This window comes from Lactuca saligna, chromosome 7, assembly GCF_052625555.1.
Source record: "Lactuca saligna cultivar CGN05327 chromosome 7, ASM5262555v1, whole genome shotgun sequence".
In the NCBI taxonomy this organism is placed as follows: domain Eukaryota; kingdom Viridiplantae; phylum Streptophyta; class Magnoliopsida; order Asterales; family Asteraceae; genus Lactuca; species Lactuca saligna.
This window is the reverse complement of record NC_136423.1, coordinates 139071051-139209022: the sequence shown is the minus strand read 5'-3', so window position 1 is coordinate 139209022 and position 137972 is coordinate 139071051. Positions and strand designations below refer to the sequence as shown.

Here is a 137972-nt window from a genome sequence, read left to right as displayed (position 1 = left end):
ACCCCAAAGGTCCAAGTCCTAAAAGAATGGCCTAATAGCTGAGTTTGAGTAGTACGCTCCGTGTACATCCTTGTACGCCCCACATACAAGCAACTGATGCAGAAAAGGAAGTTGGGGTCGAGGTGCAGTATGTGTAGTGTGTAACAACTCGAAATTTCCATTCGGTCAAACCCTAAAAGTCAATAGAAGTTAGAATAGTTGCAGTAAATTTTCAGACTTTTGGAATAAGTTTGGAGTATTTCAGGATTTACACTTAAGGAGATATCAGGAGAGTGGATGCACTAGGGTTTTGTGCAACTTCGTTATTCCAAAGATCGTTGATATTAGAATTCAATGCCTGAGTAAAAATATTTACTGCCAAAAATCCCAGGACTATATATAGGATTCTGAACCATATTTATTCAATAGTTACATTTCCAACTAGAGAAAAGCCGAATTCTCTCTCAAGGATCTTCGTACTTTCATTCCGAAAAGTGATTACTTCTATCTAGTGTTGTTTTAAAGCTTCTTATATGCTTAATACACTAGAAATCATAGGAAAACACTAAGATCTAAGAGTTTACCGCCCAAGAACACCTTGGGGAGTAAACTCTTTTATAAGGGTCAAACGATGCACTAGTCCCTTCCTTGAGCAATGAAACTAGTTTAGAAATGTACCCTAATGTGTTTAGGACTAGCAAAGACCATAAGAACACCAACAGTAAGGTGTTCACGGCCAAAGAAGTTCCAGGGCCGTGAACTCCAAACAATAGGGCCAAATGGTGCTATAAACTCTTCTAAAGCCTTGTACACTAGCCTAGTTTAGTTCCTAGTTAAATTAGGGACTTGTAAACACCAAAAACACCCTTCCAAGGGAGATTACGGCCGTAATCTCCATGAGATTTGGGCCCAGGGCCGTGAACTCCTAAAAGGAGTTATATAATGCTCTAAACTCTTCCATAGACCAAGCCATTAAGTAAGAATGCTTATTAGGGCCTTATAGAGCATCAAACATCAAATGCCCATATAAGTATGAGCTTATGGCCGTAAAATCATGAGTTTACGACCGTAAACTCATCTGGTAGTGTCATTAGGGCTGTGAACTTCATGATGGAGTTTTCCTTGAGCCCTACACACAATAGCTTTTCCCTACAACACTTAGATTCAATCCTAGAGGCTAATAACACTTGATAAAGGTGTTTAGCATGTCCTAGGGTGTCTTGAATATTTTATTAATTGTTTAAAGACTATTTTTTATATACATATGTCTTTATATGTTATTAGGATCTTTGTGCGTGTCTAAGTCGTCACTTGACACCAAGCACTTATCCGACACTTCCTTCCGTGCCACTCACAATAGGTGAGTTCATACCCCTTAATCAATATTTTAAATGTTTTTAAATATTTATGGGGGGGGGGGGGGTACAAGTAGAATCATGCTACTTATTATATCAATCACATGTGATTAATAAGCAACATTCAAATGATTTACTACTCATTAGCCGATTTACCAAACAGTTTCCTTCAAATGTTTTTCATAAACACTTTATATGTTTAAAACTCCTTATTAAACTGTACATTTTACTATGTATGTTTCATTTCAAACTCATTTACAATTGTGTTTCAAACAAATGTTTCTTTATACTTAAACTGTTTTATCAAACCCATGCTTTCAACCCGTTTTATAGATTGACATCAAGTCGATCTTTTCTTAGATAATAATTATGTTCAAAGGTTTACAAAACTTATTTTATGCTTTTATATTATCAATTGCATGCCTATATATGTATAGTTATATAAGAAATGTTTAAAAGACTTAGGAAGACTATCCACCCTATTTCCTTTTCGCGCTTGAGATGTGGTATGGTGGGACATCGGGTATCCATCCGAAGGTCGTTTAAATATTAGTTATATATCAAATGTACATATATAGTCATAAAGGTCCTTCCAATTCATCCAATGCCCTTGGGTAGCAAGGGTATACATCCATGTTCATACGAACCAGTTAAATTACTAGTAAGCTACCATATGGGTAGTTTAGGAAGATACTAGAACTATTACTAGAACGTGATATCATACAATAAGTCAGTTCATTCATAAGTCAATACTTGCTAGATAGAGAGAACATACATTATAGCTAGTACACACAGTATACTACTATACATGCTAGATAGAGAGAGAACACACATTACAGCTAGCACACGTAGAACATTACAGTACATTACTATACTATTACATAGATATGTTTACATGATTACATTTACATAGATACATCTAGAAAGAGAACATATACAACTATACTAGAAGAAGAACATATACAACTATACTAGAAAGAAAACATATGAAACTATACTAGAAAGAGAACATATACAACGATACTAGAATGAGTAACAATACATTACATATACACGAATACGTTAACATAATTATGATCCACTGTATCGGAGCATGCCTTCAATGTCATGGCCCGAGTTGTAGCCAGAGTCTCTTGGAGGGAGAGCGTGAGTTTGCATATAGATCTATACTGGATTGACTATCCTACACTTTGCTGCTAGCTACAACCGGACCTGCAGGTTTGCGGGTGCCAAACGTCATACCTTTTTACGACCTACATCGTCGTGCTACCTAGTCGATAGTATGGTACAATTAATCACATAATACCTTAATATAAATCCGGTTTAAGGTAGTTAGTACAGCAGTAGTTCCTTTAATACAACACTACAACACTACATTAATTTACCCTTTACATATAGTTAGTGATCATTTCACTTAAACATTAATGTACAAACTATATTTTGTTAATGATAGTTACACTTGGGGAAAATTACACACTTTTACAAGAAACGAACATACAAACAGTTAAGTCTTGGTAGAAGACTACATTTAGAACAGTTGGGTCTTGGTAGAAGACTCCCTTTTAATATAGTAGAAATTATAGGGATTTCTAGGGTTTTTCAAACGTTTACAGTTATTTTACAAACATTTTCATACTTACATGAACTCTCTTTCAAAACATTTTACAGTCTTTCATTACATGTCAAACAAATACTTACATAAAAATTAAGACACATTAATACTTATGATCTCACCAGCTTTAAAGTTGATACTCTCTTTCAAAATAACTTGTATCCTCAGGTCAACAGTAGACTTGTACAGATGCAAGGTTTAGAGAAGATGGAGCTCGATCAAGACTCATCTTTCATTCTAATTTATACTTTAGTGTCTATTATAATTTGACAGAACACACTTGTATTAAAATTATATTATTAATGCAATGGATGATGTTGTTGCTTGTTTACTACTTTTCATTGTTGTGATACTGTACATGACGTCCTCCGCCCCAGAATGTTTCCGCCGTTCTTGGTTTTGGGGTGCGACATAGTGTATGTCGATTTACGCCTGGCGTACACACCATAATTCAAAACCTCCTATTAAGGTCTTAATGCCTTAAGACCTTACGTCCAAACTTTAGATCTGAGTACAATAAATCATCTAAGGCCATAAAGTTTCAACCTTTATGCCTTTGTATGGCTACAAGGAGCCCAACAATTAAAACCAAACTTATTCAGCCATTTACAACTCCATAACTCTTGCATGGAGGCACCCAAGACCCAACCTAGTATTTTTATGACATAAATTACCCTAAAACGTATGAAAGGAAAACTTAAAGGCTTTGTAGTATTCTATACTCACAAAGGTTAAAGCTTTGGGACAAAAGAGTGTAAATCTAAGCTTGAACAAGATCTAAAGATAATGCATAAAGGTTGGAGCTTTATACCTCTAGAAGATTCATAATGATGAGTAGTTGCCAGATCAAAATACTTGAGAGCAAAACCTCTTCCTTGAAGATCTTCCTTCATACACATGAATACACAAATCAAATCTACCTCTCAAAGCTAGGGTTTTCGTTCTTAGAGTTTAAAGGAATAGAGGCTGGGAGGTGAGAAGGGTAGGGGGCCATAAAGTCTTTAAATAGGGTCCAAATCCTAAAAATTATGGTTTGTCCCCTGATTAGGTACCGCCAGTGTACATACATGTACGCCCAGTGTACATGGTTAACTTTGCGATTCTCATGCCAAGCTCCTACGCCCAACATACCTGTTTCGTACGCCCAACATAGGGACTAATTTGTCGACTTTTGAAAACATGATGATAGAAAGGAAATTACCTAGAACACATGGTGTTACATCCAGTTTTATACTATGGGCCCGTTGATCATGAATTTTTTTATCTTATGTTGTGTGGGGTATTTCAAAGTTGTTGGTTTCATGGTTTCAGGTACATCAGATGATCGAGGCAAGTCGAATACGTGATCGTACACATCCTCATGCTGATATATGTTTTGAAAGATTTTTGATACTTTGATTTTAAGACTATGTTTTGGGAAACGATGTTTTGTATGACTTATGGTTTATGAAAAATGGGTTTCGAAAAACAATTTTTTTATCATGATTTTTGGGATGTTATAGAAATTCAACTAAAGTGTTTGAATAGCTAATCTTAAACCAATTAGTATGTATGGATATAATAGTGTATCAACCTAAAAAACTATAGCTAATCACTTTATAATTAGAACAAAACAATCCTTATACTTGTTTCATCCATAATCTACATTTTGTTCTTTATGGACCTAGGAATATTGGTTGTTATTCTAATTATTTAACTCACTTAAGTCCAAATTCTTTTAATACTTATAAAATTGAATTATGCTATTCTCTTGTACCCGTATGATACCAATGAACTCATGTCGTTTTGACTTCTCTACGATTTTATATAATTTTTAGAAGAAAATAACAACAAGTTGTCCAGTTCAGCTTGACAGCACTAAACAAAAATGTTTACTCCGCGTAACATTGGAATCGGGTTAAGTGGTATAGAAGTGGAAGAAATTAGACACTCACATCTTTAAAATGGCACTAGTCTCACTCTTATATGATTTTTATATAGTTCGTTATGAGCTATACAACCAAGAGTTACAAGTTGTCCAGTTCAATCCAATAGCCCTTGGCAATTTGCAATGTTTACCCCTTTTAGGATTAGAATCATATTACATAGTCTCAAAAATGAACTAAAATAGAATTCAAACATTTCTAATGGCTGACCTCAACGTCATACGATGTTTACTATGATATTTACAAAATAGTAAGGGGTAAGTAAAAAATGAACCGCACTTAAAAATAGCTGAAAACCCACATTAACCTAAACCGATAAACCGAAACCGAGACATAAACCAACAATTTAGTCTTTAATTTTCCAAAAACTACAAAATAACTGAACGACACGGATTTCATATATTAATATATATATATATATATATATATATATATATATATATATATATATATATATATATATATATATATATATATATATATATATATATATATGAAATATGTGTCGTTAGTTATTTTGTAGTTTTATATATTCTTTATGTAATGCCTTAATTAATATAAAAGAATTTATTATAAAAAGAAAAAGGTCGAAGAGTAACGAATGAATTTATTGGCATATTGGGAGTCCTATATCACCCTAAAAAGAAAAAAGGGTGGGGACTCTTCCACTATAACTAAGGTATTCCCCCTTTCCTATGTTTTCATATTAAAACCCAAGTATCGTTTTTAATGGTTGTGAGTGAGTTTACTTAAATTCACTTTGTTTTTACTTAAAATAGTTCAATGAATGACAGGTTTGGGAAAGACCATCTCCCAATAGCTTTTTAATGGTTAAACCAATATTTCAACTGGTTGCATTAGTTTGGTTTAACCTAAATTTTCATCGAAACATTTCATTGTGTAGTTTAAAACCGAAACTGCACAACTTAAAACCGCATCATTGTAAAAAATTTTAAAACCTAACCATTTGAAAAACACACATTGTGGTTTTAAAATTACAAAAACTAATGCATGTAACGTCTGTGTTTCTGCGCTTGCCATTTTTAGCAATTTGATACTTTAGGTTAACCTTTGTAACCCGTTTTGAAATAATAGAAGTGTATTATTTGAGTATTATGTGTTTTGTGCTTAATTGCTTAATTATGTGGTTTGATTAATTAAGAATAAAAATAAGCGTCAAAATTTAAGTGTAAACTAAACTTGATATCTTTAGATAATGTTGTAGTAGTTGAAACAAGGTTTCCGAAGATATAAAAAATGCCGAAATCCGAGTTATAACGAGGAAGTTATGACCTGTCGAAGTTTCGCGACAGAACCGGCACCGCTGAATAACGTAAAAATTGAAATTTACGTTAGAGCGATATTTAGCCTTAGTGATCTAAACGAGAATCGAAGACCTCGTTGTTAGTATCAAAGCGATAAAAAGTTAGGCAAGAACGGACGTCAAACGAAGAAGTTATGAATTTATAACGAAATTTTCTGTCCCGGCCTATTAAAAATAAATAATAAAAATAAAGTCAAAATTAGTCGACGGAGTCTAAACGAAAGTTGTAGAGCGTAGTCTCACCTTCGTGTGGATATAAAAAAACGTCAAAAACGGAGTTCGTATGAAGGAGATATGAATTTTCGAAGTTTACTAAATAATTAATAATTAAATTTAATTATTAAATACCGGCCTTATCCGAAGACAAGTCACCGGACTCATCCGGAGTACGCCCAGCGTACTCGAGTACCCCCCGCGTACAGCCAGAGTGTCGACACTTCGGATGACACATGCATTGACGCATTTCGGAGCCCGTACGCCCCGCGTACTCCGAGGCATCAGCCTCCTATAAATAGGATGCGAGGGGTCCGAGTATTCTTGCTAATTTCTTCTCCTCTTTGTGCCGAAGCTCTGCGTTTTTACCCCCGAAGCCACCCCGAGGCCCCGGTAATATTCCCGAGTCCCGAAGCGAGTTCCGAGATCCCGAAGATCCCGAGAAGTGCGGTTTCCGAGCCGAAGCTCTGCCCGCGAGAAGTTCGATTTTTGTAGAGATCTTTCAGATCTGCTAAGAAATACTACTCCTGCAAGCCGTAGTGCTGTCCGATCATCTTCTGATCAAGTGAGTGTATACTACCTTTCATAAACGCAATAATAATACAAGTACGGTTTGAGTGTATTAAGTTTATTGTCGTTTATACGTGTGAATGCGTTGTTACTTTCTCCTAACGTATAACTATGAAGTATTTTATACGAGATACGTGTTATGTGTATATTTTGTTGTTATGTGTGTGAATGTATATTCACTTTCTTCTATCTTACAGATCTGATTATTTCTATATGAAATACGTGTTATGTGTGTGTGCCTCATCTGTTATATGGAATATGTATTGATCAAGCATGCTATACAAGTTTTGAAAATATGTATAAAAATGTATGTTTTTATCTACTAATATGTTGGGTAGAACATGGGTAGATAGTTGGTGTGTAATAAACAGATGAGAGGCCTCGTTGTTGGTTTGATCCAGTCATCTAGCGGAATTTAGATGACGACCACGGACTTTTCTAGACAGTCCTGTGGAACGCTATCAGGCTCATAACCTGTAGGTGTTAATGAACTTGGGTGTTCATTCGCTGTATTCCATCCCCCTCATGGTTGCCTTATTTGACTTATATTGCTGAGGAACCCACGCAGCATGTGTTGTCACCCCGATGAAAATATTCTTAGACTAGGTCCCTTTTGTTAGTTATTTTAGGGACGTAAAGTGGGAATATCGGGAATGGGTAACTGGGTTATTGTTGGTTGAGAATAATTAATTTAATTATTTATTGTGGGTTGAAAACCCTATATGCTCACCAGGCTCCCAAACCTGACCCACTCAGTTTTATTTGTATTACAGGAAGTGGCGCAAGGGCGTAAGATGGATGAACCATCAAGTTGTTTTGTTTACAAGTCTGTATATGTAAATATTTGTTGAATGACTTGTAATGTTATCGTTTATGTTTGTTGGTCTATATCGGAACATGACACCCCGAGTTTTGATTATATAATGAAAAATACATTTCTTTTATGAAATGCTTTGGTAAACATTGTTTTATCATGTTTTGTTTTTAGGAACAAATTCCGCAACTCTTTCAAATCAAAAGGATTTACTCTGAATTTATTTTAAAAGCATAAATGAAAATCGGTCTTTTCTGGTCGAGATTTTGGGGATGTCACAATGCATACAGTTTGGTTTTGGCGTAAACCCACACCATGCTCACCCATAAAAAATAGTAACATATTGTAGGAGTTTATAACTTTAATTTATAATTTGTTTCCTTTTAACCTATCGATTGTGGATTTTGTTAGAAATAGAAGATGAACAGATGACTTGGATTATCTAAAAGTCGTGATTCATTATCAAATTGAAGTATTTCGATGGTACAGATCGAACACTCAATTGGATGAAATTCAGAGATACAAAATCAGAGAATGTATGTCATCAAAGCTACCGCCCCTTGGACCCTACCCCTAGGGACGCTGCCCCCCGGATCCCCGTTCGTTTAGGGGCTTATCCCCTAAATAACAATGTACTTTGAATATTGAAAACTTGAACAAGTGTGCACTCCTACATCATCATAACTTGTTCAATATTCAACAAGATCACTTTTGGTAAATAAATTTAATCCTATTATACTTAAATAATATTGATGATATTAAATCACCAACAAATTTAAAAATTAAGTTCTCAATATATTAAGCTTCGAATAAGGCCATAAGGCATGTTTTAAGGAAAAGGAATAAAATTTTTAAATGGATGTCGAACTTTAGCAATAAAATGCACCATTATGATTATGATTAGAGTTCACATTTGCAATCCATCCAAATGTCATGAACATATACTTGTAACCTAGTGGTGACCTATATGGTCATGAGGATATGACTAGACATTCCTTGGTTAGTACCCTTTTATAAACAACAAAAGAGGAGGAAATAGGAAAAAGATCATAAGTATGATTGTAGTTTTGAGGTTATGAGTGAATGAATGTGTGAAAAAGAAAGAGATGGAAATAACTTACTTGGTTTGGTTGGATTCTTGATCACCAAAAGACTTACATCACTTCTCGTTACCACCACAAACTCCCCCCTTCGATTTTCAACTCGTTTCCCGATAGTTCTCTTTCTCGGCCTCTTTCCAAGACGCGGTGTAGTTTTAAGGTTAGGGTTACTTATACATTGTACAAAGATGAAATATTTGGTAAACAGGCCCTTGCTAAGAATCATGGGTTGCCAAACTCCTCCTAAGAGTCATGGGCAACAAGATCACGAGGGATACATAGGATTTTCCATGCAACTTTCACATCATGATAACTTTCGTTCTTATAGCAAATCTTTTAACATTCTAAGTATTAAAATCTTGTTTTAGTCCCTCTTATTTATCTTTGACCCTCTTAATGTGTTTTATATATATATATATATATATATATATATATATATATATATATATATATATATATATAATTACTACTATTATTATTATGTTGAAATTTATAGTTTATTGTTTCCTAAAGAAATAACATAAAATAACATAAACTTCAACATGACGCCTTTTGATTTCTGAATTTCACACAAAAAAACATTCCACATTTAAGACTGAAATATGTATCAATAGTGTAAAGCTTTCGATGCTATGGTGATGATTGTTTTTGGTGCATTTGGAATTTCATAAAGTTCACATTTTTGTGACAGTTATTCCTAGGAAATCATTTATTTTTGATGAGGTTATCGATCGTTCTTATTTTTGGATTAAAAAAGCTAAAATTTGTTTGGTTTCTTGGTTACAAAACCTCGCTTTAGCTTCTAATTTTTTGTAATTGTTATTTTTTTTAGCTATTTTCTAATTTTAAATAAAATTTTGCCGTTCGTATATATATATATATATATATATATATATATATATATATATATATATATATGTTATAATGTGGATAAACATGTTAGTGATTTTATATCATCAAATATTATTTAAGTGTAATAGGATTAAATTTGTTGACCAAAAGTGATCTTGTTGAATATTGAACAAGTTAGGATGGTGTAGGAGTGCACACTTGTTCAAGTTTTTCAAGATTTAAAGTACATTGTTATTTAGGGGCGAAGCCCCTAAACGAACGGGGGTCCGGGGTCAGCGCCCCTGGGAGCGGGGTCCAAGGGACAGAGCCCCTGGCTGGGATCGATTGGTTTGACCCTTATCCATATATCCGATTGGCATCAAAAATACAATTTTAGAAAGTTGACCCTTTATTCCATGACATCCGTTTAATGACAGTTTGGTAGTTTTATGACAGTTTGTAACTGTCTGTTGACAGTTTTCAGACAGGATTGATATATCCGTTTTTTGGTCAATATTCTGGTACATGTTGAAGAACATTTTCATATACATTCTCAAATTTCATTCTCTGAATTTCATCCTATTGAGTGTTCGATCTGTACCATCGAAATACTTCAATTTGATAGTGAATCACGACTTTCAGAGAATCCAAGCAATCTATTCATCCCCTTTTCTAACAAAAATTGAAGTATTCTGTAATCATGGAAAGTGGTGATTCTGTGAAAGATATGATAAGCAAGTTTAACAAATTGAACAAGTTTGAAGGGCAAGATTTTCGTAGATGGCAGAAGAAGATGCACTTTCTCCTTACCACTCTGAAAGTGGTGTATGTTCTTAGTACACCCATGCCAGTCTTACCAGAATCTGTTGAAGATGAACCTTTGGAGGCAACAAGAAGGAGATCAAAGTGGGAAAATGATGATTACATATGTCGTGGTCATATTCTCAATGGTATGTCTGACTCTCTTTTTGATATTTATCAAAATTTCGAATCTGCAAAAGAACTTTGGGATTCTCTTGAATCCAAATACATGGCTGAAGATGCTTCTAGCAAGAAGTTTCTTGTCAGTAATTTTATGGGTTACAAGATGATTGACTCCAGGCCTGTTATGGAACAATTCCATGAAATGTTAAGGATCCTAGGACAGTTTGTTCAACACAATCTGAAAATGGATGAAGCGATTGCTGTGGCTGTGATAATTGACAAACAGCCCCCTTCCTGGAAAGATTTTAAACATAATCTAAAACATAACAAAGAGGAATTAACTTTGACTCAACTTGGAAGTCATTTACGGATTGAAGAGTCCTTAAGGACTCAAGAACTTGATAACAATCCTAAAGGAAAGAACCAAGTTGGTTCCTCTTCTGTGAACATGGTGGAAGGAGAAAGTTCAAAGAATCCCAAGAAGTCTAATGGAAAAAGGAAGTTTAAAGGAAAGGATGACAAGTCTTCCAACAAGAAGGCTAAGTTGGTTTGTTGGAATTGTATCAAACCGGGTCACTTCAAGAAAGATTGTCGTCTTCGCAAAGTGAATAAGGATGGTGCTGGACCCAGTGGATCCAAGGATCCAGAAAAGCAACAAGGTCAGATATCTGTTTCATTGCAGAATTCTAAATATATTCAGAATTATATTTCTGTGATTTCTGAAGCATTTTATGTGCAGGATGATAAAGTTGCATGGTGGGTTGATTCAGGAGCAATAAGTCATGTTTGCAAAGATCTATATTGGTTCAAGGACTTTCAACCAATTGAAGATGGATCTGTTGTTAAGATGGGAAATGTTGCAACTGAACCAATCAAGGGCATAGGATCTGTTTTACTTACTTTTACTTCTGGGAAATGTTTGTGTTTGAACAATGTTTTATATGTTCCAGGGATTCGTAAGAATCTCGTGTCTGAAATTGTATTAAATAATTCTGGTTACAAACAAGTGTTAGAAAGTGACAAGTATATCTTGTCAAGACATGGTTCTTTTATGGGATTTGGATATATATGTAATGGAATGATTAGGCTTAATATTAATTATCCTTCTAGTGATAATTCTATTTTCATGGCTTCTAGTAGTACTTGCAATAATTTTCATAAATCTAATTTATGGCATGCTAGACTAGGACACATTAATTACAAGAGATTAAAAGACATGTCTAAAATGAGTTTGATTCCTGCTTTTGATATGCAAAATAATGAAAAATGTAAAACATGCATGCTAACTAAAATCACTAGACAACCTTTCAAAGATGTTGTTAGGGAAAGCAAGGTGTTGGATCTTATACATAGTGATTTATGTGATTTCCATGCAACACCTTCCCTTGGAAACAAGAAGTATGTTGTTACTTTCATTGATGATGCATCTAGATATTGTTATATCTATTTGCTACATTCTAAGGATGAAGCACTTGATAAATTTAAAATTTATAAACAACAAGTTGAGCTTCATAAAAATGAATTAATAAAAGTATTGCGTACTAATAGAGGTGGTGAGTATTATGATCCAGTTTATTTTGAATCAACTGGAATAATACATCAAACCACAGCTCCATATACACCACAACAAAATGTTGTAGCTGAAAGGAAGAATAGGACTTTGAAAGAAATGGTTAATTCCATGTTGTCATATTCTGGTTTAAGTGAAGGGTTTTGGGGTGAGGCAATGTTAATTGCATGTTACATCTTGATTAGAACTCCAAATAAAAGGAGTAAGAATACTCCTTATGAACTTTGGTGTAAAAAGGTACCAAATTTGAGTTATCTCAAAATTTGGGGTTGTAGAGCAGTTGTAAGGCTCACTGAACCCAAAAGGAAAACATTGGGTGAGAAAGGTATAGATTGTATCTTTATTGGATATGCTGAGCATTCCAAAGCATATAGATTCTATGTCTTAGAATCTAATGACTCTGTGTCTATAAACACAGTGATAGAGTCAAGAGATGCTATCTTTGATGAAGAAAGATTTACATCTATACCTAGACCAAGGGACATGATTCATCAATCTTCCAACAAGAGTATTACTCAAGCTGAAGATGTTTCTGGTGGTGCAACTTCTGTACCTGAACCTAGGAAAAGCACCAGAGCTAGAAAAGCTAAGTCTTTTGGATCTGATTTTCAACTATATTTGGTGAAGGAACAAGGAATGAAACTATTTCTCAACATCAATATTGTTTTAATATTGAAGAGGATCCAAAGACTTTCAATGAAGCTATGGCTTCTAGGGATGTTCATTCCTGGAAAGAGGCAACTCATGATGAGATTGATTCTATTATGCATAACAATACTTGGGTATTGGATGATTTACCTCCTGGTTGCAAGGCATTAGGATGTAAATGGATCCTCAAAAGAAAAATGAAGGTAGATGGCACAATTGATAAGTATAAAGCTAGATTGGTTATCCAAGGCTTTAGAAAAAAGTAAGGTATTGATTTCTTTGATACTTATGCTCCTGTTGCCAGAATTTCTACTATTAGATTATTATTAGCTCTTGCAGCTATACATAATCTTGTGATTCACCAAATGGATGTGAAAAGTGCATTCTTGAATGGTGACTTGGATGAGGAAATATACATGAAACAACCTGAAGGGTTTGTGATGCCTGGAAATGAACACAAAGTGTGCAGGTTAAAGAAATCATTATATGGTTTGAAACAAGCACCAAAACAATGGCATCAACAGTTTGATGATGTTGTCTTGTCTAATGGTTTTGCATTAAACCAAGCTGACAAGTGTGTATATAGCAAATTTGATACTTCTGGAAAAGGAGTCATGATTTGTTTATATGTGGATGATATGTTAATTTTTGGTACTGATTTAGAAGAAGTTAATAAAACCAAGAAATTCTTATCATCCACTTTTCAAATGAAAGACCTGGGGGAGGCTGAGGTAATTCTTGGTATAAGAATTAAACAAGGAAACAATGGGATTTCAATTTCTCAATCTCATTATATTGAGAAGATATTGAAAAAGTTTAACTTTGAGAATTGTTCTCCTGTTAGCACTCCTATAGATCCTAGTCTCAAGCTTTTTCCAAATAAAGGATCTCCAGTGTCTCAACTTGAATATTCTAGGGCTATTGGTTGTTTAATGTATGCTATGATTAGTACTAGGCCTGATATAGCATATGTTGTGGGAAGGCTTAGTAGATATACTAGTAATCCTAGTTCACATCATTGGCAAGCTGTGAGTAGAGTATTTAAGTACTTGAAAGGGACCATTAATTATGGTTTAACTTATAGTGGATATCCTTCTATTTTGGAAGGTTATTCAGATGCCAGCTGGATTAACAACTTAGAGGATCACTCCTCTACAAGTGGTTGGGTGTTTCTTCTTGGAGGAAGTGCCATTTCTTGGGGATCTAAGAAACAAACTTGTATTACTAACTCAACCATGGAGTATGAGTTTGTTGCATTGTCTGTTGCTGGTAAAGAAGTTGAGTGGTTAAGGAATTTGATTTATGAAATTCCATTATGGCCCAAACTGATATCTACCATTTCTATCAGATGTGATAGTGCCGCAACCTTGGCTAAGGCTTATAGTCAAGTGTATAATGTAAAGTCTAGACATTTATGTGTTAGACATAGTATGATTCGTGAGCTCATCATAACTGGTGTGATATCTGTGGAGTTTGTAAGAACTCAGTTGAATTTAGCCGATCATCTAACCAAAGGGTTAGCAAGAGATCTTGTGCACAAGGCGGCTATAGGGATGGGTTTAAAGTCCACTTAAAATCTTTTATATTAAGATACCCAATTCCCATATAATGCAATATTAGATGTTGAATTCAATGTGGAAAGCTTAATACTTGAAGATTGGAACACATTTTTATGATCATCCCAAGGTATGTGTTCAGTACTGCAAGTTAAGGAGGTTGAAAATTTATTTCTTATTAGTTCTTTGAAAAATTGCATTTGCAGGTGCAAGAATAAAAGAACTACCTATATAAGCATGAAGTTTAGCTGCTTCAAAAAGTTGGGACTTGGCTTTGATATGCTTATTGAAGGATGGGACACAAGCTAGTTAAATATAGTGTCAAGTTAGAAATTATGAGAATGTAAACTGGTGTGTGTATTATCTTCATGTATTCACTTTGAATAGAAAGGGTTCAATCCTTAGAGACACCTTGATATTCGAATATTTGGATTGAGTAATATACTAATATGAAATTCAATCGTCACAACATTTCATTTATGCATCAGTTTGTTATTGTTTATGTTTTGTTTTTAAGTTTAATCAGGATTACACTTAAATGGGGGAGGTTTGTTGGTGATTTTATATCATCAAATATTATTTAAGTGTAATAGGATTAAATTTGTTAACCAAAAGTGATCTTGTTGAATATTGAACAAGTTGGGATGGTGTAGGAGTGCACACTTGTTCAAGTTTTTCAATATTTAAAGTACATTGATATTTAGGGGCGAAGCCCCTAAACGAACGGGGTTCCGGGGGCAGTGCCCCTGGGAGCGGGGTCCAAGGGGCAGAGCCCCTGGCTGGGATCGATTGGTTTGACCCTTATCCATATATCCGATTGGCATCAAAAATCCAATTTTAGAAAGTTGACCCTTTATTCCATGACATCCGTTTAATGACAGTTTGGTAGTTTTATGACAGTTTGTAACTATCTGTTGACAGTTTTCAGACAGGATTGATAAATCCGTTTTTTGGTCAATATTCTGGTACATGTTGAAGAACATTTTCATATACATTCTCAAATTTAATTCTCTGAATTTCATCCAATTGAGTGTTCGATCTGTACCATCGAAATACTTCAATTTGATAGTGAATCACGACTTTCAGAGAATCCAAGCAATCTATTCATCCCCTTTTCTAACAAAACATTTATTGTGCGGACGTGTGAACGTTGTTATTCTATGAGAATGACTAAGAAAATATGTTGTTTACTATCGTGAATACGTGTCACACCCCCAAACCGAAAAGGCGGAAACGTTTGGGGGGTGGAGGATGTCATGTGTAGTATCACAATAAGTGCATCATAGTAATCAAAGTAAATTCTACCATTACATTAAGATATGAATATTTACATCTGTTCGATACAGAGTTTGTATACATCAAAAGTATAGCACAATATAAAAGACGTGTCTTTATATGCACTATCTTCTGAAAATGCTGCAGGAGTACCTGTCTACTGATTCCCTGAGAATACAAGCGATTTTGAAAGAGTATCAGCATAAAGCTGATGCGTTTATAAGAATGTTTTTGGTATTGAAAACATGTCAATGAATCTGTAAAATATATGTATGTTTTCCAAGAAAATCCAATATTTTCTAACATATATGCTCGTTACTGTATTTTGTTTCGAAAACCATGATTACTACCAGTATATATATAGTATGTTCTGTTTGAAAACCCTGGCTACCACCAGTATGTATAGTAGTTTTATTATTTAAAATAAAACCATGTATTGTATCCCTGGAATCCTCTAGTGTAATGTATAGTACTTCTATTAATTAAAATAAAACTAATGAAGAATGAAATCCCGTAAACAAAAGTTAGTTTATACTATTGTGAGTTCGTATAACCATGCTTGATATGATAGATGACCTCATCGACGTTCTTTAGACGTCGTATAGTATGATATTTGTCACCCCAGGCATGCCTGCCTAACTGTAGCTAGCAGTTCAGGTGTGGGATTGTCAGTCCCGAATAGATCTATTCATAATTGTCACGCTCTCCCTCCAGGAGACTCTGGTTACACTAGATGTTGAGGAATTTACCAGTACCCCGAATGGTACAAATGAAGAGTTGTCTCACAATCCTGTATTAACTAGTTTACGTGTAGTCTTGTATTGTTTTCTCGCAATTGGAAACCGTTTGTATACTTGATAGAGTATTAATAACTATACTTAAATAATTATTTGGTATTATACTCTTGTTATCTGAAGGTAATAATGAATATCATAAACTAAAATTATCATAGTTTATATGTTTGCCCATGTATATAATCTAAATTGGTGAAAACTGTATATTAAATTAGCCAAACTATACCTATTATAGTATAATTTAATTGGTCCAAAATTTTCGGCAGAAATTACAATTACACAATGCATGATTTCTTTATCTTTTATTAGCTTTTGACTCGTAGGTCGTAGGTCTAATCCAGTTGCTTATATCTTGTCGATTCTGGCCCACGTTTCCCGGCGCGAAACTTTTCAACTTTCTCATACTTCTTCAAATGTTGATCGAATGTATAATTACATCATGAAGTAAGATTACAATTCTTCCTCTCAAAACCCCAGATTTCATCTTCGCACTACCACTTCATCTACATCGTTGCACCTAAATAACATTATGCTTTGCCCCACCACCAGTGCACCACCACTCTGTCTCCGCCCTCACACCATTATCCTACAAACACCACCAACAATCATACGAAGTTGCCAAGCTGTCGACACTACTCTTCCTCTCTGCCACCAACGTTGTCTCCTATTTCCATCATCATCGTTGCAACGCTACATCTCTATCAATCTTTATCCCTCTCCAAATTTCTATTTCTCTATTTTAATTTAGTTTTTAATTTTTGCGATTAGGGCTTGATGAAGACCACTATTTTGCTGTAAATAAATATCTAATATGTTTCTCTTTTTTAGAAACATATATATTAGTATGTCAAACACTGTCAACACAGGACACTCTTGTGATGTCGATTTCATGGATATGGATAACAACATACCAACAAAAATTCGGGTACCATCTTTCTGTACCCTAAAACCAGTGTTTTATTTATTTATTTGAAGATGATAAGTATCTACAATTGGCATCCGCTTTTAAATCAAAAGATGTAAAACACCCTGATTACCTTTCTATCTCTCTTTATCTGTCTGTTTGCAAAAACAAAACCTTTTCTATCTCCCTTCTTTCACTTCTTCAACATACACAGACGCATCAAACACCCTGATTACCTTTCTATCTCTCTTTATCTGTCTGTTTGCAAAAAACAAAACCTTTTCTATCTCTCTTCTTTTACTTCTTCAACATACACAGACGCATCAAAGATCATTGATTTTGAACGAAGGAAAAATAGGTCTTTATGTTATTATTTTTGGTTTGAGAAAGGAATGACCCAATAAGTTGAAGTCTTTTATATATTTTTTCTCCCTAACTTGGATTTTTTGTTTTTATTCTTTGCATGTATATAGAACTTGGTGATGCTACGATTTGAAGAGGACAGGCACGAATCGATAAAAAAGCTTTCAAAATCCTATACACAACATGAATTCCAGCTTGCTATGGGTGATGGTACGTATTCTGATGTTTAGATAGTACATTGTGTGATGTCTAGATAGTACATTGTGTGCCTGCAATCCGTTTTTGGAGTTGATGAAATGGAAACATGCTTCAGTGTTAGTGATTACATGTATTAATAGTTGGTATCTACTTATTGAAAACAATGATTATGGTACTATTTTGAACATTCTATATGAGCCCAAGTGTTTGTTAAACTACCTGAGAGAAATCTTGAAACATGGGTTTACTTAATTTTCTTTATAATCCTTTTGTTAGCAAATGTTCTTTAATTATTGACAGTTTGATACATTGATATGTATTATAACCATGTAATATTTTTCTTTTTTCTCATGTAATGTAGATCTGTTTGTACATAAACCTCCGAGCTCTTATTCTTTGTACAATATCATATTTGAACAAGGTAAGTTGTCCTGCTCCTGAGAAGGGTGAGGAGAAGCTAAATCTAAAAGTTGAAATCACCCTTATCATTGAAGAGCCTAATCCAACCTCACCACCATCTTGTCTCCTGATGATATAGGGAAGTTGATTTAAGTGGTAATATCTTTGTTTTGTTGTTTTCTCATGGGATTGGAATCCTAGGAGACACATTTATAAATAAAACATTTTCAATTTTGTAACAATTTTATGCAAGTCAGAAAAGCTTATGAGTTTTAATTCCATCAGCAGTATAATGTTGTGATCTATGTGAATGAGATTTTATGTTAGTTAGAGTCATTTTTTGTTTAAAAAAAAAATATTGTATTGTTTCTTTCTTTTAAAAAAAATTGACTTTTTGAAACATTGTTTAATTGTTTTTTATATTCTACAAGTGGATTGAAATGCCTTTTAAGCAGTGATCAAAAATTTTTGGTAATATATTTTTTCTTAACTTTGATCAATAATTAGTATATTAGGGCCACTTCTTTGTTTTTATATCGAATTTTATCTTATGTGTCTATGTGAAAATGCAGAATCATATCAAAGCAACATCCTCACAACCTCCATTAACTGGTAAGAAACAAAGAGATCGTTTTGTCAAATTACAATATGTTAAAAGTTTGGATATTGTGTTGTATGATGCGATAGGACAATCATAATTGAAATTATATTGGTGAGAAGATGAGCAAAGTGTAAATCAAATTGAAAAGACTATGAGAGGAGCAATCTGAAAATAGAGGTCAAGGCAAATTGGTTAGTGATTGTGCAAATCTACCATTTATCTTCACATTATAGTATATACATAACCAACTGGGGAAGTAGAGTGGTTGCAAAGTGAAGAACTAACATTCCTTCATGATCTCGACTTATTTAAGTTTCTTAAAATCATGATCGGAAAGTTCTCAACATTTTAAACTTTTTTTGCTTTAATTTGTATATACTATGCAAGAGGAAAGTGTTTTTGCCTATCATATAAAAGAAAATACTTTTATATTTGTTTGGTAAATCAATGTTTATATTATTATGTCATTTTATGCAAGTTGTATGATATATTATTATTTATTACTACACTTTTTTTTGTCTTCAAAGTAAAATATGATCTCATTCTCCGTTTTTTTTTCTTGTGATCGTATGGTCAGAGTTAAAACTTTTTTTATATAAAGATTAAGCGTGTTTGATTGTGCATGTTTGATCGATCAGGGAAAAAAAGACTTTACAATTTTCCGATTTCGATTCTTTTAGAACAAAATTCTTCTAACTTTGATAATAACTCACTTTGTAAAAGCCAAAAACCAAGCTAAAACAAAGTAGTAAGCTCAACTATTTCGATTTGCAAAAATAATCATATGGGATGAACGATGGCAAAGCTATAAGCGGTGGAAGCAGTTGATCATCACTAAGGTGTCGCTCCCTGGTGGAAAGATAATGGTTTGTTTTTTAAGAAAAAAAATGTAGTAATAAATAATAATATATTGCCTAAAGAAACTATTTGTTGCCGTCGCTTTGCGCGGGTCCACCACCAGTATATATATATATATATATATATATATATATATATATATATATATATATATATATATATTATACACACGGGTTAGGTTATTTTTTTGTAGAATCATTGTGTGTCAAAATGCACAGATCTGGACCATTGGATGAAATATAATCAAATATCATGATCTGAGGGTCTATGATAGTAGAATATGATAACATGTACCATATAATCACACAAATTTGAGCATAAGGGCATTTTAGTTAATTAACCTATATTAAAAAAGGAAATTATTGGATTTTTAGGGATATTTAGTTCCTTTACTTTTAAAAATCTGAATATTTTAAATTAATTTAAAATTAAAAATTCAATTTTATTCTGTCAGGATGATAGCATTTTAAGCATAAACTGGTATATATATTTTTCGATTTTATTTTGTCAGAATGACAAAATACCAACCATAAACTAGTAAATACATTCTGAAAGAATACACAAAATCGATTCTTGAACTAATAATATACCAAATAATTACATTGTATGATTGCGATTCATTGAATAATAACAAAACATTCTGAAAGAATAACAAGTATAATTTTTAAAAAATAACAACATTCTTAAACAATGAGTGTGATCATTCTCTAATTCATTCTTCAAGCCTTTCCCATCAGGTCTTCAAGCCATTCTTCAAGCCATTTCTATCAGAAATTCATTGTCAGGTAATTTGTAGTGATACACTTGTAACAACTGCACATGAAACATACAAATAATTAACTACCATTCTATCATAATACAACAATAATATTCTTACAGAATAAACTATTCTTGCAGAATGGTTTTTTAATATTCTTAAAGAATTTGTATTATCAAGAATATACTACTGTAGTTAAAATACCTCCTACTTCATCTTCAGAATCTTTAGCTTCAACCTCCATCTCCAGCTCATAACCACTGTAGTTAAAATGAAAAAGCAACCAACATTCTATTTCTAATTCATCTATTTTATTAACTTCATAAAAAGGAAGACATGAATGACTTATCCATCAGTAAGATCCATTCACAGTGTGATCATGTGCAATTTCCTATAATATAATAAAATGTCAATTTATTTTATGTCATTTGAAATAAAAGAACAACTTAATCAAGTCGAATGACTATTCTCAACTTCATAATTTATTCTAATAGAATGTAATCCTAAAACTACAATGAAAAAAAGATGGGATCTTATAGGCATTTCATCGAACAGTTAGAAGGCAGAAAAATTACCCCGTTTATGTGGGAAACATCATCAACAATCGGCGGCAAAGGGTTATTGATCACAGTAGTCGGATCAAAATACTTCGTTAAAGATTCGATCCTTTCCAGGTTAAGATTACGTAACATCATATCGATACTTCCAAACATTGTTGTAACGAATTGACATGAATGTGATTAGTTAATTGGGTTGTAAACTAAGATCTTATATAAATTGTAAATAAAAGTTTGTACATTTGGATAGAGGCGGCGAATCTGAGTTTAATGGGAAATGGATGACTACTCGACGAATGTGGTTCTGGGCAAGCAAAAATGAGTTCTTGCATCTGCGATTATTGTATTATATAGACAAATCGATTGTTGTGGTGAAAACCCAATTTGAGTTTGGTTAATGTTTTTGGCAACGAAGGGGAAGAAGTGATTTGCAATTTTATAGGGATTTGATTTGACTTTTTTTTTAATTTATTTAATATACATGCAACATTACTAATTTACCCTTATTGATTTATTTAAAAATTTAATTTGTGCTAAATTCTGATTGGTACATATATGCACACAATAATTATTGGAAACATTTGAACTTAACTCATATATATATATATATATATATATATATATATATATATATATATATATATATATAATCATATATAACCATCAAATATTGTATGAATGTGTGACCAATTGTAGACCGATCATTATATAAAGATCTAATAATAACTTTAACAATAAATAATGATGGTAAATAAATGAATCAATTAATAAGCCATTAAAATAGGCATACTCGGATGAAACGTTACAAAAAATAATAATAAATAAATATATAGTGTATAAGGGAAATAGTCAAATATAAACAAATTCTTATGAAAGCGTATAACCATTTTGAGCCATAAGTTGGTCACTCAGGGACAAACGTACAAATTTATAACACAAAAAATTGTTAGTTTAACGATTTGTATATTCACTTTTAGAACATAAATCAAACATAAATCAAAGGTAAAATTAAATATCAAAAAATGATCAAATAAATGGGCATCACTATCACCACTTTGTTAGTTATCTTAAAATGATTATAAATTTTGCATTAAGCACCATTATAATTGCAAAATCATTATTCGACAAAAAAACCTTCAAAAAATAGGAGATATAAGAAAAATCATATATTTTTTAAAACTAATTTGTTGATTTTACCCTCCAATTCCATATATCATCGTATAATTTCACCATATATATAATCATTTTATATATTTAAGATCATATATAGATGTATTTGTGTTTACTGAGTAAAAAAAACAAAGCAATAATTTGTAGCTTTCTGATCGAGTTAAGTTTTATGTCCTCATTTATACAAATTTTTTAGAATGTTCATTCTTTAATATCTTCATACCCCCCCCCCAAAAAAAAAAAAAAAAAAAAAAAAAAAAAAGAGGTTGAGTTCAAATATGCTCAATCTTTTAGAATTTTCGTTCTTTCATAATGATCAATCCAGATTTGTGAAGTGTATAATTGGAAATGTAGTTTTTTTTTTTGTATTATAATTTTTTTTCATATTAAAATTATATAGTCTTGGTACCGAATGTTGTAACTTTTCTCATTCTTGTTTATAAAAGAAAACTAAAAATTTTAATTGAATGATTTATTGGTTAACGTGAAAAGGTAAAGATACAGATATGGAAAAAACATCAAAAACAAATATAATCTTTTCAAGAACAATTACAAATTCTTAAAGAATAGCAGTATATAATATAAATTTTGTACGTATTTTTTAAGAATTATTATAGATTCTTAAAGAATATTAGTTAATATTATAAGTTGTGCATATTCTTTAAGAATTATTATAGATTCTTAAAGAATATTAGTTAATATTATAAATTGTGCATATTCTTTAAAAACGATTACATATTCCTAAAGAATACAATATATAAGTTGGTATATATTTCATAAAAATATCATAATATTTTTGTTTTATGTTATAAAAAAATGTTCTTTTATGTTATAAGAATAATTCTTTTTTTAATTATATATATTTTCTTAAAGAATTTTAATTGTAAAAATATCTTAGAATGAAATCATATTCTTTAAGAATGAAAGATTGAAAACATATGTTCATATATGTTTCGTTACGTCGTATTCTAAAAACATCTTTTATTTGAATGTATTGAATAAAATATAATATTTGATTTGATTTTTATTAATTAATTTGACTTAATTAGTTGCCAAATATATAAGTAATTTTTATTTCTCTCTCTCTTCATAAAATTTAATATTTTCCTTTATAATTAATTAAGTATAATTATAGAGTAAATGTTAGTCCATGTTTCTAACATGTATCCTAATATTATATCCTTTCATTTTTTTTAATCTAAAGACTAGAACTTAGTCATACATTCATACAATACTTCTGATTCATATTTAATCATAACCATATATATATATATATATATATATATATATATATATATATATATATATATATATATATATATATATATATATATATATATAGGAGGCTTCAATTGAGAAAAAAAAGGTTGAGAATGGGGGAATCATTCTCAGCCAATCATTTATTTTTGCCGCAAAAGCTTCGAACGAACGTACCAACGGAAATGGGAAAGGAATGCACATTTGTTTTCCAACAAAACATGTTTCCTTAAACTATGTTAAGCATTACCTTAATATATACAAAAACATAGTTTTTTCGTTTTTTTTTTAATTTTTAATAAGGTATTTTTATCGAAAAATGATTTTAAATGTAACAAAATTCATGATTTTTTATTCTCTACAAATAGACATCTATATTGATATAGTTTTAAGATAAAATAAAAAAATTTATTTTTTTATATTTTCAGCTATCGTTATTCATAAGTGAATAAAAATGAATCTGGTTTTTACTACAGTATATTCGTTATTCACTAATGAATAAAAACTATGATTAATTTTTTTTACAATTTAAGTATCATTCATATATGAATATAGCATATAGTAAACAGAATATATTCTTATTTAAATATTAGACGATGCATTCACTTGTGAATATTACATAGTATATTCATTTGTGAATGTTAGATGATATATTCGCTTATGAGCATTATATGATATTTTCATATGTGAGTATTATATAATATTACATGGTATATCACATGGGAATATTACATAGTATATTCACTTGTGAATATTAGATCGTATATTCACTTATGAATAATAGTTGGTATATTCATATGTGAATATTGCACAGTATATTCATATATGAATATTACAATGTTTTTCAGAAATATATATATAATTTTTATATGTTATTCACAAATGAATAACATACAGACTTGCATATTTGTTTTGTGTTTTAATAATCACATATTGATTCAGGTGAGAAAACATATTCATATGTGAATATAACGTGATAATTTAATTTATGCATTTCAACAAACAGTTGGAGTGCATACAAGTTAACTTTTTTAAAATGTGATAAATATGATACTTTGACTACTTAAATCTTACAAAATAGTAGATTGGTAGAGAAATATATGAAAATTTCAAACAAAAAATGATTTGATATTTTTCTAACCTTAATTTCGATATTTTATTTGATGAACAATGTTGAATGAATGATACGAATTGAATTTTTTTGTTGATTATCAATGATGTTGTTTTAATGATGCTGGGAGTATAATTAATCATAGATGTTGAAGATATGCTTGTATTCAAACAGAATTGAAGATTGGATTGAAAGAGTAAAAAACGAATGAATTTCAACTGTTCATATTTGTGATTGAAGGCTATTAAATGATATTTACAAGTTTATCATCATGTCCTTTATGTTTAGAGGCTAATTAAATGAGTGGTTAAGAATGATTCCCTCATTCTCAACCTTTTTTATTTTCTCAATTGAACCCACCTCTCTCTCTCTCTCTCTCTCTCTATATATATATATATATATATATATATATATATATATATATATATATATATATATAGTAAATGAATATGGAAATAAAAGGCATTAAAAAATATATTATAAGCTCGTAGTTTCCACTTTAGATTGTTAATCACTTTACTTGTTAATGTAATCATCTACTCTGTTAAATAAAAATCATTTTTCTCAAATGTAATGTTCTCATTAAACTTGATACATATCATTTTCTAAGATTTTTATTTTTCATTTGTCATTTTCTTGTGTTTTTTATTTTTTTAAATTTAAAATCTACATTTTACTAAGAGTTTATATATATATATATATATATATATATATATATATATATATATATATATATATATATATATATATATATATATATATAATCATTCAATTAAATTTCAAAATAAATGTTTTACACACCACTGCTTCTTTCCTTCCTATTTCAAATATCTTAGAATTAAAACTTAAATCATTGATATCACGCATCCAATTAATTTGTTCATTCAAATTTTATATTAAACTTCTATTTTTAATAAATTTATATAAAATACAAGTCTTACACCTAATTTACTAATATATTAAGATCTTTTGCCACGTCAACATCAACATATAATGTCATATTAGACAAAAAAAAAATTATTCAACACAAAATAATGAGTGATTAGTAAAAAAAACAAAAACTATACAATAAAAATGTTTATTCGTTTAGTTTTTAAATTTTTTTTCCCTTAAAGATAACATATAATTGAAAGTCAAAAGGAACCGATAAAAAAATCAAATTAAAAAAAAACATTAATTAAATATCCCTATAATTAGAAAATGATTTCTACTAAAATGGGACTGGTCAACTTTATTGTGTAACGGTGTACATATGATCTGTGATCAAAAGTGAACATCTTACGTATGAAAGCCAAATGAAAGAGAAAAAGATGCCTTTTTGTCCTTTGTCCAGATCATTTCGTAAATAATAAAATGAGTTCTTATAAAAAATATCGAGGAAATGTTGTTTTTATGCCATATGTGTGAATTCTAAGATATGGTTGAAAAATATAACAACTCTTCAAAGTATTTATTAAAAATATCACTAAAAAATACATCATTCCATATATATTATTATAAGAAATTAAGTTTTGTATTACTTTCAATATATTTCATATTCTTTGTATAAAAATAACCGTATGCAAAGTTCTTTTTTTCTTCTAAAATTTGGACTTCCGTTAACATTTTGGTTTCTATATAAATACGAATGCTAAACAAATGCCTGTTTCATCATAATCACCACAATAAAACTATTATCTATGCAATTATGTTTCTCTAAACCCCAAATTACAAATAAAATTAATTACTTATAAATATTTTTTTTAATAAAATAAATCATAATCAAACAGCTATGAAGAAGCCAACAAAGCAAAACAATCTGTTCCCAGGTGTACTGAACAGCTCAGGTTTGTACTTTTAACAATTTTTTATTATTTTATTATACCTAATTATTAACTGCCATATTTGTTTTTGTCCTACCTCATTACAAGAAAAATCTTAAATACCGAATATTCTCCTATTCCAATACCCACACATAGCTTTTGTCACATATAATTATTTAGTAATTATATAGAATAAATTCTTTCTTTTTCTAATCTTCTTTTTCTTCTTCTTTATTTTAAATGAGAGAATATTAAATAAGAGTTTAGAGTTTATTAGTATTTATAGTATTACCATCGAAATATATGATTTTGTTTTGCATTAGTAATTTATTAAGTGGCTATTTTACTTTTGTATTTTATATATTTTAATTTCTTTAACTCATTAATACCATTTTATTTTAGTAATTATATTTAAGTTTTACATATTATTTATTTATTTATTTCATTAAATCTTCAATAATATTGTATTTATGAAATATTAAAGTTTGTAGCGATTATATGATAATATATACGTTTTTCTATATGACCATATCATATTGTTTTTTAATGCTACTTTGTAATATATATACTAATTATTTAAATATTAACATTTAGTCATATTTCTTTAGATACCAATATATGTTTAGAAACAACAAATTAAATGGTTAGACTTTATAAAACATTTTAGATCGATGAAACTGAATTATTTAACTTTTAAAAAGTTTTGAAACAAGTTGACCATTAAATAACTCTTTCAAAAAAAAGTTGACCATTAAATAATATTTTTAATAACTACTTAGAGTTAATGAAAAACTTATTTAACAAAAATAAAAAGTCATAATATTAGGTCGTCTATTGTCGATGCCTTAGCTCCTAAGTACAATATTACGATTCATTCCCTTATCCCATTTGTCATCAAATTTGAATATTATTATATAACAAATTTGAATATTGATATTGTTATTGATATTGTTATTAATATTAATAATCATTATTATACAAGATCTAATAATTTAGTTTTCATATATACATATCAAATTTAGACCAAATATTATCAAATAACAAGTCATAATTCAAGAGCAAAACAATAACAAACAATACACAAAATCTTGATAATGTAGTTTTCATATAAACCGATGAAAATTCTCACAATTTACAACCCTAAAAACCACCAAGAAAATAAGTCATAACAAGAAGCAAGAACATAAGAATGAAGTTACATTCTTGAATCTTCCATAAAATCCCAAGTCATTACAAAAATTAAAACAAATATCCAAATCCCAGAATAAACTTTTCATAACTTGAACTCTTATGTACCAATTCAAGCCTTCTTTTAAAAACACGCCTCCAACAAGAAGCAGCAACACACAGCAGCCAAACTGCGAAAGATCATACCAAATCATATAAAAATTTTCCCCAAAAAACACCAAAATCGTTAATAAGTAGCCATAAACCTAATTCAATAATGAAAACCGAAATACTTTGATGAAATATCGGCCTGAAGCACAAGATCGTAACAAGTCTATACTCGGCTAGAGACGAAAAAGTCAAAATTAACAACTGGGTTGACTCAAAAACTGAAATTTGAAATCTAGAAACCTAGATCTGATCTAAACTCTATCAAAATCGAATCAACAATTTAGAGGGTATCAGAGTAATTAGTACTTACCAGCCTTCGAGACAACCGCTGCTTTGTTTTTGCTGCTGCTGCGGAGGAGGTTGAGCGTACTGCGGGGCGTATTGGGGAGGATACTGTTGCTGCGGATACCCTTGCTGCGGATACCCCTGTTGTGGATACCCTTGTGGCGGATACCCCGGCGGAGGGTAGGCGTCTTTCGCGTATCCTTCTTGTGGTGGGTAACCTGTAATGATCAATTATCGAGGATAAGAAAATCGTTGACTCATGAACTCATCGGTGAATTACAGTGAAACCAGATCTTGAATGAATAAGCTAAATTCGATCGAATACAAGAACGGAAGTAATGAAATTGGAGAACTCCGATCATACCTTGAGGAGGAGGAGCACCGACGGGAGGCTGGCCTTGATTGTAGTAACTCATGGTGATGAAGATCGGATTTGAATTGCAAGTTGTTGGTGTCACCGAAGAGAAATTGGGGTTTTGGGGTTGTTTGTTGGGATTTTATAAGGGGAGTTGAGTGGTCTTTTCTTGTTTTTGAGTGGGAGTTTTTTCTTGTTGATATCGGAAAACAAGAGCGAATTAGAAACTTAACCGCGTACAAGACGTGTAATATTTATGTTTGTATTATTTTTTTTCAAAAAATATTTAATGAAATTGTGAAATTTAACATAAAATATAAAATTTACATTTGAATATATGTCCTGATATTTTTTTTAATTAAAATAAATGCAGGTAATTTCATAAATGGATTTTCACAAAATTAACTATTTCAAAAAAGTACTATAATAAGTCAGTCAACTAGAATCTCATCATTTGTAGGATTTTCATCACATGTTAACATGTGGCTACCAAGTTAGACGTAGTCTATTAAAGAAAAATGAAGGTGTCTTCGGAAGAAAATGAGTCTGCTATGCATCAAACTCATAACTTTGCGGGTCACCACCTCTTCCACTAGGCTAAGACTAGTTTTATGTTTGGGATATTGATTTGAAAGGGGAGATTGTGAACAGTTTAAAAGTTTGGGTTAACAAATTTTTGATTTTTTTCACATTTAGTTTTTTCGTTATCTACTTGCCACTGAACTATTGAATTTGTTACCGGTCATAAGGGTAAAATGTGAATAGTTTAATAGTTCGGTGACAAATAGATAATGGAAAAAAGTTTAGTAACTAAATGTGAACAAAATCGAAAGTTTGTTTCCTTCTAAAAAAGTTCAATGATTAAATGTGAACAAATTTCCCATTGTATTATGTTTTACCAATATTTATTTTTGTTAAATTCTAGCAACATTTGTTGGTGTAGAAATCTATGAAATAAAATAAAAAACCCCGAAAATATATTAAAAAAAACAAAAAACCGAAAACGAAATAAAAAACCAATGGTTTGGTATTTTTCAAAAATTAAAAAGTTGTAAATTGGCTCGAATTTTATGGATGTTACAAGTTGGTATCAGAGACTTGGTTTGAGTGAAATGGAAGAACATTTGTGTAAATCCAGTCTCAAACTAAGGAAAACGTTTTCAAAATGATTTTTTAAATAGTTTTCAAAATAAAGGAGGATGCGAAGTGTACGATCAGTCGGAGCCAGTAAGTAGACCCCAAAATACCCTATAGTTATTTGATTATGTGATGTTAGAACAACATGCTAGTACTAGGCTAGAGATTTTCAGGAATTGCATGATAAAATTGCATGATTACATGATGCCTGCTAGCCTAGGGTTTCCTTTATACGAGATTGACATCATTATTGTAGTTATTTAGTGTATGCATCAAGGTTATACATAATTAAGATCTTATAGCTTGAGAATGTTTGATTTGGCCTTATGTTTTGTTCTTGTCTGATTGGGGGCTTAGGGTAGGATTGGATATTCGAAAGTCTATAGGGTCTAGAGTTATGTATGGCTAGCATACTCTAGTGCTACGGGGTTGGTGGAAGTTTCATTAATGGGTGAGTTGTATGGGACCGGTAGTCCAGTTATGAGATATTTAGCATTCCTCTGGGATTGAGGATGGAGAGCTCGTTATGTTTATGTATTTTGTTAGGGTGTTGTGATGATACTTGAGACAAATATGGGTAGGTGTGGAAGGTAGTATGGGTCCGTACTACTGAAAGCACAGGACCCGTACACGTAGCAAGGAAGTCACAACCCCTAGGGTTTGGTTGGGGTTAGATTCCCTGTTGTTTGTTCGAGTTGTCTGATATCTTCTGTATATGGCTATACAGAGCTTTGTGATTGGATCCGGGTTAGGATCGGGATAGGTTGGTCAGGACGCCCCAGCAGTGCTGAGGTTGTCGATCAGGAGGGGCTTGTGTTGACAGAGGACCGAGTTAAGGAGATCATCCGCGATGAGGTGGTTGAGATTGTCCGGAGTCAGATTCCGAAGCTGTTTAGGTCTATCAAGACCGCTATGATGGAGTATTTTGATGACAGATACGTAGCCCTAGTTGAGACGGCTTCCGTGGCAGGGGGAGGAGCCGTTCGGGGCTTCCAGTATCGGGACTTCGACAATACGAAGTCCTCGACTTTTTATGGGATTAAAGACCCTATCATAGCCATGAGGTGGATATCGGACATCGAGTGGTGCTTTTTCACATGTTCCTGCCCGGCCGTCCAGAAGGTCAGGTGTACCCTGAACATGTTGAGGTCCGGGGCGAAAGACTGGTGGAGGTTGATGACGGGGTCTTATTCGAATGAGCAGAGAGTTGCAATCTCTTGGGATCGATTTAGGGAGATGTTTTGCTCCCGCTACATTCCACGAGTCGAGCGTGAGTGGTTAGCTCAGGAGTTCTTGGAATTGAGACAGGGTATAGAGTTGGTAACGGATATCACTTCTATGTTCACTGAGAGGGCGATGTTCTGCCTGGAGTTTGCTTCCAAGTTGGCTCAGATAACGTGTTATCTGAGCATGCTTAAGACTGACATTAGATAGTTTGTTGCTACCCAACGATGTGATACATTGCTGGACTTATAGGAGGCCACTAGGTGGCATGAGCTGGAGATTGAATTACAGTTGCGAGAGCAGAGGCAAGCCTCGGTGCAGTCCCAACCGGCGCCGAAGCGGTCCAATCTCGCTAATTCTAGGGTTAGGGGTCAGGGCGGTCGCATTTGTGAGAAGTGCGGGAAGGGTCATACCGGAGTTTGTAAGTCCGGTGGTGCGTACCGCAAGTGCGGAAAGGAAGGACATTATGTGAGGAATTACCGCCATTTGGCCCCGGTTCAGGATGTTAGGATTTGTTATCACTGCCATCAGGTTGGTCATGTGAAGGCCAACTATCCACAGCTTGTCGCAAGACCGATGCATGCTCCAGCGTCGTCTACATTGAGGATTACTGATTTACTTGCGGGGGTCAGGGTGGAGCAGAGCCTCCGAGGGCTTAGGGACGTGCTTTCCAACTTACAGCAGAGGAGGTCAGGATAACGCCATATGTGGCTTCTGGTATGTCTCTATCTTTTATCTTACTGTTTTATGATTATATTGTGAAATATCTCCTCCTCATTCTGCATGTATCATTAGAATATAGGAAGGTTAGGGGAGTTTAGTATCAAGGGGTTGTAGATGGTTAGTCTCCAGGGGCGTTGGGAATGGGGAGTTAGGGTAGAGGATCAGCTGGGAAACGTAGATGCAGAAGGGTTCAGGTGGGATATGGTTTCTTTGAAGGTCGGTTGATCCATGGCGGGAAGGTTGTTCTACGGAAGTTGCTCATTCCAGGGGTAAATCGTTCCATAGTTAAAGGTGATGATACCTAGTAGGAACGGTTGAGTTGTGTTATGGTTTCACCGCTAACAGGTAGTAGTTAGTGTCCAAGTTGAGGAGAGTTGGAAATTTTTAGATGGAGCATCAGCCATTGAGGGTTCTTTTAGCTGCCAGGGTTCGACAGTGCATTCAGTGGGTATGCGGGTTATTTAGCGTAAGTGGTAGGCACACGGATCAGGGAACAAACCACATATTTTTGAAAGGATGGATGATCGGCATGAGGCCCAAGATTAGGCTAGGGTTAGCTTCCATGGAATGGATCAGGAGTTGGGAACCCCAAATGGGTGAGAACAGTCTGCATGGGAAGGATCACCAAAAGGGATGATCCAGGGAGATAATTAATAGTTCAGAGCGGTCCGGATAGACTGAAGGCTGAAGGGGCATACCAGTCAGGCCGAAGGCTCAGAGAACGGTCCAGACATGCTGAAGGCCCGGAGAGGCAGTCCAGACATGCTGAAGGTTCTGAGAGTGGTCCAGATGGACTAAAGGACTAGTGAGGCGGTCCCGTCATGATGAAGACTCCGTATGCATTATAGATCTATGCGTGGGTATTGAGCATGATGTTATGCTATTGCAATCGATAGGTCTGTCCCCTAGTTTTGAACATGCTACTGGAATATGCTGAAGACATTATGTGGGATTAGATAGTTATATGATCATGTTCCGAGTATATATATGATATGGTGTAGCAACTTGTTCTAAAAGTGGATATTGTGGAGTGAGGTTTCAGTATTGTGACGCTTTTTTGTGTTGGGAAGGACTTTGATTAGGCCCTTTTGGGCAGTAGAGGAGGTATGAATCTCCATGGTGGAGTGTTGGGACAACTGAAGTGACGACAACAGTGTTGATAGGTTATCGGGAGCATTCTAGTCATGAGCTGAGGGCCGAAGTGAGCATACCAGACTCGTGTTATGGGCTCAGAGGCAATCCAAACCTATGCAGAGGACCTTGTAAGGGTATTATAGTTATAGGCCATGGGCATAAAGATTTTGTTTATTTTGTCATCTGTAGGGATGCGTTCAGGTTAGATCTTTCTCTTGATCATCTATGACGACACATTATATGTGGGTAGGGTTGAGGTGGTCCTGCTCTATGCAGTATGGCAAGATACCTGGTGCGGACCGACTAAAAGTCGTAGGCACGGAGGATCAAGAGGAGCGGTAGGGTTGAGGCGATAGGACAACAAACCCTGAGAGTTTCAACTCGATGATTGAATCGATTCGACATGTTGGTATTCCAATTTAGGGTATTCCATCCCGAGGATGACTGAACCCTATGATTGTTTGGACTCGTCATTGGTATTCCCACCCGCAGGATGGTATGGGATAGATATAAGTGACGTATTGGTGGGCTGGTAGTGGTAGGTATGTTGTTAGTGGTAACCACTTGTGGGACTATTTTCTATGGAGGTGGTGGATGGCATGGATCGGCATGGTAAGTTATCTTAAGTATTAAGTAGACATCTTTCTCTGATGGTCTATTAGATGGCATGTTGTGCTTCATCGAGCTGAGGTGGTCCTGCTCTATGCAGTAGGACAAGATACCCGGTGCGGGCCGACGGTGAGTCGTAGGGGTAGGGATTCAACAGAATATAACCCATGGTTCTATTTTGGGTAAGGACTTCAGGTTCTCAGGGCGGAATAGTCTGCTAGCAGTTATGGAAATAGAGGTAGCGATGGATAGTTCGAATGGTCGGCCAGGGGGTCAGTTGAATTGTAATTTTGGGACCAGGAGGAGTACACTACGTGTACATAAGGGTATGTTGAGCGTACTACGGCGCGCCCTAGTACGCTAGACGTACACTTGTGTATACTAGGTGTACTCATAAAGGATGATAACCCTAATATCTCGGGTTAGGGGCTATATAAACATCCTTATGGATCATTTTCTCTCCTCCTTCTCAGCCTCCATCTTCTAGAAACGTTCCCAAACCCTAGTTCTTGTGTGTGAGTGAGTTGGTGGGTATTTTGAGCTCTTGAAGGTGAAGCCATTACAACAAATAGTTGAAGAAGGAGATTGGCTTGTAGATTTGAGGTTATGTTGTGACCTAGAAGCTCCAAAAGGTAAAAAGCTTCAAACTTTATGCTTGTAGGTCATGGATCTAGCCTTTCTAGCATTATGGAACCATTTCTTGTCCCAAATACCCAAATATGGTGCATGATGCATTTTGGCCGAGGTAAGTTATCCTTTCTGGACCTTGAAAAGGTCTCAAGTGATAAAAATGAGGGCCCAGTGGCTTAAGATGACCCATGCATGATGTAGAAGGGTCTTAATGGATTAAGACCTTGGATTAAGAGCTTTCTGGACGTCAAAAGTGATAAAGTTTGAGACTTTATGAGTCCTAGGCACATTTGGTCACTGGATCTGGAGTTTAGGCTTAGTGCTTAAGCCATTAAGCACTTATTAAGGTTTTGGTGAAACCCTGCGTATGCCAGCGTAAGGTTCTATATGCCCAACGTACTAAGTCAATGGCCCATTTTCCAGTCAATGCGAGACTCGCGTATGCCCCACGTAGCGTTGGGGTATGCCCAACATACGTCTTCTGTGGACTTTTGGTGATTTGGGCTTCGGGTTTGGGCTACTTTTTGGGCTAGTAAGGTTTGGGCCTTGCTGGACTTTCTGAGTTGATTGTATTGGGGCAGTTTTAGTGATAATGGATCATGGGGTTAAGCCCAATAAGGAAGTTGGGCCTAATTTAGTAAATTGGGCCAATAATGGGCCTTGCATAAAGACTATCAAGGTTATGGACTTGGAATTAGGCCTTGGCCCAATAAAAGGGAATGGTCATGATGGATTGAGTGGACCTTTTTTCCAAGTTTGTTATGTTTTGTAATGACTTGGTTTTTTATCAAGTGATAGTTCGGGATTTTCAGTGAGATAGCAGTTCAGGAGTTCGTTTCTTCAGTTCAGATCGGCGTTGCGAGGTGAGTTATCCTCACTATATCAACAGGGTCTAAGGCACCAAGGCCGACCCTTTCTCGGATTGTATACTGTTTTCGTTTGATATGCTTATTGATCTATTAGATATGCTTCCTGGTAGTTAGGATGGTATATTGTTAGTGACCGGTTAGGTTGGTATCCTGGTTAGGATGTTACTATGCTATATGATCTGTTAGAGCGGTTATTTTGTCTATGGACTATTATGTGATTATTTTTTATATATGAACATGGTTATTTTTTTGGGGTTGGATTGAGGCGGGTCATGCTTTGTGCTGTAAGCCAACATACCCAGGGCGAACCGGATAAACTGTAGACCCGAGAGGGTACATAGTCATAGCCCGAAGGCCCAACGAGTGGTCCGGATAGGCTGAAGGCCCTGAGAGGGCGGTCCAGACGTGTCGAGGCTCGTAGAGTGGGCCTGACAGACTAAATGTTTGGTGCAGGTGGTCCAGTTATACTGAAGACTCACGGAGTAGACCATGTGGACTGAAGGCCGGTGCGGGCGGAACCAGTCACACTGTAGACTCAAGATGCAAGGTTGTTCTGTATTTGTTGATATGATATAATTATGGTATTTTTGAGGTTGGTATTTTGGGAGTAACTCACTAAGCTTTTGGGCTTACAGCTTCAATTTATTGTTTCAAGTTCAACGAATGACCATGGGAAGGCGAAGGCGTGGTCGTACATTTCCTCGATTGATGATTATGATTTTTGGGAAGTCTGATGTCTAAACTATTTTGAAAACAAATTGTAATGACTGGATAGTTTTGTATGAATTAAAAAGTTTTAAATTGGCTCAAATTTTATGGATGTTACACACAAGCATGCTTTATCTAAACTATTGGAAGAATCGACACACAACACATCATTTCCTAAATTATCTACAACCATCATAGTTTCATATATTCCATTACAAGGTAATGCTTCAATATAGAAAACACCATTAAGATAAGCATTAATAGAACCCTTTTTATTATCAAATGAATATCTAAATCCTTGTCTATATAAACCATTAAAAGAAATGATGTTTCTTGCCATATCTGGCGAATAACAACAATTATTAAATCTAGTCGTAATCCATTAGTAAGCACTAAAGCGTAAACTCCAATCTTGGTGACAGTCGATGATCTTCCGTTCTCCATGATCAAGTTTATCTTCCCATGCTCCATATCCCTATTTCTTATTAGGCCTTGCAAATCAGAACAAATGTGAAAACCACATCCTGTATCAAGAACCCAAGAAATAACATTTGATGAATCATTAGATTTAATAGTGTAAATACCTGGAAAGGACGGGTTGATCTTTCCATCCTGGATATCTTGTAGATACTTCGGGCAGCTTCATTTCCAATGCCCTATTTCGTGGTAGTGATGACACTCTGCATCCTTGGGGTTGAAGTTGGGTTTAGCATAACCAACCTTGGTTCCACTAGAATAAGTACCATCATGGGACTTTCCCTTATGGTGGCTCTTTGAGGAAGACTTCCTTTTCTTACCCTCTACTTGCCCAATTTCCAAGACTAGGGTAGTAGTAGGAGTAGGAGTAGGAGTTGGTGCAACAGACTTGTCTGTGAGGTTACTCTCGGCAGTCCTCAATAGACCTTGCAGCTTGCTTAAAGTGACCCCCTCTTTGTTCATGTGGTAGGTCATGCGAAACTGGTTGAAGCAGGGCGGCGGCGAATGAAGGATGGTGTCAATCGCCAACTCTTCATCGAAGTTAACATTTAACTTCAGTAGACGGTTAACATACCTCTGTATCTTCTGCCGATGAGCAGTGAAAGACTCTCCGTCTCTCATCTTGGTTGTGATCATCAAAGTGATGATCTCGTAACTCTCTTGCCTCTCACTTTAGTGATACCTTTCAACCAGGCCCTAATGCATTTCGTAGGGATATAAGTCCTCATGGGCCTCAAAGGCAACGATCTATTCGGGAGTGGTAGATTTCATGTCCACCTCTTTAGGTCCTTGTTAAGGACATATTATTTGTCCTTGTAGTGGGTGACCATTCTTATGTTATGGATCCAATCATTGAAATTGTTTCCGTTAAAGATCACCCTCCCACACAAGTTCACGAGTGATAATGAGCAAGAGGCATTTGAGCCGGAAGCGTTGTTGTTCATGTTTGACATCTGAAAAGGAAAAGAGACAAAAGTTTATTAGATAAGAATCCCCAATTAAACACCCAAATGAGAAACTGGGGCTAGGATCCAACAACATTATTTGCAATTTAGAAAAGGGATGCCGTAATCTAAACAACAAATAACTTGAAGGTAAGTGAATAACGATTCACTAATTTTCACCATGAAAAACAAAAAGGAAAAAATTAAGTTTTAAATGTATTGAAAACTACTAGATCTTTTGAGATTCATTGAACTTTTCAATGGCATGTTTAAATCTCGATATGCCCCTCGAGTTTGTGACTGGGATGCCGAGGATCACAAAACATGGTGTGAATAACCATGCGAATGTACATGGTGCCCCTAATGTTACAATCACCTAATCGATGTGCCGGTTAACCACACAGGCTCCATCGATTTATGACAAACATCAAGTCACCCTTTTCCACCTCTTCTTAGAAGCCAATTAGTGTGCCAATTATCCACACATGCTCCACTAACATCTTAGCAAGGGTACAAAGTGTAATTTCATGGAATTGCATCAAATTCACTTTTGCCTAAAGTAACTAAGATTGAGAATTTTGTAAAAACATTTAGTTACTTTATAATTGTAACACCCATAATAATCAAGTCAATTTAAAACTTTTTCAAACATCCAACAACCATTTGTTATTACAAAATGTTTTCAAAATAGTTTAATATCAGAGTATCCTAGAATCCATAAGTCCAAAACACGAGGATGTGTACGGTCACACCTTCGCCTTTCCAAGACATCTAGAGCACCAAAAACAATAAACTGAAACCGTAAGCACAAAGCTTAGTGAGTTCCCCCAAAATACTCATACCCACAACAATACACATATAATCATAAACAACATACTAAGGGTCCAGTCAACCATTGGGTTGGAATACCCCCGACCCACAACCAACAGGTTGGAATGCCAACATACTATAGGTCTAATCATCCTTGGGATGAAATACCCCAGGCCCACAACCAATAGGTTGGAATGCCAACACATTATGGGTCCAATCAACCATTAGGTTGGAATACCCCAGGCCTACAACCAACATGTTGGAATGCCCACGTATTATGAGTCCACTCATCATCGGGATGGAATACTCACGACCCACAACCAACAGGTTGGAATGCCTAGGTCTATTGGCTTTCGCACAAAGCAGATAAGCCTCAACCGCCAAACAAATATATGCACATATAACAGATAATCCATAACAATCTATAGATAATACTCGATTTAACGGATCATCCCACATAGCACATAACACCATCCTATCTACCAGGATGTCGATCTAACAGATCATACCACATATCATATAATATTATCCTACCCTTTAGGATACCGATCTAACATATCATACTAGAATAACATAACCAGATAACAATCCAAAGGGCCATTCTTGGTGCCTTAAACCATTAAGTATAGTGAGGAAAACTCACCTGACACTGTTGAAGTCCTGCAGATACAACTCCAACTACTGGTTGATAGATTCTCGAACTGTCAACATCAAATAATACCCAATTAATAATTGGGCTCCAAGCCTAAGGTCTAACTCACACTACAAAAGCCCAAAAGTCAAATAATAGGCCAAAGCCCAACATATGGCCTGATTTTCCAAATTAGGCCCATACCTCTACATGGTATTTCCTTAAGGTCCGTCCAGTTATTCCAATCCAATTCCCATGGCCGATTATCACATAATCATACAGGCCTAATTATGGCGCATCTATGGCCCAATTTTCCAAATTGGGCCCAAGTCCTTTACGTGGCCCTTACCTCAAAGCCCCTTAACTATTCTAGTCTATTTGCTTAATCTTGGATCGCCCATTAATAAACCAATCATCAAGGTCCAATAGAAAGGCCCAACAATAAACCCAAGTGAAATTAGGGTTTCACATAAAATGACGATTAGGGTTAAGTGTTTCTCACCCAACCCATTAAGGAATTAATCCATTAAGTCCATCACTCATCTAAATAACTCATATGGTGTGATTGGGCTTAATACACACTTCCATTCCAATGGCCCAAATGTGGGTCCCGATAAGTCCAAGCCCATAAATCCAATATTAGGGTTTTTTAAACCCTAATTAGGGTTTCCAATCCCATCTTAGCCTAATAGGCCCAAAATCAAGTCCTTAAGCCCATTAGGGGTTTCCTTAGGTCAATTAGGGTTTATTACACCCATTAGTCACATGTTTGGGCTTTTGGATCCATTAGGGTTTCATTAGGCCCATTAAGGTTTAATAGGCCCATTAGGGTTTTAGTCCTTTGTCCAAACATCCAACAAGCAATCCCAACACAACTAAGCACATAGCCACCGACACGGCAGTCGGTGGCGGTAGGAGGCGGCAACCACCACCCTACAGTGGTGGTTTGAGATTTCTATTATTATTTTGGCACCATTACAATGTACATCTTTATAAAAAAAACACACTAATAATAACACACACGCACAGACACAACCACCCTTGTGGTGGCTGGTGGTGGTAAGTGGTGGCAGTCACCACCTCATGGTGGTGGTGGTGGCTGTTCTCATGGATTCTAGCCAAACAAACACCCCATCCATGAAATAATACTCACACCACATGAGCTTGAAGCAAATGCAAATACACACTCGCTAGAAACGAGAACGACCACCTTCTTTGTAGTGGCAAATGATGACCGAGCAGCCAAAGATGGTGATGGCAGCGGACGTCGGTTAGCCCCCGATGGAGCCGACGCAATAAAACAGAAATGGGGAAGGAGAGGTGACACAATTCGTCACCGACAATAGAAACAACGACAACCCCACACTTGCTTCTTCCGATCGTCCGCTATCACAACTTCCATCGACGGCCTTCGTCTTCAACGGTTGTAGGAGCGGCGATGGCGGTTGGGGTTCGGTGGTTCACACCGTTGTTCTCAACTCCAAAACGATCTTCAATGGTTCCCTCTCGGCCATTCACGACGTCCGGCAGTGAAGTTGGACACGAGATGGTCGTCCGATGGCTTGGGACTTCGACGATAAGGTGGTAAAGGAGTGGGGCGGCGATTGGACTCAACGAAGCAGCCGATGGCCGAGCTTGTCTTCAGCAATGGTGGCGACTCCAAAAATGGTTTCTTCGGTTTAGGGTTCTCCAAATGCGATGAAGGGGGAAGACACGATGTGACCACCCGATATTTCGAGACAATGAAATGTTACACCATTCAAATATAGGTAAAAAATTTAACATTCCTAAAATCTTATTTGGGTTAAATAAAGTGGTAGGAATCGTATCAAGGTTTTCGTGCATATAAAGAACACTAAAATCCGAGTTATAATGAAGAAGTTATGACCAATCTAAGATTCGCAGCAAAAACCGGCAACACTGATAGACGTAAAACGCGAAGTTTTAATACAATAATTTTTAGCCTTAGGTATCTAAATGAAAGTTTTAGATATCCCAAAACCGTAAGCATACATAAAAAGAATGCCCAAATCTGACTTCATATAAGGAAGTTATGATTTTTTGAAGTTTCAGACATAACAGTAGACAACTAAAAACTCGAAATCGAGATCGAGCGGCTTTTTGCCAACATGACCTAAACGAGAATCTAAGATCTCATCAATGGTATTACAACGGTAAAAAAGTCTGGTAAAATCGGACATCGGATGAAGGAGTTACGGAATTTTAACGGACTTTTCCTGTCCCGGCCTATTAAAAATATAATATTAAAAATAAAGTCAAATTTAGCCGACGGAGTCTAAACGAAAGTTGTAGATCGTAGTCTCACCTACGTGTGGATATAAAGAACGTCGAAAACAAAGTTTGTATGAGGAAGATATACATTTTTGAAGTTTATTGAATAATTAAAATATTAAATTTAATTATAAATACCCAATATTTTTAAAGTTCATTCTGATGTTTGATATGAGATTTTGATACATTGACAGTTGTTATGATATTTTTGAGATACATGATTTTTGATTTTTATATGATGACGGTATTTGTGGTTTTATTAATGATTTAAAAAAGAAAATTTTGGATCATATTTTTTGGATTTTTCAAGAGTTCTCCCAGATACGCTTGATGTTTATACATCATATGGTGCTCCTTCTGATTCTCGTGGGAAATCAAAGTCTCGTTAGTAATTCAACCTTTTTTATTATATATAAGATGACCAATTTTGATATTCGTTTGCAACATTGAGCATGCTTAATGGAACTTGCATAAAATGATGTTTTGGTAGTTGTTCATAGTCTTTAATCAGTAACTTGATGTGGATGATAAGAAATACCACCTTTTCAAATGTGTGTTAAAATTTCTTAATATTAAATCTCAACTTGGCTTTGTAATTCAACATCAAGATCATAAAAGAAAGAAAATGATGTTTTGATAGTTATATAAATATTTTATATTAAATACACAAATTTAAAATAAGACTGAAGGTGTGTAGTTGATCAAGGCCCAAAGATCAGGTGAACTTTTTACATCTTATTCGAAGTTTATGGTTAGTTTGGTTCTCATATTATAACTAATACATAAAATTATGCTTTAAAAGTAAAAAAACATTATATTTAAAAACGAAAAAATATATATGGTTTAAAATGTAATATATATATATATATATATATATATATATATATATATATATATATATATATATATATATATATATATATATATTACATTTTAAACCATATATCTTTTTTCGTTTTTAAATACAATGTTTTTTTTACATTTAAAGCATAATTTTATGCATTATATATATATATATATATATATATATATATATATATATATATATATATATATATAATTTTATGCATAATTTTATGCATTATATATATATATATATATATATATATATATATATATATATATATATATATATATATATATATATATATACATACGGTTTCAAATTGAAAATGGTCGACATTGAACAAAATTGAAAAAAATGATGTTCGATTTGGAACAAAAAAATAGAGTGTCAAAATCGGGAAAAAAATTAAACTTAGTGTAAAAATCGAAAAAAGTGAAAACTTAGTGTCTTTAGTGGGGAAAAAAATTCAACTTTGACACATCAACATGTCATCTCAGCATGCCACATCATTAAAGCCAACATGTTATCATGTCACGTCAGCAGGTAACCGGGTTGACCGGTCAAATGGTTAAAATTGTAAAAAATTTGGATACAGTGTTAAATTTGTGACAAAAAAAAAGTATCAAATTAGACTTTTGATATAAACTTAGTGTCTTTTGTACTATTTTATCCTTATAATTAATCCCTTTAGTAATTAATGGTTAATTTGGAACTTACTAATTGCTAATTGAACCGTTACACTATATATTAAAATTGTGTGTTCTAAACTACAGTAAAGTTGCAAAAGTATTAGCAGTTTTGGTCCTTTGTTTATTTCCCTGTCACTTGTGTCAAATGGGTTTATTTTTATTTTAACCGCTACACTTCTAGTGTTTTTGGGTTTTGTCAAATTTCGTCCCTCATCAAATATTGTATGCATCCTCCTCACTATATGGTCAATGGCGGTGGCTGAACTGGCTTACTCACAGGTACGTGTCGAGTTCTCCTTCGCTACCGTTTTCTTCTCCAATGAAATGCTTACAGATTATCATCTCCCTCTTTCTCTTTATTTTTCTCGATTAAAGGCCATTATCCAGAACTTTCTCTATCCCTCTCACCAAACACCGAGTCCTGCTACATCGGCGAAGAAGAAAAACACAACGATCCTACAGACCCTCTTCCAAATTAGGGTTCAAATCATCATTGGGTTTAGGGGAAACGATGGTCGACCGATGAATAGTAGGGTTTTTAAGGTGGGTGTTTGGCTTGCAATTTTGGTTCGGCCGACTCGCTCTAATACAAGGTATGCAACTGCTTTGGTGTCGCAAGATAACCCACACACAAATGACTTTGGTTCGTTGAAAGAGATCCCAAAAGGCACAATTGGCACCTTCAACTTCAGCTTTAGCCTACGTGGGTTTCCAGCGTCGACCACTGCTCCTCAGAAACAGACTTCGGTCTCAACGAACTCAATCAGAAGAGGGATACTTTGTTTCTTACAAACAAACTTCAGATGATGTCTTTATGTTTCCGATTTCTTACATGTGGCTTCAAAGAAGAGATATCAGAGATGGAAGCCAGTGAAAAACCTCCATCGGTATCTCCATCGTATTCTTCCTTTCTTCAATTTCGCTCTTTTTATTTCTACTGCTTTTGTTGGTATTGTTATGTTGTTTTCTAGGGTTCGCGTAGGGAATCTGGAAATCCTAAAAAACACGAACACAAAGAACCATGTGCTAATAATATCCGTTCTGAATCGATCGCATTTCGAAGATTATGTTATTTCTGGTGAAGAAGTTTTATCTGTACATTTTGTTGATTTAAACTGATTGTGCGTAGTAAAATCAATTCATTATTTGTGTGTGTGTGTGTCAATGGATTCGAATAGAGGGGCTAGGAGTTCGAAGAAGGATTCGCGAAAAATGGCACCTCCAATCCTATGTTTAGCTTTACCATCGGAAACGGGCCGAGTTCTCAGTATTCAGTCTCACACTGTTCAGGTTCGTTCCACTTTTCGTCCTCTACCACCGTTTGACTGGAAATTTGTTTGATTTATTATGAATTAACATTCGATGATTGATCAAAATCAGGAAATTAGTTGAAATTACAATGGTTTTTTCTTCTTCTCACTGCACTATAAGTTCTAGCAATGGAAGTTCTCCACTAATTTACACAGCTTTGTGTTTATGACTCTGTATGTTCATCATCTTAAGCCAACATTCAGATTTGTTTACTACAAAGGATCATGCTTAGACTGACAGATACTGAATCATGTTATCAAGTTTCTCTCTAAAATTGTTCTCTCTCTCTAGGGTTATGTTGGCCATAGATCTGCTGTCTTTCCACTCCAATTACTAGGTTATGATGTTGATCCTATTATGTGAGTGCAATTCTCAAATCATACATGCAAGTTTAAGTGACCCCAACATTGAGGGACATATTTGTGAATTTAAATATATCCATGGCTTTAACAACAACAATAGAATTTTGCAGGAACTTTCAAGGGGCAAGTTCTAAATGGAAATCAACTTTAGGAGTTAATTGAAGGCCTAGAAGCCAATAATCTACTATACTACACACATCTATTGACTGCTATTTTCTATCTTTTTTTCTAATACAAAAAAACATTTTCTTCAACATTACAACTTAGAAAAAGTGTTATTGTTTTGTTGATGCATTTACAATTATAGGTTACATTGGTTGAGTTTCTTTTCTCGAAAATGTATTAGAAGTACTTAAAAAGCTTCGATCCATTAATCCTACACTTACATATGGTAAGTTGTCATTTTTAGCATCCAATCACAATTCGCATACGTGTTTTGTTTTTGTGAAATATATATAAATATAATGTGTGTAGTTTTGTTTTTCCGTTATTAGTTTGTGATCCAGTGATGGGTGATGAAGGAAGGCTGTATGTTCCTCAAGAATTGATGTCTATGTATCGTGAAAAAGTTGTCCCTGTTACTTCAATGTTGACTCCCAATCTGTTTGAAGCTGAACAGTTGACTGGATTCAAGTGCTTTTAATTTCATCACACAAAATTTCAAAACTTTATTAATTTGTTAGACATATGATTTGACATATTTAACCTTCTTCAGAATTGCTTCTGAATAAGATGGACGCCAACCATGCAGGCATCTTCATGCTGCTAGCCCATCAAAGGCTCTCTCTCTCTCTCTACTATTTATATTATTATTTTTTTAATTATTTATTGGAAGTCATCAGAAACAAAAGGTACACATTCAAATTCAATCAATCATTATAAATTATAGCAACTTAATTTTTTTTATTTTTAATTTTTTTTCTACTGCTTACAACTTTCTTTTTGTTTCTTAATATTTAAAAATTCTAAATATTATAGAATCAATTAGGTGTGAGCATGGATGTTGTGTATATTGGTACGTGTTCTTTTTTTTTTTCTTTTGATGTATACTTAAATTTTCATATTTTGGATTACACATGCAACTACTGTTGGTTTGCCTCAGTTTTGAACGGTGCTTTTATGGAGAAGAGAAAATATAATTTGCTTTATCCATATTATTTGTTTTCTTACTCCTATTGTATGGATTTTCTTAGTAATTATATGAAGATTTCTTTTATATTGGTTTCCTTCAACAGAGGCTAACCACAGTATAAAGAAAATAAGCAACGTTATTAGGATAATTTACTTTATCCATATTATTTGTTTTCTTACTCCTATTGTATGGATTTTCTTAGTAATTATATGAAGATTTTTTTTATATAGGTTTCCTTCAACAGAGGCTAACCATAATAGAAAATTTTAACAAATGTATAGGTAATAAAATCGTTAAAATCAAGGCAACTTTATTGTTGCTCACTGACATTTTCTTTATTAAATGATTTTACAGATTGAAGAGAGCAAAATGGAGAATGGTGGGTATCATGTTTACAATTGTGTACCTGTCCTACAAATGAGTATCATGACGTTCAAAAAATGAATTAGTGGAGGTATAATTTATTTTTATATTTTTTTATAATACTCTTTTCATACCAAAAAGCATACAAAAATAGTAGGTTGCTTTAATTTTTAATATATAAACAACATCCTTCTTTCATTAGCATATTACTTTCACTTAAAAAAAACATTCCATTTTCATTAGACAGAAACTTTCATTTTTAGGACAAATACATATAGGCTGCTTCTTTTGTTCTTTAAAGGCTGTAATGAAATCTGAAGTTGGATTGAATCTGTTATTTTCTTTGTACCATAGGGACCATTTTTCTAATTCACTCATTTCTTTACATGCAAATATAAACCAAAATTAAACTTTATAGCAAATTACATTTATAATTTTTCATGTAATAGTTTTGATTTTAGGGTTTCTTAGTTTTTGGTTATTTGATGCAGGTCATTTGAATAACCTTCCTACTGCATTGCTCCACGTTTCAACCAGAGGCCCTGTTAAGGTTGGTTTACATGATTCTTAGATATACTAACAGAGAGTGTGACAACTATTAGTGAATTAAAAAATGAAAAAAAAATTATAACAGTTAGGACATTTTTATTTTGATACTATTTGTGATCGTTCTGAGGATAATGTTGTTTATGTTAACGAACACTGGAGGTTCACTTTCTTATGTGCTTTCTTATGATCTTTAAAACATATAAATTTCTTTCCTATTACATATTATCAGGTACCTACTTCTTTCTATGGTTGGAATTTTACAAGGGGGATAAATTGGACCAACATTTTACAAGTAAATAAGGAAACAATCAGAAGGCTATGATGTTCTTTGTGGAGGTATATTTCATTTTTTTAAATTAATCTGATGTATGATATAGCAACATGTTTTCATGTTGAACAATAGAATGAAAGTACATTTCTGTTGAAGGTGTTAGTTGGGTTTTGCAGATCACAATTTCATACGAAGGCCACTCCCTTATTTCATTAAGATGGAAACCATAAGGAATTCAAATTTTAGAGTAATCATCATACATCATATTGATGTATGGTGATTTTTTGTTGTACTATTATGCAATTTTTTGAAATTGATGCCATTTATGTATTTTTTTAGGGACTGATCATTTCTGATGTTATTTTAAAGCATGTTGTCTCAACATTTTGTTAACATGAAATAATTGTTGAAATAACTAAAAGCTTTCCTTATTATAGCATTGTACTTCAAAAGTATAATGGTATAACAGAATACTGACACCTTCCGTCCCGCGCAACGCGCGGGTAACCATCTAGTTGGTAATTAAATCAATATATAACTAGTTTTTATATATTTTTATCAATCCAACGTAGTTTTTCATTGTTATTTTTCTAGTTGCATACTTGATAAAAAAATATGGTTATAATATAAATAATACATAATTATACATAATGTCACGGTTAAAGTATAAATAAATTTGTATTTATATAAAAATATGATTCTTAAAAGTATATTTTTTACGGTTCAAATGTGAAAGAAGAATTATTTATATGGTTTGAAATAAAATGGACAAATTGAACAGGATTGAAAAACAGAATGTTCGATTTGGAACAAAAAATAAAGTGTCAAACTTGAAATAAAGTGAAAACTTATAAAGAAAGTAAAACACACTAACAATTCCCAACTTGAACAAGTTATTCACTATAAACCACTTCGATCCTACATCAACTTACAACTGAAACCTCTCTACATTCACACACTCTCAATTGATTACATAAATCTTAAGATCAATCTTACAGAAGAACAATCTATGAGTCTATCTAACCTAACACTAAGAAAACCCTAATACGAGAGAGTTCTATATAGAAACAAAGTGAATGAATGAAACAAATGAGATACAATAACACATTAAATACATCGGGTTAGCTGCTCCATTGATCAACCCAAGACCCGCGTGTAAACCCGACACCCTGCATAGCAAATTACACAAAGTATCCAACAGAAAGCAGAAATATACAAAACTTACCCACATTAAGCATTAATGTTTAGTTTGATAATATGAGAATGATATATTTCAACACCCCCCCCCCCCCCCCCAAACTGAACATTAATTCATAGATAAGGTTATTATTTTTTAAAAACATTAATAAGACCAAGACGATTAGAAATATATTCATGTTGAGCAAACCCTAGTGCTTTAGTTAAAATATCTGCGTTTTGATTTAAAGAATCAATTTTATTTATTTTAAAAACACCATTTCCAGTCTTTTCTCGAATAAAATGAATGTTAATTTCAAAATGTTTGGTTTTTTCATGAAACACAAGGTTTAAAGTCAATTCAATGGTTGATTCATTATCACAAAAAAAAATATTCACAGGAGTTAAGCATGTTACCCCAAAATCAAATTCATTACCACAAAAAATATTCACAAGAGTTAAGCATGTTACCACAAAATCAAATAACAATTTCAAAATCTATATCACTTCACAAGCCACAGAACCTAATGCTCTATATTCAGAATCAATTGAAGAACGAGAAAACAATACTTTGTTTCTTGCTTTTTCCAGATACAAGTGAATCTCCAAAATATACAAGACAATCAGTAATTAATCAACGATTGGATAGACATTTAGCCCAATCAGCATCCACAAAAGCAACAGGTTTTAAAGAACTAAGTTTTGTTATATGCATACCCTTAGCTGGACTATCATTAAGATATCTTAAAAGTCTGAATGCAACATTTAAATGTGACTTATATGGTTTATGCATATACTGACTTAAAATTTGAACAACATATGATATATCTGGAAGTGTCATAGTAAAATAAATCATTTTTCCAATTAATTTCTAAAATTCAGTGACTCGGCGGGTTGTGTGTTCAAATCACTGAGTAGAGTTGGATTTAATCACGGGGGTTAAATAACCGACTCGACGAGTCAGAGATGCCGACTCGCCGAGTTGGCGACGTGTGAAGAAACTGATATGTGCATATTTAGCTAGATTTTTAGCATAAAGTTTTTATTATTTGTTAGCTAGTTATTTTCAAATTATGGACAAAAGGTACTTAATAGTGTTTAAATTGTATTTTCAGTCCAAAAGATATGCTCGGAAGCAAAAGGAAGTAGGAGAGGTGATCGAAAACTCGAGAACTGAAAAGAGAAGAAAAAGAGAAAAATCCTGAAGCTACTCGGTGAGTAGGAACGTCTACTCGACGAGTACCCACGAAGGTTCGCGAAGAAACACGTAAAGTCCTTGCCATACACGGACTCTAAAGAGGGGACTCGATGAGTCGATTATCTGCTTAACGAGTAGACCATGTTTTGTGAAAACTATAAATAGAAGCCACATTCCCGAATTTAGGGTTTCTATGGAATCCTTATGTAATTACTTTGCAATGAAGAAGGCATCTGGAGCTTTGAAAATCGTGTGACAACCCTATTCTTCAATTCTAAGAAGATTCAAGGCAATATAAGTTAACTTTTCTACTTTATCTTTGAATAGAACTATATTGGGATTGTTAGAATTCGTTTTTAGGTTTTTATCTGTTGTAATTATGAACTAATTCCTTTAGTTTCTATTTAGGGTAGATAAGTTTGCTCCTATGGATTGATTTATATGTAGATTGATTGTTTATTGGTGAATCTTGTTAAATTAAGCTTGTTAAAGAACCTTATACATCAACCATAACTATAATCTGTTAATTGGCAAGTAATTAAGAGATGTTCATGCAACCTAAATCCCTGGGTTTGGGGCTATTTAACGAAACTTATGTCCTCATTTCCGCCTCACCAGCTACCCTACTCCCCTGAGTGAAACCCGAATCGGCCATTGAGCTAAGAGAGAGTGATAGAGCTAATATTTGAGTGTTTTGGTGAAGCATTGGAAGAAGAAGAAGTGAGATTCAAGCAAGGAACGAGGAAAGGCTATGAGATCCAGTATTCATTCACTTGGAGCTTCTGTTGGAAGGTAAAAGTCATCACCTTTCTCATCATGTTGTTTAGATCTTGTTTATGAGAAACTTTTGGGGCTTTTTCCATATTTCCCTTGAGATTTGGTATGACTTGTGCTTGCCAAGCATTGAGACATCAGATCTGGAACTTGTGAGGTCCATAAAGTCCAAAGGTCCCAGCTTCATCCAACCATAAAGAGTTATTGTGCTTAAACACCTTGATTAGAGCTTTTATTCAGCATTATGGAGCAAACATGCCATGCATGAATGTAAAGATTTAAGCTTTACGTGACATTCGACCCATGGGAGGCTAGATTTAGAGTTTAGAGTGATAGATCTACATTAAAACGTCTGAATGAGAATTTGACTTAAGGGACTCAACGAGTCAAAGAGCTGACTCAACGAGTCAGTTAGGGTTTTCCCCGATAAGTCTGGAGATGGGTAACTCGACGAGTTGACGGGATAACTCGATGAGTTGAGCTGGGTTTTCATGAGGTTCTGAAGGAACAAAGGGGACTCAATTAGTCACATAGAAGCACTCGAAAATTCGGGTCAACATGAACAGTTGACTCGAGTGTTGACTTTTGTTGACTTTAGGGTTTGGCCAAGGCATGGGGTATGGGGACCATGGAGGGGTAAAATGGTCTTTTACCCATTCTATGAGTTTGAGAGAGAAGTTGAGATAGCTTATTTCGAGTGATAATTTAAGTGTTAATTAGAGATTATAGACTAGTTCGAGATTCATGTACGAGCTTATTACTTACTTGATTACGAGGTGAGTCTTCTCACTATACTTACCATGAGTGGTATCTATATGTGACCGGAGGGTTTTATGTGTTATATTGAGTAATTAATATCCTGCATTATGTCTTGTGATTTATGTTGGTTATTATTATTATTATTATTATTATTATTATTATTATTATTATTATTATTATTATTATTATTATTATTATTATTATTACTATTACTATTATTATTATTATTATTATTATTATTATTATTATTATTATTATTATTATTATTATTATGAGCTTATTGAGTTAAGACCGGAGGGTCCGCCCGAGCTGTGGGACCAAAGGGTCTCCACTGAGACACATTGACCGGAGGGTCGTATCGGGTAGCCTCGAGTGGCTAATGTGACGTGTATGGTATTTTGGGGATATCACTAATCTTCGTGCTTACTGTGTTATGTGTTATGTGTTTTAGGTACCTCTCAGGATCACAGGAAGGCACCGACTTGATTGTACACACACCTGAGTTGGAGATATGTTTTTGGAGGATACTGGATTTGTGATATATTCAGTTTTGGAACATATGTTTTGATAACTTGATAATTGTGGATCTTTATGATTTTGAAATGAGATTATTGTGTTTTTAAATAAAAAAATTTGTTTGAAAATTTACAACGTTACAAGTAGGTATCAGAGCGTTGGTTTGAGGGATTCGGATGCACCTCTGGGTGTGTTTGGACTCAAACTGAGGATCTATGAAAATTTTTCAAAATATATAATTTTTCTAAAATGAGAAAGAATTTAAGAGAAAACGAGTTGGAGCAGTGTGTATAATCTGTTGGATTAGGTGTCTAAGTTCATAACTATTTGTAGAATGTACATGACCCGATTAACATGGTCCATTTGGGTTGCATGGCATCATGCATTTGGATAGACCAAAATGAGAGAAATAACTCTTAAGGTTTATTAATATATTATAAGTTCTAATATATTAACAATATTATTTAATTAGTGTTGATCAAGAATTAATTTGATATTAATTAAGTGAACAAAAAAAGACTAATTAAATATATGGGTTGATTGTATAAATCACTCATACTTATATAGTGGGCTAATGCTCCATGGATTATCAAGTCATGCTAAAACCCATAGGATACTCCAAGGATGCTCCATGGTGTCTTTGAACCCATGGATCATGGAAATGAAGAGCCATGTCAAATTAGGTTTTACATGGTGTAACCCTAATTATGACACACTATATAAGCAACATGTTGTAGACCCAAATCAGGACTAATGTGAGAAACAATAGGGCATAGCCGATTCTTAGTGTGTGACATTTGTCTCAAGTTTATTCCAAGTGTATTTGGTGTTGTGTGAGACATTTGAGGCATTACACTTGGGGTGCTAGGCTCACAAGGTTCTCAAGGAATCCAAAGTACAACAAGGTATGTTTTCTTCCTATTTTTTATGATTAAAAGTTCCCATGTATGCTAGATAGGTTAAGAACCTAACAATTTTGCATGTATCATAGATAAAACATAGATCCAAGGTTTCTAGGGTTGCATGTACACCTTAGGAGTGTTAGAATGCTCAAAACCCATCAGTAGTATCAGAGCCTAGGCTTGTTTTCTTATTATACTTGCAAAATTGACTAAAAAATCAAAGTTTGTTGTTGTCTGCTCAACAAAGTCGCCGAGTCCATGAAGGAAATCGACGAGTCCAAGGCTAAACTCATCCAACTCACCGCGTTGGTTCATGCACTCGACGAGTTGGACCCCTATATAGCATATCTTTGACTGTTTTGGCTGGAATTGGACTAGAAACATTACCCTAAGCTGTTTTTCAGCTTATAAACCTGTTTTTGATGTGGTAATGTTCATGCTAATCGAATTTCAAAGATAATTGTTAATAGATTCATGTTTTGTATTAGTTTAATGGTTAGGCTAATTACATGAAATTTTTTTATTGAATTATCTTGTTCTTATGAGTTACTTAGATTAATAGAAAAGTTATGTGAAATTGTAGTTTTCAATCCAAATTAATCTAAGAGTTGGTTCTAAAATGTGTTTTTGTAACTTGTCCTTAAGTTATATGAAAAGTCACATTTAATATTCATAAGACTTATAAATATTTCCATAGGTTATGAATAAAGAAAAGTCATATTGTTGTAATAGTTTAAAGTCTTCCATAACTTGTCCTCAAGTTATGGAACTTGAAGAGTTTTTTGAGTTAAAACTACTTTAAACACATAAGTTGTGGAATTGAATAGTTTTGAATAGTTTCAAAACTTGCCCTCAAGTTTTGTAATTTGAAAAGTTTTCCCTTATGAATACTTTAATTCCGAGTTAAGCCCTTAGAATTTTAAAAGTTAAAATTCAACCCTTATACTTTATAATATTATAAGTTAATAATATTGATATATATATATATATATATATATATATATATGCGTGTGTGTGTGTGTATGTTTATAAGAGTAAATTCGTTTTACCATTAGTAGGCCTCATCCATGAAGTCGGTCTATAAGGGGGTATAAGGTTACTGTCTATAAAATGGCAGTTTAATGGGTGTCCACTCTCACCCACCGCTTCGTTGACTAGTGGAGGGTCGTTAGCCGAACGGGTAGGACAAGGACTATAGTTCTCCATTCATTAAAAGTATTAATGATAAATACTAAGTAACAAAACATTTATTAATACCCAATCTTAGTTACTTGGGAAAATGTGAATTTGGTGCTAACCCATGAAATTACACTTTGTACTTTGCTTAAGTTGGTTAGTGGAGGGTGTGTGGTTAACCGACACTCTAGCTTGATTTAACATGGTAGGAAAAGAGTAACTTAATGTTTATCATAGTATCAGTGGAGCGCGTGTGGTTAACCGGCACATCGATTAAGGGGTAAATATTAAGGGTACCAAGTATATTTGCATGGTTATTCACACCTTGTTTTGTGATCCTCGGCATCCCAGTCATAAAACTTGAGAGGGCACAATTGAGATTGAAACATGCCATTGAAAAGTTCAATGAATTTCAAAAGATATAGGAGTCTCAAATCCAATTAAAAACCTAATAAATTATTTCGTTTTTCAAGGTGGAAATTGGTGAATCGGCATTCACCTACCTTCAAATATTTTATAGCATGGATTACAACATCCCTCTTCCAAGTTATAAAATACTGTGTTAGGTCCTAGCCGTAATATTTCATATTGGGTGTTATATTTAGGATTTAAATCAACTAACTTGAATTTCTCCCTTTGTAGATGTCTGGTTCAGACAACAATGATCTTCCTAAATCTTATGGAACAAGCTTTCCTAATGAAGATGACTTCCTGAGTTTGGCTCATGGAAATCATACTTCTCTTCCTCCTCCTCCTCCACTTATTCTCCCTGACCCACAAGCTCAAAGACTTGAAAATTTCAAGATCACTCAAGCCCTGCTCACAATGAAACATAAAGATGGAAGACATGTGTGCACTCATGTCTTAGGAATGAAGTCACGCATTGATACGTTGAGAATGTTGGGTGTCATTGTCCCAAGGAAGTTGGCTATTGACTGGGTCCTTTAGTCACTTTCTGAGTCATATAGTAAGTTTATTAAAGACTATTATGTGACAGATCACGACATGACCTTATTATATCTTTCTTATTTGCTTATTGCTGCTGAATTAGAAATGATTTGGCGCAAGAGTTAAGAAAATATGGGTGGAAGGTCTACTTCTCAAGCATTCATGGACATGGAATATGGTAACATTGGAAGTCCAGAAATGCTTTCTCTTCCCAATGGAAAGGAATCAGCCTTGGTCAAACCGGTTGACCGGAACGTAAAGAGAAAGTCTAAGTCTGGAATAGCCTTTTGTACCATTGATGAAGAGTCTATATGTTTTCATTGTGAAGAAAAAGAGTATTGGAAGAAAAGTTGCCCTAGCTACATGAAGGATCTGAAAGGAAGAAGAATCAGAAAGTTTGACTCTGATTCAGGTAAGTCCACTATCTAACTCTGTTAAGTTCCTAATTGTTGATTATCAATACATGATGTGACTAAGTTACATTTTGATGTTTGGCAAGATCAAGCAAAGGGAAGGAAACTTAAAGAAAGAGTATGTTGAATCTGATCGCGAAGATGGATTTCTATCGCATGGTTGAAGATTAGATTTTTGAGCTACTACTTAGCGGTTATGACAGATTGCTAGAAAACACGTAATAGCATAGTTTTCATTTCAAGTTGCATTGTAAGGAAAAAGTTTTTCTGCATTTATAAATAAATAAAATTTGTATATTATTTTGTTATATCTCCTTGCAATGGCATTTTAAGAAAAATTGATGTTTGTATGGTTCTAGCAATGATGGAAATGTGAATTTGATTCTTTCATTTGTGGTAGTGTCTAAATTTACCAAATAAAGAAGATTCTCATCAACCGAGTTTCAAGTAGACCGAAACTTGGAATCATGCAAGTTGTATAGTATGATGAATGAGAATTTTCATCTTTGGAAAATTAAAACTAATTCCTTGTTCACATGTATATGTGAGTCAAGTGAAGGATTAAGGGATATAGTACACAGTCTTATGCACTGGTCAAGTTCCACCACAAAAGATCGATAAGACTATTCATCATGATTTACTAAAGTTTAGTAAATATGGTTATACTTACAAGTTTAAGTATAATTCTAAAGCATTGGAAAAGTTTCGATGTATGGAAGAACGAATGAGAAGAATCAAATTTGGCAGAAACATAAAAGTTTCTCAAATCTGAATAGATGGGAGCGTACTTTAGTATGATGTTTTATGATCATCTTAATCATTATGAGACCATATCACAATTCATCCTCTAAGTACATCTTAGTGCATTTTTATGGCTAACAAGAGGAGTCATGAATTATTGAAATGGTTAAATCAAGAAGATGAATCATATTTCGTTCCAAAACAAGTCTTAGAGTCATACTCCAAGATTGAAACTTGAGTGACACATCTTAAAGAAGGTTTATAACACTTGTCAAATATAAGAGTAAAATGTGTTCTACTCTTGTACATTTGAAATTGGTAAGTTGTGATGTTTTGGATAAAACAAAGACCAACTAAGGCCAATTGTGTGAAGTGTTTGTCTTGATAAGAATCTGCACTATCTCTTGAATATCTGGCAAGAGAGTCTTATATATCAAGAGGATAGTGGGAGTCTTAAAGATCCTGAACTAATTTCAAGATCTACTAAAGAATGAAAAACCTATAGTTTATGACTAGCACACGACTTGAGGTTTATAACCTATCGTGTTGACATATTCATATTTCTATGCCGATTCCAGTTAAATTTGGCTTTGCATATGAGATCTTAGAGTTCTCAATTGGTTGCATAACAACTTGGAAGCAATGGTAGGCCCTTGAGCTTCCAAGTGGCAGAAGTTAAGACTACATGAGTTCAATCCACATGTGTTTGGATTTGTCACTAACCTTGTCTTGTGATTATGGTGTTGACAAATTCAAATGGATAGGGACACATACACCATAAAATCTAAGTGTCATAAGGTTTGTCTCTGATTAATGAAAATGATGGTGAGGAAATGCTTTCACTAAGTAGATTTTAAGCAGATAGCAATTGTAATATTTGCATTCTCAAAGTCGTTAGTGGAGCGTGTATGGTTAACCGGCACACTAACATGGACATGTAAGAAATTACAAAGGTCTAAACAATTGAGAGTATGATTATGACATCCCTTTTCATAGTTCTGAAATTGTTTAGAAACACATGTGTGCTATCCAAGGAAAGCTGTATGATTTTGATAAAGTTTTATCAAAGCATCTCGTATCAGAAATATAAACTTTGGTAAGAAGGTCAATAAAGTATTGATTTCTAGAAGTCCAGCTGATTTATAAGTACATGTTAAAGCTAGTGGGAGCATAACTATATAATCATCATGCAAGTGGGAACATGGTAATTTTAACAGGTGTTGCTAGTTAACAATGTTAATTATAGAAAACAAAAGGCTTCAATTGTGAAAAAAAGTTGTTTTGCTATAATTAAGGGAGAGAAAATTATACCTCATTTCAATTCTAAAAGCGTATATTGAGGTTTTAATCATCTTTAGTCAAGGATATATATATATATATATATATATATATATATATATATATATATATATATATATATATATATATATATATATGAATTTTATGTTGGAATGGCTCAACATAAGGAGATTCTATATATGGGTCCATTATTTGCGTTCTAAAATTCGATTATGATTACGGCATCCCTTTTCATAATCTGAATCATGTGAACTTGACATATAGAAATAGAAATATTATAGCAAAATATTGGTCTAGTATCATGTCTTTATGAATCGTGTCCAATATGCTTCAGATATAGGATCGATTGCATGTGCTATAATATTCATCTGTTCTAAAATGTTTCCAAATGCCCAGAGCATTAAGAAGGAGAAAAATATTAGAACTAGATATGACTAATTTGATTAATCAATTGTCGAGGACAATCTAAGGTTTACCAAAGATTGGTTGCTCAGGGATAGTTGAAAGTATAGTGTTAATTTTGAAAGGACCATATTGATATATTATGAAAAGAGGCAACACTTGTTCAGGAGTAATAGTCAAAAGGGGAATATGGAAATGTTCCCATAGGTGGAAGTTATTCACTAAATCTGTGTAAGATTAGGAAACTTAATGCAAGAAGAATGTTCAAAGCAATGAACTTTGAATATGAGACTTCATTTCCATGGAGTTGATCTCCGTTGGAAACTCTGTAATGTGTGTTGAAAAGTCTTTGTGACTCTGTGCATAATCATTACAAGAGGACCAATGCATATAAGTTTAGAATCAAACAGATTTAGGTAAATGGTAGGAATTTGGAATTCTTACATTTGTGGTAAGGATTTGCGATTGTGAAATGAGTATCATTAGAATTATGTTTAATTGATCTATATCATAGAGTAAAGATCATAGAAAAACATAGTGTGCATGCTTTTTGTACGGCATGACTAGTGTTTAGAAAAACATAGTGTACATGCTTGAAGCATGGGATAACTATTATTTTAAATTCAAGTATTAAGTTGATAGTTTGAAACAGTATACAATGAATGACGGGTAATCAATATGGTGATAAATAAAGGGTGCTTTATTTATATTCATAAGTTCTAAGACCATATTGGATTCGATTATTCTTGTGTTTCACTTTGCATGTTTTGACTTCCAGAATAACTAAGTCGCTCTTCCTGAATGACTAAGTTATTCAAAGCATCCACAGTCGGTCATATGTTAAAAGTAGATATGAATCAAGACTGTCATGGGTTGGCTTGTAGAGGTCTAAGATGTTGGACAAAGTGGTGCTACAACACTCATGGGTGCTCATAAGTTCTGAGTATTGGATTCAACCCACGTTCACTGGTATCACTTCGTGCAATTTATCTCGGGTGATCGTGAGATGATAATATCATATAAGTCTTCAAACCTAGAGATATGACTTGCTGCCTATGAGTTGGTTATACATTGATCGTACAAAAATGCATTGGTAACTTGATGTTATAAAACGTGCCTTTGTGTATGATTCAACAAGTAGAAGAACAAACATATAAGTTGAAGTTTATTAGTTCCTTCTTGGACTAGAAGCGATATCTGGGCCCCTCGATGATATTGTGTTGACCCATGTACCGGGCCCCAGTCAGAACTAAGTTGATGTGTTCAAATAAGTTCTATGTCAAACAAACCGGAAATCGAGAAACAAACTATTGGACAATAAGTAATACATTGTTCCATGTATTTTTCTGGCTAATATCTAGAACAGAGGATTATATGATCACTTATCTTAAATGGCGTATCATCATCTCAGTTCCGCGAGGCCTTGAAAGAGCTACGATTGTTGATCGGTTCCTCAAGTTATTCTTGGAGATATAGTTATTAGACTTATCTAAGTGGGAGACTGTTGGATTAGGTGTCTAAGTTCATAACTATTTCTAGAATGTAGTTGACCCGATTAGCATTGTCCATTTGGGTTGCATGGCATCATGCATTTGGATAAACCAAAATGAGAGGAATAACTCTTAAGGTTTATTAATATATTTAAGTTCTAATATATTAAAAATATTATTTAATTAGTATTGATCAATAATTAATTTGATATTAATTAAGTGATCAAAAGAAGACTAATTAAATATATGGGTTGATTGTGTAAATCACTCATACTTGTATAGTGGGCTAATGCTCCATGGATTATCAAGTTGGGCTAAAACCCATAGGATACTCCATGGAAGCTCCATGGTGTGTTTGAACCCATGGATCATGCAAATGAAGAGGCAGGTCAAATTAGGGTTTACATGGTGTAACCCTAATTATGACACACTATATAAGCAACATGTTGTAGACCAAAATCGGGACTAGTGTGAGAAAAAAGAGGGAATAGCCGATTCTAAGTGTGTGAAATTTCTCTCAAGTTTATTCCAAGTGTATTTGGAGTTGTGTGAGACATTTGATGCATCACACTTGGGGTGCTATGCTCACAAGGTTCTCAAGGAAACCAACGTACTACAAGGTATGTTTTCTTACTATCTTTTATAATTAAAAGCTCCCATGTATGCTAGATAGGTTAAGAACCTTAGAAAAACAATTTTGCATGTGTCATAGATAAAACATAGATCCAAGGTTTCTAGGGTTTCATGTTCACCTTATGAGTGTTAGAATGCTCAAAACCCATCACAATCAGCCAGAGCCTGGACGGTGATATCCCAAAATACCCTCACTTTGTGTTATGAGATACTTATGAGATATTAGTTATGCATGCTAGAGTATAGGCTAGTTATTTCATATTTTAGAACCAAAGTTGCCTGATTTGTGATGCGTTAGCCTAGGAGCTGCTTATATCTATTATGTGCTTTGAGTATGTGTTGAATAAGAGTATTTAGCTAGAATCACCAAGAGAGAGTTCTGAGTCGAGAGATAATCTAGGAGAGATATCTAGATAAATTTATGAGCGGTCTACCGAGAAAGAAGTATGTTATTTGTGAGAAATAGAGTACTTGTGGATCGGGATCCTGGGAGGAGGACTTGCGGTGACTACAAGCTAGTGTGGAAGGTAGTATTGGACCCGTACTACTGAAAGCACCAGATCTGTAAGCAGCCCAAGTAAGAATATTTAGGATGATAAGGAACAAGTAGGGAGGAGTGATCGAGTGTGAGTATACTTAAGTGAGTATCTAATGATTTTTTTGTTGTGTTTCAGAGACATCATGGTAGGTACACGCGACAACCCCGAGAGCAGTGGGACTAGAAATGATGAGATTCGCAGGATGATTCATGATGAGGTGGCCACAGCCATTTGAGAGGAGATTCTTGAGATGTTTGGGTCTATTAAGACCACCTTGATCAAGACATTTGATGAGTGATATGTTGCTGTTACTGAGGCTGTTGCTGTTGTAGCCACTGCAGCTGTCATTGCTGCCAGGCTACAGGGAGTTCAGCAGCACGAAGCCACCAAAGTTTGATGGGACACAAGATCCGATTGTTGCTTTGAGGTGGATATCTGATATGGAGGGATGTTTTTACACTTTTTCATGCCCAGAGAATTTAAGGGTTCGGTTCGTGCTGAACTAGCTTCGCTTGGGAGCGAAGGATTGGTGGAAATTTGTGACAACCAGTTTTACTTCTGCAGAACATACTGTAGTGACAAGGGAGAGGTTTATGCTGATGTTCTGAGATGAGTATGTTCCTCCAATTGAGAGGGAAGGGTTGGCCCAGGAGTTTCTATCTCTCAAGCAGAAGACATAGTTAGTGATGGGGATTACGAGGATGTTTTATGAGAGGGCATTGTTCTGCCCTGAGCACATGCTTACTAAGCATGCACGCATGAGCCGGTATTTGAGCATTCTGAGGAGGGATATTCGAGATTTCGTGGCAAACTCATCTTATCAGACATTTTCCGAGATTCAGGAAAATACTAGGAGGAGGGAGATCGAGTTAGAGACTCAGGCTAGGGAGGAGGCATAATCTCAGGAGAGAGACGGGAAACCGATGCAGTCACAGCCGGTAACAAAGTGGGCTAAGCCCGCTAATTCGAGATCAAGAGGCCAGAGGAGCCGCACCTGCCATGAGGGATATTATTGGACTAGGATTTGCTACAAATGTGGAAAAGAGGGGAATATGGTGAAGGACTACCCCAAGGGATTTGCAGTTTGCTTTCACTACAATCAGACCAACCATCGGAAGGCTGAGTACCCTCAGCTTGTTCAAGGATCTGCCCAGGGTTCCACTGATGCTACTTTGCATGCTATTGATAGTCGGCCAGTGAAGGACGAGGCTCTGAGTGCTCGTGGGAGAGTTTTCCAGCTGACAACGGAGGAGGTCCACGTAGCACCTGATGTCGTGGTTGGTACGTAATTCCTTATTCATTTATTTTGAGATTTATTGTGCTCATTCTGTGCTGTGTTTAGGTACATTTCTTGTGAGTTATGTACCTGCTTTGGTGTTATTTGACTCGGGTGCAATTCGATCCTTCATGTATTTAGCTTTTAGTCCTCACATCAGTATCTGATGTGAGGCATTGAGTCGAGCTCTGAGGGTTTCCGTAGCTGACGAGCATGAAGTTTTTGCTATTAATGTATTATGAGGATGTGTGCTGGAGATTTTTGGTGTCGAGTTCCCGATAGCGATGTGTGATGTTTGTGTTATCATGGGCATGGATTGGTTGAGCTGCTTTGGAGTAGTGATCGACTGCGAGCGTCAGTTGGTGACTATACATGACCCTCGTGGGGGAGTGCTTATAGTGTATGGCGAAGGTACCAGATCTGGGTTGGCTTTCTGCTCTGCTGCCAGAGCGAGACAAAGTCTACATCAGGGTTGTATGGGCTTTTTGGCGTATGTGATGGATACATAGGTTGCCATAGAAAGGCCGAGTTCTACCGCCAAGGTTTCGATAGTGTGCGAGTTTCTGGATGTTTTCCCCTAGGAGTTGTCGGGTGTGCCTCCCGAGAGGTAGGTGGAGTTCCGGATTGATTTAGTTACGGGCGTGGCGCCTATTGCCAAGGAACCTTATTGCCTTACGCCACCAAAGATACAGGAGTTATCCTCATAGCTCTAGGAGCTACTGGGGAAGGGTTTTATCAGACCGAGTAGCTCACCCTAGGGAGCACCAATCCTTTTTTTTTTCAAGATAAGGATGGTTCACTCTGGATGTGCATTGATTACCGGGAGTTGAACAAGCTGTCGGTCAAGAACCGTTATCCACTTCCGAGTATCGACGATTTGTTCAATCAGTTGTAGGGAGCGTCTTGGTTTTCCAAGATTGATTTGAGATCTGGATATCACCAGATGAGAGTTTGTGAGGAGGATATTCAAAAGACGGCCTTTAGAACTCGTTATGGGAATTACGAGTTTGTGGTGATGCCTTTCGGGCTCACCAACGCACCGGCAGCATTCATGGATCTCATGAATCAGGTGTGCAGGCCTATGTTGGACCAGTCAGTAATCTTGTTCATCAATGACATCATGGTGTATTAGAGGTCCAGAGAGTAGCACAGGGAGCATCTGTGAGTGGTTCTTGGGGTATTGAGGTCAGAGAAGTTGTATGCCAAATTCTCCAAGTATGATTTTTGGTGACGAGGAGCATCTGCGAGTGGCTGGGACACCTCATTAATCAAAATGGGATATTGGTCGATCCGACTAAGATTGAGGCAGTTATGCGATTGGAGGTGTCAAGATCCCCATCCGAGTTCATGAGTTTTCTGGGATTGGGCGGTTACTATCAGAGATTTATCAAGGATTTCTCCAAGATTGCAGTTCCTCTCACTAGATTGACATGGAAGGGCATTACTTTTGTTTGGGGCCTGAGCAGCAGGCATCATTTGAGACTCTTTGACAGAGGTTGTGCGAAGCTCTGGTGTTAGCCCTCCCGGACGGAGTGGAGGAATTCGTAGTCTATTGTGATGCGTCTATTTCAGGGATGGGTGCAGCGTTGATGTATAGGGGTCACGTGATAGCATATGTGTCGAGGCAGCTAAAGCCCCATGATACATGGTATCCCACGCATGATTTGGAGTTGGGAGCGGTGGTGCTTGCCCTCAAAATTTTGCGCCAGTATCTTTATGGTGACCGATGTACCATATACACAAACCATAGTTGAACCTGAATATGAGATACAGGATATGGTTGGATGTAGTGAAGGATTACGACTATGAGATCTTATATCACCCAAGCAAGGCTAATGTGGTAGCCAATGCCTTGAGTCGTAGAGCCGAGAGCGCTCCGATCCGGGATGTGTGCATGAGGATGACAATGATGACGCCAGTCTTAGATATCGTCCAAAAGGCTCATTTAAAGGCTGTGAAACCGGAGAAATGCAAGAGAGAGCGTGTGATTGGGTAGGTCTCCGAGTTCGTGACAAACAGTCGTTGGCTTATGACTTTCCATGGGCGGATTTGGGTGCCCTATACAAGTGGAGCTCGTCGTGTATTGATGGAGGAGGCACATAGATTGAGATTCTCGAAGATGTAATTGGACCTGAATAGAGACTATTGGTGGCCCTATATGAAGCGGGATGTGGCATAGGTAGTTGAGAGGAGCTTGACTTGTAGTCGGGTTAAGGTGAAGCACCAGCATCCACATGATCCGTTACAGCCTTTAGAGATTCCCCAGTGGAAGTGAGAATAGATCACCATGGATTTCATCATCAAGCTACCGAGGACCGCGTGTAGGGTAGGCACGATATGGGTGATATTGGTTGACAAAGAGTGCTCATTTCCTCGCTATCAGTGAGAGCTCTTCTGCATAGAAATTGGCTGAGATTTAGGTTCGAGAGGTGGTGGCATGACATGGGGTGCCGACATCGATAATGTCAAATCAGGATGTGCGTTTTACTTCCAGGTTTTGGAAGAAGTTTCATGAGTATTTGGGTACCCGACTGCACTTCAGTACAACTTACCACCCACAGACAGACGGGCATAGCGAGCGGACGATTCAGACGCTAGAGGACATGTTACGTGCATGTGTTATGGACTTTGGAGGAAGTTGGGACACCTACTTGCCCTTGGATGAGTTTTCATACAACAACAATCACCATTCCAGCATTGGCATGCCTACCTTTGAACTTCTATATGGGAGGAGGTGTCAGAATCTAATCTCTTGGGGAGAGGTAAGGCAGCGAGTGATGGGTGTCACTGAGATAGTGCTGAAGATGACCGAGCAGATTCAACAAGTCAGATAGAGGTTGCTGACAGCCCAAAGTCACCAGAAGAGTTGTGCAGACTGGCGACAAACCGAACTAGAGTTCCAAGTTGGAGATTTTGTCCTCTTTAAGGTAACCCCATGGAAAAGGGTGATCCAATTCAGGAAACGGGGAAAGCTAGGCCCTAGATACATCGGTCCCTTCAGAGTGACCGCCGAAGTGGGTAAGGTAGCTTACCAGTTGGAGCTACATGTAGAATTGGGCCAGGTTCATAAAACCTTCCACGTATCTCAGTTGAGGAAGTGTGTAGCCGATGAGACGACGGTGGTACCATTAGACGACATTCAGGTTGATGTGAACCTGAATTACATTGAGAGACCGGTTACGATCTTGGATCGCAGAGTTAAAGTTCTAAGGAACAAAGAAGTGCCTTTGGTTCAGGTCCAGTGGCAACATCGGAAGGAGTCCGAGTGGACTTGGGAGCCAAAGTCCGAGATGCGAGAGCAGTATCAAGAGTTATTTCCGGGGAATGACTTTGAGGATGAAGTTTGATTCTAGTGGGGAGAATTGTAACATCCCGACTCCCATGTATTACATTTATTTATTTATTTTGGTAATTAATGAATGAATCGGCGAGTTGTGTGTTCGACTCGCCGATTAGAGTTAGATTTGAGCACGCGGGTTAAATAACCGACTCGACGTGTCAGAGATGCTGACTCGCCGAGTAGGCACTGTGTGAGGAAACCCTAAATCCTTGGGTTTGGCGTGTATTTAAGGAAACTTATGTCCTCATTTCTGCCTCACCAGCTACCCTACTCCCCAGAGTGATGACCTTGCTCATCATGTTGTTTAGATCTTGTTTATGAGAAAATTTTGGGGCTTTTTCCATATTTCCCTTGAGATTTGGTATGAATTGTGCTTGCCAAGCATTGAGACATCAGATCTGGACCTTGTGAGGTCCATAGAGTCCAAAGGTCCCAGTTTTATCCAACCATAAAGAGTTATTATGCTAAAACAACTTGGTTAGAGCTTTTATTTGGCATTATGGAGCAAACATGCCACACATGAATGTAAAGATCGAAGCTTTACGTGACATTCGACCCTTGGGAGGCTAGATCTAGATTTTGTAGTGATAGATCTGCCTTCAAACGTCTGAGTGAGAATTTGAATTAAGGGACTCGACGAGTCAAAGAGCTGACTCGACAAGTCGAGTGACAACCCAATTTTTTTTGCCTTAGAAGTCTAGCTAATCAATCCAAATATAGACTCGCTCCTGCTATGTTTTTAGCATTGTTTAGGGTCTGTTTGAGTGTTCTAAGCCTAGTACATTCAAGGTTTGGGTTTAGGGATGAGTAAAATTGAGTAAATCACATTTTATTCAAGCCAAACACACCATCAAGAGGTGTGTATGGCTGCACACATGGGTGTACATCCATACACTCAAGATGGCTTGAATCCCACCCCTATATATATTAGATCACTTCATTTTCTTCATTCCTTTCTTCTTTGGGCATCACACAACTCCATTCTCTCTCAACTAGCTTCAACCGTGAACCCTACAAAGCCTAAAAAACGTAAGTGTTTCATCCTTAAACTTGTTATACTTGAAAGACCTCTTGATCCAAGCCCTGATTCTAAATGTTCAACATGATCTTCATGAACTTGAAGGGTGTACGGCCATGAACCCTTCATAGGCTGTACACACCCTAAAAGACCTCCAAAGTGAGAGTTTTTCCCCTATGATCTAGTTAGACATGTTAAGCCATCGATTATAGCCTTGATTCATCTTAGTTCATCATCAAACTCATGATCATCCAGAGTTTACGGTCATACGCTCTTTCTATGACCGTACACCCTTGTTTGGATCATGATTTTAAACCTAGAACACTTCCTAGACACTTGTTACCCATTAGAACTCTAAAACCTTTGAATCCGTATGAATCAAGACCCAAATGTCACCATTCTTGGAGTGTGTATGTCCGTACACACTTGGTATGTCCGTAAACACATCCCTTGGTCGTACACTCCCCTTGATCAATCACATGTGATTGTGACACTTCATTTCAAGTGTTTCCTAGTCCCCAATGTTGTTTCCTTGAATTTTAGTTGTGTTAAACACTAATTACATGCCTATATATATATATATATATATATATATATATATATATATATATATATATATATATATATATATCATTATATGTCATTTAGGACTCGTTTGTGTCTCGGGAGTCCATTCGTGGAACTTCTCATCCTTACGCGAATCATTAGTTGAATCACCCACATAAGGTGAGTTCATACCCATATAATCAATGTTTTAAATGTTTTAAATGCTTTTAAGGTGGGGGAGGGGGGATACAAGTTGAACGTAATGATAATTGTGTAAATGTTATTTGTGATAACCATCATGATTAAAAGGTTTCTTATGCTTTTCTATGTGATCAAAACCATTTCCAAAACTATTTTTAATATATGTTACTTTGTTGTTTATAATACAACGTTTTTAAAGTACAATCATAACTCAGTAGATAAATGAGTCTTTTCTTCAAGTCAGTATCAGTTCAAGTAAACATACTAGTAAACTGTAATAGGTATAGTTTAGAGGTCTAGTACATACTATAACTAGGATAGGAAAGAACATAGTATAACAAGAAATAGAAATAACATACTATAAAGGGAAACAGGGAGGAACATACAATAACTATATATATGGGGTACATCTACAAAGTATCGGAGATATATATGGGGTACATCTACAAAGTACTGGTGTTATATATAGGGTACATCAACAAAGTACCAGATTTATTTATAAAGGGGTACATCTGCAAAGTATCGGACATTAATAAATAAAATACATAACTTCCTAGTAACATGAACATTAAGTAGAATGGGGCCTATAATGCTAACTTTATGATTCATGAGTTCATACATCAGGGATATATATTAATCGGGTCCGACAGACAATAGGATGTGTGTTTTCCGCTTCATTTCCTGTTCCTTGTTTGTTTGTGGGCTTAGAGCATATTCACCTAGTCTACTATCTATTTGATCTTATCTAGATATATATTCCTTATACAACAAGTAATCATAAGAGGTACCAAGTATAGGTCAGGTCATAGTATACTAATTCAATACATCATTTTCTAGAGCAAGAACATACTTTTTAGATTTGAACATTGAGTAATCTAAACTAGAAACTTATCAGTGAAGGGTTTAATCCATTTTTAACCCAGTATAACTTAAAGGACCTCTAGTGGTTAATTGTATAATACCTTAGTTTATACAGTAGAGTTATACATAATTAACATCTGATAGGCAGTTCGATGTGTGTTTTCCGCCTTACTTCCTGTTCCTTGTTTGGTTGTGGAATTAGGGCAGATTCACTCAATTAACGACCCGTTCAATATTAGTTTATCTATAGCTAGTGTAAACTAAGTGATTATAGAATGAACTATTGTGGTTACCATTTTACAAAAGAAAATAAGGGTTTTTCTTAAAAGAATGTTTTCAATCAAATAAAGGAACTATTACAATTAACTCCGTAAATACCGAATGAATACACTAGGGTTATATACAATGAAGATCTAACAAACAATGGGAAGTGTGACTTCCGCCCCATTCCCTTTACCTTGTTTGGTTGTGGGCTTAGGGAAAATTCACACAATCCATTGTCTGTTTACTCTAATATATATATATATATATATATATATATATATATATATATATATATATATATATATATATAACTTGTATCAATTTAGTACTCATAGAAAGGATTGTAGAGTCATTTTACTTATCATTCATCATATAAGAAAATATAGGATTTTCTGGAGGAACAGACGAACTTTTCTAAAAAGAACTTTCAACATACTTAACATCACTCAAAAACTTATGAACTCACCAACTTAAATGTTGATTCTCTATTTCAAAATAACTTGTATTCTCAGGAAACTAGTAGACAGGTACTCGCACTGGGATTCAGAAGATAGAGCATAGTTGCTTCATGTCTTGTTTTGTTATTTACTTTTGGATTAAATTTTTTGTGAATCACTACTTTGTAAACACTTTAATATTAATGAAATGGTTTTTGTTACTATGATTACTATGATACATGTGTTGTGATACTAAACATGACATCCTCCGTCCCCAAATGTTTCCGCCGTTCCGGTTTGGGGTGTGACAGATTGGTATCAGAGCCAGGTCTATAGTGAACTAAGTATATTAACCTATAAAAGATATACTACTATAAATACAATGGGGCCGAAATGCTCTGAATAATAATAGATTTTAAGAATATAACAATACTTTATAAAAGTATACATACATGCTTATAACATATCTACATACTAGAACAAGTATCACAAGAAGAACAGAACAGAAGTATGTAAAGGTTAAACATTACGGTCAAACCTGGACAGTTATGTAATCATATCTGGGATCAATATAGCCTGATCAACTATATTAATTTGAGATGTGAACGACATGTGTTTGGGAGTGATGTGGTGTTCTAACAGTCTTAAAACTTACCTAACTCTATTCAAGGGATTTCTAGATCGATACATAAAGTTAGAATACTATGGGAGTATTTTATGATACTATAAGACAACAACAAGATTTAAAGATTCCAAGTACATTACATTAAAATACTATAGGAGTATTTTTAGGCACTCCCTTTATAAAGGCCAAGAATGATGAACAGCTAAAGACAAAACAATTCTTACAAAGACCATTTTAGCTACAGGAGAGAATGTCTTCTCATAGTCAATACCTTCACGTTGACTATATCCTTTTGCTACAAGTCTATCTTTAACCCTTTCTATCTCACCGTTAGATTTATACATGATTTTATAAATCCAAAGACAACCTATGACTTTTCTTCCTTTAGGAAGATCAATAATTTCCCAAGTGTTAATTCTGTAAAGGGCTTCCATTTCATCTTTCATTGCCTTTATCCAATTTGGATCTAAAGCAGCCACACTATAAGTTTTTGATTCAGTTGTTTTATTAAGATGTGAAACAAAACAAAATTCTCATTATTAAGAGAACAATAGTTAACAGAGATTTATGTTTTCCCTCCACAACATATTCACTAAATGTAGCTAACATGTGTATAACACGACCAAGTCTAGTAGTCCTAGTAGACTACATTTCGAAAGGATTTCTATTATACTGAACACTTTCCTCAGTCAATTTTTTTATTAAGATTTGAAACAAAACAAAATTCTCATTATTAAGAGAACAATAGTTAACATATATTTATGCTTTCCCTCCACAACATAGTTACTAAATCTAGCTAACATGTGTATAACACGACCAAGTCTAGTTGTCCTAGTAGACTAAATTTCAAAAGGATTTCTATTATACTAAACACTTTCCTCAGTCAATGTAGAGAAACTAGGAAACATCTCACCAGAAGGAGGCACATGTTCCTCGCCAGTCTGGTTGCTGACATCAAAGGGAGTAGTCACATGTGCCTCGCCAGTCTGGTTGCTGACATCAAAGGGACTAGTCTCATCCAGGTTATGGTCTGCACTAGCACCATCCAATAGATGGACATCTCTCAAGTTACCTAAACTAGAATTATCAAGTAAAGAACTAGAATACAATGACTCATCATAGGAAAAAGGATCACCAAAGCATAAAGGAGCCCTGGATTTATTAGCCACAAATGAATACTTTATCTTGAAAGGACACACAGATTCATAAAAATTTACATCCTTGGAAACAAAAATAAGATTTGAATCAAGACTAAGAACTCTATATACTTTTTTATTAAATGAATAACCAAGAAATATCCACTTATCATCTCTCTTAGAAAATTTATGTAACACCCGAAATCTTGAAGGCCAATTAAGAAAAGAAAATTCCTAAGTCAAAATGTCTACTCGTTGAGTCCAAGGAGCATAACTCGACGAGTAGAAGCAAGATTAGGACGCAGGTGGAAGGACCTACTCGATGAGTCGAGGAGGACCTACTCGATGAGTTGGTATGGATTTGGGAAACCCTAAATTCAAGTTTTGTGCACTATTTAAGCATCCTTAACCCACACCCCCTGACCTCATTTACATCTTCCATTGTCCAAATGTGACGCCCGGGTTTCAGGGCTAAGCATTTTTGTCAATGTAATAGTCTAGGTCAACTCTTGTAACTCTTTTTGAAGTAATAAAGATGAAATATTTGAGTATTATGTGAATTATGTGTGTTTATTACTTAATTATAAATGTATAATTAATAAAGAATAAAAAATGAGCGTCAAAATTAAAGTGTGAGATAATCCTGATATCTCTACATAAAGTTGTAGAATATGTCTCAAGGTTTCCGTACATATAAAGAACGCCGAAATCCGAGTTATAACGAAGAAGTTATGACACGTCGAAGTTTCGCGACAGAACCGGCACGATACCGGAAAGCGTAAATAGTGAATTTACGATAGAGCGAGATTTAGCCTTAGCGATCTAAACGAAAGTCGTAGAATATGTTAAAATAAGAACATCGATAAAAAGAAGGCCCAAATCTGACTTCGTATGAAGAAAATTTTTCGAAGTTTCGAAATAGCAGTGTACAGCCTGAAATTCGAATATTAGATCGAGTGATTTTTACCCAACACGACCTAAACAAGAATCGAAGATCTCGTTGAAAGTAGCGTAACGAGAAAAAGATGGGCGAAAATGGATGTTGGATGAAGAAGTTATGAGGATTTAACGGACCAATCCTGTCCCGGCCCGTTAGCAATATAAAATTTAAAATTAAATCAAAATTAGCCGATGAAGTCTGAACGAAAGTTGTAGAGTACGTTCCCACCTTCGCGTGGATATAAAGAACGTAGAAAATGGAGCTCGTATGCGAAAGTTACGAATTTTTAAAGTTGAAGCATGAAATTGCGAAACCTGTTGCGAAGCTGATGACGTCGCACAATCCCAGCCGTCGCTTGCGGCCCACGGTCTTTGCTTCGGATTGTGACACGCCCTTCGCATTATGTCCAGCGTAGCCGAGAAGTGCCTTACGTACAAAGTACGCGATGCGTACGAGAAGGGAGCGATGCGCGTACGCCAAGCCTTCTGAGGTCCAAGAAGCAGCCACGATGCACCATGCGAAGCTTGACACCTGGAAGCCTTATCCGAGGAGTACGGCCTGCGTAAATGCGATCTTCGGCCCCTATAAATACCATGCGAATTCTTTCGGAATTTTCACACCTTTCCACCTTCTTTCTCTCACTACTTTCTCTGTCTAAGTGCTATAACCCCCCCCCCCTAAGCCCTAGTTAAACCCCTAGCACCCTAGGGAAGCCCCGAGGCTCCCGGAGTCCCGAGAAAAAGGAGTTTTTTGGTTTCGAAACGCTGCTCCAATTAAGTCCCGGTTTTCGATAAAATTCGCTGTAAGTGTGCTACGCTTACGCAATTTTTTTATATAGCTTTCAAATAATTATAGGAATGTTATTAGGTCCCTAAAATAATTATTTGGGCTATTATTATGAGTTATATCAGGTATTATTAACGCTTAATAATACTCGGACTAATTAATTTGTCGCGGTTATCGTTAAACTAAACCCTAGTGGTATCGATACTAGGTTTTATCGAAGGAATATCATTTTGAGAGTATCGAAGCATTGTCCGAGTGCTGAGTCACCACCTAATCAGGTGAGTGTATAGTTACTTTCAGCTTACACATAGATATGAAGTATTTTATATAAATTACATGCTATGTGTGCATATTATCTGAATACTTGCTATCTATGCTGGATGAACGTTGTTATAGATGTTTACAATGATTTAAACTGTATATGTATTTTATATCTACAAAAATGTTGGGGTAAAACATGGGTAGATGTAATAGGTGATGTGTGATAAAATGATGAGAGGCCTCAATGATGTTGTTGTTGTTGATCAAGTCATCTTGCGGAGTATAGATGACGACCACGAACTCTTCTAGACAGTCCAGTAGAACACTAGCAGGGTCGCAACCTGTAGGTGTTGTGAACGATGTGTTCACCGGTGTACTCCATCCCCCACATGGTTGCCTTTAGGACATTTATTTCTGAGGAACCCCCTTAGCAGTAGTGTCCGTCCCGATGATGATCCTTAGGCTAGGTCCCTTATGATAGGTGTTTAGGGACGTAAAGTGAGGATAACGGGAATGGGTAATCGGGTTATTGTTGATTGATGAAATTAATAAACTTATTTATTGTGGGTTGAAAACCCTATGTGCTCACCAGGCTCCCAAGCCTGACCCACTAAGTTTTATGTATTACAGGTAGTGGTGCATGAGCCTAGGTGTGATGTTTTGGATGAGGGATTACGGATATAGGCCTGTAGATATGAAATAATGTAGTAAGGCTTATATTGTACTGTTTATGCTTTTGATCTGTACGAACATGACATCCTAAGTGTTTTAATGAAATACATTTCTATGGAAATGATTTTGATAAATCTTTATCATATTATTGTTTTGGGACAAATTCTGCAACCCTTTTTTTAAAAGATAACTTTGATTTTGAAATAAAGTATAAACAAAACCGGTCTTTTCTGGCCGTGATTTTGGGGATGTCACAGTTGGTATCATAGCATTAGTTTAAGCGAACTAGGAATTTGTAGGATTTCTAGACTTAAACTTAGAATGTGAAGCGATGATTGTGAGGTGTGAGCACTAGCTTATTTTAGGAATTGTGCCTAAAATGCTTTTATGTGCTAAATGCTTTATGCATGATATGCTGTTATTTTGTTCGGATCTATGGTCTGTTGCCGACCGGATCTGGAAACCTTATGTGTTTAGGATTCTAAACGTACGACTACGATATTAGAACTAGCATGTAAACGTTTCGGAGTGATAAGGACGATTTAAACGTCTCTCCTAAATACAGATCTAAATTCACCTTATTCGGTGTATAGATCAAGATGGGAAGGACCCGTAGCGGAAACGTGAACGCGAATGGAGGTAGGAACCAACCCCCAGTGGTTCAGCAAATACCTATTGTTGAAGAAGTTGCACCTGAGCCAGTTACCATGGCTGGAGTTCAAGCCATGATTCAGGCTATGCTAGCTGAACAAAGGGAAGAAATGAGACGGATGCTCCACGAGAATAGGGACGAACCTACCATACATGTTGAACCGACGGAGCCAGTTCCCGAGCCATCTGAGGAAGGGAACTATAGCCGTCAAGTGAGTCAAATAGGGACTCAAGGTGAGCAAAGGGATGGCCCAGAAGGGAGAAACAACATGGATGGGTGGATGTACAAAAATTTCTTGGGTGCGAAACCACCAAGTCTCTCAGGAAGCCCAAATCCTGTTGAGATTATGGATTGGATCTCCGAGATGGAAACGGTGTTTGAGAGCTGCAACTGCAGCGAGAAACAGAAGACTGTCTTCGCTGTGAGACAATTGAAAATTGGAGTCTTGAGCTAGTGGAAGCTATTGGCAGATACAATGCCACGAGGAGAAGCTCTGAAAATGTCATGGGATGAGTTCTTGGAACAACTGAAGGCACAGTACTGTTCAGAGATAGACCTGATTGATCTGAACAATGAGTTCCAAAATTTGAAGAAGGGGAGAATGAGCATCGATGACTATGCTGCTGCATTTACGGAAAAGATGAAGTTGTTTCCATACCTAGTGCCGACCAAACTTTCTAAAATTGAGAAATTCGCAAACGGACTGCCGGCTGACTTTGGCCCAACAGTCAAGATGGCAACCAATATGAAATCAGCTGTTCGAGCAGCTAAGAATGTGGAGACCCAACAAAAGGAAAGAGCACTGGAAAGGGCTGAGGTTGGTGAGAAACGGAAGTTCAATGGATCCTCGAAGTCCAACAAGAAGAGTAGATTCTCGAAGTCTGGTTCGAGAGCAGGAGGATCAGAAGCAAAGTGGTGTGACAAGTGCAAGAAGAAGCACTCTGGGAAGTGTGATGGAGGGGTCACTTGTTAATGCGGAAAGCCTGGGCACTATGCCAATGAATGCAACCTCAACCAGAAGGCCTGTTATGGGTGTAATGAAGAAGGGCACATGTTGAAGGACTGCCCGAAGAAGAAGGAGGAAGGAAGACCCAACATACCACCAAAGCCGAAGGCGAGAGCCTTCCAGATGACGCTCGAGGCTGCAAAGGAGGCAGCAGACGTCGCTTCAGGTACCTTTCTTGTAAATGGTTTGCCTGCAAATATACTATTTGATTCCGGAGCCAACTACTCCTTTGTGTCGCATAAATTTGGTGCGAAATTAGCATTGCCTGTAGAAAAACTAGATAATGCCCTGATTGTAGAAGTTGCCAGTGGCAAATTCGTACCTGTTAGTAATCGTATTAGGAACATCGTCATTGACCTAAACGGAAACGAATTCCATGAGGAACTATTACCCATAGAGTTAAACGGTTTCGACATCGTTTTGGGTATGGATTGGCTTAGCGCCAACGATGCCGAGATATTATGCCGAAAGAAGATAGTTAGGATAAACCCACCCGGAAAGGAATCATTTATGGTGTACGGGGACAAACGCAAAGTGAATTCTGGAATCATCTCCCTAATGAAAGCCAGGAAATGTTTGACCAAAGGATGTGCATCATACTTGGCATTCGTAATCGATGCTAAGAAGGAAAAGAAAGAGGTGCAGAATATACCGGTTGTGTGCGATTATCTGGAAGTCTTTCCCGAAGATCTTCCCCGATTACCACCTGATAGACAAGTGGAGTTTCGTATAGACTTGTTACCAGGAACAACACCGATAGCAAAGGCACCTTACCGATTAGCACTGACGATGATGAAGGAGCTAATGACGCAACTTCAAGAGCTGTTGGATAGCGGTTTCATTCGATCTAGTTCATCACCCTGGGGAGCTCCGGTGTTATTCGTGAAGAAGAAGGACGGAAGCATGAGGATGTGCATAGACTACCGAGAGCTGAATAAGGCAACAGTGAAGAACAAGTATCCATTGCCGAGGATTGATGACGTATTCGATCAGCTGCAAGGTTCGAGCGACTTCTCAAAGATCGATCTTAGGTCAGGATATCATCAGCTGAAGGTGAGAGAGTAGGATATTGAGAAGACTGCATTCAGAACAAGATATGGATACTACGAGTTCTTGGTTATGTCATTCGGACTAACCAATGCTCCCGCAGCATTCATGGATTTGATGAATAGGGTTTGTAAACCATTCATCGATAAATCTGTGAGAGTGTTCATCGACGACATTCTCATCTACTCAAAAAGCCAGGAGGAGCATGGAAAGCATCTACGAGAAGTGTTGGAGGTGTTAAAGAAGGAGAAGCTTTTTGCAAAGTTCTCTAAATGCGACTTTTGGATACGGGAAGTCCAATTCTTGGGTCATGTTGTTAACCAAGAGGGAATAATGGTTGACCCCGCCAAGATCGAGGCTGTAATGAAGTGGGAACCTCCGAAGAGTCCCACGGAGATTCGAAGCTTTCTAGGATTAGCTGGATATTACCGACGATTTATCCAAGGCTTTTCTTCGATAGCTGCTCCATTAACAGCTTTGACCCATAAAGGAGCTACGTATACATGGAGTGAGAAACACGATGAGGCATTCGAGAAACTAAAGAAGAAGTTATGTGAAGCACCAATACTTTATCTACCTGATGGAGTCGAAGATTTCGCGGTTTATAGTGATGCATCTGGAGTTGGGTTGGGTTGTGTTCTGACCCAAAGAGAAAAGGTGATAGCATACGCATCTCGACAATTGAAAGAGCACAAAAAGAACTACCACACTCATGATCTGGAGTTGGCAGTGGTAGTATTTGCCTTAAAGATATGGAGACATTACCTCTACGGCACGAAGTGCAAGCTCTTCACTGATCATAAGAGTCTCTAGTATCTCTTTAATCAGCAGGAGTTAAACATGAGGCAACGACGCTGGCTAGAACTTCTCAAGGACTACAACTGTGAGATACTTTACCACCCGGGTAAAGCAAATATTGTTGCTGATTCTCTCAGTCGGAAAGTCAATCTTGAAAGGAAAAGGCCAAGAGCGTTAAGAATTGAAGTCGTCTCGACGATTGTGGAAAGTATCAGGAAAGCTCAAGAAGAAGCCTTAGAGAAGAATGTCCGAAAGGAAGAACGTTTGGGAAAAACATTAGTGTTCGGTACAAACAGTCGAGGACTGAAGGTATTCCAAGATCGAATTTGGGTACCTAAAACGGGAGGAATAAGAGATCTTTTGATGGAAGAAGCACATAATACCATGTACTCAATTCATCCCGGTAGCACTAAAATGTATAGGGACCTAAAACCCTACTACTGGTGGCCGACGATGAAGCTCGATGTTGCGAAGTATGTGGCCGAGTGCGTAACATGTGCGAGGGTTAAGGCACAACATCAAAAACCGTATGGGAGTTTAGAACCCTTACCTGTACCCATGGGTAAATGGGAAGACATCACCATGGATTTTGTGACTAAACTGCCCAGGACGAAGAATGGTCACGACATGCTTTGGGTAGTCGTGGATCGTTTCACCAAGAGTGCACACTTCATAGCAGCCAACGAGAAGTGGTCTATGGATAAGCTCGCAAACGCTTACGTGAAGGAAATTGTAAGACTTCACGGTGTCCCTTTTACAATTGTATCAGATCGTGATAGTCGTTTCACATCAAGGTTTTGGAGGAGTCTACAAGAGGAGTTGGGTACAAAGTTGTGTTTGAGTACTGCTTACCATCCGCAAACCGATGGTAAAAGCGAAAGAACGATTCAGACAGTAGAAGATATGATAAGAGCATGTACCCTCGAATTCCAAGGGAATTGGGATGAGCATTTACCTATGGTAGAATTTTCCTACAACAATAGTTTTCACTCGAGCATCAAGATGACACCTTATCAAGCCTTGTATGGACAGAAGTGTCGTACGCCGTCTTGTTGGCTTGAAGCTGAAGAGAAGCAGTTTATGGGCCCCGAGATAGTCCATGAGACTGCTGAGAAATTGAAGGTGATTAGGGAAAGAATGTTAGCAGCCAAGGATCGTCAGAAGAGCTATGCTGACAAGAAAAGATGACCGATAACCTTCGAAGTTGGGGATTCCGTTTTGCTAAAATTCTCACCGTGGAAGGGACTTATACGATTTGGGAAACGAGGAAAGTTGAGTCCAAGGTTTATTGGATTGTTCAAAGTTCTTCAGAAGATTGGGAACCAAGCTTACAAGCTGGAATTGCCCGAAGAACTCAATGGCATTCATAACACCTTCCATGTGTGTTATTTGAGGAAATTCATGGGAGAAGTTCCCGACATAATTCCAATCTCAGAATTAAGGATGGATGAGAATAAAAGGCTGATCGAAGAGCCTGGGGCAATTGTTGACCGTAAGACTAAGAAGTTACGATGCAAGATGGTCGACTTGGTGCTAGTCCGATGGAAACATTCGAATGGGCCGAATCTCACTTGGGAAACAGAGGATGACATGATTAGTCGCTATCCACATCTGTTTGCTGATGCATGATTTCGGGACGGAATTATCCTAAGGGGGAGAGAATTGTAACGCCCGGGTTTCAAGGCTAAGCATTTTTGTCAATGTAATAGCCTAGGTCAACACTTGTAACTCTTTTCGAAGTAATAAAGATGAAATATTTGAGTATTATGTGAATTATGTGTGTTTATTACTTAATTATAAATGTATAATTAATAAAGAATAAAAAATGAGCATCAAAATTAAAGTGTGAGATAATCCCGATATCTCTACATAAATTTGTAGAATATGTCTCAAGGTTTCTGTACATATAAAGAACGCCGAAATCCGAGTTATAACGAAGAAGTTATGACACGTCGAAGTTTCGCGACAGAACCGGCACGATACCGGAAAGCGTAAATAGTGAATTTACGATAGAGCGAGATTTAGCCTTAGCGATCTAAACGAAAGTCGTAGAATATGTTAAAATAAGAATATCAATAAAAAGAACGCCCAAATCTGACATCGTATGAAGAAATTATGATTTTTCAAAGTTTCGAAATAGCAGTGTATAGCCTGAAATTCGAATATTAGATCGAGTGATTTTTAGCCAACACGACCTAAACGAGAATCGAATATCTCATTGAAAGTAGCGTAACGAGAAAAAGATGGGCGAAAACGGATGCCGGATGAAGAAGTTATGAGGATTTAACGGACCAATCCTGTCCCGGCCCGTTAACAATATAAAATTTAAAATCAAGTTAAAATTAGCCGATGAAGTCTAAACGAAAGTTGTAGAGTACGTTCCCACCTTCGCGTGGATATAAAGAACGTTGAAAACGGAGCTCGTATCCAAAAGTTACGAATTTTTAAAGTTGAAACATGAAATTGCGAAACCTGTTGCGAAGCTGATGACGTGGCACGATCCCAGCCGTCGCTTGCGCCCCACGGTCTTCGCATCGGATTGTGACATGCCCTTAGCATTACGCCCAGCATAGCCGAGAAGTGCCTCGCGTACGAAGTACGCCATGCGTACGAGGAGGGAGCGTTGCGCGTACGCCAAGCCTTCTGCGGTCCAAGAAGCAGCCACGATGCACCATGCGAAGCATGACACCTGGAAGCCTTATCCGAGGAGTACGCCTAGTGTACCCTCAGTACGCCCCGCGTAAATGCGATCTTCGGCCCCTATAAATACCATGCGAATTCTTTCGGAATTTTCACACCTTTCCATTTTCTTTCTCTCACTACTTTCTCTGTCTAAGTGCTATAAACCCCCCCCCCCCTAAGCCCTAGTTAAACCCCTAGCACCCTAGGGAAGCCCCGAGGCTCCCGGAGTCCCGAGAAAAAGGAGTTTTTCGGTTTCGAAACGCTGCTCCAATTAAGTCCTGGTTTTCGATAAAATTCGCTATAAGTGTGCTACGCTTACGCAATTTTTTTAGATAACTTTCAAATAATTATAGGAATGTTATTAGGTCCCTAAAATAATTATTTGGGCTATTATTATGAGTTATATCAGGTATTATTAATGCTTAATAATACTCGGACTAATTAATTTTTCGCGGTTATCGTTAAACTAAACTCTAGTGGTATCGATACAAGGTTTTACCGAAGGAATATCATTTTGAGAGTATCGAAGCGCTGTCCGAGTGCTGAGTCACCACCTAATCAGGTGAGTGTATAGTTACTTTTAGCTTACACATAGATATGAAGTATTTTATATAAATTACGTGCTATGTGTGCATATTATCTGAATACTTGCTATCTATGCTGGATGAACGTTGTTATACATGTCTACAATGATTTAAATTGTATATGTATTTTATATCTACAAAAATGTTGGGGTAAAACATGGGTAGATGTAATAGGTGATGTGTGATAAAATGATGAGAGGCCTCAATGTTGTTGTTGTTGATCCAGTCATCTAGCGGAGTATAGATGACGACCACGAACTCTTCTAGACAGTCTAGTGGAACACTACCAGGCTGGCAACCTGTAGGTGTTGTGAACGATGTGTTCACCGGTGTACTCCATCCCCCACATGGTTGCCTTTAGGACATTTATTTCTGAGGAACCCCCTTAGCAGTAGTGTCCGTCCCGATGATGATCCTTAGGCTAGGTCCCTTATGATAGGTGTTTAGGGACGTAAAGTGAGGATAACGGGAACGGGTAATCAGGTTATTGTTGATTGATGAAATTAATAAACTTATTTATTATGGGTTGAAAACCCTATGTGCTCACCAGGCTCCCAAGCCTGACCCACTAAGTTTTATGTATTACAGGTAGTGGCGCATGAGCCTAGGTGTGATGTTTTGGACGAGGGATTACGGATATAGGTCTGTAGATATGAAATAATGTAGTAAGGCTTATATTGTACTGTTTATGCTTTTGATCTGTACGAACATGACATCCCAAGTCTTTTAATGAAATACATTTCTATGGAAATGATTTTGATAAATCTTTATGATATTATTGTTTTGGGACAAATTCCGCAACCCTTTTATTAAAAGATAACTCTAATTTTGAAATAAAGTATAAACAAAACCGGTCTTTTCTGGCCGTGATTTTGGGGATGTCACACCAAACCCTAGATCTCTAACCCTAATGCTGTAGTGAGCCATTATTGAGCGTTCTAGAGTTCTTTGAAGCTTAAGGAAGAAGGAGGAGCTTGGGGAAGCAAGAAAAAGATATTAGATTTGGCCACATCATCTCATTTCCATCATTTTCTGTTAATCAAGTTTCTATCTTGGCCATTAGTTCACTAGATCTCTTCCTTTCTCTTTTATGAAGGTTTATTTCCTAGAATGATAGATTTTAGGACTTGGACGTCCCAAGCAAGGATTCCATCAGATCTTGAATCATTAAGGGTTGCTTTGGCATAAAGGTGCAAACTTTATGTCATTGGAACCCTCATGAAAGCCTTAAGGATTTATTATAGCCTTTTAAGCCCCAAAAGGCCATGCATGGAAGAAAAGGCCTAGATTTATGTTAGTATGCCTTAGTTTGGAATACTATCGCTTTTTGGACAAGAATCTATGTCTTAAGGAGTTAGGTTTTGAGCTTAACCCTTGGAGGAAAGGTATTAGAGGGTAAAGTTGGAAACTTTACCCCTCTAGTAGTGTTTCCAGAGTGTATAAGGAGTTTGGAGTGTAGATTTGAAGTGTAGAGGGCTTAATCTGTAAAGATGGCCCAAACAGACGGACTCGACGAGTCTAGAGAGGGAATCGACGAGTTGAGTCGATTTTTCGTGATTTGGTGCTGGGCAGAACTCGACAAGTCTGCAGAGGGACTCGATGAGTTGAGTCATTTTGGCATGTCTATGAGTACCTAAGGAAATCGTCAAGTCAGGAGGATGACTCAGCGAGTTGAGTCAACTCTGGGTGTTGAGTTTGACTTTGACTTTGACCAAGTGTTGACTTTGAATTTGACCAGCGATAAAGTGGTCATTTTACCTTAAGAAGGATTATCAGTTCTTGACTAAGTATTATGTTCGTAAAGATAGCTCGAGAGTCAACTGATCAGCAGTTCGGGGATCTGCCAGCTAGCAGCGAGAGGTTTATTCGCGAGATTCTACAGTCGGTGTGTGAGGTGAGTTTTCTCCAGTAGGAACGGGTCGAAGACACCAATGTTGGCCTGTTTATGTATGTTAGTGTATAATATATTTAGATCTGATGCCGGGGTTCGCCCGATGTATTTTATATGTTCCAGATTTTGGTCCGATGTCGAGCGAGGCTCGAGGAAGGTATATATGTATGTTACCGAACTACGGTTCGATGTCGGGTGGTACCCGAGGAAGGAATGCATGCTTAGTTATACTTGTTGTCTTTGTGATACTTGTATGTGCCTGGTAGGGAGATGAGTGTGGGCGACTGCCCATATCTCATCACTAGCTGAGTGTAGATGGGGTTCCATATCTCCTTAGTAGCAGAGTAAAGGCGAGGCCTAAGATAGGTTGGGCCTTGAGACTAGCAGTTGTATTGATGTGTTTACTTGTTATGTACTGGCTTGATTATGATTATATGTTTGTATGTGTATAGCGGGGGGTGGGGGGTGGGCAGAGACAGGTCGTGCCTAGTAGAAACAATTTTATATACCGAACGAGGCTCGATGTCAGGCTGGGACTGATGTCGAATTTGTTCGATGCTAGGCGGGGCCCGAAGTAGCGAGCTAGGCCCAATGTTTGCAGTATGTGTTTATGTGTATGGTATGTGGTAGTTTGAGGAGACTCACTAAGCTTCGTGCTTATAGTTTTCAGTTTTGGTTTCAGGTATTTCCAGTTGCAAAGAGAAGAGTTCAGGATGACTGCATTGCACACACCAATATATTTTAGCTTGGGATGTTTACTTTGATATTTCGATATATGATTTTGATAGCACCTGGCCCTGCGACATTGTGGATCATCGATGGCCGTCAGGGTCGGGTAATGGCATCTGCGATACGAAGCAGGTCATTCCAGTTGGTTACAAAGGAGACACGAGCAACTTTCGATGTTGCAGGTGCGTGTCTTTTACTTACCTATCAGTTTTTATTTATGATTTTATTACTATTGTCTCGCATCCATTTGAGTAGTTATTGATGGGTTTTGGTCATAAGACATCCTATGTTCTCATACAAACCCTAATGCTTGGATCTAGGTTTCTCTATTGTACATGCTTTGAATCCAAGACTATAAACCCTAATTCTAGCATTCAAATAATCATATTAACATGAGAATAGGTTTATAATGTTACCTTGATTGTTATGTAGCAATAACAATCCCAAATCTCCTTGTATTAACTTTGGAAGGCTTAGAGTCACAAGTGTCACTCGTCTAATGGCTCACAAACACCATAAGCAAGAGGATGAAGAGGATAGAGGATGGAGGCTGCCAAAAACGTGTGTTAACCCTTAAAAGAACATTAGCCACGTTTTTGAGCCTTAAGGGGTCTTTATATAGTTGGGCTATTAGGGTTATCTAACAAGGAAACCCTAATTTGGATGCTTAAGCCCTAAGCAACCCATAGACTCCTTTAATTAAGTCCATGGATGATTTCCTTATGGGTTTCCCATTAGAATTCGTCCATCCCTTAATATAAGGCAATCCATGGCCCAAATTGCAATTATCCTATAATTACAATTCCAGTCCCTTAAGTTTAATTAATCTCTTTTAGTCACAAAACTAATTACCAATTAATTATTGACTAATATTAATTAAACAATATGATTTATATTATTCTCATAATACATTAATAAATCATATTTAATCCTTACTCTCCATAAATCATCATATCAAGTTGCTTTGGTGAAGGCAACCCAAAAGGACCATGCACCATCGGGTCAAGTACATACCAAAATAGTTATGGAATTAGACACTAATCCAACAGTCTCCCACTTGGATAAGTCTAACAACTATTCTGCGTATGACTTCAGATCCTGATCTGCAATCGTAGCTTTCCAAAGCCGCTGTCAACTCTGATCATATCAGATACGCGTGTCCTTAGATAAGGGATCAGATATTCCTCCATTCTAGATATCGTATGAGATATGATTTCTAATCATTCTCTTTGTACTATATCTCGATTTCCGATTTATGACGACAGACTAATTGAACAAATCAAATTAGCCCTAGCCCGGCCGAGCATTTACGTATGTCATCACTAAACCATCGAGGGGCCCAAAGATATCGCTTTTATCCTACTTTGGATAAAAGGAACGGATAAACTTTGATACAATGCTCGCTTGCACTCACTCACCGAATCACACACAACAATATGTTTTGTAACACCAAGTTACTGGTGCGTTTACATATTATCAATGTGCAACCGATTCGCAAGATACGAATCACACATCTCGGTTTCAAGAATATAAGATGTTATCGTCTCACTAATCACTCGAGATAGTGATCCAAGTGAGCGTGGGTTTAATCCAATTCTCAAATCATATTCATAAGCACTCATGAACGTTGCAGCAAACATTTGCTTATATCTAATACTCTTCTAGACAATCCACACACCAATTCACGACAATCTTCATTCATATCTACTTCCAACATATAAACGACTGTGGCCCGTTTGAATAATTTGATTATTCTTAATAAACTCAATTATTCTGGAAGTCAAAACATGCAAAGTGAAACACAAGAATAATACTAATCCCATATGGCCTCAAACCATTGAGTATAAACAAAACACGTTTTATTTATCACCATATCGATTACTCATTATTTGTCGTTTCGGGTAATCAACTTTTTACTTGAATTATTACACTTGTCCCATGCTCCTAGACAAATTGAACACGTTTCCAATCATTCTCATTTTACAACTCCAAATCCATTTTCTTAAGTGTAAGAATATCAAATTCTTGTTACTTATAGTATATATTACTCCAAATCCATTCCAATCATTCTCATTTTACAACTCCAACTCCAACTTTTTATGCAACGATCCTTTTGTAATGTCACTGCACCAAAGTCTCAAAGACTATTGCCAATGATATTACAAAGTCCTCTATCGGAGATTGTTACAAGACAATTCCTTAGATACGATGTCTCTCACTCAAAGTACATTCCTTTGAACATCCTTTTGCATAAAGGTTTCTAATCTAGTCATAGATTTCAATATTTACTTCCTAATATGGACACGCTTCCATATTTTCCATATGACAACTCATTTCTTAATAGAATCTTATCTATTCGTAATGATGTCGATATTGTCCATCCAATATGGAAACATTTCCATAATTTCCAATACTATACTTCCAACTACTCACAAGCGACCAATTTTCATCGAACTTCGAATCGTCTTTTGATAGTTGTTTAATTATTTTAGTCAGAACCGATTCTAGTCCCTTTTCCCTCTAAATGCGCTAGACATTTGGAAAATTTTAGAATGGTAAAACATTAAATCATTTGCAATCAATCCTATACTCGAACCGTATGGGACACGACGCATAATGTTTTATTTGCTATGTTCTCAAAATTCGAATTATGAAGAGGAATGCCGTAATCATAATCGAAATTTTAAGAACACACTAGGTACCTTTGACTAAATTTATTAACATTTCACAACCTAATCCTTTAGATTTGAAATGAAGCATAATATTCTCTCCCTTAATTATAGCAAAACAACCTTTCAACTCTTACAACTTTGCAAAGTATGACTCTTGTTTTCTATAATTAATATTGTCAACTATGCAATACTTGCCTTAATAATCATACAATCATAACATTTATGCTCCCACTATCATGATGATTATTATAAAACATAACACTTATGCTCCCACTAGCTTCGACATGTATTCATAAACATCTTAACTTTCAGAAAAACAATACCTAATGAATTTCTTAAGTCCATGTTTCTAATACTTAGTGCTTTGATAATCTTTTATCAAGACTTCTTGAACTTATACACTTTTGCCTTAGATAGTTCATATGTGTGTCTTAACAATTAAGACTAATTGCCAAACCTCACAATTCAAATTATGGAAAGGGATGCCGTAACCATGATCAAATTCGAGAATGCAATTTTACAATCACTATCTTTTAAAATCTTTCTTAGCGAAAGCATTTTCTCACAATCATTTTCATGAAGGAGGAAATCTTATGACACTTAGATTTAAACGGTGTATGTGTTCCTATCCATGTGAATTTGTTAAAATCCAAAGTTTACGACAAATTCAAACTCATATGGATCGAACTTTCTTAATCTTGATTTCTTGCCTTATGGTAGCACAGCTGCCCACCACGTCTTCCAAGTAGTTAAGTAGCTCACCTTTTCCTATCAATGTACTTTCCATTGACCAAGGTCCTTGCCTTTTATGCATTCAAATGAGAACTCATAGGACCCACATGCATAGTTAACTCGATTGGATTGGCATAGAAACAAAATAATATCTTCACGATAGGTTGTAAACCTCAACTCGTGTGCTAGTGATGATCGATAAGGCTTATTTGATTTGTTCTTGAAACTTTTCAAGACTATTAAGACTCCCACTGACTCCTTGACATATACGATTCTCTTATCAAAACATTTCTTGACAAACAAATATTCAAGAGTTAGTGTAGCTTATATCAAAACAAAACACTTCATAATTTTGGTCTTAGTTGGTCTTTGTCTTATCCAAGACATCACAACTTTCCACAATTGATGAATGTTATAAACCTTCTTAAGACTATTCACTCAATGTCACAATCTTAACTTTAAGACTTGTTATTGGAACGAAGTATGATTGACTTCTTGATTTGACCATTTCTTCAATCTTTGATTCCTCTTCTTGGACATACAATTGTACCAATACTCATTAGAGGATCAATTGAGATATGGTTCTTAATCATTAAGACATATCATAAAGCATAAAAGCTACTCTCCCTTCTTCTTAGAATGGAGAAACTCTTATCTTTCTGCCTACTTGATTCTTCTTATCCGTTTTGCTATTGATCTAAACCCTTTAATCAATTCAAAATTACACTAAATCTTGTAAGTGTAATCATATTTACTAAGCCTTTAGTAAATCATGACGAATATCTTTGTTACTCTTATGGTGAACTTGATCAACACATAACTTTGTGTACTCGATCTCCTAGTCCTTCACTTGACACTTTGTCAATGAATTAGTCCAATTTCCAAATATGAAATTTCTCATTCATCATGCATCCACGTTGCATGATTCCAAGTTTCAGTCCAATTGAAACTTGGGCGATGAGAAACTCTCCCTATTTGGTAAATTCTCGACATTTCCATAAATAACATAACTAAGAATCATATCCATTCGTTGTAGAAATATGCAAACATCAATTTTCACATAACGATTTCAAAACAAGGAAGTAAACAAATGAATAAATAAGTCAAACAAAATTTATTTTATTTATAAAAGCAGCGGAAAAACATTTGTCCTTACAATGCAAAATCCATTGAAAACTATGTAAAAAACGAAAAATTTCTAACAACTCTTATCATAACTATCTAAGCTCAAAATCCAATCTTCAAGTCCATGCGATCAAGATCCATCTCTTGTGATTAGATTCATCTTGCTCTTTTATCAAGCTTCCTTTCTTTTCACCGATCCTACACAACATTCAAATGTAATCTTATCACATCATGTATTAAGAATCAATAAATAGGAACTTAATGGAGTTAGATAGTGGATTCTTACCTAAATCGTAGTCATACTTTTGACTCTCCCATCTCTTAGATCTCTTAGGTAAATAGGGCAACTTCGTTTCCAATGCCCCTTCTCTTGGCAATAAAAGCAAATTGACTCCTTTGGAACAACACATGGAACTACTTCAGACATCGCCTTTCCCTTATGATCAAACTTTTCAATCATTGCATGTCTTTCATTGCCATTGTCTATATCCATAGAGGTTTCGAAGGCAGATTCACCAATCAACTTTGCTTTTCTATTGCGCCAAATCATTGCAGATTCAGCAACAATAAGCATACATGTGAGATCTATAAGGGTCACGTCGTAGTTCACCATATAGTACTCTCTTACGAACTCACTATATGAGTTAGGAAGTGACTGAAGAACCCAATCAACAGCCATCTCTTCACCGACAACGGATCCTATCATTCTTAACCTATCAATGTGTGACTTTATCCCTAAGACGTGTGCACACACCGACTTGCCCTCTTTATGTTTACTTGCCAAAAGGGCTTGAGTGATATTGAACTTTTCAATTTTACAATCTTGTGGGTTAGGGAGAATAATTGGAGGAGGAGGAGGAAGTGAAGCATGATTTCTTGTTCCTCAATCGAATCGTGGAATATCATCTTCATGTGGAATGCTTGTTCCACGGGATTGAGAAGACCATAGTTGTCGAACTTTGACATCGGGAGAAAAACGAATTCAAGTTAGTTGATTGATTGAGTCCTTGGTAAATCACCCAAATGAAATTCCAAGGCTAGGACCCAACACAATATCCTACAACTCGGGAGAGGGATGCCGTAACCCAAATTGCAGAACATTTGAAGGTAAGTGAATGACGATTCACTAATTTCCACCATGAAAAACGAAAAAGAAATTTAAGTTTTAAATCTATGAAAACTCCTAGATCCTTTGAGATTCATTGAACATTTCAATGGCATGTTTAAATCTCGATATGCCCCTCTTGTTTGTGACTGGGATGCCGAGGATCACAAAGCGGGTGTGAATAACCATGCAAACTACATGGTGCCCTCACATGTTACAATCACCTATTCGATGTGCCGGTAAACCACACACGCTCCACCGAACTATGACAAACATTGAGTCACCCTTTGCTACCTTTGCTTAGAACCATTTAGTGTGCCGGTAAAACACACACGCTCCACTAACGTCTTCGCAAGGGCACAAAGTGTAATTTCATGGAATTGCATCAATTCACTTTTATCTAAGTAACTAAGATTGGGAATTTGAAAAACATTTAGTTACTTTGTATTTCATTATACTTATAATGGAAGGTTTCGTCCTATCCTACCCGTTCGGCTAACGACCCCTTATAGACCAGTTTCGTGAATGAGGCCTACTAACGGTAAGACTGACTTTTACTCATACATATATATATAATGTTAAACTTTTAATGTTATATATAGTATAGAGTGTATTTTATACTTTTAAAATACTATATGGTTAACTTTAACAATTACACTTTTAATTTAATTAAAAGGTTAACCTAAACTTTTATGGATTTATTAAACCTCTTTTAATTATACTCCTTAATTAATTAATAAAACCATAAGGGTGTGATTTGAACTTTTCAAAACATTACTAGAGTTTTAGAATTTAACATTTCTAATTAAACCTTTTAATCAACTTTTAAATTCCAAAACTTGAGGGCATGTTTTGAAACCTTTTTCAAAACATTAGGGTTTTAACTATTTAAATTTCAAAACTCCAAAACTTTTGGGTTCAAATTTAAACTATAAAACCTAAAGGGGAAAATATGAAACTTTTCATAACAACAAGGATCAAATAACAAATAATCTAAACTAACATTTAGTTACATAATTATCCATATTTGATTTGTTTAATGATTTCTTGCAAAATAATGTATCAATTTACTCAAAATAATTAGTCAATTATCTTATAAGGAAACAAATATTTTATTAATTGATAATTATCTTTAATTAGATCAAGAATATAGTCATATATATCATAAAATCGGATTTATATTGATCTAATTTGATAAGGTAATTATCCCAATGCAAAAACAGCAAGAAATCCCGAGATAAGCATTATCTGACGCTCGAACTCGCCGAGTACCGCACTGTACTCGCCGAGTTGAGGTCTACTCGCCGAGTACACTGTGGTACTCGCCGAGTTCCTCAGCTATAAAGCCCAAAAAACAATTTTCCAGTTATACAATGCATCAATACAATTGAAACCAAGCTAGGCTCTGATACCACTGATGGGTTTTGGTCATAAGACATCCTATGTTCTCATACAAACCCTAATGCTTGGATCTAGGTTTCTCTATTGTACATGCTTTGAATCCAAGACTATAAACCCTAATTCTAGCATTCAAATAATCATATTAACATGAGAATAGGTTTATAATGTTACCTTGATTGTTATGTAGCAATAACAATCCCAAATCTCCTTGTATTAACTTTGGAAGGCTTAGAGTCACAAGTGTCACTCGTCTAATGGCTCACAAACACCATAAGCAAGAGGATGAAGAGGATAGAGGATGGAGGCTGCCAAAAACGTGTGTTAACCCTTAAAAGAACATTAGCCACGTTTTTGAGCCTTAAGGGGTCTTTATATAGTTGGGCTATTAGGGTTATCTAACAAGGAAACCCTAATTTGGATGCTTAAGCCCTAAGCAACCCATAGACTCCTTTAATTAAGCCCATGGACGATTTCCTTATGGGTTTCCCATTAGAATTCGTCCATCCCTTAATATAAGGCAATCCATGGCCCAAATTGCAATTATCCTATAATTACAATTCCAGTCCCTTAAGTTTAATTAATCTCTTTTAGTCACAAAACTAATTACCAATTAATTATTGACTAATATTAATTAAACAATATGATTTATATTATTCTCATAATACATTAATAAATCATATTTAATCCTTACTCTCCATAAATCATCATATCAAGTTGCTTTGGTGAAGGCAACCCAAAAGGACCATGCACCATCGGGTCAAGTACATACCAAAATAGTTATGGACTTAGACACTAATCCAACAATTATATCATGGGATTATACTCCCTGCTTATGTTCTGATTATATGCCATCTGCATACCATGGGTCTTAGGGTAGTAGTGTAGGGACGTCTTCGAATAAAGTGAGTTCTCAGGATGCAGTAGTTGTAGAAAGTGTGATTGGAACCCGGAGAGTGTTCTGATAGTCTTCAAAGGTCTTAATGCTTTAGTATTGTTTAGTTTTGGAAACACTAAAAGTGGTAAGCGTTGGTTTCCAACAGGATGGATCACCGAATGATACAAAGGATTGGGAATCTTTCCAGCCGGGTGTGTTGTAGGATGTTAGTTGAACCAAAGTGAGGGAGAGTTCTCCAAGGGTTCAGGAATTGAAGGAAGTGTGGAACTAGGATGAGTTCTCATTCTCGTCAGGAAGGAAGGCTGCCCAAGTGGCTGAATGCATCGAGGAGTATGAGAATGTGGGCAGGGGCCCGTATCTCCTAGTTAGCGGAGTGTGGGTGGGGACCTGTATCACCTAGCCAGCAGAGTGTGGGTGAGGCCTGTATCTCCTAAGTAGCATAATCAGAATCAGGAAAGGATAGATAGATAGAACTTGAGGGAGTTGTACCTGCATAGTCCTAGATAGTTGAGACACGGGGGTAAGGCCACTTAGTAGTATGGTTTGGGTGACACCTGTGGGCGAGGCCGATGAGTTATTAGCAAGGTAGGTGGGACCTGGCAGTAACCGTGGGGTCGAGATACATGATCGGGGATTCTAGGATTTATTAAGCCAAGAGTTGCAATACAGATAAATTCGTTTCGTAGTCGAAGTTTTATACGGGAGTCGTTGGGAGCGACTGAGAGGGTGATCAGTGGTTCAGTAACCGGGTGGAATCCGGTATTCCAGATAGTGGATAGGTAAGTTTGGACCTGGGAGGTCCGGTTTCCTTTGGAAGGTAGATAAGAGACAACATGGTGTTCAGGTAGAAGTAATGATGCGGGGATTCTTGTGAGAGGGGTATCTTGCATATCAGAAGGGTGAAGACACTTATAATTGGATTGGATAATCTCAGAGTAATTAATTCAGCCCTATTGTACAGCTTTCATTTGAGTCTAATCGTTTCAGGGATGAGTCTTGTACTCGAAGGATTATTTAAGCCTCCTGGAAAGTATAAGTATCCTGTATTGGGTTATAGACAGGGATTGTATTGTTGATGGTAGCATCAAGTTGATCAGGGTGAGAATTTTTGTGGTTGAGCAGCTATTCGTTGAGGTTTTGGCATGGTATTATAGGTGGTCCGTCAAGGAGACGTACCATTATAGATCTCAAATCTTGGAAAGACAGGAGTAGTTCTCCTTATGGCGGTAACGATGACTTTTCATCAGTTTGGAAGGTTCCAATGGATGGGTCCAGTAGCCTTGGGAATGTTATTGATTGTGCAGGATGATAGTGATACCTCTAGGATGAAGATTGTCGGTGGCACTGGAAAAGACCAGTTGCTCTATGAGAAAAACCCCAATTCAAAAGGTCTACTCATCGAGTCCAAGGTGGGAAACTCGATGAGTAGAAGCATGATTAGGACATAGGTGGAAGAACCTACTCGACGAGTCGGGGAGGACCTACTCGACGAGTTGGTATGGATTTGGGAAACCCTAAATTCAGGTTTTGTACCCTATTTAAGCATCCTTAATCCACACCCCTAACCTCATTTACATCTTCCATTGTCCAAACCCTAGATCTCGAACCCTAACGCTATAGTAAGCCATTATTGAGTGTTCTAGAGTGCTTTTAAGCTTAAGGAAGAAGGAAGAGCTTGTGGAAGCAAGAAGAAGCTAGTAGATCTGACCACATCACCTCACTTCCATCATTTTCAGATAATCAAGTTTCTATCTTGGCCATTAATTCACCAGATCTCTTCCTTTCTATTTTATGAAGGTTTATGGTCCAAGAATGATAACTTTTGGGACTTCGACATCCCAAGCAAGGATTCCATCAGATCTTGAATCATTAAGGGTTGGTATGGCATAAAGGTGGAAACTTTATGTCATTGGAACCCTCATGCAAGCCTTAAGGAGTTATTATGGCCTTTTAAGCCCCAAAAGGCCATGCATGGAAGAAAACACAGAAACTTTACGTGAGCAAACAATGCGTAAGGCCTGGATTTATGTTTGTATTCCTTGGTTTGGAATACTGTGGCTTTTGGACAAGAATATATGTCTTAAGGAGTTAGGGTTTGAGCTTAACCCTTGGAGGAAAGGTATTAACTGGTAAATGTAACACCTGTTTTAGGTATTAATTGATTTAGTTAATTTCGGGGGGAGGGGGTTGGTGCATGGACTAGACGATTTGGGAGTCCAAGTCGTCAAGTAAGGGAATTTAATATTGGACACAAATCGAGACCAACTCAGCGAGTCGGAAGGCCCGACTCGTCGAGTTGGAGCTGTAAAAAGAAAACCCTAATATATATAAGGGTCATAATTTGCCCTTGTGGCCTCCCCTAACACCTTATCATCCCAGAGAGAGTTGTTTTCCGCTGTAAACCCCTTTGAGTGAGAGGAAGAGCTTGATTTAGAAAACTTGGAGTGTTGAAGAAGGGATTTAGAGGAAGGAATAAGAAGGGAAGCAGTGGATCCGGCATTTACACTGTATTGGTCACCATTTTAAGGTAAAAAGTCGTTACCTTCAACTACAAATACTTAAATATCTCCTCTTTCAAGTAAATGACAATTTTCGGGCAAATGGAGTCCAAATTGAGATCTGGATCTATCACAAGGATATGGTTCCAGATCTAGACCTCCTTAGGTCCCCAATGTCATAAAGTTGCTTCCTTTATGTAGCTTAACCCCTTTCCATGCGTTAAAACCTTGTATGAAGTCTAGTTTTGGTGCTATGGCCATGTGAGGCCTTACATGCACGTAAAGTTTGCAACTTTACGTGACATCTACACTAGGGAAGGCTAGATCTGATGTTCGTGATGCTATATACCACTGGAAAAGGCCGAAAACAAGAAGGATTAAAGGAAGTCGCCAAGTCCTTTAATCGACTCGACAAGTCGGCCAAGGAGTTTGCGACCAAGGTGTTTACGGCAAAAGGATTTTCGGCCAGGCGTTTGCGGTTGAAAGTTTGAAGCCGCGAACATTAAGGAACTCCACGAGTCACCCAAGTGACTAAACAAGTTGATGAGTTAAGAATGGAACTCGAAGAGTGGCTAGTTATACTCGACGAGTCGAAGTCAACATAGACTGTTGACCGTGACTTGGACTAGGGTTGACCTGCGAGTATTTATGGGATGGTGTTAAATTAATCACTTGATGATTTTAGGCATTTAAGAAGGAGCAGCGTGTGGGGCACATTTGACTTCAACTTACCAGTTCAATATTCGAGAGGTGAGTCTTCTCACCATACCTATGGGTCTAAGGCACCAAGGCCGGCCCATTATGTGATTATGGTTTATGTGTTAGTAATTTCTATGATTTGATACACTATTTGATTGTGTGTTATTGCGTGGAGGACCCCATGGGGGCCTGTGGCATTGGATGTAAGACCACGTGGGGTAGCCCACGACATTCCTAGGTAAAGACCATGAGGGTTAGCCCATGACCTTGGATGTAAGACCATGCATGGTAGCCCATGGAATTCTTAGATAAAGACCATGTAGGGTAGCCCATGGAACAAGTGTGTAAGACCTTGGGGGAAGCCCATGGCATCCTTACAGGTTTATGTATGCATGGCTTATGTGTTATATGTAACTTTTATAGCTAACAAGATATGTGATATGTGTATTGTGTGTGGTATGCTCTGGGAAACTCACTAAGCATTAGCTTATAGGTTGTGGATTTGTTTTAGGTACTACCGACCCCAAGAGCAAAGTCAAGGTGTGATGGCGCAATGTGTACTCTCTCCCAGGTGTTTTTATGGACACTCTGATATTTGGAATAAAAGTTGTATTTGATATATGTTTTGAAAACAATTACAATTAAATTTATTAAACTATGGAAATGTGTTTGCTTATCTGAAAATGAAAATTTTATTTGAAAAATTGGGTCGTTATAGTAATGTTGGAAACTTTAGCCCTCTAGTAGTGCTTCTAGAGTGTATAAGGAGTTTGGAGTGTAGATTTGAAGTGTAGAGGGCTCAATCTGTTAAGATGTCCCTAACAGACATACGGATTCGGCGAGTCTAGAGAGGGACTCAAAGAGTTGAGTTGATTTGTCCTGATCTGGTAGAGGGCATAACTCGATGAGTATGAAGAGGGAATCGACGATTTGACTCGTTCTGCAACGATTTGATGAGTTTTTATGGACACTCTGATATTTGGAATAAAATTTGTATTTGATATATGTTTTGAAAACAATTACGATTGGATTTCTTAAACTATGGCAATGTGTTTGCTTATCTGAAAATGAATATTTTCTTTGAAAAATTGGATCGTTACAGTAAAGTTGGAAACTTTACCCCTCTATGAGTGCTTCAAGAGTGTATAAGGAGTTTGGAGTGTAGATTTGAAGTGTAAAGGGCCTAATCTGTTAAGATGACCCTAACAGACAAACGGATTTGGCGAGTCCAGAGAGGGACTCGACGAGTTGAGTCGATTTGTCCCGATTTAGAGGAGGGCATAACTCGACGAGTCTAAAGAGGGAACCATGACTCACTAAAGGAATTCTCCGAGTCCATTAGTCGACTCAATGAGTTAACCAAGGAGTTTACGGCCAAAGGATTTTTGGCTAGGTGTTTACGGTTGAGAGTTTAAAGTTATGAACATTACGGAACTCGACGAGTCACCCAAGTAACTCGGCGAGTTGACGTGTTAAGCAAGGAACTCGAAGAGTGGTTGGTTATACTCGACAGGTCGAAGTCAAGATGGACTGTTGACCTTGACTTTGACCATGGTTAACCTGAGAGTATTTATGGGATGGTGTTAAATTAATCAATTAATGATTTTAGACAATTAAGAAGGAGCGGCGTGTGGGACATATTTGAGTTCAGCTTATTAGTTTAGTATTCGAGAGGTGAGTCTTATCACCATACCTATGGGTCTAAGGCACCAAGGCTGGCCCATTATGTGATTATGGTTTATGTGTTAGTCATTTCTGTGATTTGATACGCTATGTGATTGTGTGTTAGTACATGGATGACTCGGGGGAGCCCGTGGCATTGGATGTAAGACCATGCGGGGTATCCCATGGCATTCTTAGGTAAAGACTATAAGGGGTAACCAATGACATTGGATGTAAGACTATGTAGGGTAGCTTATGGTATTCCAAGGTAAACACCATGTGGGGTACCCCATGGTGTAAGATCTTGGGGGAAGCCCATGGTATCCTTACAGGTTTATGTATGCATGGCTTATTTGTTAAATGTAGCCTTTATACCTAACTGGATATGTGATATGTGTATTGTGTGTGGTATGCTCTGGGAAACTCATTAAGCATTAGCTTACATGTTGTGGGTTTGTTTCAGGTTCTTCCGACCCCTAGGGCAAAGGCAAGGTGTAATGTCGCACCGTGTACTCTCTCCCATGCATTTTTATGGACACTCTGATATTTGGAATAAAAGTTGTATTTGAGGTATTTTTAAAACAATTACGATTGAATTTCTTAAACTATGGAAATGTGTTTGCTTATCTTAAAATGAAAAATTGGTTTGAAAAATTGGGACATTAGAAGTTGGTATCAGAGCCTTGGGTGTGTCAAGACTCAAACTAAGGTGATGGTAACATTGTTTTCAAAAATAAAATGAAAAAGGTTTTTTAAAGAAAGGAAAAGATGAGAGTGCAATGCGCGTGATTAGCCGAGCCAAGTAAGTGCTTTCCCCAATGTGTTAGCCATGTTATACTGATATTTGAGCTTTGATGACCGTATGGAACTTGCTATGTGTATGCTTTTAAAATTGTGTACGGTTAAGAGCTTATAGCCTCAAAATGACTGATTTGGCCTTATTTCCTGTTCCTTTTATGGTTGTAGTCCTAGGGTATAATCTTTTATTCGAAAATCTATTTGATCCTTTTCTATATAAAATTTTCATGCATAAAGGCAACCTATTCTGATTGTTTTGATCGATATGAGTACAACAAATCTTAGGATAGTCTGAGATTGATGTATGTAGTAGTTGCGGATATGGTGTAGTTTTGGGACAAATTGGAGTTATCAGGTAGAGCATTAGGGAAAGGTACAGGTAGGTGTGGAAGGTAGTATTGGGCCCGTACAACTGAAAGAATAGGATCCATACGCGAACCAGCGTTAGATCTAACGACTTCAAGGAGGACCGGTGTGGGGAGATCCCTTATATGGAAATCTTGATCATCATGGTTTATGATATTACAGTTCAGTATGGTGGTGACACGATTCGGAGCATTGGGATCAGGATCTGGATCTGGATTCGGGGCAGGGTCAGGCGACACTACCGATATGATTGATGAGAGGTTGCGTGAGCTTATTGCAGCCGAGGTTACCCGAGGCATCCTTGACGCTACCCCTATCATCTTTGGGACAGTCAAGGAGGGTATTATGGAGATTATGGAGGAAATACTCGGGGCATTCAGGGCGGAGATTACTGCGTGTCAGGTTGGGGCCTGAACTCGCTCTTTCCGAGAGTTCAAGGCGTGATGGCCGCCATAGTTTTTCGGAGCCAGGGATCCCATTGTTAGCCGATGCTGGGTGGCGGATATCGAGAATGCCCAGCGCACGAGTTCTTACCCGGATGCGGAAAAAGGTGGGGTTTGCTTCTTGTATGTTGAGAGATGGGGCAAGGGATTGGTGGGGTGAGGTGACGAGTCGGATGGGAGCAGTCGGTGTAGCTGAGATGACCTCGGTCGAGTTTGTTTGGCGATTTGACTCGGAGTTTGCACCAGACATTGACGTGCAATGACTCATGAGGGAGTTTCATGACCTTTAGCAGACCACCGAGATTGTGGCGGAGATCACCGCTAAGTTTCAGCAACAAGCTTTGTTGATTCTGCAGTATACTACTAATGAGGACACGAGGAGGACACGATATCATTCCATGTAGAGGGATGATATTCGGGAGTTTCTTAGCTTCACAGGGTGCAAAACCCTGAATGAGATGGTAAAGAAGGACCGGGAACAAGAGATGAAGTTAGACTTCTGCACCAAGCGAAAGCCGGAGTAGGTACAAGCAGCAGTGGGTCAGGCTAAGAAGCCTGTGACTTCAGACACTTCCAGCACGGGCCAGCAAGGCCAGGGTCGGTGCGCCAAGTGTGGGAGATTTCACAGTGGAGCTTGTCGGACAGTCGGGATATCAAGATGTTATTCTTGTGGTCAGTAGGGCCACTTGAGCAGGGATTGCCCCAAGAAGGGCTTGTTATGTTTCCACTGCAACCAGACTGGCCATAAAGGGCCAACTTTCCGAGGTTGCATGGAGGGGGAGGAGCAGTAGCGGTGCATGCACACACCACACTGAGGATCAGTGGTCGCCGCTCTGTTAACGAGGAAGCTAAGGCGGTGAAGAGTCACGCATTTCAGCTGGCTACCGAGGAGGCTCGGGCAGCGTTAGATCTTATGGCTGGTACGTGTCTATTATTCTCTGTTCGTATTACATGTATGCTTTATGGGTACTTTATGCTTGTTTAGGGACCTTTTTGGTCAATGGTATGTATGCTCATGTATTGTTTGATTCGGGTGCTACCCGATTGTTCGTATCACTTGCTCTTAGCAAGAAGTTTTGGGACACGCCAGGAACTTTGGATTCCCCACTTGAGGTAGAGATTGCAGATGACCGCACTTTGAGTACTAGGAGGGTATATCAAGATTGCATCCTGAATGTATTGGGTGAGAGGTTTTGAGTTGACCTAGTTCCGATACCGCTGCGAGGGTTGAAGGTGATTGTTGGGATGGACTGGTTGGGGGCCAATTGGGCCATGATCGATTGTGAACATCAGTTAGTGAAGTTTCGGACCCCAAGTGGGGGAGAATTAGTTAGACATGGTGAGAGGGCCTTGCAGGGTCCAACTCTCTACTCGGTTGCAAGGGTTAGGAGATTTCTGCAGTAGGGTTGTACGAGATTTTTGGCTTATATCTCGGATACGAGGGTAGAGACCACAAAGGATGTGGATAGTGTGCCGGTTGTGCAGGACTTTCGGGATGTTTTTCCCAAAGAGTTACCAGGAGTGCCTCCGGAGAGGCAAGTGGAGTTTCGTATCGACTTGGTGCCTGGTGTTGCTCCAATAGCGAAGGCACCATACAGGTTGGCACCACCTGAGATACATGAGTTATCTGCGCAACTTCAGCAGCTGCTAGACCGAGGGTTCATACATCCGAGCAGTTCCCCATGAGGAGCACCGATTCTTTTCTTGAAAAAGAAGGATGACTCACAAAGGATGTGCATCGATTATAGGGAGCTGAATAAACTAATGGTGAAAATCCATTAATCCGTTGCCAAGGATCGATGATTTGTTTGATCAGCTGCAGGGTGCATTGTGGTTTTCCAAGATTGATCTTCATTCAGGATACCATCAGATGAGGATTCGGGATAAGGATATATCGAAGACGGCTTTTAGGACTCGTTATGGGCATTATGAGTTTATGGTGATGCCGTTTGGGCTCACTAATGCTCCAGCATCGTTCATGGATCTAATGAATAGGGTGTGTATGCCGATGTTGGATCAGTCAGTGATCGTTTTCATTGATGATATCCTGGTCTATTCTAAGACCAGGCAGCAGCATGAGCAGAATTTGAGGGAGGTACTAGAGACCCTGAAAGCGGAGAAGATTTATGCGAAGTTCTCCAAGTGTGATTTCTAGCTGTGAGAAATACAGTTTTTAGGGCATATCATCAATCAGGAGGGCATTTTGGTTGATCCAACCAAGGTTGAGGCTGTGATGCGGTGGGAAGTACCAAAGAACGCATCAGAAATTCATAGCTTCTTGGGTTTAGCGGGCTATTATCGAAGATTTATTAAGGATTTCTCTAAGATTGTTGTGCCATTGACCCACATAAACAACAAAAATGTGACCTTTCGGTGGGGCACGGATCAGCAGATGGCTTTTGAGACCTTGAGACGGAGGTTATGCAAGGCTCCGATCCTAGTATTACCAAGGGGTTATACGATTAGGTGGTGTACTGTGACGCATCGATTTCAGGGTTAGGTGTTGTAGTGATGCAAAGGGGGCACGTGATAGCTTACGCCTCAGGGTAGATGATACCTCATGAGGCGAATCACCCCATTCATAACCTGGAGCTAGGGGTAGTGGTGTTTACCCTCAAAATTTGGAGGCACTATTTGTATGGAGTGCGGTGCACCATTTATACTGATAACAAGAGTTTGAGGTATTTGATGGACCAGCAAAACCTCAAACATGCAACAGAGGAGGTGGTTGGATGTGCTAAAGGATTATGATTGTGATATCCTATACCATCCAGGGAATGCCAACGTTGTGGCCGATGCGTTGAGCCGCAAGATAGTAGGGTCCCCGATTGAGAACATTTGTATGAGGATGACGGTGATTTCTAATTTGTTGGATATGATCAACGAGGCCCAGGTTGAGGGAGCAACGAAGGAGAATTATAAGATAGAGAAAATACGGGGACAATATCCTTTGTTTGTCAAGGATAGTCGTGCCCTCTTGACGTAGTGTGGCCAGGTATGGACACCCGTGACAAGGGGAGTGAGACAGAGGCTATAAGAGGAAGAGCACAAGTCCAAGTTCTCTATACACCAAGGGGCTACGAAAATGTATAGGGACTTGAGACTGAGTTATTGGTGGCCTTGCATGAAGCGGGAGATTGCCTGGTTCGTAGAGTGGTGCTTGACCAGTAGGAAGGTCAAGGTCGAGCACCAGCGGCCTCTCGGCAAGGTTCAGCCACTACCCATTCCCATGTAGAAGTGGGAAGAGATCACTATGGACTTCATCATAAAGTGACCTAGGACGGCGAGGGGTGTGGATGGCATATGGGTGATCATAGAAAGACTGACGAAGAGTGCCCACTTCATTCCTATTGTCCAGAGTATGTCTGCAGAGAAATTAGCGGATATTTATGTACGAGAGGTGGTGGCTAGGCATGGGGTGCCAGTGTTGGTAGTCTTTGACGTGGATGTTCGGTTTACATCCAGGTTCTGGAAGAAGTTCCACGAGGAACTGGGTACTCAACTGCATTTTAGTACGATGTACCACCCCCAGACTGATGGTCAGAGTGGGAGGACGATCTAGACACTGGAAGACATGCTATGCGTATGTGTACTGGATTTTGGGGGAAGTTGGGATACGTACCTTCCACTGGCAGAGTTTTCGTACAAAAACATTTATCATGCCAGTATCGACCGAGCTCCATTTGAGATGATATATGGTCGGAGGTGCAGGACCCTGGTGTGTTGGGACGAGGTTGGGTACCGGGTCATGGGGAGCACTGAGGTAGTGCTCAGGAAGAACGGACTGATTCAGTAGGTACACGACCAGTTGTAGATCGTGCAGAGCCGTAAGAACAGTTATACCAAGCGACGGCGATCGGATCTTGAATTCCAGGTGAGGAATTTTGTGTTGTTGAAGGTATCGCTCTGGAAGGGAATTATTAAGTTGGGGCCTCGGTTCATAGCCCGTTCAGTATTATGGCTCGGGTGGGCAAGGTGGCATATCTCCTGGATCTACCGGAGGAGCTTAGCCAGATTCACAACACCTTCCACGTGTCACATCTTCAGAGCCTGAACTATATCGAGAATCCCATTACGATCCTTGATAGGAAGACCAAGGTTCTTTGAAATAAGGAAGTAAGACTGGTAAAGGTGTAATGGTAGCACCGAAGGGGCTCCGAATGGACTTGGGAACCGGAAGAGGAGATACGCGATCACTACCCAAATTTTTTTGGGTCAACAGACTTCAAGGACAAAGTCTAGTTCAAGTGGGGGAGATTTGTAACACATGTTTCAGGTATTAATTGATTTAGTTAATTTCGGGGGGGGGGGGGGGGTGGGTGGGCATGGACTCGATGAGTTGGGAGTCCAACTCGTCGAGTAGGGGCATTTAATCTTGGACACATATTTGGACCAACTCGGCGAGTCGGAAGGCCCGACTCGGCAAGTTGGAGCTGTAAAGATAAAACCCTAATTTCAAGGATTGCAGCATATATAAGGGTCATAATCTGCCCTTGTGGCCTCCCTTAGAACCTTATCATCCCAGAGAGAGCTATTTTCGGCTGTAAACACCCTTAAGTGAGAGGAAGATCTTGGTTTAGCAAACTTGGAGTATTGAAGAAGGGATTTAGAAGAAGGAACGAGAGGGGAAGCAGTGGATACGACATCTACACTGTATTGGTCACCATTTTAAGGTAAAAAGTCGTTACCTTGAACTACAAATTCTTAAATCACTCCTCTTTCAAGTACATGACCATTTTCGGGCAAATGGAGTCCAAATTGAGATCTGGACGTATCACAAGGATATGGTTCCAGATCTAGACCTCCATAGGTCCCCAATGTCATAAAGTTGCTTCCTTTATGTAGCTGAACCCCTTTCCAAGCATTAAAACCTTGTATGAAGGTTAGTTTTGGTGCTATGGCCATGTGAGGCCTTGCATGCACGTAAAGTTTGCAACTTTATGTGACATCTACACTAGGGAAGGCCAGATCTGAAGTTTGTGACTCTAGATACCACTGGAAAAGGCAGAACATAAGAAGGACTAAAGGAACTCGTCGAGTCCTTTAATCGACTCGACAAGTCGTCCAAGGAGTTTACGGCCAAAGGACTTTCAGCTAGGGGTTTGCGGTTGAGATTTTGAAGCCTCAAAAATTAAGGAACTCGAGGAGTCACCCAAGTGACTCGACAAGTTGTTGAGTTAAGCAAGGAACTTGAAGAGTGGCTGGTTATACTCGATGAGTCGAAGTCAACATGGACTGTTGACCTTGACTTTGACTAGGGTTGACATGAGAATATTTATGGGATGGTGTTAAATTAATCACTTCATGATTTTAGGCAGTTAAGAAGGAGCAGCGTGTGGGATATTTGACTTCAGCTTACCAGTTCAGTATTCGAGAGGTGAGTCTTCTCACCATACCTATGGGTCAGAGGCATCAAGGCTGACCATTATATGATTATGGTTTATGTGTTAGTCATTTCTGTGATTTGATACACTATGTGATTGTTTGTCAGAAGGATGACTCGGCGAGTATAGTCAACTCGAAGTGTTAACTTTGACTTTGACTTTAACCAAGCATTGACTTTGACTTTGACCAGTGGTAAAATGGTCATTTTTGTTGGATTAGGTGTCTAAGCCCATAACTATTATTGGTATGTATTCGATCCGAGAGTAGCATGGTCCATTTGGATTGCATATCATCAGGACAATTTTTTAGGAAGGAATTATAAAGAAGGTTATTTATGGTTTATTAATATATTATAAGTAATAATATATTAATATGAAATCATATGTTTTAATTAGTATTGATCAAGAATTAATTTGGAATTAATTGAGTGGTCAAAAGAGACTAATTAAATCTATGGGGACTAATTATGATAATTAGTTATATTTATATGTGTTGGGCTTATGATCCATGTTGGACCAAGTTTATGTATGGATACATAAAAAGTTGGGCCACATGAACCATGGATCATAAAACCCATGGGTATGGATTTGGGTTATATCTATGACCCTAAAAATCCCACATATAAATAGATACCTCATTACCCAAAATCTCCACTTGTATCTTTGTAGAGTTCAAGGTGTCTTTTGTATGCATGGAATTTTCTCTCAAGTTCATCCTTTGTCCATGGTGTGTTGTGATTCCATTTGAGGCTTCCACATTATTGGGACTAAGCTCTTTAATGCCAAATACACCAAGAATTCAAGCTCCATCAAAAGGTATGTCATGCTAAGTAGTATATTATATTTTTATGTTAAATGCATGCTAGTTGTAAGCTTAATACCTTGGAAACCATTTGCATGTATAATTAGTGAAAACATAGATCCAAGGTATTTAGGGTTGTATGTGCACCATAGGATGTTGTATTATACCAAAACCCTAACATTGGTATTAGAGCCTTGGGTTATTTTCAATTATACTTGATGCAAGTTGCTGGAAAAAACTGAAAAAAAAAATCGAATTTTTTGCTGTTGGGACAGCAGACTCGACGAGTCCAGTGATGGACTCGATGAGTCCATGAACAAATTCATCCAACTCGTCGAGTTGGTTCATGCACTCGACGAGTTGGACCCCCTGACAGCATATATTCATGTTTTTTTGGCCTGTTTTGGATTACAATCATTACCACAAAGTGTTTTTGTTCATAAAATTTGTTTTTTGATACTATGGTAGTGTTTATTCTCATCCAAATAAATGATAATAATCAAAGTTTCAAGTTTTATACATGTTTATATGATGCTAGAAAAATGTTGATTATGAATGTTCATGTTTATGAGTTTGTTTAGATGAATAGGAAAAATTATGAGATAGTTGTTTTCAATCCAAATTAATCTTGAAGTTGTTCATAATATGTGTTTTTGTAACTTCTCCTCAAGTTACATGAAAAGTCATATTTATGAATTTTAAAACTCATAAAATTTCCTTAAGTTATGAAAAAATGAAGACCCACATTTTTAAATGCTTTTAAAGTCTTCCATAACTTGTCTACAAGTTATGGAACTTGAAGGGTTTTTTTCCATTAAAGCACTTTAAAATTCACAAGTTATGGAAACCATAAGTTTTTGAATTGTTCAAAACTTGTCCTCAAGTTTTGGAATTTGTAAAGTCAAACCCCATATACACTTTAATTCCAAACCCAAGAATTTTAAAAGTTAAAGTTCAAACATTATGGACTTCATTAAATTAATTAAAGTGTCTAACTAAAAGAATTAATAATTCCATAAAGACATGGTTTAAGTTTAATTAAAGTAAGAGTATAGTTTAATTAATAGATTACACCACCAAGTATTTTAAATGTTTAAAATAGACCCTTATACTATTATAATATTAAAAGTTTATGATTATATATACGTATAAGAGTAAAGTCAATCTTACTGTTAGTAGGCCTCATTCACGAAGCCGGTCATAAGGGGGGTATAAGGTTACTGCCTATAAAATGGAAGTTTAATAGGTGTCCACTCTCACCCACCGCTTCCTTGACCAGTGGATGGTCGTTAGCCGAACAAGTAGGACAAGGACTAGAATTATCCCTTCATTAAAAGTATTAATGATAAATACTAAGTAACTAAACCTTTTATAAATACCCAATCTTAGTTACTTAGAAAAAAGTGAATAAGGTGCTAATCCATGAAATCACACTTTGCACTTTGTTTAAGTCGGTTAGTTGAGCGTGTGTGGTTAACCGGCACACTAACTCGTATTTAACAAGGTAGGCAAAGGGTAACTTAATGTTTATCATAGTATCGATGGAGCTTGTGTGGTTAACCGACACATCGATTGAGGGGTAAACACTTAAGGGTACCAAGTAATTTGCATGGTTACTTCACACCTTGTTTTGTGATCCTCGGTATCCCAGTCACAAAACCTAAAGGGCACACTCGAGATTGAAACATGCCATTGAAAGGTTAAATGAATCTCAAAAGATCTAGGAGTTTCAAATCCAATTAAAACCTAATATTACATTTCGTCTATCTTGGTGGAAATTGGTGAATAATGATTCACCTACCTTCAAATATTTTATAGCTTGGATTACGGCATCCCTATTCTAAGTTATAAAATAGTTTGTTGGGTCCTAGCCTTAATATTTCATATTGGGTGTCATATTAAGGACTTTAAATCAACTATCTTGCATATCTCCCAAAAGATGTTTGGTTTAGACATTTATGATCTTCCCAAATCTCTTGAAACAAGCATTCCTAAATGAAGATGATGTCCCATGGAAATCATACTTCTTTCACATCCTCTAATTATTCTCCTTAACCCACAAGTTATTGAAAAGTTTAAGGTCACTCAAGCCCTATTGGCAAGTAAAGGTCTATGTGTGGTCACATGTGGGAGATGTATTCACATATTAACAAGCCGGGAGAGTTGGGTGTCAAAGTCTTGAGAAAGTTGGTGGCTCAACTACTTTCTAAGTTACATAGTGAGTTCCTTTGGGACTCCTATGAAACAGACTATGACAAGACCCTTAATGATCTTATCTATTTGCTAAGATCAACTTCCTAAAACTTATGGACATTGACAATGTAACATTGGATATCCAGTAAAGCTCTCTCTTCACAATGGAAAGGGATCGGCCATAGTCAACTCGGTTGACCAAATGGTAAAGAGAATGGCTAAGTCTGTGATAGTCCCATGTTCCATTACCAAAGCGTCCACATGTTAAATTGCCAAAGGAAGGGGCATTGGTTGCGAAGCTGCCAATTTACCTAAGGATGTTAAAGTCAATAAGTTTGACTCTACTTCAGGTAAAGTCCACTATCTAACTCTGCTAAGTTTCTATTCTGAGATTCTTGATACATGATGTGACTAGGTCACATGTTGATGTTTTAAGAATCAAAGAAAAGTGAAGAAACTTAAAGAAAGAATATACTGAATCTGATCGTGTAGGTGGATTTCTATCGCATAGTTTGAAGATCGGATTCTTGAGCTACTTCTTAGGAGTTATGATATTTTGCTTAGGAATAGATAACAAGTTTTCATATGGATTGTAAGGATAATTTTTTCCACAAAGTTTTAAAAAAAAAAGGTAAATCTTTTGGTTTTATTTATTTTAAAATATTCTTACAATGGCATTTGTGAAAATCTGTGTTGCTTATAAGATTCCATTAAGAACAAGAGTGGAAATATGAATTTGATTCTTTCATTTGTGGTAGTGTCTAAATTTACCAAATAAGGAAAGATTCTCATCACCCAAGTTTCAGTTGGACAGAAACTTGAAATCATGCAAGTTGTATAGCATGATGAATGAGAACTTTCGAGTATTGGAAAAATTAAGACTAACTACTTGTTCACATGGATGTGTGAGTCAAGTAAAGGACTAAGGGATCGGGTACACATTCTTGTGCACTGGTCAGAGTCCACCACAAAAGATCGATAAGACTATTCATCATAATTTACTATAGCTCAGTAAATATGGTTATACTTACAAGCTTAAGTGTAATTTTGAGACATTGGAAAAGTTTCCAATGTATGGCAAAGCAAATAAGAAGAATCAATTTAGGCAGAAAGATAAAAGTTTCTCAAATCTGAAAAGATGGGAGAGTACTTTAGTATCATGTTTTAAGACCATCTTAATGATTTTGAGACCTTATCACAATTCATCCTCTAAGTGCATTCTGATAGTTAAGAAGAGGAGTTATGAATTGCTAAAGTGGTTAAATCAAGATAATGATTCATACTTCGTTCCAAAAACAATTCTTAGAGTTATACTCTAAGATTGTAACTTGAGTGACATGTCTTAAATAAGGTTTGAAACACTTATCAAATGTAAGAGTAAAAGTTTTGTACTCTTGTACATTTGAAATTGGTAAGTTGTGATGTTTTGGATAAAACAAAGACCAACTAAGGCCAATTGTGTGAAGTGTTTGTCTTGATTAGAATCCACACTATCTCTTGAATATCTGACAAGAAAGTCTTATATGTCAAGAGGACAGTGGGAGTCTTAAAGTTCTTGAAAATCTCAAGAACTTGTCAAGAATAAAACCTGAAGTTCTTCACTAGCACACGACTTGAGGTTTATAAACTATCGTGTTGACATATTATGTGCCCATTCCAGTTAAAGTTGGCTTTGCATATGAGTTCTTAGAGTTCTCAATTGGTTGCACAACAACTTGGAAGCAATGGCAGGCCTTTGAGCTGCCAGGTGGCAAGAAATTAAGATTGAGTTCAGTCCATATGAGTTTGGATTTATCATTATCCTTATCTTGTGACTATGGTTTTGACAATTCACATGGATAAGAACACATACACCATTAAATCTAAGGGTCATAAGGTTTCTCACCGATTCATGAAAATGATGGTGAGGAAACACTTCCACCAAGTAGATTTGAAGTAGATAGCAATTATGATATTTGCATTCTCAAAGTCGTTAGTGGAGCTGTGTGGTTAACCAGCACACTAACATGGACTTGTGAGAAGTGGAAAGGTCTAAACAATTGAGACTATGATTACGACATCCCTTTTCATAGTTCTGAAATAGTTTAGACACACTTGTGAGATATCTAAGACAAGGTGTATGATATTGCTAAAGTTTTATCAAAGCAATCTAGTATCAAAAAATCTAAACTTTGGTAAGAAAGTCAATACAGTATTGTTTTTTCTAGAAGTTCAGCTAATTTCTAAGTACATGTCAAAGCTAGTGGGACCATAAGTGTTATGCTAATAATCATCATGTTAGTGGGAGCATGATAATTATGATAAAGGTTGCATGTTAGCAATGCTAATTATAGAAAACAAAAGGTTTCAATTGGGAAAAAGTTGTTTTGCTATAATTAAGGGATAGGAAATTATACTTCATCTCAAATCTAAAAGCTTAGATTGAGGTTTTAATCGTATTTAGTCAACTATATATATATATATATATATATATATATATATATATATATATATATATATATATATATATATATATATATATGAATGTTATGTTGGAATGGCTCAACATAAGAAAATTCTAATATATGGGTCCATTATTTGCGTTCTAAAATTCGATTATGATTACGGCATCCCTTTTCATAATCTGAATTATGAGAACTTGGCAAATTAAAATGGAAATATTATAGAAAAAGACTGGTTTAGTCTTTATGTGAGACATCATGAATCGTGGTCCATATGCTTCGTATATAAGATCGATTGCATGTGTTATATTCATCCTTTCTAAAATTTTCCAAATGCCTGGGGCATTAAGAAGGGAAAATGTCTAGAATTGGATATGACTAAAAGGATTTAAAAATTGTTCAGGACAATCTAAGGTTTACCAAAGATTGGTTGCTCAAGGACAGTCGAAAGTATAATGATAATTCTGGAAGGACCATATTGACATAATCTGTAAGGAGGCAACCCTTGTTCAGAAGTGATAGTCAAAATGGAATATGGAAATGTTTCAAAGTTAGAAATTATTCAATCTGTGTAAGATTATGAAACTTAATGCAAGAAGGATGTTTCAAAGGAGTTGATCTCCTTTGGAATGCTCTGTAATGTTTGTTGTCAAGTCTTTCTGACTTTGTGCATAATCATTACAAGAGGATCAATGCATATAAATTTAGAATCTAACAGATTTTAGTAAATGGCATGAATTTGGAATTCTTGCATTTGTAGTAAGGATTTGGGACTATGAAAAAAGGATCATTGGAGTTATGTTCAATTGATGTATTTCACAAATTAAAGATCATTGACAAAGATAGTATGCATACTTGGTGTATGGCATGACTAGTGTTTAGAAAACATAGTGTACATGCTTGGAGCATGGGACAATTATTGTTTTAAATTCAAGAATAAAGTTGATAGCTGAAACAATATACAATGAATAATGTGTAATCATATGGTGATAAATAAAAGGTGTTTTATTTATGTTTATAGATTTTGATACCATATTCGATTTAATTATTCTTGTGTTTCTTTTGCATGTTTGACTTCCAGAATAAACTAGATCATTGTTCTGGATGAGTAAGTTATTCAAACCATCCACATTCGGTCATATGTTGGAAGTAGATATGAATTAAGACTTTCATGGGTTGGCTTGTAGAGGTCTAAGATGTTGGACAAAGGGCTACAACACTCATGAGTGCTCATAAGTTCTGAGTATTGGATTCAACCCGCACTCATTGGAATGACTTCATGGATTTTATCATGAGTGATCATGAAACGATAATATCTTATATTCTTCAAACCTAGAGATATGAGTTGTTACTATGAGTTGGTTATACATTGATTGCACGAAAACACATTGGTAACTCGATGTTATATAACGTGCCTTTGTGTATGATTCAACAAGTAGTAGAACAAGCCATATAAGTCGAAGTTTATCCATTCCTTTTACCTTTGGGATAAAAGCGATATCTGTGGGCCCCTCGATGATTTGGTGATGACAAACGTAAGTGCTCGGACGGGCCTGGACTGATTTGATTTGTTCAATTATTCAGTCGTCATAAATCGGAAATCGGGAAACAACAAATTGATAGAGAGAATGATTATAATCCATGTCTCAGTCCATATGATATATAGAATGGAGGAATATATGAAACCCTTATCTAATGGACATGTCATTTGATTTGTTCAGAGTTTGACAGTGACTTTAAGAGCTAGGATTGCTAGTCGGGATCTTGGACTCATACTTGAATAATAGTTTTTGACTTATCCAAGGGGGAGACTGTTGGATTAGGTGTCTAATCCCATAACTACTATTGGTATGTATTCGATCCGAGAGTAGCATGGTCCATTTGGATTGCATATTGTGACATCCCCAAAATCTCGGCCAGAAAAGACCGATTTTCATTTACGCTTTTAAAATAATTTCAGAGTAAATCCTTTTGATTTGAAAGAGTTGCGGAATTTGTTCCAAAAAACAAAACATGATAAAACAATGTTTACCAAAGCATTTCATAAAAGAAATGTATTTTCATTATATAATCAAAACTCGGCGTGTCATGTTCCGATACAGACCAATAAGCATAAACGATAACACTACAAGTCATTCAACAAATATATACATATACAGACTTGTAAACAAAACAACTTGATGGTTCATCCATCTTACGCCCTTGCGCCACTTCCTGTAATACAAATAAAACTGAGTGGGTCAGGCTTGGGAGCCTGGTGAGCATGTAGGGTTTTCAACCCACAATAAATAATTAAATTAATTATTATCAACCAACAATAACCCAATTACCCATTCCCGTTATTCTCACTTTATGTCCATAAAATAACTAACACAAGGGACCTAGTCTAAGAATATTTCATCAAGGTGACAACACATGCTTCGGGGGTTCCTCAGCAATATAAGTCAAATAAGGAAACCATGAGGGGGATGGAATACAACGAATGAACACCCAAGTTCATTAACACCTATAGGTTATGAGTCTGCTAGCGTTCCACGGAACCGTCTAGAAAAGTCCATGGTCGTCATCTAAATTCCGCTAGATGACTGGATCAAAACAACATCGAGGCCTCTCATCTGTTTATTACACACCAACTATCTACCCATGTTCTACCCAACATATTAGTAGATAAAAACATACATTTTTATACATAGCTTCAAAACCTGTATAGCATGCTCGATCAATACATTCTCCATACAACAGATGAGGCACACACACATAACACGTATTTCATATAGAAATAATCATATCTGTAAGATAGAAGAAAGTGGATATACATTCACACACATAACAACAAAATATACACATAACATGTATTTCGTACAAAATACTTCATATTTATGCATTGGAAGGGAGTAACTACACACTCACACATATAAACAACAATATACTTAATACACTCAAACCATACTTGTATTATTATCGTGTTTATGAAAGGTAGTATACACTCACTTGATCAGAAGATGATCAGACAGTACTACGACTTGCAAAAGCAGTAATCCTCAGCAGATCTGGAAGATCACTACAAAAATCGAACTTCTCGCGGGCAGAGCTTCGGCTCGGAAACCGCACTTCTCGGGATCTTCAGGATCTCGGGACTTGCTTAGGGACTCGGGAATATTATTGGGGCTTCAGGGTACTTCTGGCACGCAAATTGAGGCAAAACGGGAGAGAGAAGGGAGAAAAATAGCAAAGAAGCTGGCTGCCCTCGCATCCTATTTATAGGAGGTTGGGAGCCTCAATTACGCGGGGCGTACGGGCGTCCGAAATTGTCACTGCATGCGTCATCCGAAGTGTCGACACTCTCGGTGTACGCGGGGCGTACCTCGGATCAGATTCGTGACTCGTCTTCTGATAGTACCGAAATTTCATAATTAAATTTAATTATTAATTATTTAATAAATTTCGAAAATTCATATCTTCTTCATACAAACTCCGTTTTCGACGTTCTTTATATCCACGAAGGTGAGGCTACGCTCTACAACTTTCGTTTACACTCCGTCGGATAATTTTAACTTTATTTTTATTATTTATTTTTAATAGGCCGAGACAGAAATTTTCGTTATAAATTCATAACTTCTTCGTTTGACGCCCGTTCCCGCCTAACTTTTTATCACTTTGATACTAACAACAAGATCTTTGATTCTCATTTAGATCACTAAGGCTAAATATCGCTCTAACGTAAATTTCACTTTTTACGTCATTCAGCGGTGCCGGTTCTGTCGCGAAACTTTGACAGGTCATAACTTCCTCGTTATAACTCGGATTTCGGCATTCTTTATATCTTCGGAAACCTTGTTTTAACTACTACAACATTATCTAAAGATATCAAGTTTATTTTACACTTAAATTTTGACGCTTAATTTTATTCTTAATTAATCAAACCACATAATTAAGCAATTACGCACAAGACACATAATACTCAAATAATACACTTCTATTATTTCAAAACGAGTTACAAAGGTTAACCTAGACTATTACATTGCTAAAAATGGCAAGCCCAGAAACACAGGCGTTACCATTCTCCCCACCTTAGGATGATTCCGTCCCCGGAATCACACCTCAACAAACAAATGCGGATAGCGACCCATCATGTCACTCTCCGTCTCCCAGGTGAGAGTCGTCCCATTCGTGTGTTTCCATCGCACAAGCACTAACTCGACCATCTTGCGTTGCAACTTCTTAGTCTTTCGGTCAACAATTGCCTCTGGTTCTTCAATCAAACTTTTGTTCTCATCGATTCTCAACTCCGAAAGTGGAATCATGTCGGGAACTTCCCCCGTGAACTTTTGTAGATAACACACATGAAAAGTGTTATGAATTCCATTCACATAATACTCAAATAATACTCAAATAATACACTTCTATTATTTCAAAACGGGTTACAAAGGTTAACCTAGACTATTACATTGCTAAAAATGGCAAGCCCAGAAACACAGGCATTACAATTCTCCCCACCTTAGGATGATTCCGTCCCCGGAATCACACCTCAACAATCAAATACGGATAGCGACCCATCATGTCACTCTCCGTCTCCCAGGTGAGATTCGGCCCATTCGTGTATTTCCATCGGACAAGCACTAACTCGACCATCTTGCGTTGCAACTTCTTAGTCTTTCGGTCAACAATTGCCTCTGGTTCTTCAATAAAACTTTTGTTCTCATCGATTCTCAACTCCGAAAGTGGAATCATGTCGGGAACTTCCCCCGTGAACTTTTGTAGATAACACACATGAAAAGTGTTATGAATTCCATTCAGTTCTTCTGGTAGTTCGAGCTTGTAAGCTTGGTTCCCAATCATCTAAAGAACTTTAAACGGTCCAATAAACCTTGGACTCAATTTTCCCCTTTTTCCAAATCTTATAAGTCCCTTCCACGGCAAGACTTTAAGCAAAACCGAATCCCCAACTTCAAAAGTCATCGGTCTTCGCTTTTTGTCAGCATAGCTCTTTTGACGATCCTGAGCAGCTAACATTCTTTCCCTAATTATTTTTAACTTTTCAGCAGTTTAATGAACCATCTCCGGTCCCATAAACTGCTTTTCCCCAGCCTCAAGCCAGCAAGACGGCGTACGACACTTTTGTCCATACAAAGCTTGGTAAGGTGCCATCTTAATGCTCGAGTGAAAACTATTATTATAGGAAAATTCAACTAATGGTAAATGTTCATCCCAATTACCTAGGAATTCTAAGGTACATGCTCTTAGCATATCTTCAAGCGTTTGTATCGTTCGTTCGCTCTGGCCATCAGTCTGCGGATGGTAAGTTGTACTTAAACACAACTTGGTACCCATTTCCTCTTGTAGACTTTTCCAAAACCTCGAAGTGAAACGACTATCACGATCCGACACAATTGTTAGCGGAACACCGTGAAGTCTCACAATTTCCTTCACATAAGAATTCGCAAGCTTTTCCATAGACCATTTCTCCCTTGCTGCTATGAAATGCGCACTCTTAGTGAATCGATCAATGACCACCCAAATCATGTCGTGACCATTCTTTGTTCTGGGCAGTTTAGTGACAAAATCCATAGCAATGTCTTCCCACTTACCCATAGGCACAGGTAAAGGTTCTAAACTCCCATACGATTTCTGATGTTGTGTCTTGACTCTTGCACAAGTCACACACTCGGCCACATACTTCGCAATGTCAAGCTTCATCGTCGGCCACCAGTAGTAGGGTTTTAGGTCCCTATACATTTTAGTGCTACCGGGATGAATCGAGTACATGGTTTTGTGAGATTCTTCCATCAGAATGTCTCTGATTCCTCCTGTCTTAGGTATCCAAATCCGATCTTGGAACACCTTCAGTCTGTGACTGTTTACACCGAACACCAACATTTTGCCCAAACGTTCCTCCTTTCGGTCATTCTTTTCAGAAGCTTCATTTTGAGCTTTCTTTATACTTTCCACAATGGTCAAGACAACTTCAATTCTCAACGCTCTTGGCCTTTTCCTTTCAAGATTGACTTTCCGACTGAGAGCATCAGCAACAACATTAGCTTTACCGGGATGGTAAAGTATCTCACAGTCGTAGTCCTTGAGTAATTCCAGCCAACGTTGTTGCCTCATATTCAATTCCTTCTGATTAAAGAGATATTGAAGACTCTTATGATCAGTGAAAAGTTTGCACTTCGTGCCATAAAGGTAATGCCTCCATATTTTCAGAGCGAAAACTACCGCTGCCAACTCCAAATCATGAGTCGGGTAATTCTTGTCATGCTCCTTAAGCTGTCGAGACGCATATGCTATCACCTTTTCTCTTTGGGTTAAAACACAACCTAATCCAACACCAGACGCATCGCTATAAACAGTGAAGTCTTCGACTCCATCAGGTAGAGAAAGTATCGGTGCCTTGCATAGCTTCTTATTTAGCTTCTCGAATGCTTCTTTATGCTTATCACTCCAAGCATAAGTAGCTCCTTTGTGGGTCAAAGCTGTCAACGGAGTAGCGATCGAAGAAAAGCCTTGGATAAACCTTCGGTAATATCCGGTCAATCCCAAAAAGCTTCGAATCTCTATGGGACTTTTCGGTTGTTCCCACTTCATTGCAGCTTCAATCTTCGCTGGATCAACCATTATCCCTTCTTGGTTGACCACGTGACCCAAGAATTGGACTTCCCGAATCCAAAAATCACATTTGGAGAACTTAGCATACAGCTTCTCCTTCTTCAAGACTTCTAACACTTCTCGCAAGTTTCTGCCATGTTCCTCCTGGCTTTTCGAGTAAATCAGAATGTCGTCTATGAACACTATCACAGATTTATCAAGGAACAGATTACAGACTCTGTTCAATAAATCCATGAATGCTGCCGGAGCATTGGTTAGTCCAAACGACATAACCAAGAACTCGTAGTGTCCATATCTAGTTCTGAATGCAGTCTTCTCTATATCCTGCTCTCTTACTTTTAGCTGATGATATCCTGACCTTAGATCGATCTTCGAGAAATAACTCGAACCTTGCAATTGATCAAACAGGTCATCAATCCTTGGCAACAGATATCTATTCTTTATCGTTGCCTTATTCAGCTCTCTGTAATCAATGCACATTCTCATACTTCCATCTTTCTTCTTCACAAATAACACCAGACCTCCCCAGGGTGATGAACTAGGTCTAATGAAACCTTTGTCCAACAACTCCTGAAGTTGCATCATCAATTCCTTCATCTCCGTTGGTGCTAATCGATAAGGTGCTTTTGCAATTGGCATTATTCCTGGTAACAAGTCAATTATGAACTCCACTTGTCTATCGGGTGGTAATTCAGGAAGATCTTTGGGAAATACCTCCGGATAATCACACACCATAGGAATACTCCGCATCACCTTCTTTTCCTTCTTAGAATCAATCACGAATGCTAAATATGACGTACATCCCTTGGTCAAACACTTTCTGGCTTTCATTAGGGAAATGATTCCAGAATTCACTTGATGTTTGTCCCCATACACCATAAACGATTCCTTTCCAGGCGGGTTTACTTTAGCTATCTTCTTCTTGCATAAAATTTCGGCATCATTGGCGCTAAGCCAATCCATTCCCAACACGATGTCGAAACCATTAAGTTCAATAGGTAATAATTCTTCGTGAAACTTATTCCCATTCAAATCAATTAAAATGTTTTTCATACGATGGCTAACAGGTACAAACTTGCCACTAGCAACTGCGACTAATAAAGCATTATCTAGTCTATCAACAGGAAGAACTAGTTTTCTACCAAATTCATGCGATATAAAGGAGTAGTTGGCTCGAGAATCAAATAAAATTTGGGCGGACAATGTGTTTATGAGAAAAGTACCTGAAGCAACATCATCTTCATCTTTAGCAGCTTCCAGTGTCATTTGGAATGCTCTCGCTTTTGGCTTTGGTGGAATGTTGGGCTTAGCTGCCTCCTTCTTCTTCGGACAGTCTTTCAAAATGTGCCCCTCTTCATTACAACCAAAACGCATCCTTTTGTTGTTCGGACATTCATTGGCAAAATGTCCAACCTTTCCACACTTGTAGCAAGTTACATCCTCGCTACATTTCCCAAAGTGCTTTTTCTTACACTTATCACACCACTTTGCTTCGCCTCCCTTTCCTCCACCAAACTTTTTCGAATCAGATTTCGAAAATTTGCTTTTCTTACTGGAACCAGATGTTCCCTCAAACTTTCTCTTCTCACCTACCTCAACCTTGTTGGTGGTCCTCCCCTTAATCATGTTCTCAACAGACTTGGCAGCCCAGATAGTTGCCTTTAGAGTATGTCCTGACGTACTGGCACCTCGTACTCCCATGGGAGTCCCTTCGCATACCGGTCCACCTTTGTCAACTCGTCTAGAACGATATGCAAGGAAAAATCCATCTTATCGGCGAAGCTATTGGTGTATTCATCAACTAACATGCTACCTTTTATCAATGTTAGAAACTTGTTCTCTAGTTCCAATAGATTTTGAGCCGAGCAGAACTTGCGCTTGAACTGCACCAAGAACTCTGCCCATGTCAACTGCAGTGGCTCATTTGGGCTTAAAGTCTTCCGTAGAGTGTTCCACCAACGAACGGCTCCACCTCGGAACCGACGTACTGCATAGATAGTCTGCAACTTGCCTCTGCAACCACAAGTCATGAAGGCTAACTCCATTTAAGAGATTCAATCCATCACTCCTATCGGATCCTCCTTTCCATTGAAGGTCGATGGTTTTCAAGTTAGAAAGTCCTTGTACTTGCATCCCATTCCATCATTCCTTCCATCATGGTTGTCTCGCCTAACTATCGGTGGGTTGGCTTGACCAACAGACCCACTGAAGTTCCCACCATCCGAGTGCCCTTCATTTAATTCAGGCTCTTCCACACGAATTGACAGTTCTTCACGATTCTGTTGAAGCAACCGTCTAGTTTCATCCATCTGACGATCCAACATTGTTTGAATCATCATTTGCACACCAGCCATGGTTATTGGCTCAGGTGCTACTTCTACGATAGGTCTTTGCTCAATCACTGGTGGTTGATTCCTGTTTTCATCAGCATTTCCAACTCCACTTCTTGTTCTCACCATTTTTGATCTACACACCGAATAAGGTGAAATTAGATCCTCATTCACGATAGATATTCAATCATCCTTATCACTCCGAAACGTTTACATGCTAGTTCTAATATCGTAGACGTATGCTTAGAATCCTACACACATAAAGTTTCTAGATCCGGTCGGCAACAGACCATAGATCCGAACAAATGATATCATATATGGCAACATATAACATTTAGCACATAAAGCATTTTAGGCAACTTTCCTAAAATAAACTAGTGCTCGTGTCTAAAATATAACAGACACACATCTCAAAATTCCACTTAGCATTCTAAGTTTAAGTCTAGAAATCCTACAAATTCCTAGTTCGCTTAAACTAATGCTCTGATACCAACTGTGACATCCCCAAAATCTCGGTCAGAAAAAACCGATTTTCATTTACGCTTTTAAAATAATTTCAGAGTAAATCCGTTTGATTTTAAAGAGTTGCGGAATTTGTTCCCAAAAACAAAATATGATAAAACAATGTTTACCAAAGCATTTCATAAAAGAAATGTATTTTCATTGTATAATCAAAACTCGGGGTGTCATGTTCCGATACAGACCAATAAACATAAATGATAACATTACAAGTCATTCAACAAATATATACATATACAGACTTGTAAACAAAACAACTTGATGGTTCATCCATCTTACGCCCATGCGTCACTTCCTGTAATACAAATAAAACTGAGTGGGTCAGGCTTGGGATCCTGGTGAGCATATAGGGTTTTCAACCCACAATAAATAATTAAATTAATTATTGTCAACCAACAATAGCCCAATTACTCATTCTCGTTATTCTCACTTTATGTCCCTAAAATAACTAACACAAGGGACCTAGTCTAAGAATATTTCATCGGGGTGACAACACATGCTTCGGGGGTTCCTCGGCAATATAAGTCAAATAAGGCAATCATGAGGGGGATTGAATACAGCGAATGAACACCCAAGTTCATTAACACCTACAGGTTATGAGTCTGCTAGCGTTCCACGGGACTTTCTAGAAAAGTCCGTGATCGTCATCTAAATTCCGCTAGCTGACTGGATCAAAACAACATCGAGGCCTCTCATCTGTTTATTACACACCAACTATCAACCCATGTTCTACCCAACATATTAGTAGATAAAAACATACATTTTTATACATAGTTTCAAAACCTGTATAGTATGCTCGATCAATACATTCTCCATATAATAGATGAGGCACACACACATAACACGTATTTCATATAGAAATAATCAGATCTGTAAGATAGAAAAAAGTGAATATACATTCACACACATAACAACAAAATATACACAAAACACGTATTTCGTATAAAACACTTCATATTTATGCGTTGGAAGGTAGTAACTACACACTCACACATATAAACAACAATATACTTAATACACTCAAACAATACTTGTATTATTATCGTGTTTATGAAAGGTAGTATACACTCACTTGATCAGAAGATGATCGGACAGTACTACGACTTGCAAAAGTAGTAATCCTCAGAAGATCTGGAAGATCACTACAAAAATCGAACTTCTCGCGGGCAGAGCTTCGGCTCGGAAACCGCACTTCTCGGGATCTTCGGGATCTCAGGACTTGCTTCGGGACTCGGGAATATTACCGGGGCTTCGGGGGTACTTCTGGCATGCAAATCGAGGCAAAACGGGAGAGAGAAGGGAGAAAAATAGCAAAGAAGCCGGCTGCCCTAGCATCCTATTTATAGGAGGCTGGGAGTCTCAATTACGCGGGGCGTACGGGCGTCCGAAATCGTCACTGCATGCGTCATCCGAAGTGTCGACACTCTTGGTGTACGCGGGGCGTACACGAGTATGCGGGGTGTACCTCGGATCAGATTTGTGACTCGTCTTCGGATAGTACCGAAATTAAATAATTAAATTTAATTATTAATTATTTAATAAACTTCAAAAATTGATATCTTCTTCATACGAACTCCGTTTTCGACGTTCTTTATATCCACGCGAAGGTGAGACTACGCTCTACAACTTTCGTTTAGACTCTGTCGGCTAATTTTAACTTTATTTTTATTATTTATTTTTAATAGGCCGAGACAGAAAATTTCGTTATAAATTCATAACTTCTTCGTTTGACGTCCGTTCTCGCCTAACTTTTTATCTCTTTGATACTAACAATGAGATCTTCGATTCTCATTTAGATCACTAAGGCTAAATATCGCTCTAACGTAAATTTCACTTTTTACGTCATTCTGCGGTGCCGGTTCTGTCACGAAACTTTGACAGGTCATAACTTCCTCGTTATAACTCGGATTTCGGCATTCTTTATATCTTCGGAAACCTTGTTTCAACTAATACAACATTATCTAAAGATATCAAGTTTATTTTACACTTAAATTTTGACGCTTATTTTTATTATTAATTAATCAAACCACATAATTAAGCAATTACGCACAAAAAGACATAATACTCAAATAATACACCTCTATTATTTCAAAACGGGTTACAAAGGTTAACCTAGACTATTACATTGCTAAAAATGGCAAGCCCAGAAACACAGGCGTTACACATATCATCAGGACAATTTATTAGGATGGACTTTTGGGAGAAGGTTATTTATGGTTTATTACTATATTAAAAGTAATAATATATTAATATGAAATCATATGTTTTAATTAGTATTGATCAAGAATTAATTTGGAATTAATTTAGTGGTCGAAAGAGACTAATTAAATCTATGGGGACTAATTATGATAATTAGTTATATTTATATGTGTTGGGCTTATGATCCATGTTGGACCAAGTTTATGTATGGATACATAAAGAGTTAGGCCATATGAACCATGGATCATAAAACCCATGGGTATGGATTTGGGTTATGTCCATGACCCTAAAAATCCCACATATAAATAGATACTTCATTGCCCAAAATAGCCGCTTGTATCTTTTTAGAGTTCATGGTGTCTTTTGTGTGCACGGAATTCTCTCTCAAGTTCATCCTTTCTCCATGGTGTGTTGTGATTCCATTTGAGACTTCCACACTATTGGGGCTAAGCTCTTTAAGGCTAAATACACCAAGAATTTAAGCTCCATCAAAAGGTATGTCATGCTAACTAGTATATTATATTTTTATGTTAAATGCATGCTAGTTGTAAGCTTAATACCTTGGAAACCATTTGCATGTATAATTAGTGAAAACATAGATCCAAGGTATTTGGGGTTGTATGTGCACCATAGGATGTTGTATTATACCAAAACCCCAACAATTTTACCCTAAGAAGGATTATCAGTTCTTGACTAGGTATTATGTTGGTAATGATAGCTCAGGAGTCGAGTGATCAGCGGTTCGGGGATCTGCCAGCTAGTAGCGAGAGGTTTATTCGCAGGATTCTGCAATCAATGTGTAAGGTGAGTTTTCTCCAGTAGGAACGGGTCGAAGGCACCAATGACATCCCATTTATGTATGTTAGTGTATACTGGATTTAGATCCAATTTCGGGGTTTGCCAGATGTGGTTTATATGTTCCGGATTTCATTCTGATTTCGGGCGAGGCCTGAGGAAGGTTTATATGTATGATACCAAACTACGACTCAATGTCGGGTGGTACCCGAGGAAGGAATGCATGCTTAGTTATACTTGTTGTCTTTGTGATACTTGTATATGACTGGTAGGGAGATGAGTGTGGGCGGGGGGGCATATCTCATCACTAGCTGAGTGTGGAGGGGGTTCTGTATCTCATTAGTAGCAGAGTAGGGGCGGGGCCCAAGATAGGCAGGGGCTTGAGACTAGCAGTTGTAGTGATGTGTTTGCTTGTTATGTATTATTTTGATTATGATTATATGGTTGTATGTGTATAGCGGACGGGGCCCAGAGACAGGCGGGGCCTAGTAGAAACGTATTTGTATATCGAGCGGGGCCTGATGCTGGATTCGTCCGATGTCGGGCGGGGCCCGATGTAATGGGCTAGGCCCAATGTTTGCAGTAGGTGTTTATGTGTATGTTATGTGGTAGTTTGGGGAGACTCGCTAAGCTTCTTGCTTACGGTTTTCAGTTTTGGTTTTAAGTATTTCCTGTTGCAAAGAAAAGAGCTCGGGATGATTGCATCGCACACACCAAGATATTTTAGCCTGGGATGTTTACTCTGATATTTTGATATATGATTTTGATACAATGATTCATATGATGTGTTGAAATATTTTCACTTTTTTTTCATGAGATGATTTGGATTACTATGGTTTTATTTATGATTTAAAATGAAATTTTTGGACCATATTTTGGGGATGTTTCAAGTTATCCAAATTATTCAATTTGGTTGCAAAACATAAACATCCAAACACTCTAAGCTTATCAAAGGTAGGAGAAGACTTATAAACAAGTTCATAAGGAAGAACAGATGTAGGTGTTCTATGAATTAAGAAAACAGAAGTTAAAATAGCTTCTACCTACTACTTAAGAGGTAAACCATATTGAAAGATTAAAGACCTGGCAACATTTAAAATGTGCTTGTGTTTTCTCTCCACAACTCCATTTTGTTGTGGAGTATGAACACATGAAGTTTGATGCACAATTCCTTTAGATTCAAATAATTCTTTCATTTTATGATTTTAAAAATCAGACCCATTATCTGATCTAACATTTTTAATTTTAACTTCAAACTAATTAAGAAGAATATGAAAAAAACACAAAAACACAATCAAATACTATATCTTTTGACCTCAACAAATAAACCTAAGTATCTCTAGTAAAATCATCCACAATGGTTAAGAAATATCTAAATCCTTATATAGTGGTCACTCTATAAGGGTCCCATACATCTAGATGAATTAACTCACCAAGTTTAGATGTGACATGTTGACTAACAGGAAAGGAATCTCTGGTTTGTTTAGCTTAATGACACACATAACAATGAGGAAGAGCTTCATTTCCAAAATTAAGCTTATGTTTTAAAGACCGTAAAGCTTGATCAAATGGATGGCCAAGTCTATTATGTCATGTAAGTTTAGAAACACAACAAATGGACGAGGAATTATTAATCCTAAAAGAATTACCTGAAGGCACACTATTCATGTAATAGAGACCTCCAGATTCTTTAACATTCCTCACCATCTCCTTTGATTGTAAACCCTGAATTTTACAACTATGTTCATTAAAAATGACTTCATAATTACTGTCTTTACAAACTTTATGAACAAATAACAAGTTTACATTAAAGTCTGGGACAACAAAAACATCAAACAAAATTCAAGAATTAGATATTTTCATATTACCAATTTTCTCAAATTTAACAGTAGTTCCATTAGGATAGCTAACAAGAAGATTCAATTTAGATACATCCACAGTGTCGTGAAGAAGAAATTCAGAAGCAATCATATGTTGATTGGCTTCTGAATCAACAATCCACTTTTTGACAATTTATAGAATAATTAAAAGCTTGAAAAAAGCAAGTACCTGCCATATTACCACAAGCAGATGATTCCTCATTAGCTTGCTTATCATTGATAAGTTGTAAAAACCTGATGTACTGATCCTTAATAGGTTGATGAAACTTAGAATCTCCAACATAGTTAGTTAAGTTGGGAGTATTAGAACTCCCAGAAGAAATGGTAGCAGAATTAGCATAGATTTTTTTTATTATTTGACTCACTTCTTTGCTTGAAATCCTTTGGATATCCTATTATCTTGTAACATTTTCCTATAAATGACCTTTAATACCATAATTCTTGCATTGAACAACTTGATTTTTATTCTTATTACAATTATTTGATTTAAATCTATAATTAAACCTACTATTGAAAGTAGTAGACTAAGACTTAGATGCATGTTGAGATGACTGTAGAGAAGACAAAGAACCATTTCGTTGGAGAGACTCTTCTCTAGAAAATATAGAAAATGCAGTTTTGACATTAGGTAATGGTTCCATAAGTAAAATAAGACTATTGACTTGACTATATGAATCATCAAGATCACTAAGAAACTAGATAAGTTTCATGTGATTAGAATGGTCTTTGAGTTTAATAGAATCTTCACATGTACACTCAGTAAGACTAGTAAGACCATTAAATTCCTTCCAAATAGAGTTAAGCTTATTAAAGTATTCTGATAATGAAATTCCATTTTTTTAATGGTATTGATATGTTGATGAATATTAAAATCAACAGACCAATCAGACTTGTTATAAGTTTCAAAAAGACTTTTCCAAATGTCCTCATCTACATCAGAATAAGCTTAATTCTGATAAAGGGAATCAAAAATAGATGACAAAAGCCAAGAATAGACAACAACATTAGCCCTATCCTATTTAGGTTTTTTAGCTTCATCAACATTAGTTGTCTTAAAAGTTCCATCAACAAATCCAACTATATTTCTAGCTCGAAGAGCTCTAGACATAGAACTTCTCCACAATCTAAAATTCTCATTACCAGTTAACTTTATTGTAACAATAGTTGTAACAACGTTATCAGAATGATGGACGAAGAGAGGGTCATCAAAGTTAACTTGATCATCCTTTCCACTTCCACTAGGAGGTTCATTAGGACTAGCCATAAGGACAAATTAAACACAAACAACAACCGGGCATTAAACAAATAACAAACAAGAAATCAGACACTTGTTTTGATTTGAAGTCCAGATGGTCACTAGGTTTGTCAGAGCCCAAGACAATCAATACAGAGTCAAGGAAAACACATTAACAATGAGAATAGAGATAAACAATAGTAACTGGTGTACACAAGACAACTAGGATCTCCCAATCACAATATAGCAAGATATAAAAAAGGAAGAAGAAGCCCCTCACAGTGCTAATGCGATGAAGCAATGAAGGATCGACTCTTTTTGTTCGTTGTCTACTTAAGGTTTATCGGTGATGAAATCCGACCCTTAGAGAGTTATTTCAGACAAAAGATTAATCGACCAAAATCCAACCGACTACAATTCAACAAATGTTCAAGCAGCAAGCGAACCAGCACAAGCAACAAGCGAACCAACTGCAAGAAATCACAAAGAAACTCACAGTACCAAGATCTTAAAGCAAAAAACAGTTATCCGATCCTATGGGAAAATAATAAAGTGGAAACCCTAAATCGAAACGAACAACCAAAATAAAAACAGTTTATGTAACTAATCCAGAGATTTCAAGATACAAACATCTAGATCGGACATAAACTATGAAGAAACAACATAAAACAAACAAAAGGAGTTAGAAACAACCTTTTATGACGACGATCGGAGAAGAAAACCATCGATGAACATCGAAGAAGGAAAAATCAAAAGTTATTTCAGACAAAAAGGTGTAAACCCGGCACCATGCATAGCAAATTACACAAAGTATCCAAAAGAAAGTAGAAATATACAAAACTTACCCACATTAGGAATTAATGTTTAGTTTGATAATATGAAAATGATATATTTCAACAAAACTTTGTGTTATAATTGAAAAAGAAAAACTTAGTGTGTTTGTGACATTTTTTTTTTCACTTTTGACATGTCATAAGTGATGCCAGATAACCAAAAAATATCTGGTTAGCAGACACATGAACCTTGGTTGACCGATCAAGAGGTTGATATTGCACAAATTAAAAAACTTAATGAATGAATTGCAGAGTCTATCAAAATTCTATTTAAAACAACATAACTACTTATATACAATTTAACTTATAATTATATATATATATATATATATATATATATATATATATATATATATATATATATATATATATATATATATATATATATATATATATATATATATATATATATATATATAACTTTAAACCCATGGTTTTAAGGAAAAAAAAAACCACGGCCGCCATCATCCGAGTTTGAATTGGGTTGATTGATGGGCTTTAAAAACGTGGTCTTTTATTATATTCTTGTTGGGTTGGATTTCATCAACTCATAATGTAATAAAGTATGGTTTATTTGAGTAGTGAAGTTAATTGTTGGACGAAAAGAGATCTAAATTTCAAATAAAATAATTACAATGATTGATGTGTGTTGACTTGTACAGAAAGATCGGTTTCGGATCGGACCAAAAAAAGACCGAGACCGAACCGGTCTAAAACGGGATCGAACATAAAAAAGACCGGTCCTAAAAAAGACCGAACCAAAAAAAGACCGGCTCGATATCGTTCCAGACCGGTTCGAAAAGACCGGATCATTCCGAGATCGGTCCTTGAAAAGTCCGGACCGATCTAAGACCGGACAAGACCAGTCTAAAAAAAGAAAGATCGGTAACCAAACTTTATAAATATATATATATATATATATATATATATATATATATATATATATATATATATATATATATATATTGTGTTAATTATACAATTTTTAATTACAAACTATCTAATTTATTTCATTTTATTCTTTTATTAAATTTAAATTAACATTTTTAATAAATCTTAATTTATCATTTTGATGATAATCTCATATTTCTTAACGGAAAAACCTCAAAACCAAAATAAAACAATCGAAAAATACCAAAATCGAGCAAAAAAAAACCTGTAAATCGAACCAAAAAAGACGCTCGGAAAGACTAAGAGACGAGGCCGAAAAAAACAGGTCCGAAAAAAGATCGGATAAAAAAAAGACCGAACGGGATCAGTCCGAAAAAAGAACCGGACGGATCCGAGACCGACCTCAAAAAGAATGGACCGTTTCGAGACCGATCTAAGCCTGATCTAGGACCACCAATTTGCAGCTTTATGTGGATGTAGAGAAGCAAAATTGTGATGTTGGATGGGTTCGTTGGATACAAAACTTAATTCTAATCATGTAACTTTTTTTATAGCTAATTATTAGATCTTAATAATATTCAGCGGTTTCAAAAAGTTATAAGCTAATTTAGTAAGTTAAGTCAATCATAGTGATTTTATACACTATATTAGTAGGTGTAAAACCTGTGTATTATACGGGTTGATTAAATAAAAAATCAAATATTAAAATATAAGCATTAAGTATTTTTTTTAGATATAATTTTGAAATAAGAAATGAAAAAACATATTAACTACATTTACTATCACATTTATTATATTTAATATTTTACTTATATAATGTAACGCCCCAATTCTCGAATACCAATTTATGGTTATAAATTCTCATGAATTCAAGGTCTACTCGACGAGTTGGTTGCCTGACTCGTCGAGTAGCAGCGGGTTTGGGACACGTGTTTACGTGACCAACTCGCCGAGTCAGAAGAGTGACTCGACGAGTTGGAGCTGGAGGGTAAAACCCTAATTTCTGGGGTTTGGCACCCTATTTAAGGGACCATTAGCCACCCTTAGTTCCTTTGTAGCCTCTTGAGAATCCAGAAACCCCAATTCGTGTGAGTGTGCTCCATTTGTGTGTTTTAAAGCTTTGGAAGGTGTATATTTGTAATAAGAACTGAAAGAGCAAGTGACTAGGAGCAAAGGACTTGTGGGGATTTGATATCTACCTTAGATGGCATCTCTTGGAAGGTATCAAGTCGTTACCTTGACCTCATTTCATTCTAGATCTCATTGGTTAAAGTTTTCGGCTTTTCAAGCATATTGTGAAGCTATTTTGGTTATGAGCTCAGATATGAAGTTGTAACTTCAGATCTGAACTCTCCTTGGTCTCTAAATCCATAAAACTATCAGCTTTGGCAAGTATGAACCCCTCCTTAAGTGTAAAACCCCATTTCAAGCTTGGTTTTGGCATTTTGAGTCATAAGAGCCTTGCATGCACGTAATGTTTGCAACTTTACGTGATAAGCATGCCTTGGGAAGTTAGATCTGTAGTATGGAGTGTTAGCATGGCTTCAAAAGCATCTGTATCGATGAAGGACTGAAGGGACTCGGCGAGTCGCATGGTAGACTCGGTGAGTCATATGAAGATGGTCATGAACTCGACGAGTTGGATGAACAACTCGACGAGTCCGATGAAGATTGTCTTGGGCTCGGCGAGTGGCGTGGTGACTCGGCGAGTTGGCAAGTTATGCAAGGAACTCAGCGAGTAGCTGAGGGTACTCGACGAGTTGAGGTCAACATGGACTGTTGACCTTTATAGTTGACTTTGACTTTGACTAAGGGTTGACCGTTTTGACTTTTTAGGATAAATGGTAAACGGGTATTTACGAATTGGATATGTGATGGTTATAGGTGATGGAGTTTGGGGAAGTGTTTCGGGAGCGTGATTTCATGGTTCAGTCCGGCATTTGCAAGGTGAGTTATCCTCACTATACTTAAGGGTCTAAGGCACCAAGGCTGGACCTTTAGATTGTTATCTGGTTATGTTATGTTAGTATGATCTGTTAGATCGGTATCCTAGAGGGTAGGATAATATTATATAGTATGTGGTATGATCTGTTAGATCAGTTGTTGTCTATAGACTGTTATGTGATTATCTGTTATATATATATATATATATATATATATATATATATATATATATATATATATATATATATATGCACATGTTTGTTTGGCGGTTGAGGCTTATCTGCTTTGTGCGAAAGCCAATAACCCTGGGCATTCCAACCTATTGGTTGTGGGCCGTGAGTATTCTATCCCGAGGATGATTGGACTCATAGTGTGTGGGCATTCCAACCTATTGGTTGTGGGCGTAGGGTATTCCAACCTGATGGTTGATTGGACCTGTAGTGTGTTGGCATTTCAACCTGTTGGTTGTGGGCCTGGGGTATTCAAACATGATGGTTGATTGGACCTATAGTGTGTTGGCATTCAAACCTATTGGTTGAGGGCCTGGGGTATTCCAACCCGATGGTTTATTGGACCCATAGTATGTTGTTGATGATTATATGTGTATTGTTGTGGGTATGGGTATTTTGGGGGTACTCACTAAGCTTTCGGGCTTCCAGTTTCAGTTTATTGTTTCAGGTTTAGTAGATGGTTGCGGGTAGGCGAAAGTGTGACCGTATACTTCCTTGATTGATGATTATGATTTCTGGGAACTCTGGTGTTTAAACCATTTTGAAAACAAATTGTAATAATTGAATGGTTTTAAATGATTTAAAAGGTTTTAAATCGGATCGAATTTTATGGGTATTACAAGTTGGTATCAAAGCCTTGGTTTGAATGAATTGGAGGAACATTCATGTGAATCTAGTCTCAAATCAAGGAAAGTTTTCAAAATGATTTCTAAAATGGTTTTCAAAATAAGTAAAAGAGGATGCAGGGTGTACAATCAGTCGGAGCCAGTAAGTAGACCCCAAAATACCATACAGTTATTTGATATTGTGATATGTTAGAACAACATGCTAGTACTAGGCTAGGGATCATCAGGAATTGCATGATAGAATTGCTTGATTATATGATGCCTGATAGCCTAGGGATTTCCTTTATATGATATTGACATCATTACTATAGTTGCTTAGTGTATGCATCACGGTTATACATAATTAAGATCTTATAGCCTGAGAATGTTTTATTTGGCCTTATGTTATGTTCTTGTTTGAATGGGAGCTTAGGGTAGGATTGGATATTCGAAAGTCTATGGGGTCCAACATTATGTATGGATAGCATACACTAGTGCTGCAGGGTTGGTGGAAGTTTCATGGATGGGTGGGTTGTGTGAGACCGGTAAGTCACTTGTGAGACAGTTAGCCTTTCTCTAGGAATGGGGATTGAGCGCTCGCTATGTTTATGTATTTTGTTAGGGTGTTGTAGTGATACTTGAGACAAATATGGGTAAGTGTGGAAGGTAGTATGGGCCCGAACTACTGAAAGCACAGGACCCATACGCATAGCAAGGAAGTCACAACCCATAGGGTTGGGTAGGGAATTAGTCCCCTGTCATTATATGGATTATCAGAGATCTTTTTGGTGTCTTACCAGAATGGTGGTTGCGAGACGACTAGAGACCGGATCCAGGTTAGGATCGGGAGCTGCCAGCCAGGATAGGCCAGCATTGTCAGAGGACCGTGTCAGAGAGATCATTTGGTAGGAGGTGATCGAGTTTATCTGGGGACGGTTACCGGAGATATGGGGGTCTATTAAGACTGCCATTGTTGAGTATTTCGATGAGCGTTATGCATCCATTGTTGAGATGTCTGCCGCAGCAGCTTCAACGGCTATAATGTCGGTAGGGGGAGAAGTCAGTTGGGCTTTCCAGTATCTGGACTTCGATAATGCGAAGCCCCAACCTTCGGTAGGGTTTAGGATCTAGTTATAGATATGAGGTGGCCATCTGATGTGGAGGGATGTTGATTCACATGTTCATGTACTACTAACCAGAAGGTTAGACACACTCCAAATGTGCTGAGGCTCAAGGTGAGGAACTGGTTGGAACTGGTTATTGGGACGTATTCTTATGAGCAAAGAGTTTCAGTTATCTGGGATTAGGAAGATGATCTGTGCTCGTTATATTTGCGCGGGTTGAGCAGGAGAGGCTATTACATGTGTTTCTATATTTTAGGCTCGGGGGTTTGCTCGAGGCCGGAATGAGAGTTGCGGGGACTCCGTAAAGGAGTGATGACTATGTTCAGTTGGGGTTTTACAGTTGGAAGTGAATGGTTAATTGATGGATTGGATTGTAGTTTTGTAGGGCAAGGACTGTGCCCTCTCAGTTTTTTGAGCTCAAAGAATTAAGCAGGCTTGTGACCCTAGGGGCAGGTTGTCTTCCATCTTGGGGTCAGTTAGTTGTAGAGGTTGGCAACATTATTTCAGTACCGATGAGCACTGGTGGGTTGACGTGGCATAAGTAAGTGTGGAGTACGGTTTGCCTTGGATTTCATGCATCGGATGGTAATGATTGATTGTGCAATCTATTGCACTTTTGGGATTGTAGATTATGTCTTGGGAGTAGTTGTAGCCCAGTTTAGGGTAGATGTTGTTTCAGCTGCTGCAGTTCAATTATGGACGTTTAAATTGGTAAGAGAGTCATGGTGCGAACCCTGAAGAGAATGATTCTAGAGCCCGAGAGCGGGAAGTTTATTGGAACACCTTTGGAAAAAAGGGGTATTACACGGGAAGTCTGCAGACAGGGTTTCACAGGATGGTTATCCAGCATTGTTAGGACTCAGTGGTCTTAGCAACCGTTCGTGATTGACAGACGAAAACGCCAAGGAAAGTGGTTTGTTGCCGAGGTATTAATTAGAGCAATTACCTTGTGGTCTTCAGGACATGATTGTGGGGTCGTTCAAGCAGTAGCGGCTGACGGTTTCACTGGTATTCAGGAAGTGTTGATCTAGTTCTTAGAAGTGTGTGATCATTTGGGACCAACTAGCATTGGAGCACTAGTGGGAAAGAGTTGGTTGTCGTTCGATCAGTCGTTGGGAAGTGATAAGGATTGAGAATCCTCCAATTTTCATGTATTATGAAGGCTTAGTTGAATCTAAGTGGGGGAGTGTTACCCCGAGATGTGGAAGTGGGAGAGGTTTTGAAATGGGGATAAGTTTCACAACCCGATAGGGAGAATAGAGGCCCTAGTGGCAGATTGGTTTGAGGGTTGTGTTGATTGGGGGTTCGACAAAACTGTTGGGTTTTGAGCATTCTAACACTCCTATGGTGTACATGCAACCCTAGAAACCTTGGATCTATGTTTGACTAAGATACATGCAAAATGGTTTTCCAAGGTTCATAATCCTATCTAGCATACATGGGGATATTTTATTCTAATAGTTAGCAAGAATTACATACCTCTTTGTAGCTTGGATTCCTTTGAAACCTTGTAAGCCTAGCACCTTAAGTGTGATGCCTTAAATGCTTCACACAACATCAAGTACACTTGGAATAAACTCTAAGAGAATAAGAACACTTGGATTTTTGGCTAGCCCTCTTTGATCCACTCTAGTGGCCGAAAATGGTGAATAATATCTTCTTTATATAGTATGTTACAATTAGGGTTACACCATGTAAACCCTAATTGTCATGACCTTTCATTTCCATGACCCATGGATTATGTAACTCCCATGGAGCATCTTATGGGTTTAACCCAACTTGATAATTCATGGAGCTTTGGCCCACTATATAAGTTATGGATGATTGACATAATCAACCCATATATTTAATTAGTCTTCTTTTGATCACATAATTAATTCTAAATTAATTTTTGATCAATACTAACTAAATATTATTATTCTTATTATTAATATATTAGAACTTATAATATATTAATAAACTATAAGTGTCTTATTTCTCTCATTTAGTCTATCCAAGTGCATGATGCCATGCAACCCAAATGGACTATGCCGGGTTGGGTCAAGTATATACCAAATATAGTTATGGACTTAGACACTATATCCAACAGTCTCCCACTTGGATAAGTCTAATAACTATAGTTGCAAGTATGACTTCAATAACTGATCAGCAATCGTAGCTCTTTCAAGGTCTCTCAGAACTGAGAAGATGATGTTGTGCCATTTTATATAAGTGATCATATAATCCTCTATTCTAGATATCAGCCATACAAACACATGGAACAATGTCTTTCTATTGTCTAGTAGTTGTTTCCCGATTTCCGAGTTGTTTGACATAGAACTTTATTGAACACATCTATTTAGTTCTGACCGGGCCCGGTACATGGGTCAAAACAAAATCATCGAGGGGCCCAGATATCGCTTCTAATCCAAGAAGGAACAGATAAACTTCGACTCATATGTTTGCTCTACTACTTGTTGAATTACACATAAATGTATGTTTTATAACATCGAGTTACCAATGCGTTTTCATACAATCAATGCATAACTAACTCATAGGTAAGAAATCATATGTCTAGGTTTGAAGACTTATATGATATTACCGTCTCACGATCACTCGAGATAACTTCCATGAAGTGATACCAGTGAGCGTGGGTTGAATCCAATACTCATAACTTATGAGCACTCATGAGTGTTGTAGCCCCCTTTGTCCAACATCTTGGACCTCTACAAACCAACCCATGATAGTCTTCATTCATATGTACTTCCAACATATGATTGACTATGGAGTATTTAAATAATATGATATATACCATAACAACATTATTCTGGAAGTCAAAACATGCAAAAGCAAATACTAGTAAATGATTGACAAGAGATAGCAACACTTTACGCATAAATAACAACTTTTATTTATCATCAAATGTTAATTACATTTTACATATTTCAAAATTATCTAACTTCTAAAAACTAATATCATCTCTTAGCCCTATGTTCCTAGCATGCTGAAGATGCTTAACCCTACTCAGTCCCTTTGTGATGGGATCTGTCGGGTTCTCATCTGATGATACCTTCTTTGCCACGAGGATTCCTTCTTCTATTTGATGTCTGATGAAATGATATTTTCTGTCGATGTGTCTGGATCTCCCGTGATCCCTTTGTTCCTTTGATAAGGTAACCACACTTTCACTATCATAGAAAATTTCCATGGGCTCCTTAATAGCTGGTACAACTCCAAGGTCTCCAATGAAGTTCCTTAGCTGATTCACTTGCCGCTATATACTTTAATTCACAAGTGGAATTAGCCACTGTATCTTGCTTAGAACTTTTCCAAGTAATTGCCCCTCTATTTAGGGTAAAAACGCAGCCCGACTGAGAGCGGAAATTATCCCTATCAATCTGAAAGGTAGCATCACTATACCCTGCTACTTTCAATTCATCACTCCCACCAAGGGTAAGGACCCAGTCCTTAGTCCTTCGCAGGTACTTGAGAATATTCTTTACTGCAATCCAGTGAGCCTTGTTAGGATTACTCTGATATCTGCTAACCATGCTTAAAGCAAAAGCAACATCAGGACGAGTACAAGTCATAGCATACATGATCGAGCCTACAGCGGAAGTATATGGGACTCGACTCATCTCAGCTATCTCTTCATCTGTACTCGGGCTCTGAGTTTTACTTGGTCTGGCATTACACTGAATATGTAAATATCCTTTCTTGGAATTTTCCATACTGAACCTCTTCAGCACTTTATCCAAGTAGGTACTCTGACTAAGTCCAATTAGTCTTTTACTCCTGTTTCTCAAATTTTTTATCCCGAGGATATATGCAACTTCTCGTAGATCTTTCATAGCAAAACACTTCCCAAGCCAGGATTTCACTTCCTGCAAGGTTGGGATGTCATTTCCTATGAGCAGTATGTCATCCGCATACAATACCAAAAAGCTAACTATACTCCCACTAGCCTTGACATATATACAAGATTCATCTTCACATCTCGAAAAGCCAAACTCTTTGACTTTTTCATCAAAGCAAAGATTCCATCTGCGAGGTACTTATTTCAATCCATATATGGATTTTTCAAGCTTACACACCCTATTAGGGTATTCTGTACTTACAAAACCCTCTGGCTGAACCATGTAAACATCCTCAGCCAACTTTCCATTAAGGAAAGCGGTTTTAAAATCCATTTTCCATATTTCATAGTCATGAAATGCAACAATGGCTAACAGAACCCTAATAGACTTAATCTTGGTCACTGGTGCAAAGGTTTCATCATAATCAAATCCCGGAGTTTGTGAATAACCCTTTGCAACCAGTCGTGCTTTATAAGTGTGTACATCACCATCCATGTTGGTCTTCTTCTTGAAGATCCATTTGCACCCTACTGTCTTACAATGTAACACCATAAAATTTAAAACAAATTTTCACATTTTTAAACACATTTTATCAAACACATTTAAAAACAAAATCCCGTGTGTACGAGTCATGTCGGCGCCTTCCCGCGATCATCCTTGGTACCTGAAACACATAACACATAACACTGTAAGCATAAAACTTAGTGAGTTCCCCAAAATACCATACATAACACATACTAGCCACTCGAGGCTATAACTCTGTGGACCCGTGGGCCCTAAATCTGTGGACCCTCTGGTCCTAACTCTGTGAACTTTTCGGTTCTAACTCTGATATACTATGATATACACATGATATAATCCACATAGAAACAATGCAGTATAACACATCACATAATAGCATACGATAACTCTGGCACATAACTCTAATTACCACTCCAGATAAAGTATAGTGAGAAGACTCACCTCAGATGTCCCAGTAAATCACTGACTCGGTAGAAATATGATCTAGCCTTCGCCTAAACACATAAAGTAATACTCTCATAAATATAACTCTCAGAACTAGAATCTACTCTCTCTAAGCACCCTTAGAAGGGTAAAAGATCATTTTACCCCTCCTTTCGCTCAAAGGCCCTCATTGTTGACCAAACCCTAAAAGTAAACCAAAGTCAACAGTCAAACTTTGACCCGACTCGGCGAGTGCACTTGGGCAACTCGGCGAGTCCACCTGTGTCCACTTAACTCTTTAGTCCCATTTAACATGTCGAGTCCCTCCCTTTAATCGATGAGTCCCCATGTAAGAATCTCAGGGCTACCCCGACTCAACTCGTCGAGTCTCAAGAACAACTCGGCGAGTACATGCCATGCACAAACTCCATTGACCTCCTGAGGTCAGATCTGTTCCTCTAATCCATAGATCTGTCCTTCCCAAACATAATAATCACGTAAAGTCCAGACCTTAACACTTATATATCATCTAGATGGTATCATTTGGTGATTTAGCCCTAAAAATGGCATCCTAAGCTCATAACTCCCAAGATAACTCATAAAGCTCCAAGGGTTAAGGTTTCTGGACCTCTTTGAGTCCAAATCCAAAGCATAAACTCGATAAGGGACCACTTGCTCCACATAATCATCCTCAAAAGAGGTTAGAAAACCCTAACTCTAAGAATCAATACCAAAACTGAAGAAGGTTCGAATAAATACCACAAGTTGAAGTCTCTGGACTCTGAAACCACTAGAATCACACCTCCTTCAGTCTTCTCTTGCTCTTGATCACCTTTTTCTTGCTAAACCAAAGATAGAAAGATCAAATATGGCTTCTCCTTCCTCCCAAGTGATCTAGCTCACTTAGGGTGCTCTCAAGGGACTGGTAGCCGCAATGGAAGGCTAAGAGTGCCCTTAAATAGGCTCCAACCCCGAAGGATTAGGGTTTCATTAAACAGCGTGGACTCGCCGAGTCCAAATGTGAACCCGGATGATAATCCGCGACCCTACTCGGCGAGTCCAAGCATCAACTTGCCGAGTTCCTTCACAAATTCCAAAAATAAAATATTAGAATAATATATCTGGGATTCCGGATGTTACATACAACCTAGTAAATTGTCAACCAAGTTCCAAACTTGATTGTCATACATGGATTGTATCTTGCTATCCATAGCCTTTTTCCATTTAGTAGACTTAGGGCCGGCCATGGCTTCCGTTGTAGCTGTTAGGCTCTTCCAGATTTATCAGTGTATTACCACTGATACAGGTATCACCTTCTGCAGTAATATGGAAACCATAATTATGCTCAGGTGCATTCCTAGCTCTGGTGGAACGCCTCAGAGGTATGGACTCTTCTGTCGGCTCAACAGGAGTTTCCTCCTCAGGTTGAGGGCTAGGGTTTGAGGTTCCTTCACCACTTGACTCTTGAATTTCTTCAAGGTCAACTTGCCTCCCACTGTCTCCTTGACTTATGACTTCTCTCTCTCTCTCTCTCTCTCTCTCTCTCTCAAGACTCCTCTTCTTGCTACAAAGACCACATTGTCACTGGGTTTGTAGAAGATGTAACCAAAAGATTTATGTGGGTAGCCGATGAAAATACACCTCTCACTTCGAGGCTCGAGCTTGGCGTGAGTCTCGTGTCTCACGAAAGCCTCACAACCCCAAACCTTGACGTGGTCTACATTTGGAACTTTTCCAGTGCACATCTCGTGAGGTGTTTTGGCAACCTTCTTTGTAGGGACTAGATTAAGGATATGGGCAGCAGTCTCTAAGGCATACTCCCAAAATGAGATTGGTAGCGAAACTCGACTCATCATGGAACGAACCATGTCCAACAAGGTTCGATTATGCCTCTCAGCTACACCATTCAACTGTGGTGTTCTGGGAGGTGTCAATTGTGAGACTATCCCACATTCCTTAAGATAGTCAAGGAACTCGGTACTAAGATACTCACCACCTCAATCGGATCGAATCATCTTAATGTTCCTTCCCAACTGATTCTCCACTTCTTGCTTAAACTCTTTTAATTTATCAAAGGTTTCCGACTTATGTTTGATTAAGTAGACATATCCATATCTACTAAAATCATCAATAAAAGTCACATAAAAGCGATTAGCATCTCTAGTGGCGGTTCTGAAGGGTCCACACACATATGTGTGTATGAGATCTAACAAACCTTCACCCCTAGCACAAGTTCCAGTAAAAGGCGACTTTGTCATTTTTCCAAGTAGACAAAATTCAAAAATATCATTCAACTTTAGGTCGAATGATTCCAAGACTCCATCCTTTTGAAGTTGGCTTATGCGTTTCTTGCTTACATGTCCAAGACGACAATGCCATAAAGATGCTTTATCTAAGCTAGTGGAAGAATCGATACACACTACATTATATCCTAAGTTATCTACAATAGATACAGTTGCATACACACCATCACAAGGTAATGCTTTAAAAATAAAGAACACTATTATAGAAAGCATCAATACCACCACTTTTATTATCAAAATAAAAGGTGAAACCTTGTTTATACAATGCGTGAAAGGAAATAACATTTCTTGCCATTTCTGGTGAATAACAAAATTTATTCAGGTCTAATGTAAACCCACTATCTAGTAACAAGGAATAAACTCCAATCTTGGTGACAAGTGAAACTTTCCTATTCGCCATGATTACGTTTATCTTTCCATGCTCAAAATCCTCATTTCTTCTTAGTCCCTGCAGATCAGAACATATGTGAATTCCACAACCTGTATCAAGAACCCAAGACTTAGAATGAGGTGAGTTATTAGACAATATATTGTATATACCTGCATAGTTGGGTTTTACTTTCCCATCCTTAAGATCTTGCTGGTATTTAGGGCAGTTTCACTTCCAATGCGACTTTTCATGGCAATAGAAGCATTCAGCCTCATTAGGGTTAGCATAAGGAGTGAAAAAACCTTTCTTGGTTTTGTTTGAAGAGGAGCCTTCAAGGGTCTTACCCTTGGTACCCTTAGAAGGTTTCTTTCTCTTCTTACCTTTGCCATGCCCGATTGCCAACACATTGGCCGTAGTAGGAGTAGGAGGAATAGGAACACCCAACTTACCCTTAAGACTACTTTTTGCAGTTTTTAAGAGTCCTTGAAGTTTACTAAGTGTAACTTCTTCCTTATTCATGTGGTATGTCATTCTAAATTGATCATAACATGAAGGTAAGGAGTGCAAAATGATATCTATTGCTAACTCCTCCGGAAAGTCAACATTCAGTTTCTTCAAGCGATCCACAAATCTTTGCATTTTCTGCATGTGGGTCGTGAGGGACTCATTATCCTTCATTTGGGTGGTTATCATGGAGGAGATTATTTCATACATCTCTTGACGAGTACTTTGATGGTATTGCTCCATCAAGTCCACATGCATCTCAAAAGGGTAATAGTCCTCATAGGACTTTTGGAGCTCAGCTGTCATTGTGGCAGTCATGATACATGCAGTTGACTCATGAATCTCCTTCAGCTCCCTATCAAGGACATATTCTTTGCCCTCATAGTGAGTGACCATACTGATGTTTTTGATCCAATCCATAAAATTGGATCCATGAAATATAACTCTCCCACAAAGGTTCAGGAGAGAGAAGGAGCCAGTAGGGTTTGAGCCAGAAGCATTGTTTTTGGAAGACATCTGAAATGAAGGAATAAGTTTAGATTAGATTTCAGGATAGTCCTTAATAAGGCACCCAAATGCTATATTAAGGCTAGGACCCAACACAATATTTTATAACTTAGAAGAGGGATGTCGTAACCCAAGCTATAAAATATTTGAAGGTAGATGAATGACGATTCACCAATTTCCACCATAAAACGGAATAAATTTTATTAGGTTTTAATTGGTTTAGAAATTCCTAGGTTCTTTGAGATTCATTGAACTTTTCAATGGCATGTTTCAATCTCGAGTGTGACCTTCAAGTTTTGTGACTGGGATGCCGAGGATCACAAAACAAGGTGTGAAGTAACCATTCAAATTACTTGGTACACTTAATGTATTACCCCTCAATCGAAGTGCCGGTTAACCACACACGCTCCAACGATACTATGATAAACATTAAGTCACCCTTTGCCTACCTTGATAAGTCCAAGTTAGTGTGCCGGTTAACCACATACGCTCCACTAACGACTTAATCAAAGTGTAAAGTGGAATTTCATAGATTAGCACCTTATTCACATTTTCCTAAAGTAACTAAGATTGGGAATTCATAAAAGTTTATTTACTTTAGTATATTCATAATACTTATTATGAGAATTATAGTCGTTGTTCTACCTTTTTGGCTAACGATCCTCCACCGATCAAGGAAGTGGTGGGTGAGAATAGACACCCATTAAGTTGCCATTTTATAGGCAACAACCTTATACCCCCTTATAGATCGGCTTCGTGAATGAGGCCTACTAATGGTAAAACGACTTTTATCTTATACATATATAATTATTATTCACTTATAATATTATAAAGTATACGGGTTGAATTTTAATATTTAAAATTCTAAGGGTTGGAACTAAAGTTTTAATTATGAATTTACTTGTTCCAAAACTTGATGGCAAGTTTTGTAAACTGTCAAAACTTTTCATTTCTCATAACTTATGGTTTTATTAGAGTATTAAAATGAAGACTCTTCATTTTCATAACTCTTGTGTTCTTTTAATGGTTTTAATTCAAGTGTGACTTTTGGTTTTCCATAACTTGAGGACAAGTTATGGACTCCATTAAAACACATAATGATCAAGAATTAACTAAGATGGAGGTTACAAATAATTCCTATGATCATCTAAATTTATAAGTTCAAGAACATGATTATCAAGAATTTCAAGAATCATAACAAACTTATATAAAACTTGTAATTTTTGATAATAACCATTGTAAATGGATTAGCATAAACATTACACCAACTAAAACAAGTTTTAAAACACCAAGACAGTTTAGGGTAATGTTTCTAGTCCATTTCTAGCAGCATAACTCGAAAATCAAAACATTGCAGCCTCTACTCGTCGAGTGCATGAACAAACTCGACGAGTAGCATGCATTTCTTCATGGACTCGTCGAGCCCCCCCATGGACTCGGCAAGTTCATACGTGCAGTGAACAAAAAAATTCGTTTTTCAGCTATTTTACATTAAGTATCAAACAAACAAGCCTAGGATCTGATACCACTGTTGGGTTTTGAGCATTCTAACACTCCTATGGTGTACATGCAACCCTAGAAACCTTGGATCTATTTTTGACTAAGATACATGCAAAATGATTTTCCAAGGTTCATAATCCTATCTAGCATACATGGGGATCTTTTATTCTAATAGTTAGTAAGAATTACATACCTCTTTGTAGCTTGGATTCCATTGAAACCTTGTAAGCCTAGCACCTTAAGTGTGATGCCTCAAATGCTTCACACAACACCAAGTACACTTGGAATAAACTCTAAGAGAATAAGAACACTTGGATTTTCGGCTAGCCCTCTTTGATCCACTCTAGTGGCCGAAAATGGTGAATAATATCTTCTTTATATAGTATGTTACAATTAGGGTTACACCATGTAAACCCTAATTGTCATGACCTTTCATTTCCATGACCCATGGGTTATGTAACTCCCATGGAGCATCCATGAAGCATCTTATGGGTTTATCCCAACTTGATAATCCATGGAGCTTTGGCCACTATATAAGTTATGGATGACTGACATAATCAACCTACATATTTAATTAGTCTTCTTTTGATCACATAATTAATTCTAAATTAATTATTGGTCAATACTAACTAAATATTATTATTCTTATTATTAATATATTAGAACTTATAATATATTAATAAACCATAAGTGTCTTATTTCTCTCATTTAGTTTATCCAAGTGCA

General features: G+C 36.8%; 1 long non-coding RNA gene and 1 pseudogene across 1 annotated transcript; one reads left to right on the top strand and one right to left on the bottom strand.

Annotated features, from left to right (window-relative positions):
* Positions 1 to 27555: 27555 nt before the first annotated feature.
* On the bottom strand, positions 27556 to 28662 carry LOC145006464 (uncharacterized). The gene is made up of 3 exons (XR_013662906.1): positions 28455 to 28662; positions 28116 to 28308; positions 27556 to 27825 (listed from the first exon to the last, which is right to left on the bottom strand). It is a non-coding gene; the product is annotated as an uncharacterized LOC145006464 (long non-coding RNA).
* Positions 28663 to 43381: 14719 nt separating this feature from the next.
* On the top strand, positions 43382 to 95242 carry LOC145007290 (putative pyridoxal kinase BUD17; annotated as a pseudogene).
* Positions 95243 to 137972: the final 42730 nt, after the last annotated feature.